This window comes from Emydura macquarii, unplaced genomic scaffold (assembly GCF_026122565.2).
Source record: "Emydura macquarii macquarii isolate MOO-44397 ecotype Brisbane River unplaced genomic scaffold, CSIRO-AGI_Emac_v2 contig_2193, whole genome shotgun sequence".
Lineage (NCBI taxonomy): Eukaryota > Metazoa > Chordata > Testudines > Chelidae > Emydura > Emydura macquarii.
In genome coordinates this window covers 1-115,542 of record NW_027132330.1, presented here as the reverse complement: position 1 = coordinate 115,542, position 115,542 = coordinate 1, and the positions used below count along the sequence as shown (strand labels likewise).

The 115,542-nt window shown below is 55.8% G+C and overlaps 4 protein-coding genes across 5 annotated transcripts; 2 read left to right on the top strand and 2 right to left on the bottom strand.

Annotated features, from left to right (window-relative positions):
* Nucleotides 1–14,770: 14,770 nt before the first annotated feature.
* Nucleotides 14,771–58,981, top strand: LOXL3 (lysyl oxidase like 3). Of its 2 annotated transcripts, XM_067558849.1 has the most exons (17): nt 14,771–14,886; nt 34,365–34,429; nt 37,366–37,691; nt 38,373–38,536; nt 38,978–39,189; nt 39,961–40,014; nt 42,524–42,583; nt 42,884–43,097; nt 43,343–43,523; nt 44,156–44,310; nt 46,633–46,806; nt 47,533–47,695; nt 47,924–48,167; nt 55,572–55,687; nt 55,866–56,002; nt 57,697–57,808; nt 58,036–58,981. In XM_067558849.1, exons 3-17 carry the CDS (start codon nt 37,379–37,381, stop codon nt 58,107–58,109), a joined length of 2,373 nt encoding a protein of 790 aa, XP_067414950.1. In that variant the 5' UTR covers nt 14,771–14,886; nt 34,365–34,429; nt 37,366–37,378; the 3' UTR covers nt 58,110–58,981. The 2 variants fall into 2 exon arrangements, with proteins under 2 accessions (XP_067414950.1, XP_067414948.1); XM_067558847.1 differs by lacking the exons at nt 14,771–14,886; nt 34,365–34,429; nt 37,366–37,691; ... (6 more) ...; nt 44,156–44,310; nt 46,633–46,806 and adding an exon at nt 46,832–47,153.
* Nucleotides 58,982–59,501: 520 nt separating this feature from the next.
* HTRA2 (HtrA serine peptidase 2) lies at nt 59,502–70,287 on the bottom strand. Its single transcript, XM_067558851.1, has 8 exons — nt 69,751–70,287; nt 68,814–69,018; nt 68,438–68,632; nt 68,065–68,097; nt 67,381–67,489; nt 63,676–63,745; nt 62,008–62,103; nt 59,502–61,825 (listed from the first exon to the last, which is right to left on the bottom strand). Exons 1-8 carry the CDS (start codon nt 70,155–70,157, stop codon nt 61,660–61,662), a joined length of 1,281 nt encoding a protein of 426 aa, XP_067414952.1. The 5' UTR covers nt 70,158–70,287; the 3' UTR covers nt 59,502–61,659.
* A 101-nt stretch (nt 70,288–70,388) lies between these two features.
* Nucleotides 70,389–97,872, top strand: AUP1 (AUP1 lipid droplet regulating VLDL assembly factor). Its single transcript, XM_067558850.1, has 12 exons — nt 70,389–70,523; nt 70,827–70,964; nt 71,712–71,862; nt 72,894–73,081; nt 73,183–73,255; nt 80,441–80,514; nt 81,729–81,795; nt 84,892–84,997; nt 85,246–85,401; nt 85,604–85,767; nt 86,154–86,242; nt 96,396–97,872. The coding sequence occupies exons 1-12, from the start codon at nt 70,474–70,476 to the stop codon at nt 96,442–96,444; spliced, it is 1,305 nt and encodes a 434-aa protein (XP_067414951.1). The 5' UTR covers nt 70,389–70,473; the 3' UTR covers nt 96,445–97,872.
* A 2,202-nt stretch (nt 97,873–100,074) lies between these two features.
* Nucleotides 100,075–112,669, bottom strand: LOC137160324 (dedicator of cytokinesis protein 1-like). The gene is made up of 7 exons (XM_067558846.1): nt 112,664–112,669; nt 111,192–111,329; nt 109,001–109,089; nt 108,536–108,698; nt 107,941–108,052; nt 101,780–101,913; nt 100,075–101,678 (listed from the first exon to the last, which is right to left on the bottom strand). The coding sequence occupies exons 1-7, from the start codon at nt 112,667–112,669 to the stop codon at nt 101,598–101,600; spliced, it is 723 nt and encodes a 240-aa protein (XP_067414947.1). The 3' UTR covers nt 100,075–101,597.
* Nucleotides 112,670–115,542: the final 2,873 nt, after the last annotated feature.

Genomic DNA, 115,542 nt, shown 5'->3' with positions numbered 1-115,542 from the left:
CCTCCTTCTTGCACTTCCTCCTGGTGTCCAACTTCCCCACTTACCTCTGGGCTTAGGTGCCTGTCCCCCGGCGAACTAGTTTAAAGCCCTCCTCACTAGGTTAGCCAGCCTACTTGCGAAGATGTTCTTCCCTCTCTTGGTTAGGTGGATCCCATCTCTTCCTAGCAATCCTTCTTCCTGGAACAACATCCCATGATCGAAGAATCCAAAGCCCTCTCCCTAGGACAATGCATCCCATGCCTTCTGATCGATGAGGCCTCCTTCTGATTCCTTCCCTCAGATGAATCTTCCAAACCATTCTCTGACATAGTACATGTGCAGAGAGCCTGAAAACAATTGCTTAACTCTATCTGCACTGGGGGTATATGGGTTCTCCTCTTTCTTCTGGGGTTATATGCTGCCCGTTTTCTTCCCTGTTCTTCAGTCTCCCCTGTACTGCCCTCTTGGATTGTTCTGCATGCTGTGCCTGCAGTAACAAATCATGACGTCTATCCAGAAAACCTTTTTGTTTTCTTTAATGCAATGCAGGGTTGATAAAGTCTCTAGTCCTTTAACCTTATGGAGACCTTTTGGGTCTCTAGTCTTTTAACCTGCTCTTCCAATATGGAGACCAGCTCCATCTTGGTTCACTCATTGTGTCTATTCTTTAACCTTTACAACTCTCAATATCAAGTTTAAACTTTTAATGGCACTGGGCCTCTGATCTATAAATGGAATCAACCTGTGGGATGTGAATCCTCCTGGCTAGCCCAGTGTCAAGCTGTCCTGCAGTGGCTCAAGAGCATGAGTACCAACCTCAGGGCAGCCTATTAAGAACCAGGGCACCAACCGCAAATTGACTGAGTTCTGTACTTAGATTTCACCAACCAATTATCAAGTGTAAACTCCTTAGGCACTTAACAGCCTTAACATGAAGTCACAGAGAGTCCTCTTGGGTACGCCAATCTGTCTTGCCACTCAGGTGGGCCTGCCTTTGTGATAGATGGTCTTTTGCACCATGAATCACAACAATATTCAGGATAGTCCCAATCCCGAAGGACCAGTCACTTACCCCAGGACAATTGCACTTAAGATCTCACACTAAAGATAACACTTGTAGCCAATCCTATAATAAATTATCTAAAGATTTATTAAATAGGGGGGAAAAAGAGAGTTATTTACAAGGATAAAGCAGGTGAACACACACACAAATGAGTTACCATCTTAAATTTAAAAAGGTAATAGAAGCTTCTATAATAAACAAGCGTTAGATGTCCTTTAGAGCTAACCCAGGCTAAGCACTGGGGTTCTCTTGCTTATGCCTAGAAAACCTTGCCCCCCCGAGTCCAAGCAGCACAGAGATACAGCTACTCCTTGTTAGGAGTTTTTATTCCCTTTCTCTCTCCTGCTCTGAGCTGCAAACTCAGCTGATAGGAGGAATCCACTTTCAAGACTCATCTTCATGCAGGAGGGTGGGAAGTAAGCAACAAAGTCTTTAATGTTCCACTCTGGTCGGTCTGGTGTGATGGGCCTCCCTTGTCAGGCAGCACACAACACCTTCGGGTGGAGACCACACTCTAGTTAATGTCTCTCTCCTGCCTGGTCCAGTTCTGTTCAATATCTTCATCAATGATTTAGATAATGGCACAGAGAGTACACTTATAAAATTAGCAGACAACACCAGTCTGAGAGGGGGTGCAAGTGCTTTGGAGAATAGGATTAAAATTCAAATTGATCTGGAGAAAGTGGAGAAATGACCTGAAGTAAACAGATGAAATTCAATAAGGACAAATGCAAAGTGCCCCACTCAGGAAGGAACAATCGGTTGCACACATACAAAATGGGAACTGACAGCCTAGGAAGGGGTACTGCAGAAAGAGATCTGGGGGTCAGAGTGGATGGTGTGAGTCAACAGTGTAACACTGTTGCAAAAAGAGCAAACATCATTCTGGGATGTTTAGCAGCAGTGCTGTAAGCAAGACATCAGAAATAATTCTCCCTCTCTACTCCATGCTGATAAGGCCTCAACTGGAATACTGTGTCCAGTTCTGGGGAACTGAAAATAGAATGTGCAAGGGGGAATTTTGACCATAATGACACCTGCCAAGCACAGGAACATGAGTCAACATCTGCAGATGACTAACCACAAGAATACCGTGGCAACAAATTGATGTACATGTAAGCCCCTTCATTTTCAGTTTAAACCCATGTTTACCAAAAACCCAGGTTTTACAAAAAGTATTATTTGTTTTTTCCAATTTTAATCCTGCTTTTGTATCATTCAAATATATAAAAATAACTTGTTTTATTAGGAAAATACAATACATTGCATGAGATATATGTATTACGGTAATACATCGGTCTGTGTGTATATATGTGCAAAGCTGCCTGCTGAAGGAAGGCTATGTATTAGTCTAGAAGATACACACAATAGACAAACAGGCATGCACACAAGCTCTAACGTGTGTGTGCATCTGAACGTGCTGATGAATCTCACACTCACCAAGTACACATTTCAAGCTGTTAGCAAATAACGGTTTAAAGATTTGACACACTAAAATGGGAAGAAAATGAAAATCTGTCTCCGAAATGTTTCAGAACCCGAGGAATTATTTAAACATTTTAAAAAAACAAAACCAGGAGAGAAGGATGAAGTTGGAGTGCATGCGCTGCAAATGGTAAGACTCGGGCCGACCGGATTAAAGAACATTTGGAGAGCAAACGACACTTAAAACTAAAACAAGAGGCAAAAATAGAAACAAGCAAAGCATTCGTCTGCTCACAGTAGAAAGAGCGAGAGCAACACGATGTAGTAAGTGAATTTGTATGTCTCCTCTGTTTTCAGGACAGCTGCTAGGCCTTGCTGATGGTCCTTTAGGGGACTTTGTATGAAATTTCTGTCCAGCTGCAAAATCATTGCCCAATTCAATCACTCAATCTGACCAAGAAATATCTGGAGGAGAATGATATTTCTCTGACCAACAAAATGAAAGAGAGCTTGGCTGGAAGTATAGTTAGTTCTTTGATTTTGATGAATCGCCAGATGTTTTTGACCACTCACCATGATGATTTTTGTTTTCATTTTTTGATTTTGTTGTGGAGAAGCCTGCACTCATTTTGGCAGATTTGGAGTTTGTAAAGTCAGCAAACAGTTGCAGCTTGTGTCCGTAAAACTTTAAATGAATATGCACTTACCTGGAAGAATGTGGCAATTATTCCAACTTGGCTTCTTACTGTGCAAAGTTCACACAAGATGTAAAGCTGAATGAAAAACCTGAATTGCTTTGTTTGTCTTGCCCAGCTCATCTTCTGCATGTTGCTGTCTCTCATGCAACAGGTGTTCCCAAAATGGCTGATTTTAAAAGATTCGTAATAGATGCTGGTGCAGTTTTCAAGCATTCAGGTAAAACAAAAAACTTCTTCTATCATGCTTGCAAAGAGATCAGGTTTGAATGAAGCTTTCCAGTTCCAGTTCTACTGACAAGATGGTTTAGTCTGTATTTGGCTGCACAGGGTGTTCAGAAGGCATGGGGCGTCTTAATGCAACTTTTAGATCACAAAGAGTTCAACGGTGGAAAAGCTGAAAAGCTGAAATCTCAAGTGATTATGCAAGAAATTAGGCAAAGCCTTCATACAAAACTCAAATTCCTGATTGAAACACTCCAACAAATACATGAAGCACAGAAGAAATTGGAATCCAATTCTTTAACAGACGGCACATTTTCTAATATAGAGAGGTATGGCATTCTGGTTAACAATATCTCTGCAGAATCTTCTCGCAAAAGCACATCTGGGGAGATTCCAGAAAGAACAAATCTTTTCATGTCTATGTTGCCAGTCACTGAGCAGGACAACCTCGCAAAACTTTCAAAAGTTTCTACCAAGAGCTGTCAAAGAAGTGGGAAGCTACTATCACTCACAATATGTCTCCTGAAGCTTTCATGGTGAATCGTCATTGTGTTGTATGTAGCCTATAGAACTAGCCTGCTTGCTTGCATTATTATTAGAGATATTTTTCATATATATTTTGATATGATTGTGTGATTAAATAATAAAATTATGTATTTTATTCAGCTGTAATGCAAAGTGCCTTCCAGACCACATCCTGGATGACAGCTACTGTTAGTATATATATATATTCAACCTTTGGCTTAGATAAGTATCAATGTATAACAGGATAACACATATATGGTTATAACTTTTACCCTAGACAAGTCAAGGGACATTAAAAGGGGAAGGGGCTGTCCCCGGTTACGCCCAAGAAACTTTACAAGAACACCACAGAACCCACAATAAGCTAGAAATAACAAAAGTGAGATAAAAGACCCCCTGGAAAAGGATGTGGATATGTCAATAATACGTACAAACCTAGTAGCCAATAGATTATATGTACCCCAAAAGTTTGGAGGTGGAAAGGCCAAGTATGGGCCGGGAATGAGGATCCATATTCTTGGGGGTATAAGAAAGATCAAATCCAGCTCATCGGGGCAGTCGACTGTCAGCTACCCCTGCTTGAAGTTTTATTTAGGGTTAAGATTCATTCTTTCATTTTATATTCTTAAAGTTGTCATGTTGTAATGTTAGTCTTAGCTTATAGCTCTTAGCTTTGAAGCAGTGCTTATTCCACTCAACTCCAACTTGAGAAATTAGACATTTCTTTCAACCAAGTCCAGGAAGGGTGTCGGTCCTGGGGCCAGTTTTGTTCAACATCTTCATTAATGATCTGGAGAATGGGGTAAATTGCACCCTCAGCAAGTTTGCAAATGACACTAAGCTGGGGGGAGTGGTAGATACCCTGGAAGGTAGGGATAGGATACAGAGTGACCTAAACAAACTGGAGGATTGGGCCAAAAGAAATCTAATGAGGTTCAACAAAGAAAAGTGCAAAGTCCTCCACTTAGGAAGGAAGAATCCCATGCACAGCTATAGACTGGGGACTGATGAGCTAGGCAGCAGTTCTGCAGAAAAGGACCTGGGGATAACAGTGGATAAAAAGCTGGATATGAGTCAGCAGTGTGCCCTGGTTGTCAAGAAGGCTAATAGCATATTGGGCTGCATTAGGAGGGGCATTGCCAGCAGGTCACAGGAAGTGATTATTCCCCTCTATTCGGCATTGGTGAGGCCGCATTTAGAATATTGTGTCCAGTTTTGGGCCCCCCACTACAAAAAGGATGTGGACAAGTTGGAGAGAGTGCAGCGGAGGGCAACCAAAATGATGAGGGGGCTGGAGCACAGGACTTATGAGGAGAGGCTGAGGGAACTGGGCTTGTTTAGTCTGCAAAAGAGAAGAGTGAGGGGGATTTGATAGCGGCCTTTAACTACCTGAAAGAGGATTCCAGGGAGGATGGGGCTAGGCTGTTCTCGGTGGTGGCAGATGACAGAACAAGGAGCAACGGTCTCAAGTTGCAGGGCGGGAGGTCTAGGTTGGACATTAGGAAAAAGTTTTTCACTAGGAGGGTGGTGAAGCACTGGAATGGGTTACCTAGAGAGGTGGTGGAATCTCCATCTTTAGAGGTTTTTAAGCTGAGGCTTGACAAAGCCCTGGCTGGGATGACATAGCTGAGGTTAGTCCTGCTTTGAGCAGGGGGTTGGACTAGATGGCCTCCTGAGGTCCCTTCCAACTCTAATATTCTATGATTCTATATTTGTTTAAAGCATATTATAGATATATATATCAAATAAGTCTTTAAATTTTGAGATTGTATTAATCCATTATCCATTTGATTATTCATTTTATTTTCTCTATATCAGTCATTTGTTTATTATTTTATGTTATCTTAATAAATTTGTAAATTATACAAATATTGGTTATCACTGGAATTTTTCCTGTGTTGCACCCGGGGTCCCCATAAAATTCACCTGAAGCCTGATTAAGGATACGAACCTCATAATTCTTTAATCAGATTAATTGGCAAACCTATTACCCTATTCAATAAATTAATAACCATAAAATCAGGCTACATGTATGACCTTCATCGCAGAAGTGTGGCCTCAGCTGATAAATGTAAAGAGTGTGCTCATCTAATCTCCCCCTTTGTGTCTTCTAAAGAAGAAAGTGCAAAACTGGAAAGTGAATTCTGCACCTATTTGGCAATGCCTTTCCTGGACAACCTCTCCATCACTCTTCTGGAATTCTCGACAATCCACCGCACCGGCTTTCCAGCTTTGAGCCATGCTGCCTCTTACATCCTCAGTGTCTCACGTGGCTCAGCTGATGTGGAGAGAGTATTTTCAAAATTTAGCTTCATCCAAGACTGTAGAACAAGCCTTGGAAAAGACTCCTTAAAAAGATTGCTGCAAGCCTACGTTACACAGGACATTTGGAAATTACACTGAAGGACTTCACATAGGAGAGTGAGTGTTTATAAATATTGTAAAATATTGGGCCCAATTATTAAATGTAAATATTCATCGGCTAATAGTTCTAAGTCTACAACAGTAAACTATGTATTCAAATGAAAACTTTTATTTCAGGATTAGAGAGATATCGTTGTCTTTAACTCAGAAGTGGCATTGTGTTTTGAGTTCTGTTTTCTGCAGGAAAACACTCTGAATTCCATTCATCAAAGCATTCAGCTACAGAACACCTTTTCCCCCTTGTCCTTCTGTCCACCAAAATAAACCCTGGTATTTACCCAGAAAATTATTAAGAGCTTTTTGCACCGATTTTCAGCTGTTGTACTAATAAACACCGATAAATACCTGGGAAAAATTAAATAAAATAAAAACCAAAAATGAAGGAGTCTATGTAATGCTAAGTTGAAATCACTGATATACTAACTGTAGAGGATCCCCTATACGGGGCGGTGCCAGTGGCTCTCCCTCTGCGTCAATCTCAGAGGGAGCCACACCTCCCAGCGCCTACACCCTTCGGGGAGTCCGAATTAAGGGGCCGCCTCTGGCCCTCAGTAGGGCGAGCCTTGGATCAGGCCGCTCCTTTGGGGAAATAATCTCTTGCCTCACGGGGTGTGCCAGCAGTCAGCCAGGGCCGGGCCGGCAGCGGGAAACAGCCCTCAGTAGGGCGAGGAAGCAGTCTATAGCCTAGCCTTCCTGGAGGGCAGGCCAGCAAACACAGCCTGGCGCCCTAGACCAGGCGAGTCAGCAGTCTCTGGCCCGGCCCGGCGGTGGGGCAGGCAGGCAAACACACACCGGCTCGAGCCCCTCATGGGGTGAGCAGCAGTCTATGGCCTGGCCCTTAGGCAGGGCAGGGCAGGCAGTAAGGGACAGGTTCTGGAGCTCAGCGGCATTCACCCCAAGTCAGGGTGAGGGAAGGGGGGAGGAGGACGAAGGCCCACCCGTCTCCACTGCGTCCCAGGCCAGGGCCCTGTCAGGGATGGGGTGTCCCGTCACTGGGTCAGTGGGGCTCCGGCTGAAACACGCTGACTCACAGCGAGTGCAAGCGCAGCCACACCATAGTCGGCTTCCCTGGGATCCTTCCTCCCACGCTCTCCCTAGAGTACCTGGGGCTAGTCGTCTCCCTCTGGGTCGCTGGGGTAGAAGGTGGAGCCTTTGGGATTAAGCAGGGGGTCTCAGAGCTCCCCCCTTGATTGAGCTCTTATGGCCCAGACCCTTTTATCTTCCAGGTCTTCTCTAACTAGATCCCTGGGCCTGGGATAGGCCTGTGTAGTTGTCCCTCTTTAGGGTCTGGCAGGGGAGCCCAGGCCCATCCTCTGCAGCAGGCTCTGATGCAGGGCCCTGTGTAGGTAGCTACTCCCTGCACCTTAGGGTGCTATGCCACTGCCTCCCTGGATCACTTCTGACCAGTCCCCTCTTGCCACCAGATAAAGAAAAGACCCAAACATGAGGTCTCTGACCTCCGGAGCATCACAGGACCCCTCTGCAGGCGTGCCCAGGTCACTGTCACCAGGCCTCAGGCCACAAGAGGTTCTGTAGAGCTCCTGGCAACTGGCAAGCACAAGCTGAGGGGCATCAATACCAGTGTTACGGACATCAGCGATGGCCGTTGTGTACTCTGTAGCGGAGTACTGCGCACCTGCATGGCCCAGAAGTAGCCATAGTCGACTTATAGAATCACAGAATCATAGAGTTGGAAGGGACCTCAGGAGGTATCTAGTCCAACCCCCTGCTCAGAGCAGGACTAACCTCAGCTAAATAATCCCCACGAGGGTTTTGTCAAGCCACAGCTTAAAAACCTCTAAAGATGGAGATTCCACCACCTCCCTAGGTAACCCATTCCAGTGCTTCACCACCCTCCTAGTGAAAAACTTTTTCCTAATGTCCAACCTAGACCTCCCCCACTGCAACTCGAGACCGTTGCTCCTTGTTCTGTCATCTGCCACCACTGAGAACAGCCTAGCTCCATCCTCCCTGGAACCCCCTTTCAGGTAGTTAAAGGCCGCTATCAAATCCCCCTCAATCTTCTCTTTTGCAGACTAAACAAGCCTAGTTCCCTCAGCCTCTCCTCATAAGTCTTGTGCTCCAGCCCCCTCATCATTTTTGTTGCCCTCCGCTGGACTCTCCCCAACTTGTCCACATCCTTTTTGTAGTGGGGGGCCCAAAACTGGACACAATACTGCAAATGCGGCCTCACCAATGCCAGATAGAGGGGAATAATCACTTCCCACGATCTGCTGGCAATGCTCCTACTAATGCAGCCCAATATGCTATTAGCCTTCTTGGCAACCAGGGCACACTGCTGACTCATATCCAGCTTCTTATCCATTGTAACTCCCAGCTCCTTTTCTGCAGAACTGCTGCCTAGCTCGTCGGTCCCCAGTCTGTAGCTGTGCATGGGATTCTTCCGTCCAAAGTGCAGGACTCTGCACTTGTCCTTGTTGAACCTCATCAGATTTCTTTTGGCCCAATCCTCCAGTTTGTTTAGGTCCTTCTGAATCTTATCCCTACCTTCCAGGGTATCTACCACTCCCCCTAGCTTAGTGTCATCCGCAAACTTGCTGAGGGTGCAATCTACCCCATCCTCCAGATCATTAATGAAGATGTTGAACAAAACCGGCCCCAGCACCGACCCCCGGGGCACTCTGCTTGTGACCGGCTGCCAGCTAGACATGGAGCCATTGATCACTACTCGTTGAGCCCTATGTTCTAGCCAGTTCTCTATCCATGTTATAGTCCATTCATCCAACGCATACTTCTTCATACTTGTTGATGTCCAATTGAACAGTGCAATGCAGTGCATCACTAGAACCCTCAAGTCAATTCCAACACCTTGGCTGCCGGTGCTGTCGCACATTGCTCCCCCATCCATTTGCCATTATGCCATAAACTTTCAGGAAATCCAGTGGATGGGGGAAAATAAATGTCTTCCCATCCACCAGGATCTTAACAACATCCCTCACCATATTGCATAAGTCCTTTTGGACCACTCATTTAACCTTCAACAATGTAACTTCAACCCTGATGAAGCTTGGAAAGCCAAATGGAGTTTGCGAGAAGTTACTAATAAACACCCCGTAAAAGACCCGACACAGAAGACTTCTGGCTTCATTCTCCCATGAAGCTTATGAGCAACCCTAAACCACATCCACACAAACTATAGCAGATGCGGATATTTGCTGCACAAGCAGAAAATGAAAGACTCTCCAATGCGCGACTGTGGTCACCTCGAACAGACCATGGAACATATAATAATTCAATGCCCTATTCACAAATACAAATGAGGCCTCACAGCACTACACTCTGCTGCTCCAGCTGCAATTATCTGGCTTCACCATCGGAATGTAAACTTAAAGTTGTTCCTCTACATTTACATCAGTCATACAAAGAAGAAGATCAATGACCGGGTGTAGGAAGAGAGAGCATACTGGTCAAATTTGCAGATGACACAAAGCTGAGGGGGAGGTTGCCAACACCCTGGAGGATAGAGCTAAAATTCAGGGGAATCTTGATAAATTGGAGAACTGGGCTATAGATGACAAAATGAAATTCAACCAAGGCAGATGTAAGTGCTACACTTAGGGAAGAAAAACTAAATGCACAAATATAGAATGGGGGAAACTTGCTTGGCCGCAGCACTGCTGAGAAAGGTCTGGGAGTTGGGGTGTTTCACAACCTCAATATGAGTCAGCAGTGTGATGCTGCTGCAGAAGAAACAAATGCAATTTTAGGTTGCATTACCAGAGGTATAGCGTGAAAGTCTTGGGAGGTGATAGTACCTCTCTACTTGGTGCTGATTAGGCCTCAGCTGGAGTACTGTGTCCAATATTGGTCACCAGTGCATAGAAAGGATGTAGAGAAACTGGAAAGGATCCATAGGCAAGCAACAAAGATGATCAAAGGGATGGAATGCAAGCCATATGATCAAAGGCTGAAGGACCTGGATATGTTTCGTTTGGAAAAGAGGAGATTAAGGGGGACACGATAGCAGTCTTCAAATACTTGAAAGGCTGCCATAAAAAAAGATGGAGAAAAGTTGTTCTCTCTTGCCACAGAGGACAGGACAAGAGGCAAAGGGTTCAAACTACAGCATGGCAGATTTAGATAAAATCTCAGGAAAAGCTTCCTAAGTGTAAGAACAGCAGGACAATGGAACAGACTGCCTAGGGAGGTTGTGGAAGTTCCTTCACTGGAGGTTTTCAAAAGGAGGCTGGATAGCCATCTGTCTTGGATGGGTTAGACACAAAAAATCCTGCATCTTGGCAGGGGGTTAGACTAGATGATCCTTGTGGTCTCTTCTAACCCTATGGTTCTATGAGGAAGACAAAGGACAGAGTCGGCCCATTACTCAATCAGGAGGGAAAGATAACAACAGAAAATGTTAAATGTAAATAACATTTATCATGTTGGCAATGGTCAAAATGTTAAATGCCTTTTTTATTTCACTTTTCACCAAAAAGGTTAGCAGTGATCGTATGACTAACATAGTGAACATCAGTGTAAATGGGGTAGGACATGAGGCTAAAATGGGGAAAGAACAAATGAAGAATTACTTAGGGCAGGTCTAGACTGAAAATACTGCATCAGCACAGCTGCACCGCTGTAGTGAAGTGAAGATGCACCTTCGCCAATGGGCACAGTTAATCCACCTTCCAGAGAAACAGTAGCTATGTCGATGGGAGAAGTGTAGATTTTTCACACCCTTGAGCGACCTACTTATGTCAATATAGGTCTGTAGTGCAGACCTGGTCTTAACTAATGTCTTCAACTTGGCAGGGCATGATGAAATACATCCTAGAATACTTAAGGAACTGGCTGAAGAGATAACTGAGTCCTTAGTGATTATCTTAGAGAACTCACAGAGGACAGGAGAGATCCCAGAGGACTGTAGAGGGGAAAATATAGTGCCAATCTATAAGAAGGGGAATACGGACAACCAAGGGAATTATAGACCAATCAGCTAAACTTCGGTATCTGGAAAAATAATAAAAACAACAGGAGTCCTATAGCTCTTCAAAGACTAACAAATTTCTGCAGGCATTAGCTTTCGTGGGATGCAACCACTTGGTCATGCATCTGACGAAGTGAGTTGCAGCCCACGAAAGCTTATGCCTGCAGAAATTAAATGTGTTAGTCTTTAAAGTGCTAGAGGACTCTCGTTGTTTTTGCTGTATACAGACTAACACGGCTACCCCTCTGGAAAAATAATGGAGCAAATAATCAAACAACCAATATGTAAGCACCGTCCTAGAAGATAAAGTGATAGATGACAGAGAAGAGCAATAAAAATGATTAAATGTCTAGAAAAGTGACCTACGAGGAAAGACTGAAAAAACTGGGTTTCTTTAGTCTGGAGCTGAGAAGACTGAGGGGGATGTGACCCCTCCGTGCCTAGGGCAGCCACCTGAGAATGCTAAGGTCAGGGCAGGCTGTAAAAGGAGAGCAGATTCTCCCAGCACTGGTGGGTGGCACTGAAGCCAGACTTCCCAACCAGCCACAAACTGTGCTTTTGATTCCCAACACCTGTTATCAAGAAGCCAGTATACAAATACACACAGCCCCCTTTACTGCATTCCAGTCTCCGGCTCCCAATCAGCCATCAGGTCCAGTAAAGAGACCAGCTATTTAAACTCTCTGTTCTTTACTAAAAAGGTTCCCTCTGACCCCAAAGGGTCAGCCACAGCACCAGATCAATATAAGTTTGGATCTTACCCAAAATCCCACGCTGCCAGCCAATCCTTTAGTAACTAAAACTAAAGGTGTATTATATATATATATATATAAAAGAAACAAACCATAAGAGAAATGTTAAAGGATTAAAGCAATCAGATACATACAAATGATTTGAAAGTCCATGTACATCAGGTTTCTAGAAGAATTGTGGAGTTTACATATAACACATGAACAAAAGTATTATCATCTTACTTGGCATATTATAACTTTTCTAACAGCACCAGACATGGCATATCTTACATGAATTATTATGACTTTGACATACTGACATCAAACAATATACTAAATGCCCTGCCCCCAATCCAGCCAGCATGACAGGGGCATAAGTTTTCAAGTACAAAACAGGTTGTGAGAAAGAGGAGGGTGATAAATTATTCTCCTTATTCACTGAGGATAGGACAAGAAGCAATGGGCTTAAACTGCAGCAAGGGCAATTTAGGTTGGACTTCAGGAAAAACTGCCTAACTGAAAGGGTAGTTAAGCACTGAAACAAATTGCCTAGGGAGGTTGTGGAATCTCCATCACTGGAGGTTTTGAAGAGCAGGTTAGACAAACAACTGTCAAGGATGGTCTAGGTCAGATAATACTGAGTCCTGCCTTGGTGCCTGGGATTGAACTAGACGACTGTAAGAAATACCTTTGACTAAAAAGGTTTTAATAAAAGAACATCGGATACGGGTAAAGAGTAAAACAAGAAAAGTACTTTTTATTTCTTTAACAGGTTTGCAAAGCTGGGCACAACTCCAGAAAAAAATATCTGAAAGGAGCGCGCCCCTCCTTTATTATTCAGCAGTATATATTTCCTATCCCAGCCGAAAGAATCCCTCCCTTCGTTCCCCATTGGCTGGGTACTAAAAGGTTTACACCTTTCCCGACCGCCTACTACATACATGGGTTTTTTTATATAAACATCTTCACATGTTCATGCTAATGAACCAATTTTTTATGCAGGGTGTGCGATAATATTCTAATACCTTATTACGCATGTGTCTTCTGGGTTCCTTTTTGACCTTCTTCTAACGGGATTGTTTAATTAGGGGTTTTCTTTCAAGGAAGGCAACTCCCAACTACTGGGCCCGTTAATTAGCTAAGTTGGCACATAACCTTAGCAAAAGCAGGAAGGGGGTAGCTTGTGGTTTGCCCTTTATCTGTATCCAGGCACTTGATGTCTGCTTGGCCTTCAACTTCTTCATCTATTAGCCCCCCCCTTTTCTTTTCTTTCTCAAGCATTTTTCAAGCTTAAAGCTGATTACATAACTTTTAGATTAATATATGTATATAACAAAAATACTACTTCTCTATACCTACAACTATTTTATTTCTTTTAGGCTTTTAACTCTTTCACGACCAACCGAGGTCCCTTCCAGTCATATATTTCTATGATTTCTATGTTGCATGAGGCCATTCAAAATGAAGTGGGCAGTTAACATCTCTGCAGTCATAGGACCAAGGAGTGTTAGTGGGTTACAGATTGTGGTAGTGAGCCACAAATAGTCTAGTTCTTACTTAGTCCTGCCTTGAGTGCCGGGGACTGGACTAGATGACCTATTGAAGTCCCTTCCAGTCCTACATTTCTATGATTCTATGAGATCTGGTGTCATTATTGAGTCTGTGATTTTTAGTGTCTAGAAAAGTTCTGAATTTAAGCTCCCAGGCACAATTTCAGAAGTTATGTGGGTTTCCTTTGGGAACAAGGACTGAGAGGACAGATAAGGAGTGATCATTTTATGAAAAGTGTTTGTCCATGGGTGATACAGTGTCTTTGTCATTTATCTTTTTTCTGTGTGAATTCATTTGAGAGCGCAGTGATTGATCCATGAGAACAGCCAGACTGGGTAAAACCAATGGTCTATCTAGCCTAGTATCCAGTCTTCTGGCAGATGTGGCCAGATGCTTCAGAGAGAATGAACAGAACAGGGCAATTGTTCCATCCACTGTCATCCATTGTCTCATTTCACCTATGTAGCTGTTGTTGTGGCATTTAGTGGACTGGATGAGGATCACCACATGTTGTGATAGGACCCATGGATCTTGAAAGGCATGGTGTGGGGTGGATTGGTCATCCTAGCAATGAAGATACATACGTCTGCAGGTTTTGCATCTGTTGTTATGGCAAGTTGTGGTGCTGCTTTGAGTTGGTTTGTCTTGCTCTGCGGGGAGCTTGCTTTTGATGATGAACTTGGCAAGGCAGGGATGAGGTGAGGGCAGCGGGAGCCCTGTGGCTTCTCAGGGGTCAGCTCTCTTCAGTTCAGTAGCAACCCCTCCCAGGGACCCCGCCTGCCAATGGTGGGGCACCCGAGCCCTCCCTCCTCATCCGGCAGGGAGCTGGGAGGGGCCCTTGTTTGTGGGGCCAGGGGGCCCGGGCGGGATGGGGCGCTTGGCCCCTGTCACCTTACAGTGCTGAGGGACAGGCAAACCCCAGAGGGAGCAGGAGGGCAGAGCCCCCAGGCCCCATCAGAGGGGATTCCATATGCGGCGAGCCTGGGGCTGGGCCCGGGCCCCCCACAAACCCGGCGCCTGCCGCGGTGGGGCTGGGCCCCCTACAGGCCCGGTGCTGGTCCGGGGTCCGATGGGGTTTGACGCGGAGCGGGCCGGGCCGGGCCGGGCGGGCCGCGCTGCTCAGGCCGCAGGGCGCGAGGCGGGCGGTGGCGGTAACCGGCCCTGCGAGGCTAAACGGGGGCGGGGAGAGGGGCCGACACTGCCCCGGCTCCACCCAGCGGCCAGCTCAGGCCCCGGCCCCGGCCCCGGCCCGACCCCGAGGAGCAGCCCTTCGGCCCTGCCTGCAGCTCCGAGTGCGCCCGGCCGGGAGAGGGGCGCCAGGTAACCCCGCGCCGGGCCGGGTTGCGGGGCCGGGGGGCGCCGCGGGCGGTGCTCGCGCTGCGCGTTAAACACTCGCGGGGTCTCGGTGTCGCCGCGGTGCTTGGCCGCCGCTCCCCGGCCGGGCTGGGATCGGGGCTGGGGCTGGGCTGGGCCGGGGCCGGGATCGGGGCCGGGTGTGTGACGCTGCGGGGCTCCTGCCCCGTTTCACTGGAGAGGTGGCGGAGCGCGATGCTGTGTGTTGTGGTGGGGCTGTGCCGTGTGGGGTGTGCAGTGTGTTGGGGCATCAGAGGACAGTGTGAGGTGCGGGTTGGGTGTGGGGGTGTGCAGTGTGTGGGGTGCGGGTTGGGTGTGGGGGTGTGCAGCGTGTGGGTTAGGATGAGGGTGTGCAGTGTGTGGGGTGGGGGTGGCGTGTGTGCAGCGTGTTGGGGTGTCTGGACAGTGTGGGGGGGTTGGGTAGAGTGTGGGTGGGGTGTGCAGTGTGTTGGGGCATCGGTGGACAGTGTGAGGTGGGGGTTGGGTAGAGTGTGTGTTGAGGGGGCTGTGGACCGTGTGTGTGCTGGGATGGGAGTTGTGTACTGGGTGAGCGCTGTGTGTTGCAGACTTGTGTATTGTGTAGTTCAGGGAGTGCTGTCTAGTGGGAACGTGTGTATAGTGTGTGTGGAGACCGAGTTGTGTGTTGCGGGGCAGCTGTCTGTGTGCAGGAGTTGCACAGTTGCGGGGGGTCTGCACAGTGCATGTATGTGAGGGCTGGGTGGGAGGCATGTGCTGTATTGCTTCGGGGTTGTGCAATTGAGGTAACTTACGGTGTGTGTGGGAAGAGGGCTGTGTACTGAGGAGTGTACAGTGTGTTGTGGTTGTGTTGCTGGGGGTATTGTGTGCTCTGCTATCCCTGTGCAGGGTTCTTTCAGCACAGTGGCTTGTTTGTGGAGTGTGGTGTAGATGGGGGTTGTTGTGTAGTGTAGGGCTTGTGTGGCGTGCGTTGGGTTTGCTGCCTAGCGCTCCTGGCAGCCAGCAGCTTGTCTGCTGAGCTGTAATTTATAAACCTCCGAAGGGGACTCAGAATTTCCACAGCGGCTGGAATTTGCAGCCGCTCTTGGAGGAGCATGTGTTACAAGGGAGGGGGACCTGATGTTGGGGGGCCTCCATTTATCCTCCGAGGAGGGGCCAGCCCCCAGTTCAGATGTCTCCAGCAGCAGCGTTTGGTAAGGCGAGCGCTGGCTGGTGGAGCAGGGTCCGTGCCCCCTGGGTAGTGCTCAGCAGCTGTGCCAAGTGGAGCAGCCTGTGCCCTGGGAGCATTGGCAGTGCTGTACCCAGCGGCCGTCTGGGGCTGGCGGAGTTTGCAGACGGCTGAAGCGGTCCAAGTGTCTGCACATTCCATCTAGGTCACTCTCTGCAAACAAGCTGCCGGCTGCAGCTGCTCAGAGCCCCAAGCGGACCTCAAAGAACCCACCCAAGCCAGCCAAGGGCCATGCTGGCATCCACCACACCTGCTGGGCCCTGGGCAAAGGCCTCTGCTGCTCCCTCCTTCCAGGCTCTGGTGCAGCAGCGGGGGTACCCATGGGGGATCCGGGGGGTGGGCAGAGCTATACTGGCTACACTGAACTCCCTGATCTATAGGGGGCGGCAGCAGCTTCAGGAAAGGGGCAGAAATCGGCAGCTTGAATGGCTAGTGGCCTCCCACCCCCTGGCTGTCTCATCGAGAGGTCCCCAGCTCTGGCTCTGTGCCTCAGTAGCTGCATGGGGCTGGGGATGGGCATAGCTCACAGCACCGGCAGGGGCTTTGCTCCAGCCCCTTGTGTTCCACTGTGCTGAACCATGGGCCAGAGGGAGAGAGCATTTGTGCCGGGGAGTAGGTTACAATACCAAGCAAGGAGAATGGTATAGTGGTTAGTGCAGCACTGATGGGAGGACACAGCCCTGCTGCTGGGTACGTAGCACTGTGTGTAACGGTGGCCTCTCAACTCTCCCTGCACCTCCCCAGCAGCTAATGAAACACCTCCAGCCCCCACCCTGCCCAATGGAGCCACAATTGCCCTGGCACCTGCCTCCCCGTGGGACTGAAGCTGCTCCAGCATTGCCCACGGCAGGGTCTGCCCTGCCCTGCCTTGAAGCTCCGGCCGCCTCACCTGTTCTTCCCTGTTGGAGGGTCACAGCATCCTCTGCCCTCCCCCCTCCAGCCCTGCTCGTTCAGTGGGGCTGAGCTCCCTGGTCCCTGATCACAGCTGTTGCAGTTGTCTTACAGTGCAGGGAAGCAGTTCTCTTTGGAACGGGTCCCCGGGTCCTGGGCTGGGATTGCTCTTGCCTGGGGATGGGGCTGGAGCTGGCACCTAGCTGGGTATTCTTGCCCTGGTCAGTAGGGCGCCTGAGTGCCGCCTGGAGAGGGAGATGCTGCCGGGAGTGCTGGGGTGAGCTCCCTCCCTCCTGCTGTGGGGCTGGAAACAGGCACAGCCAGTGTGAGTGAGTGAGGGGCTCTTGCAAGGGAGCTCAGGCACAGAGCTGAGGTGTGGCACACAGTGGTCTCCTCTCCTGTGGCAGGGAGTTCCATAGGCCAGGGAAGGCTCCCAGGGCAGTTCTGCCTCCTGTTCCTAGGAGCTCCTGGCTGGCCCCCATGGACATTGTCGTTGTCCTGGTGATGTGACTGTCACAGTGGCTGCTGAGGGAGGCGTCTCTTGGGAAACCAAATACCTTGGGGGCTTGGCCGCAGGCCAGTGGCTCAGAGCTGGGCTCTGTATATAGTGGGGAGCCAGGCAGAGAGCAGGGCCCTGGGAGACATGCTTATGGAGCCCTGTGCCGTTGTGTTTCACCAGGTGGAGGCCTTGTGCTTAGTTAGGAGAGCTGCCATTGCCAGTCTGGGGCCAGCAATGCAAGGGGTCCCCAGGGCCAGGCTGTGCCTGACAGGACAGGACACAGTCCTACAGTAGCTGCTTTCCTGCCCGTGGGCACGGAGGATGGAGCATACACTGCTCTGGCTGTTTAAGCGCCAGTAGCAGTGAGATGCCCAGAAGACCTCAGGGAGGCTTTGCTTCCCTGGTCTGGAGGGGCCTGAATTATCTTTAAATGGCTATTTTTATGCAGCATCTTCCCCAGCTCGGGCTGGTGCAGCTGTGCCCTCAGGGCACAGTTGGGACGGCAGCATGTCCTTGCATGCTCCCTTTGGCCCAGGCAGCTCACGGACAGGGTGAGTCTCAGAAGTGAGGCGGTTTTATTGTGAGCACCAGGCTAGTCCCTGATGGCCAGATATCCTTTGTGTTAACGCCAGGGCAGCGGCTTGTGTCCTGCCCCTGTTACCGGGCTGTGAGCCTGGCCTACTCCCCAGCCCAAACTAGGGAGCCCCCAGAAATCCCCTGTTTCTACAGGATTGTCTTGGCCGCACCTCTACTTCCTCTCAGAGCCTCTGTTCACCATAGGCTCCAGGCAGGCCGAGAGGGACCATAGAGGCTGGGGCCTGGCCCCACCCCTCCCATGCACACAGACTTGTGTCTGTTGTGGGCAGAACGGTTCACCTGGCTCTTCCTGTGGCACTGGGATTACGAAACTCTCTGCCCTAGAGGCCCAGCTGCAGCATGGAGCGCTGCTCAGTTCCTGAGAGAGGAGGGCTGTGGAGCCCAAGATAGCACAGGCGTCTCTGAGGCCCTGAGGTTACTCAGAGAGCGTGACCGTGGATGTGTGTCACTTTTCTTGCCAGGCCCCCCAGTTGCATGCGGCGCTTGACTCAGCAGGAGAGCCAGAAGTCGTTTGAGCCCCTGACCTGGCTGTGGGCCCCTTGCGGAGGCTGTGTTGGCTGGGGCCGCAGGCCTGTCATGGACAGAGAGGGAATGGAGGAAGGTGGCTGGGTCAAACTGTAGGCAGGGTTTCTGCACAGGGCTTCTGCTGCTGCCTTCATGTGGCCCCTGGGCAGTGGGCAGTCTAGTCCTTGGAGAGGGACTGACTGAGACTAAGGATTCTCCAGCTGTGACTTCCTGTCTTAGCAGCCTTTGCCCAAGTGCTGTCTTGCTCGTGTGTCTGACCCTGGGACCCCTAAGGTTTGTCTTTGCCCTGGACAGAGCAGCAGCCCTTCCTGGTGCCACCTGGGAATGTCACTAACGTTGGTTCCCCCAGTACACCTGGCTCCATCCCTGCCCTATGCTCTGTATGTGGAGGGAGCGTGTCCTGGCAGCAAGGTTGTCTCCCGTCCCAGCCCATCGAGCTGCATCGCTCCCAGCACCATTGCTGCCCAGCTATTCAGTGTGGCCCTTCTTGTTCTCTGCTGCATTATTTCATGGAGGAGCAGCTAGGCTGTGGGATGTGAACTTGTAAACAAGGCCAAGTCACCCCTTACCTTTCTCTTGGATAAACTAAATAGATTGAACTGCTTCGGTCTCTCGATGACAAGGTTGTCAGACCTTGCATCATTCTTGTAGCGCTTCTCTGATCCCTCTCCTAGTGGTCGACAACCCTTGTGGAGGGTGAGCACTAGAACTGAATGCAATGTCCTGGGATAGTCTCACAAATGCTGTCTGCAGAGGTAACACCACCTCCCTGTTCTTGCTCTAGTTCTCAGGGTCAGTTCTTTCTCTTACCCAGAGTGTCCCTCGGGGAGCTCGTGCTCAGCTGGTTTGCACCAGGACCCGTAAGGCTCTGTCAGTCGCTGCATTCCGGGGTTCAGTTTCACCTTACACCTGACTTACATCCTTCGCTCCTAGATGGATGGCCTGGCACTTGGCTGTATTAAAATGCATGTTGCTCAAATGAGCCCACTGTACCAAGCAGCCCAGCTGGTTCTGCTTAACTGATCCATCCCTGTATACCACGCCACCCATTCTGGTGTCCTCTGAACATTTGACCAGCGCTGATTTAGTGTTCAGTCCGGATCCTGGCTCAATACTGACGAGTGTGTTCGGGTAGTAGGCTGTGTGCTAACTGGCCCTGACCCTGGCTGTCAACCCATCAGTGAGGACCTGGGATCCCGAGCAGAGGGTTGGCCCCTGTGGCTCGGCAGGTGAGCCGCGCATTCCTACTCAGGCTGTGCTCTGCCCCGTCACAGTGACACTGTACAAGCAGCTCCAGGTTATCATTGCTGGTTTCTGTTGCAGGCCAGTCCCTGCCCCAGGAGCACACACTGACCATAGCAAGGGGGATGGTGCAGAGAGATGGGGCCAGGTAGCAATGATGAGGTGGTCACGCAGGCCCCGGGCCATGGGCCTGGTTAGGGGGAATGAGGGCTACATTGGGGGCAGATAGGAGTAGCTTTCCCAGAAAGAGGGGTTGGGGCGGGGGAGGCAGGATTTGGCCATGGCCTGGATGAGCGGGTGGGGGAGAGGAAGGTCAGAGTACGGGGGTGCCGTCGGAGGGCAGAGCAGAGCAGAGCAGAGCAGGCCGTGTCCACGCTGCAGTCCTGGCTCTGTTGCAGCCCAGGGACACTCCCAGTACTAGTGTGAGAGGGAGATTCCCTGGGCCCCCAGGCAAGGGAACAACTGCTGAGAGGGTCATGGGAGGTGTGGGGGGATTGCTGAGTCCTCATTCCTGCCCTGCCGCTTCATTCCCCATAGCTGGCTGTGTTAACCCCTTCCTGCCCCCGCTCCTGGCCCCGTTCCCCAACAGGAGGTGGCCTTGGGCCCTGCACGCAGCATGCCTGTTCCTTGGAGCTGTCAGTAAATTCCTGTGGTTTCCTGAGCAGTCTCAGGGAGCTGTGCTTCTCTCTTAACTCCCTCCCTGCTGTTTGCTCAGGGCTTGTCTGTCCTTCCAAGCCCTTTCCCCGAAGCAGCCTCTCAGCAGAGCTGTGCATGTCTGAGGCCCATTCATGCTGGGGGAAGGCCAGCATGTTGGCTCAACATGAGGTGGATCGAACATCCTGCTGTGGGCAGGAACCCCGCGCACACAACCCCAATCAGAGAGCACGTGGGCTCTGGCGCGAGTGGGTGACCGGCAGCAGGAGAGCCAGGTTCCAGAGCGCAGGAGCGGCCAGGTGGTATCATGCCAGGCTCCTGTCCAACAGCTTCCGACACCAGCCGCTGCACCCCCAGCAGCCCCTCCTGAACAGCCTGCCCTGGTGGAAGCCCCCTGGCTGGCTTGAGCCTTGAAAGAGGAGGTTACAGCCTGGCTGAATTTTTGGTGCTCTCCGTTGTAACTCTGCCTGGCTCCATTGTCCATACAAATGTCTGAGCCTTGTGTGAATCCTGCTAAGGTCTTGGCCTCAGAGAAACTTTGTGGCAGTGAGTTCCACAGGCTATTTACGTCTTGGGTGAAAGACATTTCCTTTGCATTTTAAATGTGCTGCCTGTCAGGGTCCAGGGCTGGCCCCTCATGAGGGGACTAGCCCAGCGCCCTGCCCCAGTCTGTGTGTCCTATCCCTCTGTCCTGCCCTCCTCAGTTGTCTGGTGTCTAGGGAAACACCCTGTTCTCTCCAGCCCTTGAAAGGACTTGGCTGAGCGTGGGGAGGAGCACCCACCAGCCAGTGGTGGCCCTGGGAAGAGGCAGGAAACGCAGAGCCCAGGTGCTGCTTCCCATGGCCCATTCCCTTCCCAGCTTCTCTAACTCTCATGGTGCCAGAGTGCCGGCCCAGTTTCCTGGCCAGTCAGGTGAGGGCTCCCCCAACCTCTCATCCCTGCATAATCCAGCCCCTGACCACTGCTCAGGGCTTGCCTCTTCTCTCTTTGTGCCCTCTCTGCCATGGTGTGGTCCAGGCAGAGTTCTCAAAGCTGCTGGGTTAAGTGTGGGCCTGTCCTGCTGTGCCACACCAGGGAGACGGGATAGGGGGCTCCCCACTGAATATCCAGGAGCCTGCGGGAAGGGGCACTAGGCTGGGACCCAGGAGCCGTGTTTCTGTGCCCTGCCTCACACCGAGTGAGGCCTCAGACCTTGTGCAAGGGCAGCCATGGCTTAGCACCCATCTTACCGGCTCTCCGCTCCCTGGCCACGCTGCCTTCCAAGGACCATGTTTGCGCTGTTAGGCCTTGTCTGCACTAGCATTTATGCCAGCAAAACTTTTGTCACTCGGGGGTGTGAAGTAAACACCCCCTCCAAGTGACAGAAGTTTTGCCGGCATAAGTGCTTGTGTAGCCACGTTATGTCGATGGGAGAGAGCTCTCCTGCCAACATAATAAAAGACCTACACAAGTGGCGGCCGCTAAGTCGGCAGGAGAGCATCTCCCGCTGACATAGTGCTGTCCACACAAGCGTTTATACCTAGAGCCCTGCAGGTCTGCGGATATCCGCTTTATATCTGCGGACCATTTCTTGTGGATCGCGGATCAGATGGTCATGGTGGTTGGGACTTCTGGCACAGGGCTGGAGCAGCTGCCAGCTGGGGGTGCAGTTCTGCCATCTATTACCACTGAGAATAGCTTAGTTCCATCATCCCTGGAACCCCCTTTCAGGTAGTTAAAGGCTGCTATCAAATCCCTCCTCATTCTTCTCTTCTGCTGACTAAAGAAGCCCAGTTCCCTCAGCCTCTTCACATATTTGTATTTGCGCAGGACTCTATTTATACCAGCAAAACTTATGTCGTTCAGGGGTGTGTTTTTTCACATCTCCGAGCAACAAAAGTTTTGCTGGCATAAGTGTTAATGTAGACAAGGCCTTAACCATCTCCTCATGCCACAAATGCACCCTAAATTTTTCTCAGTGTCACTGCAGTGGAAGGTCCTTCACTGGAGGTTTTCCAAAGGAGGCTGGATAGCCATCTGTCTTGGATGGTTTAGACACAACAAATCCTGCATCTTGGCGGGGGTCAGACTAGATGACCCTTGCAGCCCCTTTTCACCCTATGATTCTATCCAGGACAGTCTCCTGGCCTGTAATTGTGACCTACATTCTTTGTTCCTTTGGCTCTTTTAAAACAATGTTGCTCAAAGCCAAAACAATCCAGGTTCGTCTGTGTAACTGACCTGTCCTCATCCTGATTTACCACTCCACCAATTTTTGTATCATTGCAAATTTTATCAGCAATGATTTTATATTTTCTGCCAAATCATGGATAAAGATATTGTAAAGCATCAGGTCCAGAACAGATCCTTGTTAAGACCCCTACAAAAACCCTTACTGGGTGACCAGTCTTCATTTACAGTTATATTTTGGCTCTAGCAATTAACCAGTTTTAATCTATTTACTATGAGCTACGTTGATTTTGTGGAGTGCTGATCTTTTTATCAGAATGTCACATCGGATAAAGCCAACTGCCTTACAGAAATCTAAGTATATCATGACAACACAGTTACTTTTATCAATCCAACAGGTGGTTTTTATTAAAAAACAATATCAAGTTTGTTTGACAAGACCCATTTTCCATAAAGCCAGGTTGACTGACATTACTTATGCTGCCAACTTTTAATTCTTTGCTCATTTCATCACATCTCTGCCTGTCCATGATTTCATTCGGGACCAGTGTCAGGCTAATTGGCCCATAGTAACCGAGGTCATCCCATTTACCCCTTTTAAATATGGGCACAACGTTAGATCTCCCCAATGTTCCCAGTCAAGCTGACAAACATCTAAGGATTCAGAGCTCCTGGCCAATGCTTTAAATACACCATCATGCAAGTTATCTGGTTCTGCCAATTTAAAGATGTTTATTTGTAGCAGTTTAACACTCTTCCTAGTTACCAATGGACTAGAGAGCGTTTCCTTATCCCTGCAATCATCCTGCTTTTTGCAAACACAGAACTGAGACCTGTAGTGAAATGACTGTTTTTCTGTCCCTGTCTCCTTTCAGACCTATGCCCTTGCTACTGAGACTCAGATGGAGGGGTGGGGGAGTAGGGAGGGAGACAGTTCCAGGCTGGGGAGTCCCAGAGGTTCCTGTCTGCTCCCTGGCCTGATCCTGGGTGCCACAGTGGCTGCTCCAGCCCTTCTGGGTCCTGCTCTTGCCTGTGTGAGTTTACACAGAGCACCCCAACATTTCCATTGTGAACGATCTAGCCTCTCTGCTTCCCATTTTGGCAGCCCCTGTTCCTAGGGTTCCTCTGGCTGTGCTGGCTGGGGTCTCCTGCTAGAAACTTTGAATGTTTGGGTCAAATCGGCCCAGCCTCTCTGCCTTCAACTCTCAAAAGGGGCAGTAAAATCCAGGTGCCCCCTGCAGAGAGAGGGAATTTAACCTAGAGCAGCAGTATGGAGCTGCCTGCTGCATGTCCTCCCCTCCCTTGGGCAGTTAGACTGTGAGCTAGTCAGCATCGGGATTTCGCTGTAAGGTCCCAGCGGGGTTAGAGCGGCAGTTGTCTGGGAAGATGCCGATCAGAAGCCCAAAACAGATTGAGTCCATTCCTGGCTTTGAAGTTCCGGACTAAAGGGGGGACTGGAGCACGCAGGAAATGTCAGTGCTGCAGCTGGGAGGGGGGCAGGGCTTGGGGTCTGGGGGCAGGGCCTCGTTCAGGAGGAAGGGCTGGAGTTTTCTGGCAAGCTGCAGGTGAAAGTCCGTAGTTTTGGTCCTGATCCTGTGGGGTCAGTGAGATGCAGAGATGATCAGAGCAGCGCCAAAGGCTCATACCCCCTGGTGAAGGTGCTTTCCCTGGGGGCGGGACAACGATTTGGCTGGCCCTGTGAAGGATTTCCCTGCTGCCAGCCCACAGACTATCTGCCCACTGGCTTTGGTATCTCATATCACCAGTTGGGTGACCAGATGTCCTGATTTTATAGGGACAGTCTCGATTTTCGGGGCTTTTTCTTCTTTAGGCGCCCTGTCCCGATTTTTCACACTTGCTGTCTGGTCGCCCTAATCACCAGCCATGCTCTATCTGATCAGAGTCTGCCACTCAGTGTGCCCTGTGCCCCTCACACCTGCACTAACCTCAGAAACAACTGCCCCATGCCAGGGACCCCCTGCTCCTCCCCCACGTCGGGGATCTTTGTTCCCCATTCCCTCTCCCTCCCACACCAGGGCTCTGTGTCCTCCCTACCCCACTCTAATTTTCCATCTTTTTATTCCATTTCTCTCTAAGTTGTTGGAGGCATCAACGCGTTAAACTGCACTGTGGGGTGGGCAGAGCTGATGGGGTGGTGGTTAAGCTGGCAGGTGTCAGTGTGTCATCAGCTGGTTCCTTGACCTGCAGATAATTAGAGAGATGGCTGAAACTGTGAGCTCTGCCGACCTCATGCCAGGCCTCTGTGTCCCCCCATTTCCACCTTCCAGTTTTCCCATTTCTCATCAAAATCAACTGGTTCCGCCCATTGATCGAATGCTGCCTTCTGAAGTTATCGCATGATATCCAAACAGTGAAATGCCATCAAGTTGACTGTAGGGCCTCACTTTGCGCGACCAACTAGGGATAAACATTTTAAAATCAATAGGTCTGGATAACTTGTACCCAAGACTCCTAAAAGAATTGGCTGAGGCGATCTCTGTCCAAGAGGTGTTACTTTTTAATACATTTTGGAATACTGGGGAGATTCCAGGAGTCTGGAAGAGTGTTACTGTTGTGCAAGTATTCAGTAAGGGCAGACAGGATGCCACAGTAACTACAGCCTAATTAGCCTGATATCAGTCCTGGGCAAAATAATGGAAAAGCTGATCCAGAATTCAGTTCAACACTGAAGAATTAAAGAACAGGAATATAATTAATGCCAGTCAGCCTGGTTTTATGGAAACACGGCTTTTGTCAAACAAACCTGGTTTCATATTGGGATCACAGTGGTCAAGCAAAGCAACGTGAGCTCCCGATGCAGTGCTGTGGGCAAATGGGCTAATGTCAGGCTTGAGCATATGAACAGGGGGGTTGTGCCTAGGAGCAGCAAGGTGATTTTCCTTCCACATATGGCAATGGCGAGGCGGGCACTCGGAATACAGTCCCTGTTCTGGAGTCCACATTTTAAAAAGGATGTTGAAAACCTGAAAAGGGTGCACAGAAGAGCCACAAAGATGATTCAGGGACTGAAGAAAATGCCTCAGAGCAAGAGACTTAAAGAGGTCGATCTGTTCGGCGCGCTTGGGTCAACAATCAGAGTGATACACCGGGGGCAGCTATCCCACAGTGCAACTAGCCATAGAGGCTGTTGGGAAGGTTATCATCCTCCCATGACGCAATGTTCTCCTGCTCCCTCCCTTCTTGTCCCAAACAAACAGACTGCTTTTTCGTGCCATTTTTCTAAACCCTTCAGTCTCTGCCGCGCACGCGCTATTGCCAAAGAGGCATGGAGCTCGCTCAGCTCTGCACTGTCATTGTGAGCATCACAAACACTTCACATCTTATCGTGCAGTATTTTCAAGGACGAGACAGGAGCTGCAGTGCTGAAAATTGTGATGTTACTCAAGACGCCCTGCTACAAGCCATAGAACGAAACAATTCCCGTTTGCTGCTGGCTGTCACGCACCATCTGTAGTCAGTGGAGTGCTGCTTCTGTTCTCAGGAAACAAACAGTGACTGGTGGGACTGCATTGTTATGAAGATGTGGGATAATGAGCAGTGGCTGCAGAACTTTCGTATGTGAAAGACCACTTTCATGGAACTTTGCGCAGAGCTGTCCCTAGTCCTGAAACGCATGAACACTCACTTGAGACCGGCTCTGATAGTGAAGAAGCGGGTGGCCATCGCTCTGTGGAAGCTAGCATTGCCAGACTGCTACCGGTCAGTTGGGAATCAATTTGGAGTCAGTAAATCCACCATGGGAGCTGCTGTAATACAAAGTTTTCCAGGCCATTAACAGACTTCTGCTAAGAAGGGTAGTGACTTTGGGAAGTGTGCAGGACATAGTAGATGGGTTTTCTGCAGTGGGGTTCCCAAACTGTGGGGGAGCAGTAGATGGCACACATATCCCTATCTTAGTACTGGACCACCTAGCCACAGAATACATAAATCGAAAGGGATACTTCTCAATGGTGTTGCAGGCCCTTGTGGATCACAAGGGACACTTCACCGACATCCATGTGGGGTGGTCTGGAAAGGTACATGACGTGCATCTTTAGGAACTCAGGTCTGTTCAAAAAGATGCAAGCAGGGACTTTCTTCCCTGACCAAAAAATAAATATTGGCAATGTTGAAATGCCAATAGTGATCCTTGGAGACCCTGCATACCCATTGCTCCTCTGGCTGATGAAGCCATACCCCGGGCAGCTGGACAGTAAGAAAGGGCATTTTAATAATAGGCTCAACAAATGCAGAATGGTCGTGGAATGTGCATTTGGACATTGAAAGGTGTGCTGGTGCAGTTTATTCACTAGGCTAGACCTCAGTGAAAAAAACATCCCAGCAGTTATCTCTGCATGCTGTGTGTTCCATAATGTCTGTGAGACAAAGGGGGAGAAGTTACCATTGGGTTGGGTTGTGGAGGCAGATAGGCTGGCTGCCGAAATTGAGCAGCCAGACACCAGTGCAACGGTGAGAGTGGAGTGCTGCGCCTCAGGGAAGCCTTGAAAAATCAGTTCTTCTTCGAGTGCTTGCTCGTGTCCATTCCACTATCGGTGAGTGCACGCCTCCGTGCACGGCTGCTGGAATTTTTTTCCCCTTAGCAGCTCCCGTAGGGCCGGCTCCGGCACCCCCTGGAGCCTCACGCCCATGCCGCGGTATATGAGGCGTTGCAGGCCCTGCGCCCACTCAGTCCCTTCTTTCCGTCCATGACGGTTGCTGGAACTGCCTGTGCTTGCATTACAAGCGCTTAATTCCCCGTGTTTTGAACTTTAAGCAATGATTTTTTGTGTTAATTAGTTAGTTGGCTTAATAACTGTTGTTAGTGGTAGTTAGAGACCTTGAGATAGTCTAGCTGAGACTTTACTGGGAGCGGGTATGCTCCGGTCTCATGGCTTCAAGCCGTGTGCTTCCGGTGGGAAGGCTTTCCCGCTAAGCGACCCCCACTCCCTGAAGCACGGGGGGAAGCCTTCGTAAGGAGCAGAATGGATCTGCAGGCTTTCAGACCAAAATCTGCCTGAAATCCTCGCTCATGGAGCCCCCGACCGGCTCTGAACCAACCCGCTCTGCTGTGGTACCCAACGTGCCCGACTCAGCACCATGAAGAGACGGAATCGGCGCTCGGAGCACGGATACTCCCCTGCACCGGCTAAGCCTCCATACCGAGGTTGGATCACGGAGGCTCACTGCCTGAGCCAGCGTCTCCAGCCAGGGAGCCTCCCCTGAATCTTAGGAGTGGGGGAGCCCCTCAGCACCTACCGGCACCATCGACTTCGGAGGCTGTCGGGCAGCAAGAGCCTTGTTGGCCTTCTATACGCCACCGCTGCCCATACCTCCATGAGAGAGAAGGGGCTGGCATTACGGGAGAAGCCTGCGTTGGGACCCCCTGAATGGCTCAGGAGATCCCCAGCAGACCGGTTTCCTAGGGTAGAGCAGAAACGCTCCCCTAGAAGTTATTCCAAGTCGCGGTTGCTGGACCAACCTGCATTGAGGCAGAGAGCGAAGTCGCCTGCCCGACACCGGTCTCGACCCCCTGGTACCGGATGAGGTCCATCCCACTGTTCCTGCTCTCCGGCAGTGAAGAGTTCGCCCGCAATTATGTGGCGCTGATCCTGGTCACAGGAGACAGTCTCGGTACGAAGGAATTTGCCAGGCGGTGCCGAACCTGATTGCCGGAGACAGACTTGGCACCGAGCAGTTCGCCCGCTGCACCGAGGCAGCACTGAACCTGGATGCTGGAGACAGCCTCGGCACCGAGGAGTTCGCCCCACACCAAGGCTGCGCAGAACCTGTCGCAGGAGTTTGACTCAGCGCTGGCATGCATGCAGAGCGCAAAGTCCTTGGTACTGGGATGACGCTCTGGTCAGCCCAGCTCGCCGGAGCGTTTTCCCTACGCCTGCTCCAGCCGCGGCACCCATGTTGAACCTGGTAGTCGAGGTTGTCGACTTCGAGGGGATGCTCCTTCCTTTCCCCCCCCCCCTCCCCGCGGGCTCGGTACTGCACAGTGAGAGCATTTGGGGCAGCGCCACCGTGGTCTTTTTTGACAGTGCCTTGGTGTCCCTTTGGGGAGGTAGTCGCTGGGGGAGCCACCATCAACGAAAGGTGCCAGAGCCCCAGGCGCAGGTAGCCCTGGATGGCCTCAGAGGCAATGGTCATGAAGGCCTATGGGGTTGCTCGGTGGGGGACGGGCCCACAGTCTGTCAACTCCTCGGGGATGCAGTCAGTGCCTCAGGTACAGGAGAAAGGGCCACCATTCGCCCTTGACGATGACTCGGCCCCACGGGCAGGGACTCCTATGGGGACCGCCTGTCGACGGGAGGAGGTGCTGCGACCTGCAGAGCCCTCCAATCCCCCCCTCTCTTCCCCACCGGATGAAGCACACTCCTGGGCCCTGGTTGATTCTAGGGCACACTGGGAACTGCTCAAGAGGTGGCCTCCACCTCGGGGCTGGAGGCGAAGGAGCTAAAGGGGAGTCAGACAGTCCCTTTAACATGCTAGCGGTGGGCCTCCACAGTGGGGGTAGCCCTCCTGGTCTACAAAGGGGTGCTCAAGATAGTGAGGGCATCGTGGCAAACCCCCTCCTCCGTAGCCGATACCTAAATGAGCCGAGAAAAGTATTACACCCCAGCCAAGGGTGTACTTGTCGGATACTTGTTCACCACCCTGCCCCAAGTCGCTGGTGGTGGTTGCTGCCAACCACAGGGATAGGGAGGGCAGCCGGGCTCTACTCCAGAGAACAAGGGTGATTGTAAGCCAGACTTGTTTGGAGAAAAAGTTTTATTCAGTAGCACTACCAGCAAGTAGGAGGTGAGCTCTTGTGGGACTCAGTGAGCCGCTTGGCTGAGGCCCTGCCCGGCAGCAGGCGCTGCACTTGTGTACCATTGCGGAAGAGGGTACCACGGGAGCTAGAGCAGCACTCTAGGCATCCTCAGTTGCTGCTGATTCGGTGGGCAGAGCCATACCCCCCGCCATCGGCAAGCTCAGATGTCAGTGGCTGCAATCCCGAGCTGTCCGGCAGCCCTTCCGGGGCCCTCCCTTGGACGAGTCAGCCTTGTCTTCAGTTCAGATGGATGCGAAGGACTCCAAGACCACGCTCTGTTCCCTGGGCCGCTACGCGCCACAGACATTTAGGTGTCAGGCAGGTCCCCAGGGACAGCAGCAGCAGAGGTGTCAGCCACGGCCGTCTCGCGACCTACAGGCAATGGGACAGAGTCAGGGGGTCTAGGAGACACCATCTGCCCCGAGTGGCTCCTTAGGCCCTCAGTAAGGGTCATCTCGGCGATAGGGCAGTCAGAAAAGGCCCTTTCTGCTGGTGCACACAAGGGCAGCACCCTAGCCTCTACCCTCCTTCAGGTTCGTGTGGGCCAGAACGCCTTTGGACCACTGGGTCCTTGATATGGTTTGGTGGGCTAGGCCCCCCGGTCGTCTCCGCTTCCCCCTACCCCCATGACACCTCCCCCTTCCTCCCGCTCAGTGGCAATTCCACAGCCAAGAGGTTGAGGCCGCCTCAGCCCGGAGCACTGGGAGAGATCCCTCAGGGCATGGCGGAAGAGGTCTTACTCGAGGTACTTCTTCGTCCCCTAGAAAAAGGGGATTTAAGGACAGTGTCATGCCTACGTCATCTCACAAATACTGCAAGGGTCTCATGTCTCGCATGGTCTCCCCAGCTCCAGTATTGGATACAGGAGCCTGGTATACTGCCCTGGATGTCAGGGATGCATGTCTTCAACGCTTCCTTCACCTCGTAGTGGTTGGCTCCTTCTAACGCTTTACGGCTTTACCCTGTGGCCTGTTCTCGGCCCAGAGAGTGTTTACCGAAGGCCTGGCAGTGGTAGCTGGGTGCTTGAGGCAAAAGGGGGTGCAGGATTTGCCCGAGGCAGGTCCAGGTCCCAAGTCCAGAGCAATGTGATCCAGTCAAGCGCCACTTGCGGTTGTCGGGTCCTGCTGGTGAACAAACAAAACTTCACGTTAACTCAGGTGCAGCCTAGGGAAGGCATCGGTGTGACCGGTTGCTTCCCGGGCCAGGCCTTCTTGCCTCAGCTGTGCTGTGAGACAGCATCCCTCAGGATGGCCCACCTGCACAAATGCCCTACGACAACAGCTAAACGTTGCCGACAGCTGGCAGGTCACAGGGCCAGTCACGGCTAGCCTTGGTGTACGGTCCGAGCAGGTAGTTTCTGCACCGGGAGGCTACGGTCCCCTCTCCTCCCCTCTCCTTCCCCACCCCCGAAAAAAACCCAGCAGCAAGCCCTAGCCTCCCTAGACTGGTGGACGACTCCTCGGGATGTGAAAGGGGCGCTCCGTTCGTGGAGCTGGCTACCTCAGTTACCCTGATATCGGCCGCCTCGGGCAGAGGGTGAAGTGCCATATTGGCACTGACCTCGGCTCACAAGGCGTCTGGCCAAGGGAGGAGAGGCGTCGGCACACAGATGTAAAGATCCGTGACACGCTCGCCAGGCTTGCAGAATGTTCCTCCACTTTATCGAGGGCAGGGCGGCACAGGTGCTGACAGACAGTGCAGCGACCATGTACTACATCGACAGGCGGAGGAGCCCATTCGTCAGCCTTATGAAGGGAAGCTATCAGTCCTAAGGACCTAGCGGTGATCATCTCCCGGGGTGATGAACGACGAGGTGGACTGCGTCAAGGGGTTGCTCTTCCTCACCACGATGGATCGCTGCACCCACAAAGGGCGTCTATGACCGTCTGGAGGGGGGGTTTCCCCAAAGGGAATCTGTCCATATCGGACTGGAGCACGAGGTGTCCACAGTGCTGCTCTCTCCATGGTCAAGGGGCAGGGGCGATCCGTCTGTAGTGGTCATAGAGCTTCATATTCACTTTCCCACCTTTCCCCTCCTGCATACAGTCCTGCTAAAGATGAGGAGGGGTTAAACAGATGCCATCTCGATTCATCCAGCCTGGCCATGTCAGCACTGTTCAGCATACTGCTGGATTTCTCGATTGCCCGCCTCGGGAGCCTCCGGGACAGCGTGATCCCAGATCTCAGGATCACGGCCACTTGCGGTGTTCAGACCTGGACCCTCGACACCTCAGGAAGTGGTGGATCGGTGACCGAGAGACGACGAGCGAGCCGCTCAGAGCAAGTCCAGTGAGTCCTGCTGGGTAGCAGGAAGCCCTCCACACAGGTTGTGTACCCGGTTAAGTGGAAGCGGCTGTTGTCTGCTGGGAGGAGTCCCGGGGTGTTCCGCACAGCCTCTCGCCAGTGCAGGCGATCCAGGAAATACTTGCCACAGTTAAAGCTCCAGGGACTGGCTGCGACCTCCCTGAAGGCCCACCTAGCAGCCATATCAGCCGCCCATCAGTCTCTGGAAGTGGGATTGCAGTTCTCCCACCTGATGTCAGTTCGGTTCCTGAGGGGGCGGGAGGCTTTATCCGCAGGTCCGCAATCCGATGCTTCCCTGGGATCTCGACCTGGTCCTTCCTGGCCCAGGGCCCCCCACCCCCCTTGGAACCCATGGCGTCATGCCCTCTACTCCTGCCTTCCGGGAAGGTGGCCTTCCTGGGGGTATTTACCTCGGCAAGGAAGTTCTCCAGGATCAGGGCGCTGATCTCAGAGCGCCCCCCCACTGTATTCTATAAAGATAAAGTTCAGTTGAGGCCACACTGGGCCTTCCAGCCTATGGTGGTTTCCCAGTTTCATTGTGACCAACATATGTTCTCCCTATGTTTCCCTGAACCACAGGCCCTGAGAGGGGCCCTGGCTTCTACATCAGAGGTACGAGGCCGTTCCGGAGAGTGATGCAGCTCTTCCTCGCAGCAGCCGACCAGATGAAAGCTTCACCAGTCTCCGCCCGGCACATTTTCCTTGTGAATAACTTCCTGCATGGTGTACGGCTATGAGCAGGTGAAGGTGCCACTTCCAGGCACCACCACAGCTCACCCAACAGGGCTCAGGCTCCATCTACAGCCTTCCTAGCGGAAGTGCCAGGGCAGGGCATCTGCAGAGCAGCTGCCAGGCTGGTGGTACAGACCTTCACCTCCCACCACGCCTCTGTCCAACGGGCGTGGGAAGATGCAGGTTTCAGCGGAGCTGGGCTGCAAGCAGCTCACCGCTAACTCCGGCCCACCTCCAGGGTACTGCTTGTCAGTCACCTATAGTGGAATGGACATGAGCAAGCACTCGAAGAAGAAAACAAGGTTACTCACCAGTAACTGCTGTTCTTTGAGATGTGTTGCTCATGTCCATTCCACAACCTACCCCCCGTCCCCGCCGCCAGAGTTGACAGAAAGAAGGGACTGAGGGGGCATAGGGCTGGCGGTGCCTCATATACCGTGGCATGTGCGCGGGGCTCCAGGGAGCGCCGGAGCTGGACCTATGGGATCTGCTAAGGGGAAAAAAGTTCTAGTAGCCGTGTACAGAGGCATGCACACACGTATAGTGGAATGGATATGAGCAACACATCTCGAAGAACAGCAGTTACTGGTAAGTAACCTTGTTTTTTGCAGTGAGAACTAATGTTTCTGAAAAATCTGTGTCCTGTCTTCTCTTCCCATCCCCCGGCACCAGAGCACTGTGCTAGCCCCTCCCCCAGCGGTAATCCCCACTGTTTCAATAAAGAAAGAGCAATGATCTTTAAAGCAGTAAATTTTTATTGTTGGTTGTTAACAGTGGAGGGAAAGGAAATTATTTCAACACTTTGCATGCATTATAATGGGGCTGTGAGAGGACACAGAGCAAAGTTTCACTGTGCAAACAGCACACAACACAGTCCCATTTCTTAAAGAGGCCAGTGCCTCTTTCTGCTCCCCATACCCAGCGTGGAGTGGAGCATGTACTGCACCCTGCTCAACCTCCTCCTAGATTGCTTGGGGGTGGGCGTTAGGAAGGAGTGTGTGAGTTGAGTTTTGCAGGGGCTGCAGAGGGAGTCTGTTCTGCCGTTGCTCTTCTTGAAGCTCAACCAAATGTCTCAACATGTCTGACTGATCCCTTATGCGGTTTGCACATGGCCCCCACAAGCCATGTCCAGACAAGTACTTCATGTTCCACCAGTGTGCTTCATTTACAATGGGTTGCCCACCACCTTCTATATACACAGTTCCTATTGGTCACAGGGGTCTTACAGACTCAGCCTTCAGTCAGCAGGGTGCTCAGCCTTCCCTTGCTTCACCTGCTCTGGTTACTTGCTCCACCCTTTCTTCTAGCATCCTCTTCCTGGGAGCTTTGATAGGCCCCCCAGGTCCTACAGTTGTTCCTCATTCCTTCCTTCTAGGCCAGCTTGCTCAGCTGGCTCCCATCTACCCTGAATTAGGGATCAGTAGCAGGGCTAGCCCAGCCTGGCCGATAGCAACCTGCTGCATCCCTCGTTATGTGCAGCATCTCATTCTGCATTGCATGCTCCTGTTCGTGGGCCGCCTTCCTGTTCTCCATGTCCATGTTCATTTTCTCTGACAATGAAATCCTCCAGGCTGTTAGCTCTGTGTCAGCAGCCCTGGAGGTGTTCATTATCTCAGTGAACATGTCATCCCGAGTTTTTTTTTTCCTGCCTTCTAATCTGCAACAGGTGGTCAGTGGGAGTAGTAGATGCTGAGCTGAAGGCCTCACTGTCCCCTGAAAGGCAAGCAAAGCACAAGATACCCATTGTTAGCTGGCCCCATGGACGAAAAGCAATGTTACAATGTAAAAATAACTCCCATTTCTGTTCCCAGGGGAATAGCAGAGCCGCATACCAATCCCTACCTATTGCAGGAGTCGTAGTGCCGTTCCAGCTGTGGTAAGTAAGGGGCTGGTGCATCCATTCAGTGAAATCCCCGTAGGGCATGCTGCATAAGTCCATAGTTTCCCAACCAGCAGGATTGTTGTACCCCCCCGACCATCCCAAAAATTGGTTTTTGAAGAGGGTGTGGGAGGTGGTGGTGGTGAAATTCCCCTGTTGAAACCATATGTAGACACCTGTCTCAGGACCCCTAAGATCCATCACAACCACATGCTGTCTTGTAACTTGCAGATTATGTACCCCAAAAAACCTCCCGTGGCAGAGGGAAAAAAAACCCCAATTGTGTGGAGTGGGCACAGCAAATTGGTGCCATCTTCTCTAGGTGCCCATGAGTGATATCGGTCTCCTGAGGGTAACAGGCGGAAAGGGGGGATTTACTGTAAGCATCTGGGTATAGTCCTGGCCCTTATGCTGCTGTGCTGTGTTCTGCGATGATGCCTGCACAATTAATAAGAGAGTGGCGGGGGAAAGTGTCCTATCGTGGTGGAAGAATAAGGCTGCTCTCTCCAGAAACTTTCTGCAAAGGATCACAGAGTACCTAAATGAAAGTTTCCTGGAGATGTCCATGGAGGATTCTCGGAGCATCCCTGTGCACATAAACATTCTTTTCCAGGGGGAACCCCTTGCTTAGGTGAACTAACAACGAGGAAGCCCATCCCCACCACCACACTCAGTTTTTTTTCGCTATGACAAGAAGCTGGACTGGGGAGATAACCACAGAAATGAGATTTGCAGTGCGTACTCACCAGATGAGCCTTCCCCTGCATCTCGGTCAGTCACGCTGTCCTGCATCTGGTTGGGCTGTTCTGGGGTTACAAACAGCTCCTGGTTTTCAGGGAGAATGGATTCCTCAGTCGCCTGGCCCCTGTTTTCCTCCTCCTCCTCATCCACAGAGTCATCCTTGTTCATCCTGGATTGCCCTGAGGTACCTATGCTGCATGGTGATGCAGTGGTGGGGTCACTGCCGAGAATCGCATGCAGCTCCTCATAAAAGTGGCATGTCTTTGGTGACGAACCAGAATGACTGTTCGCCTCCTGCGTTTTCTGATAGGCCTGCCTCAGCTCTTTGATTTTAACATGGCACTGCTGGGCATTCCTCCTGTGTCCCTTTTCCAACATGCCACGCAAATATCTTCTCGTAAATATCTACATTTTTTTTGCTGGCTCGGAGCTGAGCCAGAACAGACTCTTCACCCGACAGACCGATGAGGTCCAAGACTCCAGGCTGGAGCGCGTTTGGGGCATGCAGTCGCCATGATCATTTCTGCTGGCAAGCTCTCTCCATGCTGACAAAACAGGAAATGGGAATTCAAAATTTCCCGGGGCTGTTTCCTGTGTACGTGGCCACGGTGCAGCAGAGTGCGACCATGCAGAACGGTCACAGCAGAGCATTGTGGGATAACTCACAGAGGCCAATTACTTCGATTTGTGCTGCGCTCCGCCTAGACGTCCGCTCATTCGACCCATACAGTTCGATTTTAGTGCTACGTCACTTGCGGAGGTGGTTTTATTAAGTCGAATTTTCCTGCGATTTAAGTCGAGGGAACTGACACATACATTATGTGGTCGACAGAAGCCACATTCCATCAACCTACCTTCGCAGCATAGAGCGGGCCTTTGTCTATTACATCAACGTTATTACCTTTATCAACCAAACTTGTGCTCTCATCCCAAAAAAATCAAGTTTCTTTGACAAGACATATTTCCCAGACACCCCTGTTGACTGGCATTCTATTATATTACCTTCCTTTAACTCCTTATCAACCGGCAACAGCCATTCCATTCTCTTCTTTGAGAGTGATGTCAGGCTGACACCTGGCACTACCCAGCTCATCCCATTTACCCTTTTCAAATATTGGCACAACTGTCTTCCAGCCCAGACTGGCTGCCTTTCTGGAGCTGCGTTAGCCAAACACAAGTTCTTGGGCTCAGTACCAGGAGAACTGGGTGTGCCAGACCAGAGTCCGGACTATGCATCTGCAGAGCGCGTGGTGCTCACTTCCTGTGTATTAGAGTAATGGACAGTGCAGCTGGGTGTAGATGCTGGCCTGGGACAGCAGGGGAGCCTGTTTTTGAATACATTTTTGTTAGGGTTTTTGGAGCTCTCTGTGAAGCTCTGCATGGCTCAGTCAAAAGTCAGCAGCTGCCTGACCCATCAGTCGGGGGTTGGCTCATGTCCTAGGGCACCAGGATTCAGGTCGTGTCTGAGCTCTTGGGGGTTTGTGTGGCAGAGAGTTCCACAGGCTGGTGGTGCTGATGTGAGATCTCTTTGCATTTGCTGCCCATCAGAGGCAGTGACTGTCCCCACATGCCCAGTGCCCACCCTGCTCAGCTCAGCCTTGTGTCTCCCCTCCCAGCTCCAGGCCCTGTGCTGTCTCTCTGTCCTGCCCCCCTCTGAACTAAAGAGCCCCTACCATTTAACACACTCCCTGCAGTCAGCGATCCAACTGTTCTGCCCAGTATGGCGCAGCCTCTGTGGCTGCAGCTCCCTGGCACTGGCCCTGGGCAGGGCTGGCAGGGGCTTTAGCTTTTGGGCAGAGGAAGAGTAGGGCAACGTCCCCCAGACAACCTCTGCTTTATCCCAGGCCTCCAACCACGGACACAGTTCCACCAGTAAGCAACCCATGTCGCCCCGCTGCATGGGCCCCCACCCCATCCGCTCCCTGCTGCGTGGGCTCCCTGCCCTCTCTGCCCCTCCCCCCCACTGCCTGAGCTCCCTGCCTGTCCACTTCCCACCCCCACTGCCTGAGCGCCCTGCCTGTCCACCCCCCCACTGGCTCCCTTTGACTTCTGCCTCCCCCCATCTGCAAGGGTGAGGGCACTTGGGTCTCTCTTGCCGCTGACTCCTGGTATCAGAGTCTCTGCTCCATGGGGCTGCACCCCATCCTCCAGCCTGGGGACCCCATTTGACGCCATCTCCCTTTCCTTGCCAGGCCCATCTCAGACATGAGGCGCAGCAGTGCCCAGGCATGGCAGGAGCTCCTGGCCCTCTTCTGCAGCATCTGGCTCTGGGTGGGAGCAGCCCAGCACACCACGCCCATGCCCACGGGGCAGAGCCAGAGCCCCAAGCTGAAGTTCCGCCTGGCTGGCTACCCCCGCAAGCACAACGAGGGGCGCATCGAGGTCTTCTACAATGAGGAGTGGGGCACCATCTGCGACGACGACTTCACGCTGGACAACGCCCATGTTCTGTGCCGCCACCTGGGCTTCGTGGCCGCCACCGGCTGGACCCACAGCGCCAAATATGGCAAAGGCGTTGGTGAGGGCTGGGACTAGCATGGCCCCGACGGCCAGGGCCAGCGTCTGCGTCTGCGTGTGCATGTGCAGTGGGGCTGTGCGTGTGGTGGGTGTTTGCTGTGTGTAGGGTGACCAGACGGCAAGTGTGAAAAACCGGGGCGGGGGTGGAGAGTAATAGGTGTCTATATATGAAAAAGCCCCAAATATCGGGACTGTTCCTATAAAATCCGGACATCTGATCACCCTAGCTGGGTGTTGCGGGGGGGCTGTGAGCGTGTGAAGTGGGGTGTTTGCTCTGTGTGTCGCTGTAGATTTGAACAGCCGGTGGGAGGGGAGGGTGCATGTGAAGTCATCCCAATCCTGTGGCTGGGGGAGAGGCTGGGATTCAAATGGGAGTAGTTCCTAAGGAGACTGCTCTGTTTTTTGTGGGTGGGAGAAACCCCCAGGCTGCCCCCCGCCCCCTGCTGCCCCCTGGGAGCTCCTCTGGAAATCACCATTGGGGAGGGGGGCAAGGTTCACATTTCTTCTGACCTCTTTGTGAGCTGCATTGGCCTGCCCCCACCCTGCCATGTACACCCCATAGGCACCCCCACACCTTATATACACCTCCCCTGGCCCCGGGCAGGGTGTGGTGTGGCCAGGAGGGAAGTCAGAGGGGCCTGGCCCTGCCCGTGACCCCTGTCTGGCCTGGGTGCCTCTGCAGGGCGGGTCTGGCTGGACAACGTGAGCTGCAGAGGCAGCGAGAAGAGCATTGTGGACTGTAAGTCGCGGGGCTGGGGGAACAGTGACTGCAGCCACGAGGAGGACGCGGGTGTGATCTGCAAGGATGAGCGTCTCCCCGGCTACGTGGACTCCAATGTCATCGAGGTGAGTCCACCACCAAGCTAGGCAGCTGCAGTCCTCATCCCATGGGGCTGCCATCCCTGCTGGGCCCCACGTCGCAGGGACTGCCATTCCCCCATCCCTGGGCCCCAAACCGCGGAGCTGCTGGCCCCCCCCCCATCCCTGGGCCCCAAACCGCGGGGCTGCTGGCTTCCCTCATCCCTGGGCCCGCGCAGCGGGGCTGCTCCCCCCCATTGTGGGCCCATGCAGCGGGGCTGCTGTCATCCCGGGGCCCTGCTCATGGGGGCTGCCCTGCCCTGCCCTGCCCCAGCTCTCGCCCCTGCCCAGGCTCGTCTCCCGGATGCCCAAGCCCGGCGAGCACAGTGTGGTCCCTGCGCTCCGTTGTCGGTGCTGGGAGCTCTGGGGAGGCGGTTGGGGTCTGTCGGGGGGAGCCCAGCAGGACTGGCTTGGCTTTCCCTCTCCCAGGCCGAGCAGAACCAGGTGGAGGAGCTCAGGCTGCGGCCCGTGGTCTCCAGTGCCAGGAAGCGGCTGCCGGTGACAGAGGGCATCGTGGAGGTGCGCTACAAGGAGGGCTGGGTGCAGATCTGCGACAAGGGCTGGAACCACAGCAACAGCCGTGTGGTCTGCGGCATGATGGGCTTCCCAGCAGAGAAGAAGGTCAACAGAAATTTCTACAAGTGAGTGAGGGGCTGGGGGCACAGCCACTGCAGATGGGGTGGGCCTGTCGCTGCCCGGTGGGGTCTGGATGGGTGCCCAGGAGCAGGTGGGGGAGGGGAGCTACGATAGCACTCGGGGGCCCCATGGAGGAGCAGTCTTGGGGGAGTTGGGGTCAATGGCAGGGGCTGGAGCCTGATGATGGCTGTGTCAGTGCCGCCCACTCTCACCATTATATTGTGACTCGCGATTTCCCTAAATCTCCAGCTCCTGCAGTCAGGTGATTGGGAGGGTGTCGTCTTCTCTGTGGCCAGGTCGGTTGGTTGAGTGGGACGTGGACTCAGACACAGGACGAATGCACAAACCCTCATGAGCGTTGTGACAAATGTCCTGTTTTTTGAGCGTTTGGGGTGACGACTGCAGCTCTTCTGTCTCCCCAGCCACGCTCAGCCCTGGCTGGGCTGCGTTGGGAGAGCCCAGGGCAGCCGTCGTGTTGCCTGGCCTTCGTGGTGATTGGGCAGTCTGGCCTGGAGCCTGTGGAGAGACTGGGTCTGGCCCAGAAGGCTGTACACACAGCCCCACAGGGATCCACCGCCGTGGAGTGGAGCATCAGGCGGCCAGCCTCATGCCTGCTGGGCCCCAGCCTGGCTGTGCCGTGGCTCCGAGGGAGAGGCCGGGGTGCTGGTGCTGTCAGGGGCTACGCCTGCAATCCCTGGACTTGTGGGCTGTAGCCCCGGACGCCTCCCTCCCCCTCCGTGGCCCCTGACAGGCCGGTCACCGTTTCCTTTCTACAGGCGGTTAAAGCGAGCAGCCAAGATGAAGGGCCGGAGCCCGGGGCTGGGCACAAGGTAACAGGGCAGTGCCGCAGGCCGGGGCCGACTCTGCCCTGGCAGATCTGGGGTTGCCAGGTCTCTCTGGATGGGAGAAGCTGCCCCTGCCTGGGCCAGTCTCTTCTGCCATCAGAGCTGGATTCGGGGCTGGGCTCTGGGAATCCGGCTGCAGTCATGAACATCACCCTAGGACTCAAAGGCTGCCCTGGGCGGGTGGGCCGCGCCCCTCGATGCGCGATTCCTGCACGGCCTTTGAGTTTCAGTGGATGAGGTTCATTCGGCCAGGGACGGGGTGCGAGCCCTGGTCAGGGCCTAACCTGCCCTTGCATGGAGCTTGGGCTTCTGCTTGCGTTCTCTTTCCTCCATGAGAAAAGGCTCCTTCTCCTGGGCCTGGTGTTGCACAGGATCCCCAACACCAGCCCTGCACAGAGTGGGGCAGGAAGGGGTTGTGCCCAGCCCCACATGGGGGTGGAGTTGGGGGGCTGGGTCTGATCCCAACCCTGTACTGGGGCTGGGAGAGCCATGCCCACCATGAGCTGGCAAGGACACCATACTCGGGACATGGGCAGTGCCCGTCCCTGCGCTGGGATCCCTATGGGGTGCCATTCCCAGAGAGACAGGCACTGCCCAGCAGTGGGCTCGGCGGCCGGCAGGGCATGCCCAGCGCCCTGGAGTGGAGCTGTCTCCTGGAAGAGGGGAAAGGAAGGGCTGGTGGACATGGGCTATTTTCAGGCAGCTGGACTGACTGTGCGGCCCCCGTCCCCCACCCGGCTGGGCCTGCACCAGAGCCCTGGGGCTCATGGACTCGTGTGTGGAGTGGCAGGGCCTGGAAGCACTGTGCGTGCACAGCGGCAGTCCCTGCCCTGAGCACAGGGTCTGTCTGTGACACCTCCCCATCACTGGCTGAGGGCCATTAGCCACGGTTAGCAACTGCCCTGCAGCCACTCACTCTCCGGGAGAACCCCCGAAACCCGCCCCCATTGCTGCAGCTCAGAGCTCAGGGATCCTGCGGGGCCAAGGGATCAAAAAAGAGCTGGGCACAAGCCGCTAACCCAGGGCCCCAGAAAAGGCAGGCACGGAACTTCTCTCTGTGGCTCCCCCTCCAAGGGAAGATAAGTGGGGAGTGCCCGGGGCTGTCCTTTGTCTCTCTGGGTTGGGCTGGGGGCTATGCTCCCTGTGGGGCCCCTGCCCAACCCATTGGCATTACTGGACACCAGAGGAGCAGGGACTTGAGTCATGTGCCCCCTTCCAGTGCTCCCATGCTGCATGGCCTCTGTCCACGCCTGTCCTACCTCCGGCCCAGGCAGCGCAGCCCTGTTGTGAAGCGAGGTGGAGCCGAGGAGGGTGGGGTGGGGTGCAGATGGGGATAGAGGCGTACATGGGGGGTGCACAGGTGTGGGTAGGTGGGTGAATGGCGGGGTACGTACAGGGACGGGTGGAGAAATACGTTTGGGGTGGATGCGTGAGTGTATCGAGGGGGAGGAATGGGTGGAGAGGGAGGCATGCGTGTGGGCTGGTGGCTATGTGCAGGGATGGCTGGGTAAGCACAGAGGGGAGCGGATGGCTCTGTGCGGGGTGCATGGCTGGGTGGGTGTACTGAGGGGGATTTATTGTACAGGACAGAGTGGAGTCCCGTGTTTACACGTGAGGTGGCGCAGGCGGTACCAGCGATGCTGCAGGTTACAGCTCCATTTGAAGCAAGGGGGTTGAATTGCGGCTGGCGTAGTAGGAGCAAGCGCTAGAGAGAGTCTGAATTCCAGCTTGCCTTCCCGACCAGGCCGTGCCAGGCACTCCTCCGAGCTGTGCCGAGGGCAGGTGACACTGCATCGGGAGCAGTGGGGCTCCCAGCAGGGCAGGGCGCAGACAGCCGAGAAACCTGCCTGGCCCCCTGCAGCCAGAGCCCCAACCAGGAACTGCCTGGGGAGGGCACCTGCCTGCCAGCCAGCCCCTGAGAAGAAGGGAGGTGCTAGCCTGCAGCCCTCGCAGGCAGCACCATGTAGCGATGATGCCGGCGACGCCTGGGCTGCCCGTGGGGTCACACAGGAGATGGTGAAGTCACATGTGGCACTGGGCTCCTGTCCCCAAGGCTCGCCAGGGCAGGGAGCACGCGGCATGTGCAGGCAGAGCCACGTTCCAGGGAGCATGTGCCTGGCTGGGGGATGTGGCAGCTGGCCCGGGGCAGGCCATGGCTGTGTCATGCTTGTCATGGGACGTGAGGTGGAAATGAAGTCACTGTAGCCTGTGACTGATTTCCTGCCACGTGGCATGAGGTGGGAAATGCTGTTGCTGGCAGCTGCTGCCATCCTGCCGTGTGTCCCGTCTGAGACCTGGTGGAATGGGCAACGCCCACCCCACACCGGGGCCCTGTCCAGGTGCATCTGGTCCCTGTAGGCCTGGATCTGACCGGGGACCTGGAGGCCGCTGGGCAGCCCCGTTGTGCTTGGCCGGTGGTGGCAGGCAGACGTGGGCGGGACGTTGGTTGCAGACTTGGCACTGAACTCCTTGACTGTTGTTTTCTGTTTTCCAGGCTGGTCTCCAAAGCTCGCCCTAAACACAAACGCAGGGAGGACTTTGGGGTCACCCAGAGGTAAATAGGTGCCCAGCACCAGAGACTCCCAGAGTCCAAAGGCCTGTGGCCTGCTCTCGGGGTCCCTGGTGAAGAAAGATCTTGGGTGTTGCTGGCCGGGGCTGTGGGATATGATGCTAGGGGCTGGGCTGTGGAGCGACCCTCTCTCTTCCCTGCTGATTGGCGTTAGGGTCACGGAGAGCAAGAGCCGCGGGGCTGGATGGAGACTTGGATGCACTCACTCTCTTTGGACCCTGAGGATCTTGGTGCCCGCACTTGCCCCTCCCCACGTGCTCACCCTGTCTGCTTTCTCCTGGGCAGGTTGTACCTGGAGCGGCAGCAGCTCAGCTACCGGCTGCACTCGGTGGCCTGCATGGGGAACGAGGTGCACATCTCCATGTGCCCCTTCGAATTCTACAAGGGCAACACCACTGCGGCCTGCAAAGGTGGGATGCCAGTTGTGGTGAGCTGCGTGCCAGGGCCCCTCTTCACCACTGGCAATGCCCAGAAGAAGAAACAGCGGCAGCAGGGCCAGGTACGCGCTCTCTGTGGGTTCAGCGTGGGCGTGCTGGCTGTTCTGCCCCATCTGTATGTCAGGCAGACGCCAGCAGCCAGAACAAGGGGCACCCCATGTCAGACACAGCAGATGGGTCGCTGGGCAGGGGCAGCCGTGTCTCCCAGCCTCGTGGTGGCGGCAGGAGTCCCAAGGTGCCTTTCGGGTCGGCCTGGCAGCAGTGGCGTGACGTGACGTGACGTGACGTGTCTCCCATGCTCTCCCAGCAACGCATCCGGCTGAAGGGTGGTGCCAAGTTCGGGGAAGGCCGAGTGGAGGTGCTGAAGAACAACAAGTGGGGCACCATCTGTGATGATCGCTGGAACCTGCTGACAGCCAGCGTGGTGTGCCGCGAGCTGGGATTTGGCAGTGCCAAGGAGGCTCTGACAGGAGCACGCATGGGCCAAGGTGAGCTGGGGTGGGGGTGGCGTGGAGAGAAGGTCTATGGCAGCTTCATGCATATGTGGGGCACTTCAGAGCATGCTGAGAAGCATGTCAGAGACGAGTGTGGGCACATCTGCCCCCTGGGCGTCTGTTTGAGCCCCTGTTCCTCTGCTCGGGAGAGAACCAGGGGTTGGGGGCTCTGACAGCTTGGCTGTCCCAGCATCGGGCTGTGCCTCTCCAGCTGCTGCTTTGCTGGTGCTGAGCACAGTGGGATGGCTGCTCCAGCTCTTCAGAGTCTGGTGCCCTCGCACCCTGCCCCTGCCCCCTCTCCCAGGGGACACCAGCCAGGCAAGCTGTAAGTGCTGGGAGAAATCCAGCCTCCAGGAGAGAGCTCAGCCCCTGGACTCCCAGTGACATGCCTGATGCCAGCAGGGAGGAACCAATCAGGCCTGAGGAGATGCCCAGTTGTGTACAGCAGGAGGGAGGGTCGGGGGGCGAGGGTCCCACAGCTGAAGGGGGTGGGGAGGGCCTCTACAAATTGGGCAGGTCTGGGGATGAATTTCCTGAGCTGCTGGACCCACTGGGAACCAGGGCCAGGGTGCTGGACGGCCAGGGCTGCTGCCTCCTGTGACCGTGGGTCCTCCCCTCCCCGGCAGGGATGGGTCCCATCCACATGAACGAGGTGCAGTGTGCAGGCTCAGAGAAGTCGCTGTGGAGTTGCCCCTACAAGAACATCACGGAGGAGGACTGTAAGCACGCAGAGGACGCCGGGGTTCGCTGCAACATCCCCTACATGGGCTACGAGACCACGGTCAGCACCCCGTGAATGGGGAGTGGTGGGAAGGGGCTGGGTTGAAGGCTCGCTAAGCATGGGGAGCCCAGGATCTCCTCTCCACCCAGCCCCAGGTCCACACCCGGCCTGGGGCCATCGCTCTTGTGCAGGGCTCACAGGGCCCAGCCTTTGCCAGCAGGTCCCTGCTCGTGTGAGCTCTTTGCCCCCGTCAGGCTGGCACCTCATGGCACAGTGGGGCCTGGTACCATTAATGCGCCACGTCTGAGACAGGAGAACCGGCCACGGCCCCTCTCCCCCCAGCAGAATGGGTCCTAGAGCTGGCCAGAGCTAGGTGTTACTGCCGTGGGGCAGAGCTGTGTTACCAACAGGAGCCCCGCGTATGCCCAGCTCTGTCACTGCCCCGGGGAACCAGCATGTGGGTGCTTGTCACGGCAGCCGGCGAGACCCTGCAAAGCCAGCCAAAACCCAAGGCACCGTGCCAGCTGGGAGAGCCCACCGCTGGGGGGAGGGGTCACTGCCAGCTGGGACAGCCCACCGCTGGGGGGAAGGGGTCACTGCCAGCTGGGACAGCCCACCGCTGGGGGGAAGGGGTCACTGCCAGCTGGGACAGCCCACCGCGGGGGGAAGGGGTCACTGCCAGCTGGGACAGCCCACCGCGGGGGGGAGGGGTCACTGCCAGCTGGGACAGCCCACCGCGGGGGGAGGGGTCACTGCCAGCTGGGACAGCCCACCGCGGGGGGAGGGGTCACTGCCAGCTGGGACAGCCCCCCGCGGGGGGGAGGGGTCACTGCCAGCTGGGACAGCCCACCGCGGGGGGGAGGGGTCACTGCCAGCTGGGACAGCCCACCGCGGGGGGGAGGGGTCACTGCCAGCTGGGACAGCCCACCGCGGGGGGGAGGGGTCACTGCCAGCTGGGTTTTGAGCATGCAGACCAGTGTGGCCCTGGCTCTTGCTGAGCCCATCACAGCAGGTGCCATCTGGTGAGGCTGAAAAGGGCTGATTCCCAGCCTGGGGTGGGGCAGGACTGGCCGTGCCCTCGCTGATGGGCACTTTGGGGGCTGTCATGGGGAAAGTGGAGGGTGTCCTCGGTTGCCTCCCTGAGCACTGGGTGGGGGGGCAGTCCCTGTTGTTCCGTTTCCTCTCTTCCCCTGTGAGGAGCGGCTCCGTTCCATGGGGCTCAGCAGGATGCGGGTGCCCCTGCCCCGACAGCTCTCTCCAGGTGGTCACCGTGCGGGGCTCGGTGCTGCCATGGTGATGGAAGGCGTCCCACATGCCCGCGGTCTGTGTGGCTCACTGCCCAGCCGGCTGGGGCTCAGCCTCACCCCAGCGAGGATGCTGCTAGCCAGCTGGAGCTGCTTCTCTGCTCCTTTGCCTTGGCACCGCTTACCGCCCACGCCCCACAGTGCTCGCTGCTGGCAGCCGTCCCGGGGCAGCCGGGTCTGGGGAGGAGAGGAGACCCAGGCTGCGCTCCCAGGCTCCGGCTGCCCTGAGAAGGAGGGGTTTGTTAGGAGGGAAAGGTGCCATCTTCTGGGCCGCGCCCCATCCTGATACCATGGCTCCTCATGGACGTGATAGAACTAGGAGCTCACATGACCCAGGCCTGTGGTGATTGGGTGGGAGGAAGCTGAGCACCCACGTCCTGTCCCAACGAGGCGCCAGCACCCATGTGGAACCTAAACCTGCCTTGGGGCCCCCACTTCTGACTGTGGCCCCAGGGAGGGGGCCTGGCGCAGGCCCAGGAGGGAGGTTGCTGCTTCGCACTGCATGTTCCCTGCGTGCCCGCTCGTGGGCGAGGGGCTTGAGTGAGCTGGGTGCACCGCTCCCCCCTTGGCGTGCTCCCACCTCGGTCACCAGCCAACAAGGAGCTGCCTGTGCTGCAGATCTCTGCCGATTTCACTCCCCATCTCCGGCAGCCAGCCATCGGGCTCGGGCTCCTGCTCCGGCGGCTGGACGGAGCAGGGGCCAGGTGACGTGAGCTCTGCCCAGATCCTGCTGCAGCGTGCATGGGGGCGGAGGGGGCAGGGGCAGGGGACTGGACTGTGGCTGGCCCTGGAGATGAGGCGACTGCAAATCAACATCCACTGATCGGAGGGGCCGGCTGGACTGGAGGGGAATAAGGGCAGGGCATACAGCCCTGGTCTTCACGCGATTGGCTCCCCAGGCCACCTCTGCCGGGTGGAGCTGGCTCTGAGATACTTGGGTTCGGGCTGCCCCAGTTCAGGCCCCAACTGGATGGAAAGAGTCGGCTTGTGGCTGCGTGGGGGGTGGGGCCTGCACCTGGAGCCCCCAGGGTGACTCACCAGCCCCCGCTGACCGCGCCTCGTCACCTTCTCTCCACAGATTCGCCTGAGCGGGGGCCGGAGCCGCTTCGAGGGGCGGGTCGAGGTGGCGGTGGGCACTGATAGCAATGGGCACCCCGTGTGGGGCCTGGTCTGTGGCGCTGGCTGGGGAACCCTGGAGGCCATGGTGGCTTGTCGCCAGCTGGGCCTGGGATTCGCTAACCACGGCTTACAAGTAGGTGTTAGTGCCGGGCAGCTAACCACGTAACGCAGGGCACAGCGCCCAGGACGTGACTCCTCTCCGGGACCCTGAGCCCCTTGACCTGGCGGGCGAGGGCAGTATGCGGGGCTGGCACGCGTGCAGCATGGGGCCTGCTGGCTGTGAGGCAGGGCTGCATGATCACACCCCACAGGGCTTCTTCACAGATCCGCATCGTAGGAGGACGGACCCCAAACGAGGGCCGCGTGGAGGTTAAGCAAGGCAGTAAGTGGGGGACAGTCTGCAGCGATGGCTGGACCACCAAGGAAGCCATGGTGGCGTGTCGCCAGCTCGGCCTGGGCTACTCCTTGCATGCAGTGACGGTAGGTGCTGGAGGGGCACAGGACTCAGGGCCAGCGACCGCCCCGCTGGGAGTGTGGGGCAGGTGGTTCGACCACAGCGACTGGCTCAGGACTTGCTCGCAGGGGCTGCCGGGCAGCGGGCAGGGCGGGGATGCTTGCGGGGCATGGTCTCTGGGAGCTGCTGTCAGGGTTAAGTACACACATGGCCTTTGGGCCTGCGCACGGCAGGCAGGGCCGGTGCACAGGGCCCGCTCGGGGGGTGACAGAGGCACGGCACACACAAGCTGCCGGATGGGAGGCAGCACGCCCGGGGCTCGGTGCCTGGCTTGCTGTGCAGTGGGGAAGGAGGCCGCGGCTCTGGCTCTGGCTCTGGCTCTGACCAGCCCGGTGTGTCTCCAAGGAAACGTGGTACTGGGATGCCAGCAACGTGACGGAGATGGTGCTGAGTGGAGTGAAGTGCGCCGGCCACGAGATGGCCCTGAGCCACTGCCAGCACCACGCCAACGGCCTCAACTGCAGGAAGACGGGCGCCCGCTTCGCCGCCGGGGTCATCTGCTCTGAGAGTGAGTGGGGGGAGCGCCTCAGCCCCTCCCCTGTGCTCTGATTGGCTGCTCTCCATCCCCGTTCCCTGATTGGCTCAGACCTCTTCATTCATATGGCTTTGGCCTCCCTCTGTCCCCCTCCCCCTCCCTGAGCAGGCCCCTCCCCACCACTGAGCAGGCCCCTCCCCCATCTCCCTCCCCCACCCTGAGCAGATTCCCCACCACTGAGCAGGCCTCTCTCCCCCACAGCGGCCTCGGACCTGCTGCTGCACGCCCCGCTGGTCCAGGAGACGGCTTACATCGAAGACCGGCCACTGCACATGCTGTACTGTGCGGCGGAGGAGAACTGCCTCTCTAGCACCGCCCGCAACGCCAACTGGCCCTACGGGCACCGTCGCCTGCTGCGCTTCTCCTCCCAGATCCACAACAATGGCCGTGCCGACTTCCGCCCCAAGGCTGGCCGCCACTCCTGGGTCTGGCACGAATGCCATAGGTAAATGGGGGGCTCGCCATGGCTCAGGCAGTCACGGGCATCGGCCAGGCCAAGGGGCGCTGGAGCACGGCTGGGGGGAAGCTCAGCTGCACCTAGATGGGTCAAGTGGAGGCAGAGGTCCAAGGAGAGGCGGGTAGGGTCCAGTGAAGGCCAGGGTGGCGTGGGATGCCGCTCTCTGGGGAGACCATGGCTGGCCGTGCTGGTGTCCTGCATGTGGGCTGCTGGCCAGTTGCTCAGTCGATGCCCAGGGCGAGGTCCTGCTGTTCTGTGAATGTGGCAGTGGCAGTTCTGGGCCGCTCGGAGCTGCTGTTTGTCTCCAGGGGTCTCTGGCTATGAGTGCCGCCACGGGAGTGAGGGGAAGGTTGCAGGCGTTGGCTGAAGGAGGCGGAAGGGCTAGGGGGGTAACGCCTTGTGTGCAACAGTTCTGCTTTGTCTTCGAGTGCTGGCCCCTCTCGGGATTACAGACGTGGGTGCACATGCGTGCCATGCACTGGAGCCGGAACTGTTTGGAGCAGCATCCGTTGACCCTTGTGCGTTGTGCATCGGCCCCGTGGTGGGTCCAAGACTTTGAGTCTGCGTGGGTCGACACCGCTCCAGTTCCCTCTTACTGCCACATGGCCAGAGTTGGAACGAAGCCTCATGGACGGAAGCTGCGCGGGGGGCACCGGGGCTCCGGACCATGGCCCTGCCCCCTGCTCCACCCCTTCCCCCTCTGCAGCAGGAGAGAGATGAGGGGGTGGGGCGAGCGTGGGAAGGCAAGGGTCTGAAGCATCCCAAATCTGTGCCTCCCCTCAGCTGTACTGGGGCAAAACCACTGACCCTTGCCCTCCCTGCTGTCCCAGGGGAGCCTCCACAGTCCGTCCCTGACCCAGGGCGCTTTGGGATCACCCCATCTCTGGGACTGCTTGCAAGCGCTTACCCATGCTGGTTCTCAGCCGCACCCCAACTCTCTGCAGCTGCAGCTGCCAGATCTCTTGGAGTGCCGGGACTGCCAGGTGGGGAGCAGGTGCTTTGCTGCTTCTGGAGCTGCTCGGCCCTCCGGCTCCAGTGTGCGGGACATGCCTCTGGTCCCCCTGTAGCCCCTTAGCACCCAGCGCCAGCCCCCTCATCATCAAGCCAAGCTCTGGGCAGCTTTGGTGAGAGGCTCTCAGGATGCCTCCTCCGAGGCCCTCCCCCCGCCCGCTCACACCTCGTTGGCCCCTCCCCTGGGGACCCGCCTGCTGGCTGCTTGCGCCTCGTCACACCCTCCCCCAAGGACCTCCCTACCCACTGCTTGCGCCTCTTGGGGGAGGGGGCCCCCAAGCGGGAGCGGGGCCGGGGCCAGAGCCAAGGTGGAGCGTGGGCAGGGTGGCAAGCCTCCCCAAGCCTGTCATAGCCGCCGCCCAGGGGAACCCGTTCCTCTGCTCTCAGCTTGCTAGGAGAACTCTTGTCCGTTCCTGCCTTTGTCCAGTTGTTCTAGTTGTAGATAGCTACCCAGCTGTTAGTTAGTTAGGCTTCCCCGGGGACTGTGTCCTTGCAAGCCAGCTTCCAAAGCTGTGCTTTGGGCCTGCTCTCCTCCTCCGTGAGCTCCAACGCTGCCTACATTGCCTTGGTGAAGCCCAAGTTGTTGCTGCTCGTTCCCGCCTCACACTTGAGAAGCCAGAGAACTTTGCCTCCGCAAACATCTGATGTGTGCCCATGTGTGCAATCGGATCCAGGACTGACGGATCCGCCAGAGCGGCCACCGGCACCCCCGGTGAGCACCCTGCCCCGGCTGCCTCCCGTGCGCTGGTGCCGCGGTACCGCTGCAATCTCAGAAGCCCCAGCATGCACATAAGAAGCATGGCCAGAGGCCTGCCCCTGAGCACAGCATTGCCTCCCCGAGCTGTGGGGCGTCGGCTCAGCCACTCTGCCTCCTAAGAAGCCCTGCACGGAGCATAAGTCAAGGCACCACCATGAGCTGCAGGCGCCACCTTGGACCATCGTCATCGGTTCCCTGCCTTCGCTGCCGGTGCCGGCAACACCACTGGGCCCCTCCGGTCTCTCACACACGGTTCCATGTGCCCCAGGCCGCCTGTGTCCACTGATGTCTATGGCAGATCTAATGCTACCATACGCTGGCTCCCCCCGGTGTTCCACTTCCCCAGACGCCTTGAAGCTTCCATCTCCGACAGATGAACCTCTCCTAGTCCTCTCTGAGCAGTGCCTGACTCCGCCTCGCTTCACACCGATGGTACCAACGGCCCTGCCTCCGTTGGCCCTGTCCTTGGAGTCTGAGCGGTTTTCTGAGCTGGACTCCTCATTCTCACCTGCGCATTCCTACAGCCCAGACTCTCGGCAACAGCTGCCCTGCCCGCCCGTGTATGGACCTTCTGCTGACGCATGGCTCCGCTACCTCCTGGGGGCTGCCAATGCCTGGCGACCCATATGCTTGTCCCTTTTGGCCTGCTTAGGATCCTTACCGGGACCACGGGGTGATGCCCTACCAGCCGTTCCCTGCTTGCACCACACACCCCTCTGTTTATGACAAACTACAGGATGTTCCTGTACTGCTGGTCCCAATAGGCCTTGTCGTCCCTGGATGATGCGCTCATGCCGCCTTCCCTCTCCCCTCCGGACAACCCTAGCCAGCTTTGAACCCTGCTTCGGCGAGTGGCTGCAGCTCTCAACCTCCTGGTGGAGGAAATCCAGGACATGCAAAACCAGTTCCGGGATATTCTGCAACCACCGGGGCCCTCCCGGACTGCCCACCCTATCCATGAGATCATCCTCCAGCTGGCCCAGCACACCCCGGCTTCCTCTGCCCCACTCCGAGGCACTGAGCATAGCTACTTCATTCCAACTAGGGGCACGGACTTCCTGTTTACTCATCCGTTCCCCAGTTCGCTTGTGATCCACGCGGTGCCGAACGTGCTTGACAGCAACACCTCTAGGCCACTCCCTGGATCAGGTGGTGAAGAAATTGCATCTTCTGGGGTGCAAAGTTTATTTCTCTGCGGGCCTCCAGTTCTGTATTGCCAGTTACCAGGCCATCTTGGCAAAGTATGACTTTGTTTCCTTCTCGAAGCTAGCAGAGTTCCAAGCCTTTCTCCCGGCGGAGAAACAGAAAGATTTCCAGACACTGCTGGACAAGGGCAAGCCTGTCATTGGGGTGGCCCTGCTGACACCGCGTCCCGTGCTCTAGTGACCAGTGTCATGCTCTGTCGGGATTCCTGGCTCTAATTCTCCGGCTTCCCTAAGGAGGTCCAGACCACTCGCGAGGACCTTCTATATGACAACCAAAATCCCTTTTATGACAAAACAGACCAATCCCTCCGCTCCATCAAGGATTCCTGTGCCACTCTCCAGTCACTCAGTATTTACAGCTCGGCTCCAACCCATAGGCAACAAAGGCCATCTTTCCACCCCTGTTCTGCGCCACCTACCAGCCCTACTTTCAACACGCACAGTAGCCATCTCGCTGTCACCCGCACACCCAACGACCCTGTTATTCCACTACTACGGCTTCCGCTGCCTCAGCTCCCCCGCACTGTCTACCCTAACTGCTGTTTTGATGCTTTCCTCCAGACCTGCAAACCTCCTCTCACAGAACCCCAGATCATCTTTGAAGGCTGTATTGCTCTGTTTGCCCACTATTGGGGCAAGATCACCACCAATCGATGGGTGCTGGACATCATCCACCAGGGATACTTTATAGAGTTCCTCTTGTTCCCCCCTTGTCGCCCACTTGGTGGCCTTGAGGATCTTCCCACCATGACCTCCTCCGAAAGGTCGCCATAGAATGTGTCCTCACCATTACCGTGCCTTCTATTCCCCTTATTTCCTCATGCCGAAAAAGTAGGGTGGGTGCTGCCCCATTCCGGACCTCCGGTCGCTGAACAAATTCATACACATATTCCAGTCCCAGATGGTCACGCTCCCTCTCATTCTCCCATCTCCCCGTCTCCCCTCCGGGGCCTGGTTCTTGGCTCTCAATAGGAAGGATGCCTACTTCCATGTCGACATCCACCCAGCTCATCGGAAGTTCCTCTGTTCTCCAATGGGACACTCATGAGTTCCGGGTCCTCGCCACTGCTCCTTGCATGTTCACAAAGGTCTTTGCCGTCATTGCAGCACAAATATGCTGTCTTGGCCACTCCGTGTTTCCTTACCTGGACGACTGACTCCTTGCTGCGCCATCATGAACCCACCTTCTCTCCATTATCCAGACCCTTTGTGCTCTGCTTGCTGGTCTGGGTGTCTGTATCAACGAAGATAAGTCAGTTCTCGTCCCCATCCGTACGCTGACATTAATCGGGGAGTGTCTGGACTCTCTCGGGGGCTGAGCCTTTCTCTTGATGGATTGTTTCACTGCCCTCACCTCTCTCATCATGCAGCTACAACGCAACCTGCGTGTGCATATCTTTTGGTGCCTTTCCCTCCTTGGCCACATGACGGCCTGCACCTCCGTGACATCCCATGCCTGCCTGCATACGCGCTGCCACCAACTGTGGCTCCGGTTTATCGACAAGCTGCACTCAGAGCACTTGGGCAAGCCTCTCCCCTCCTGGCTTCCCTCACCTGGTGGACCACCCTGTCCAAAGTCTTGGCTGCCACCCTGTTCGCTCCTCCCACTCCCCACACCGTGCTCACCAGAGATGCCTCCCTTGCTGGGTGGGGCCTCTGGACACCATGAGAGGCACCGGTGCACATTCAACTGCTGTCCAACAATGACAGCCATGGTGTAGATCAACAAGCAGGGCGGCGCCCAGACCCCTCCCTTGGTGTGGAGGCCATTGACCTCTGGAACTTGTGCCTCAGGCACAGGGTCAATCTCCAGGCTGTGCATCACAGGCACCAGCAACTCCCTGGCGGACACACCCAGCAGGTTCTTCTACGCGACTTACAAGTGGGAGCTCCATGACCCGCACTTAACTCGGTTTTTTGTCAGTGGGGCACACCACACTGGGACCTCTTTGAAATACAAGCTTCCCGTCTTCTGCTCCAGAGGAGCCCGTGGGCCAGGCTCTGAGGGCAACACCTTTCTCCTGCCCTGGACCACCGAACTCTGCTGCACCTTCCTGCCCATTCCCCTGCTCCCACACGTCCTGCGCCACATGCAGCAGGATCGTGCAGCAGTCTTTCTGATAGCCCCCTCCTCGCCTCACCAATATTCCTCCACCTCTCTGCCTGCACCTGAGCCACCATCCCACCGTCTTGGATCTCCTCACATAGGCGCATGGCTGTCTGTGGCACCCAAGCCTGGGCCCACTCCACCTCCAGGCTTGGTATTTGGATGGGGCTTATGTGTAGACAGGGCGTGCTCCACCCCCGTGCGCCATATCCTCACGGACAGCAGAAGGCTGTCTACCAGAGCTTGCTATCAAGCAAAATGGCGCTGCTCTACTGCTTGGGCACACTACCACTGCTACCCTCTGGATTCGATCTCCATTCACATCCTCCTGGACTATCTTCCCCACCTTCAGCTCTCATGCCTCCCCTACTGTTCTCCATGTTCACCTGGCAGCGTTCAGAGCCTTCCTCCCTCCATCTTCACTCACCTGGCTACCGCCTGATTCCTTCCTGGCCTTCTCAACGCCTTCCTGTCAGTGTGGAAACCTACCCCCTCCTAGGACCTGAATCTTGTCCTGTCTGCCCTCACTAAGCCGCCCTTCAAACCTCTTGTGACCTGCTCTCTTGCTCACCTCTCTGTGAAGGTGATCTTCTTGGTGGCCGTCACCTCAGTGAGACGAGCTGGCAGCCATGATAGCTGACCTGCCCTTTCCACAAAGACGAAGTCTCTCTGCACCTGCACCCCAAATTTCTCCCCAAGGTCTCTGTTCTACCTCAGCCAGTACATCCACCTTCCAATCTTCTGCCTCATACTGCACACCCTTCCCAGAGCAAAATCGCTGCATTCTCTCGTTGCCCACCGGACGCTGGCCTTTTATCCCCAACGCATCCATGCCATCCATGCCTCGTCTAGACTCTATCGCCATCGCAGAGTGCTGCCGAGGCCACGCCCTCTCCTCACAACACCTCTCTAAATGGCTCTCCCACTGCATTGCTACCAGGAGTCACGGCCCACTCCATGCGGGTGCATGCCACCACATCAGCCTTCCTCGCAGACGTTGTGTGCCAAGACGTCTGTAAGGCAGCCATGTGGTCCTCCGTCCACACCTTTATCACTCACTGCGCCGTCGCCCCAGCAGTGGTGGCAGATGTGGCAGTCGACCACACCGTCCTACAGACTGACTTCTTGTGAGCCCTTGCACCCAGCTCCACGCTGAGCACTGCTTGCTACTGTCCCACATCTGGACTCCATACAGGAACCTGACTTGAAGGGGAGGTTACTTATGTAACGAGGTTCTTCGAGGTGTGTGGTCCCTGTCTGGATTCCAGTCCTGCCTCACTCCCCCTCTACTGTGGGCTCCATTGCTTGCTGGTATAAGGGACCTGGAGAGGTGTTGACCTGCTCAGCCTCTTAAAGCCTCAGATGCACCACGCGGCCAACACACGCAGGTCAACAGACACTGCTCCGAACGGTTCTGGCTCCGGCGCATGGCGCGCATGCACACCCACCTCTGGAATCCACATGGGGACCAGCACGTGAAGACCCTCCAGTTAGAGTGAGAGACTTCTTCTTCCCGCGTCCCCTTGGCCTAGCAGCTCCCAGCACAGCTGGTTCTAGGGTCATCCTGCCCAAGCCATGGCGAGTCTCCTGTTTGCTCCATGGGGTTCAGTCATGCTCTGGGAGCTGGCCCGTTTCCAAAGGGAGTGTCCTGGGGCTACCAGCCTCGTGGGGGAAGGGCCCTGGAAGGCATACGGGAGAGGGGAGCCCTGGGCTTGGAGATGGGAAGGGGAAACCCTGGGGTGGCTGCTGCAGGGAAAGTTTTGGGGAGCCCTGGGGGAGGGATGGAGAAGGGGGATCTCTGGGCTCCATGGGGGCTCAGTGGGGCTGTGAGCATTAGCATGAGGGTAGCAGGGTCCCCTGTAACCTCCCCTTCTGGGGCTTGTCCTTGTTCTGCTCTCGCTTTGTGTGGACGTGGAATTGCAGCAACTGCTGGAGTGGGGTCACTGGGTGCACGATGTCTCTGCAGTCTGCGGGTGTGAGTGGGCCCCATTGGCTGTGTGTGTCTAGGCTCCCTCCCAGTACATCTGTGGGTTAGACAGACACACACCCGCCCCCCACTCCATGCATGTCTCCGGGCTGCTCCTTCCCTACTGAATGTTCCCAGCACAGCCCCCTCCATGCATGTCTCTGGGCCTTTCTCCCTCCTCCATCCCCCCAGGCCTGTGTCTGGGGTTCTCCCCCACAACGCTCACCTCACCTACTGTGTGTCTCTCGGTTGCCCCCCAACTGCAGCACATCTCTGGATCCCCCACGTCTCTTGCCCTGTCACTGTGTGTCTCTGGGTGCAGCGCGTTTGGTTTCTCTCTTCCCAGGCACTACCACAGCATGGACATCTTCACTCACTACGACATCCTGACTCCCAATGGCACCAAGGTGGCAGAGGGACACAAGGCCAGCTTCTGCCTGGAAGACACAGAGTGCCAGGAAGGTGGGTCTAGCGGCACAGCACTCCCGAGTCGTGCTGGAAGTGAGCAGAGATCCCCACTCAGCACCCCCGGGGCTCTCTGCTCACTGATGTCTCCTCCTTCTGTGGCTGCCCCGTGGGGAGGGGGGATGGAAAGGGGAGGAGGAGACTGCCAGAGTAAATGCCTCACCCTCCATTCCAGATGTGGCCAAGCGATACGAGTGTGCCAACTTCGGAGAGCAGGGCATCACCGTGGGCTGCTGGGACCTGTACAGGCACGACATTGACTGCCAGTGGATCGACATCACTGATGTCAAGCCAGGCAACTACATCTTGCAGGTACGTGGGGGCAGAGCCTGCTGTGCCCTGCTCCGTCCGGTGCATGAGCAGGCGTCTGGGAAGCGGTGCCCCAGTCACCCAGCAGCCAGAGCCTCTTGAAGGTCGTGAATAATCTTGTCTCCCGCTTCCTAGCCCAGCAGAGGTTGGTTTCTAGAGTGTGGGCGTGGCACATGTGGAGCACAGCTGTGTGTGAGTGTGGGACGTGTGTGCACCTGGTGTGGGGTGAGGGGCTGGCAGGGGCCAGTCTCTGAGCGAGAAGTGGTGTATTGGTAGATGTCCCAGAGCTGAGGTTGCATTTAGTTTGGAGCACGATGGGGCCCTGGCCTCTCCTGTGGCAGTGAGTTCCATAGTTCAGGCCTGGCTTCCAAGACAGTTCTGTCTCCCCCACCCTACCATGGATTGCCAGGGTCATTGTCCCTGGGATGCAGCTGTCACAGGCAGTCAACAGTCACTAAGGGAGGCATTTCTCGGGCAGCTGTATCCCATGAGGGCGTTGGACAGCAGGCAGGAGGCCTGGAGCTGGGCTCAGTGAGGAGCCTGTGCAGAGAACAGGGCCCTGCGGGGAACGTGGGCACAGCACCGTGCGTGCCAGGCCAGGGGCTCTGTGCATAGCTAGGCGAGCTGCGATGGCCCAGCCGGGGGTTGGGGAGGTGATCCTGGTGGGGGTGGTGATGGTGAAACTTACCTCATGCAATGAATTAAATCACCTGCTTCTTAAACAATCATTTATTTAAAATCAGTGTTGAAAAAACCTCAGCATGGTGCGAGAACGGGGGCTGCCATTCTGGCCTAAGGGGGAAATGGGTGCCACATGGAGCCTTGGCACGGGGGATGGAGGAGGATACGGGGGGGGGGGTCATATGGAGCCCTGGCACGGGGGGAGTTTCAGGAGGGGTGTCCCATAGGGAGTTGGTGGAGAGGCCAGAGCCCCTGGCGTGTGCAGAGCGTGGTGGCACCAGCAGCAAAGTGTGCAGCCCCGCTGGGCATCAGCCTGTGAATGTCCATGTGACACTTCCTACGTGATCGGCGCCTCCCGCATGGGTCCGAAGCGTTCACTCCCAGCAGGGCCAGGGCCCAGGCACCCAAGGGTCCCGGCAGCAGGTGTCAGTGCCCATGTGGCTCCTAATCTGGCCAGGACCCAGGCTGAAGGGCATTAAGAACTGGCAGCTGCAGTTGGGGCCACAGAGAGTTCCTGAGCAAATGCTGGTGCCTCTGTGGGGCCCTGGCTCTGCAGCCTGTCTGGGCATCCCCTGCAGTGGGCAACCTGGAGCAGCTGCTCTGAAATGTACCCAACAGCAGACAGAGGGACTGTGATGTGCTGGCTGGCAGCAGCAGCCCCAGGGGTACCTGTATCTCAGGGCCAGCCCCGGGGGTGCACTCAATCCCAACAACGTCCAGTTTACTAGAACTGGGCCTTGGGCTGGCAGACCCCAGCGTTTGCAAAGCAGAGGCTTTCTGCCTCCCTGCCCAGCTCCTCTGCTAGTCTTCAGTGCCGCTGTAAATGCTGAACCGGGGAGAGACCTCCCATTGGAGTGAGGGTGGGACCTGCCTGCAGCAGGGTAGATGTCACCCCTCCAGCGCTGCTGACGAGGGAAAGGGGCAGGCTATGCAAGGGGGGAAGGGAGGGTCCTGGGGCTCGGCTCAGCATGGGTGCCAGGCCATCACTCAGCCCCTATGGTTGGTGCTGTTGGCAGGTGGTGATTAACCCCAACTACGAGGTGGCCGAGAGCGACTTCACCAACAACGCCATGAAGTGCAACTGCAAATATGATGGGCATCGCATCTGGGTGCACAACTGCCACATCGGTAATGGGGCCAAGCCATAAGGGGGGCCATGCTCCCAGCCAAGTCACAGCAGGCTTGGCAGGATGGTGTGAAGCACGGTGGCGGTGCTGGCAGAGGGTGGTGGTGTGGGGTGGAGGGAGTGTGGGGGGTGAGACGGTGCAGAGGGAAGCTGGTATTGGCTGTGGGTGCTGGGCAGGGCAGCAGTGTACTATATTTCACCAGAACCTACATATTATCTTGTGCTTCAGGTGACGCCTTCAGCGAAGAGGCCAACAAGAGGTTTGAACAGTACCCAGGGCAGCTCAACAACCAGATCGTATAGCAACCCCAGCCCTCCCCGTACCCCACAGGAGATGGTATCTTCCTCCACTGCCTCCAGCATAGCCTGGTGCTCCTGGGAGGAAGCCGCTCGTCCCCCTGACAGCAGCCAGTGCCTGGCTGGCTCGCAGGTTCTGCAGTGAGCGGGATCTGGGCCCAGTAGCAGCAGCTTCTCGTGCCAGGTGCAGACATTCTGGCCCAGCCTGACCCTGGAATCCTCTTTCCTGGGCTGACATTGCCACCAGACTCTTGTCTTGCCTCACAGGGCCTGATGAGAGGTAGGCACTGTGCCCCATGGCAACCAGCTCAGCTGTGGGAGCACTAGGGATCCCCACCACTGGCAGTAAGGGGGGGGGGCTTCCCCACCTCCTTGTGGAGCTTATAGCTGTGGGGGGGAGACGGAGGATGGCAGGGTTAGAACCTGGGGCAAATCCACCAGTCCCCTGACTCCCTGGGAGTGCTGGAGTGGGTGTGGCTGGCAATCTGCCTTCCCCATCTCCTGCACGGCACTCATCCTGCCTGTCTGCCACCACCCCATTCTCCACGGACCTCTGCTCCCAACCAGCACCTCTGGTTCCCCCTCTGCTGCCCAGCAGACACAGGAATCTCACCAGGGAGCTAGCGAATGCCCCAGGCCCGCTGCTCACAGCCCTCGTCACCGCGTGGCTGGCTAGCTCTGTGCTGCCGCTCTGGGCCCTGTCCCGCCTTCCTTTGTACAGCAGCATGTGGCCATGTACTTGACTGTCTAAGCCACATGCTGCCTGGCTGCCTGGCACGAGCGGCACTGGGCCCTGCTTCCCCTGCCCGAGGCTGGGACGTCCTGGTTTCTTAGTTGTAATTTTATTTTCTCTATAAAATGGATGTTTTGTTTCCCCAAGCGCTGCCGTGTTGCTTTTCTCCTGAGCTTCGCGTGGGGCCACATGGAGCCTGAGTGCAGGGGAGCGCCTGGCCCGTAGACAAAGCAAAGCAGCCCAGCCACTGCCTGCACTCAGCTCCCAGCAGGAGGTAGGCACCACAAAGGGAACATCTGCATGTGGAAAGGCAGCAGCTCGCTTGTCCTGTGAGCGGGGGGCAGGGTGGGAGGCGATCAGGTGGGGGAGCAGAGCTGGGTGTCCCCAGGGTGCGAAGTTGCTGGTGGGACAGGAGGGGGCAGATTGCAGGGAGCAGCACTGGCTGAGGGAGCACTATCAGCAGAGCCTGGCGCTAGGGGGAAGGGGCAGAGGGTTGGTGACAACACCCAACTTGTCCCCCGCCCAAGCCCCTGGCTCATGCAGACGCCGCCAGGCAGCCCGGCCTCTGCTGAGCCCTTGTGCCAGGAAGAGCAGCTGGAGCATGGAGCCAGCCCTGCTCTCCCAGTGGGCTGGGGCTGGCGCTGGCCAGGCACAGATCACAGCTGTTACTGGGCCCATAGAGCATCTCTCCAGTGAGGCAATGGCCCAGCCTGCCCTTGCTGGAGCAGCTGCAGCCAGCAGGCTAAGCAGGGAGCCCCAGGGCAGACGGGCCAAGAGGCCTGGCTGAGGAAGAGTCAGAGCAGGACCGTCAACCCCCAGGGGCCCAGCTCTCCTAGGCAGGATATGTGACGTGCATGGACTAGGCGCCCAGCAGGGCTTGATCAAGGCAGGGAGCCTGACGTCGGCCAGGGAGACTCACGTGGCATCCCAGCCCTGTGCCCCCCCCAAAGATGATGGGAGTGTGGCACGGCCCTGGGACCAGTTTGGCATCGCTGGCCCGGAGCCTGCAGTGAGCAGCACCAAGTGCTGCCCTCTGCAGCGCTGCTCCCCCCAGGGCTCAGCTCCAGGGCAGGGTCCCGAGGGCTGGGCCCAGCCCGCAGGCAAAGCAACGACTGGGCTTCCCCAATGGCACCCAGGCCAGAAGCTGCAGGGCCGGCAGCGCTGCTGAGTGGGAAGAGGGGCAGGAATTGGAGGAGGTAAGTGGGCCAGGCTAGGAGGGCAGGGGCCCAGGGGCCACCCCTGATTAGCTGGGATCATCCACCCAGGAGGTGAGGGCGAGGTAAGCAACTGCTGGGGGAGCAGGGCCCGAGGGGAGCTGGCAGGGCAGGCGCTGACTCCCGTCTCCCAGCCCTGGAAGAGCCATGCGGCTGCCCCGGCCGGGACGGAAGCTATTTCCCCTCCTGCTTGGCTAGGGTGTGGTGAGGGAAACATTCCATGGGAGGGCCACGGAAGGCAGTGAAAGGAGGCCTCTGTGCTGGGCTGTTTTTCCTCTGGCCCAGAAGGGAGCCGTAGGTCAGAGCTGCCTCGTCCTCTCCTCCCCACCCAGCCCCAGCAGCCACTGAGCTCCTTTCATCCGTTAAAACAACAGCCCCGGGCAAGGGCTCCCCAGCCTCTTCCCTCCCCAGCACTGGGCCCCTCAGCCCCACACTGCTGTGCTGAGGGCAGCCCCTCCGGGGGCCCAGCCTGCAGCCAGCCCAGCTGCAGCTGGCAGTTCCCACAACCCTGGGCTGCAGCCTCCCTGCCGCACAGCTCAGGGAAGGGACCAGCCCACGCAGCAGTGGGAGCAGGGCTGCGAAAGGTGAGCTGGTTCCTGCCCCCGTGGGCCGGTGCTTGGGGATGGATGGACTGGAGCAGGGTAGGGAGTCTCAGCCCCCCTGCCAAGTGCAGCACCTCCAGGCTGCCAGCCCTCACTGCCCCCGCACTCTGCTTCAACCTCCCTGCAAAGGGAGTGGGGTGGGGGCAGGTCTCCCTGGCTGAGACGCCGAGGGGAGCGCGGGGGTTGACATTTCTGGGCCCAGGGGAAGAGGGGGGCAAGGACTGCAGCTTGCAAAGCACCCCTCCCAGCAGAGGGCTGGGCTCCATCCAGCCACCGTACTGCCACCTGGGCCCGGCGCCAGAGAGCAGCTGCCGGGCAGAGGAGGACAGAGGCTGGAGCCTGTGCAGCGACTGGAAGTGATTTGAGCAGGATGCTGCCTGCCAAGCCCAGAGCACAACGCCAAGCCTCACGCCTGCAGCAGCAGCAGCCAGCACTGCAGGGTGGGCTCCCCGGCAGGAGGCCCTCCCCCCACAACAACCTGTGCGTGACACTCACCCTGTGATGCCCAGAGCACATGCAGCCCGGAAGGGAGATGCCATGCCAGTGAGTGGGGGTCAGACCACAAACCCGACTAACCCGGGCGGAGGGGGCACCGGCTCCCCCCCACCCACCTTAGTGCATGGATAGAGCAGGCGGACCAGCTCCTGGGGGGCTGCATCTCCAGGATGCCCTGGGCAAAGCTGCGGCCATGGGGCCAGCACTGACCGCAAGGGGAGAGCCCGCTCCCTGCAGCAGCTGGGAGTCCTGCCCGTCCTAAGGGGGCCTGGGCGCAGACTACGCTGACGAGAGCATTTAATGGAGATGAGGGAAGCAGGCAGCAGCCACCTCCCACTGGGAGCCAGAGTCTGGCCCTGACCCAGGTCCAGCCCCTCTGGCTGGGGCATTTCAGGTTCTTGCAATGGGCTCCAAGTCTGGCAGCTCAAGGCCTCCTACCATCCCCCAGAGCCCCTGGCTTTGCTTGTTCGCCTGAAGCCACGTCCACGGTGCCCTGTGCCAGCTGGGCCACTCTACTCTGTGACCTCGGGGGTGACGTTCACCAGCAGCACGTCGTGGCTGCGCCGCACCAGCATGGCCAGGTTGTTCTGTGTCCGTACTGCCTCGTAGATGTCCTCGGAGCGCCGCACCGTCTGCCCATTGATCTCCTGCACAATGTCGCCTGCCTTCAGGCCCGCCCTGCCAAGAGCAGATAAAGTGCTGAGGGCAGGCAGTCATGCACGCAGGGCCCTCTTCCCCCAGAGCCCTGCCCCACATGGGTGGGGACATGGGGCCTTGCCCTGCCTATAGCAGCCAGCAGGAGATGGGCACAGCTACCACAGCGCTGAGTCCACAGGGCGCGCTCCCTCCGCAGCACTTACTGATGAGCTGGGGAGCCGATGATCACCTTGTGGATCAGGACCCCAGACAAGACATCAGGGAAGCTGGGGTCTCGCAGCTTCAGTTCAGCCAGGATACTGCAGACAGAGAGAGCGCGTCACTGAGCCGCCGGCCAGAGGCAGGAAGCCAGAGAGCCCTGGCCTGAGCACAGCACGTCCCAGCACTCAGACAGGCAGCGTGAGGGGCTCTGGCCCGGGAAGTGAGTGCACTGGAGCAGCCTCAGCATGAAGCCAGCATGTGGGACTTTGCCCTGCCTCCAGCCTGAGACACCCGCAGCAGCCAGGCCTCCCTCGCCCCAAACACACAGAGGGGTCAAGGAAGCAGAACCCCTCCCCAGCTCTGTGCGCTCCTGACCCCCCAGCAGCTGCCCAGTCCCCCAAAGACAAGCCAGCTGGAAGAGAACATGGGAGATGGACAGACGGGAACAGAGCCAGCCTGCACCCAGCCCAGCAGCAGCAGCCACCCTGTAACAGGAAAGTCTGGGTTCCCCTCCTGAGCCACCAGTCCGGTTCCAGGCCTGCCACACTCCTTACAGATCGGCATGCACTATTCTAACTCTGTAGTCGGGCCCATTCTCCCCTCCCCGGGCCCAGCCATACGCAGCACACTGGCCCCATCTTCTGGGCATCAAGAGATGCAATTTAAGAAATCAGCCACCAACATCCAAGCACATTAACCATGATTCCAGGAGACCCGAGGGGCCTCTCCCCTCCAAGCACCCCAAGACTGGGATGTATAAGACCAAGGACACATGCAACTCTGGACACCAGGCAGCAGGATCCCCAGGCTGAACTGGAAACAGGACTCAAGAGCAGAGCAGGAGCTCACAACACAGGCACCAGCATCTGCCTGGCCCTGGGAGCGCAGGGGAAGACGGCTGGTTCCACATACCTGTGGCCTTCTTTCGTTGACCCACCACACTATCAACCCCCAACAGACTGAGCTTCGAGAGGCAAGTCAAGATGCACCCCAAGGCCAAAATGGCCTGGCAGCCAGACCCACAAAGCTCCGCCTTACACAGAAGCCAAGTCCCATGCGCAGCTGAGACCTGCCCGACACTCCCTGAAGCCCAGAGGGCGCACACGGGTGCTCCAGTGTAACCCTTCAGAGCACTCGCTGCCTGCATCCCTGAGCGTGTCAGAGCAGTGTGGGGAACGCAGCGCACTGGCCATCTGCTGGGCAATTTCCCATCACCCCAAGTGGGTGCATTTGCATTGGCTCCCAGCGTATTCGGAACCACACTGCTTAGATTCTTCTTGACTGCTAGGCAAAAATCCAGCCACCTGGGATGGAGCAGCGGAAGTGAGCCAGTACACGCAGAGGAAGCCGGGTGTCGGGCAGAGATGAGAAGAGTTCTCTCAGTCCAACTCAGCAAAGAGATGGCTGGGGGGTGACAGGAGGGGTGTAACTGGGAGTGATTGCTGCAAGGGAAGCTGATCTCCCTGGGACCTCATCTGCCAGTGAGCACAGGTAAATATACTAGGGACCGATTGGCCTGGGGGGCTTTCCCAGCTACAGTGTGATTCTCTGGTGGGTCCCTGGAGACAGCGGGGGCCACGAGGGGGACACAGGATATCCTCTCCAGGTTGTTTTCATGAGAGAATATGGCCTCCAGGAGAAGCCCTGGAAGCCAGACTCAGGACACATACCTGGGGGTCAGTGTTAGCATCATCACCCCAATGTAGCGGCGCTTCAGCTCCTTGCTGCTGAACCAGGAGCCTGCAAGAGGAAAGGGAATGAGACATCCCAGGGCCAGGAAGGGACCTACGTGAGCACCCTCCCTCAGCTACTTCACAGCATGGGACCCAGTCCAGTTGGGTCACTCGGCCTGCCTACAACAAGGGGGCTTGGCCCAGGAGAAAGCCACCCTCTCCCCCAAGTTGCAGCCTGCCACTTCCATCCCATGCATCCACCCCTCTACAGGGCAAGTATCACATGGCAGAACAGCATCTGGGGGATGGCAGAGAAGTGACACCCCAGGTCACTGCCAACAGCTAACTGCAGCTGTTCTGCCACCCAGACCCATCACGCACAGAGCCTGGGAAATATGCAGCAGGGGCTGCCTTCGCGTAGAGAGCCCTGATTCTGAGCAAGACCTCTAGGTACATCCCGAGCACTTGCCAAGCCTGAGGCAGAGAGAGGCCCACATTCAGAGTGTAAGGCGAGAAGGGACCACCAGGTCAATGGCCATATCACAACCATTACATTTTACCCAACAGCCCCTGGGTTGAGCCCAATCGCTTGCATGGAAGAACGGACATACTGAGCCCACCAATGGTCCATCTAGCTCAGTCCTGTCTCCTGCCAGTGGCTGGTGCCAGATGCTTCAAAGGAAATGAAAAGAACAGGGCAGTTGCAAGTGATCCAGTCCCAGCTTCTGGCATGGGGTTGCGTCCCTGACCATCTTGGCCATCTAGCTCTTTTTTAACCCCAATTACACTTTTGGTCTTTACAACATCCCCGGGCAACGAGTTCCACAGGTTGACTGTGCATTGTGTGAAGAAATATTTCCTTATATTTGTTTTAAACCTGCTGCCTATTAATGTCACTGGGTTACTCCTGGTTCTTGCGTTACACGAAGGGGTAAATAACACTTCCTTAGTCACTTCCTCCACATCATTCATGATTTTATAGACCTCCCTCATGTCCCCTCTCTCCCTCCAGTCATCTCTTTTCCAAGTTGAAGAATCCCAGTCTTTTTACTCTCTCCTCATACGGAAGCTGTACCATACCCCTAATCATTTCTTCTTCTTCGAGGGATTGCTCGTGTCCATTCCACTATAGGTGAGTGCACGCCACCATGCATGGTTCCTGCTCGATGCCGAGGTGGAGCAGGACGGCTCGGACGCCGGCCAGAGTGCTGCCTCTATAAGCAGGGCTTTTAACTATCCACAATGACTCCAAGATCTTTCTTGAGTGGTAACAGCTAATTTAGACCCCATCGTTTTGTACGTGTAGTTGGGATTATGTTTTCCACTGTGCATTACTTTGCACTTATCAACAGTGAATTTCATCTGCCACTTTATTGCCCAGTCATCCAGTTTTGTGAGTTTAACTTGGTAACTCAGTTTGCTCTGGACTCAACAATCGAGGGTAACTTTGTATCATTTGCAAGCTTTGCCACCTCACCGTTTACCCCTTTTGCAGATCACTGATGAATGCTGAATAGCACTGGTCCCAATATAGATCCCTGGGGGACACCACTATTTCTCTCTCTCCATTCTGAAAACCGACCACTTATTCCTACCTTTTAACCAGTTACGGATCCATAAGAGGACTGTCTCTCTTATCCCATGACAGCTGACTTTGCTTAAGAGCCTTTGATGGGGGACCTTGTCAAAGGCTTTCTGAAAGTCTAAGTACACTATATCCACTCAATCTCCCCCATCCACACGCTTGTTGAACCCCCTCAAAGAATTCTAGTGGACTGGTGAGGCATGATTTCCCTTTACAAAAGCCTGTTGACTCTTCCCCAACAAATGGTGATCATCTAGATGTCTGATAATTCTGTTCTTTACTGTAGTTGGAACCAGTTTGCCTTGTACTGACCTGACCTGTAACCTACTGTAAGCCTACTGACCTGTAACTGCCAGGATCGCCTCTGGAGTCTTTTACAAATACTAGCGTCACATTGGCGATCCTCCAGTCATCTGGAACAGAAGCTGATTTAAGCAATAGGTTACATACCACAGTTAGTAGTTTTGTAATTTCATATTCCAGTTTCTTCTGAATTGTTGGGTGAATCCCATTTAGTCCTGGTGACTTATTATTGTTCAACTGATCAATTTGTTCCAAAACCTCCTTTACTGACAGTCTGGGATGTTTCCTCAGATTTGTCACCTAAAAAGAATGGCTCAGGTGTGGGAATCTCCCTCACATCCTTAGCCGTAAAGACCAATGCAAAGAATTCATTTAGATCTTCTGCAATAGTCTTGTCTTCCTCGAGTGCTCCTTTAGCACCTCGATTGTCAACTGGCCCCACTGATTGTTTGGCTGGCTTCCTGCCTCTGATGCAAAACCATGCTCTGAAATGTCCCTATCCTCTGTTTGCCAGAAGCTGGGAATGGATGATGGGATGAATCACTTGATAATTATTCTGTTCATTGGCCACTGTCAGAAAACAGGATACTGGGCTAGATGGACCATTAGTCTGATCCAGTATTTGCTAGTGGCTCTACAAATTCTTTTTAGGCCTGCCTAATTATACTGTGTGTCTGATAAAGGCATCTTCCAGAAAGTCTTTAATTCCAGCCACCAAGCCTATCAAGACACTGAGAATCCACCTTCCCTTGGGAGTTTGTTCCAATAGCTAATCACCATCACCATGAGAAATCTGCACCTAATTTCTAATTTGAGTTTGTCTGGTTTCAACGTTCAGACACTGGTTCCTGTTCTGCCTTTCTTCACTAGATTAAAGAGCCCTTTGGTCCCTGGTATTTTTTCCCTGTGCACACGCCTAGACACTAATCAAGTCACCTCTCTCGCTTTTTTTTTTTTTTTTTGGTTTCACAAAGATCTCAGTTCATTTAAGTCTCTCCCTGCAAGGCATTTTTTCCAGCCCTCAAACCATTTGTGGCTCTACTCTGCACCAACCCGAAGTTTTTGACATGCTGTTAAAATGTAGGCACCAGAACGAAATGCAACATTTCAGTATTGGTTCCACTACCCCTTTTGGAACTCTTGGTGCCGGTATCCAGCTTGCTGGTCTGAAAGTGATCAGGCCTAGCAGATGCTGTGTAACATGCTCCTTCTTTGCTAGCTGAGTCTCAGGGGAGATGCACCCAGACAGCATGGGCTGAGGGTCTCTTTCCGACTGCCCATGTGCTGCCCTCAGGAAGGCCCCAAAGAGAGCAGGGGACAGGCAGGCACTCATGGCCTCTGACTGCTCAGTCCCCTCACACCAGGATGGGAGAGTTCCCTAGTCCCAGGCCAGACCTGGAGCCATGGCCCTGAAAAGCAGAACTTCACTGGCTTCCCTCAGAAGACAGCAGGGCCTCAGGGCCCTTCTCCAGAGCCCAGCTGTTCTAAGGCACCTCTGCCTGGCTCCAGTCCTTCTGGCTCCCCAGCCACCACAGCTGAGTAAGGAGGCAGCAAGTGCAGCTGAGAAGAGGAGAACCAGTCTGCAGTGGGGGAGGCTGAGAACAGCACCAGGAGATGCTGGCCTGGAAGGGTTCCTCCAGGGGACAGGCTTTTCCCTTGGATTCTGACGTGCCGGGAGGCGGCTGAGGCCCAGGAACAGATGACTGACAGCCCCCCGGCACTTCTAGCTCCTCTGCAAAGGCTCTGAGTCTCCCCACTTCCACAGCTCTGCTCCACTCCCTCTGCCTGTATCTCCCCCCTACCAGCTCACTCACTCTTGCGCTCTTCCCCCTTCTGCAAGAATTCCCGCAGCCGGTCTGAGGGGATGGCAAAGGAGATGCCCGCAGTCACCTTCATTGTGTTCACCCCGATCACCTCGCCATCCTGTCGGGAGACAGTCACCATGCACAGCAGGCAGGGCATCAGCCTGTCACATGCCATCCCTCCTGCCCCACCCACTCTGCCTCTTGCAAGAAGAGGAGGATCGTGGTTGGTCAAGCAGGGCTCAAGCCCATCCCACCCAGGCTTCCACCAGTTCGCTCCTAACACACACTTGACTGGGAGAGGGGTCAGGTGGTGGTGCTCTCACTGGGGTGAAGGGATCCCATTGGCTGTGCGGACCCCGCAGCCCATCCTCTGTGCCTTATGAGTACCAGACACCAGTCTAGTTACCCCCAGATTTGGAGTCTGGCTCTGGCCAAGTCAGAGTCTGGACTTGGGCAGGGCCATGAGATGAGCAGTTCGGGTCAAATGGCTCCTCGCCAGCCCAACCAAGGGTCAGATCCTGTGCTCCCAGTGGAGTGCAAAGGGTCCCAGCTGCCCCACCTCTGCACTCCCGGTTGGCAACATCCCTTCCACACTGCAAACAAGTCAGGGCTGGAGCACACAGCCCAACGGCAGCACACTCCCTCCCAGACACACCTCTTAGAAACAGTCAACACACACATGGCAGAACTTACCAGGTTGACGAGGGGGCCCCCCGAGTTCCCGAACTGCAGCAGGAGAGAGAGGAGGAGAGTTAAGCCACAGGAGCGACATTCCCAGCAGAAACAGAGACAAACCCAGAGGGCCTAGGGTGGGTCGGTAACACAGGCAGCGAACACAACCAACACCCCTGGGGAAAATACCCCAGATAGCCCGAAAGCAGGATGAGGTGAGGCGGGGTCTTTTCACCATATGCCCGCTAAACCTCACCACAAACAGGTCCCTTTTCCCTGGGTCCCACCCCCCACCCCAAATAATAGCAAAATTCTTCTGGCTGGACCTCATGCTGGATTCAGCCAGGCACGCCCCATGCCCTCCTGCCCCGGCCCTGCCCCAAGTCCCCCTTACATCAATGGCGGCGTCAGTCTGGATGTACTCCACGTTCGAACCAGCTAAGCCCAGCTCCTGGCTGCCCCGCTGAGCAGAGCTGACTATGCCCGAGGTGATGGTGTTCTGTAGAGCAAAAGGGCTGCCCATGGCCACAACAAACTCACCCTGACGCACCTCTGAGGAACGGCCCAGGGGCAGCGTGGGCAGAGCTTGCTGGGGGAGGAAGGGGAGAGAGAGGCAGGTCAGCACAGCCCCAGGAAGTGCCCTGGAGGCCGACAGCTCAAGGCCAGGGTGCAGCTGTAGCAGCAGGCTGAGACGACCCGACCCCCTTGACAGAGGAGGCCAGAGAAGGAAAAACTGCTCCCACCCGGAAACGCTCCTGGGTCCCACACACCTTGGGGTTGATTTTGATGGTGGCAATATCTGCCACCTGGTCGACTGCACAGACCACAGCATCGTAGAGCTCCCCGCTAGCCAGCTTCACCCGCACCCGTCGCCGATTCGCCACCACGTGGGCATTGGTCACGATCAGGCCATCCGAGGACACCACAAAGCCAGAGCCATTGGAGATGGGCACTTCCTTGCCTGAGAAGGGATGCCTGCAAGAGAGAGCCAGAGGTAACTGCGGGGAGAGGCCAGAGTTAGCGCCCCCTCAGTAACCCACGACCCCCTTTGTTCAACACATGCCCCCTTCCTCTCTGCTTGCTGGGACATGCCTCCTGTCCGACACGGGCAACTCTCCAGGAGACAGCCCCGCCCCATCACTCCGGGCTGCCTGGAGAGGCAGGGCTAGGCAGGATCCCAGCACCGGGGCGGGTCTCTCCCCGGAAGAGGCGCGTTCAGACGGTTCCGGATCCACCCAGGATCTTTACGAAGTGAGCACCTGAGATTCTCCCCAGTGGCAGAAAACAAGGGCTCTGTGCAAGGGGCTGCGCAGGGGAAGTGGGGGCCCTACTCAGGGTCCGTGTGTGTGTGTGTGTACACTCAGACACACACACACACAGACAGATAGAGACACACAGACACACACACGGGCAGCGGTCTCTTGGGGGGGATGGGTCAGTACCAGGGAGATGGGCCGGTTCCGGGGGCGGGGATAGGACATGGGCCGGTTCCGGGGGGATGGGCCGGGCCGGTACCTGCCCAGGATCTCGATGTAGACCAGCGCGGGGGCAGCGGGAGGAGCCGGTTCCGGGGGGGGATGGGAGATGGGCCGGGCCGGGCCGGTACCTGCCCAGGATCTCGATGTAGACCAGCGCGGGGGCAGCGGGAGGAGCCGGGGCTGGGCCGGTTCCGGGGGGGATGGGAGATGGGCCGGGCCGGGCCGGTACCTGCCCAGGATCTCGATGTAGACCAGCGCGGGGGCGGTTTTCTGCACCACGTCGGCGATGAAGTTGAAGGCGGCGCGGGGGGAGCCGGGGGCTGGCGCGGGGGGAGCCGGCACCGCGGCGCGCACCCGAGGCAGCAGCGCGGGCAGGCGCGGAGCGGGCGGGTCCCTGTCCCTGTCCCGGGACCAGAGCAGCAGCAGCAGCGCCCCGGCCCCGACCCCAGCCCCGGCCCCGGCCAGCGCCCACCGCGCCCGGCCGCCAGGAGGGGGCGCCCCGCGGTCCGGGCAGGGGGCGGCCGCCAGCCCCCGGGCCCGCGCCAGCCCCAGCCCCAGGCCCCCCGCCGGGCCCAGCAAGGGCAGGGCCCCGCCCCGACAGGCCGCCCGCAGCCCCAGCGCCAGGGCCGCAGCCATCGTCCGCGCGGCTCCTGCGCCCAGAGCCAGAGCCGCGCGGGGCAGGCCGGGAGCGCCCTTTACCCCGAGCGCGGGGCAGGCCGGGAGATGGAGTCCCCGAGCGCGGGGCAGGCCGGGAGCGAGTCCCCGAGCGCGGGGCAGGCCGGGAGATGGAGTCCCGCGCGGGGCAGGCCGGGAGCGCCCTTTACCCCGGGCGGGTTACCCGAGTTCCCTTCTTCCCTTTCCCATTCCCAGACTGCCCCGCGCCGAGAGCGGCCGCCGTGGGTAAGATGGCGGCGGGTCCTGGGCCTCGCTGAGGCGGCGGCTCGGGGCGGGGATGGAGCCTCCACTGGCCTCGGGGCCTGAACGGCTCTTCGACGCGCACCGGTGAGAGTCCGGGGGGAGGGCTGAGCGGGGGGGGGGTGTCTCGGTCTCGGGGGGAGGGGCGTCTCGGGGCGGGGGGAGCGGCCTGGTGGGGGGGTGTCTCGGTCGGGGGGGGGGGGGGGGGGGAGGCTTGGTCGGAGGGGGAGGAGGCCTGAGCGGGGGGCGGTGTCTCGGTCTCGGGGCGGGGGGGGGGGAGGAGACCGGGGGGGGGGGGGGTTGTCTCGGTCTCGGGGCGGGGGGCGGTCGATCACCAGGTACCTGGTATCAGACCCTGACCCGAGTTCTCTCTCTTTCTCTCTCTGTCAGGTTCCCCAGCGATGGCTTCCTGCTGCTGGCCCTGCTGCTCTATGCGCCCGTGGGGCTCTGTCTGCTTCTCTTGCGCCTCTTCGTCGGCGTTCATGTCTTCCTTGTCAGCTGTGCCCTGCCAGACAGCCTGCTCCGGAGGTGAGGGGGAGGGGTGGGGCTCTTGTCAGTCTGCGACCCCCAAGGTCCAGGGTGCAGCCATCTCCGACCTGTCTGCAAATCCTGGGGAGCCCCCTGGCTCTTGCCTCTCCCAGGCCCACGGCGGCTTGCAGGCTTTGGGGTTGCTGTTAGATTTGCGGGTTGGAATTGTCAGCTCTGCCCTGGTGCCTTTTGTGCTCGGCAGATCCTTCATCCCCAGCCCCAAGTAAGGAGACTCCTTTGCTGGTGACTCCAGGGCCTGAGCCCTGTGATACGTGCAGCCCGACAACAGGTTTTTCTTGTCAAGGTGACAGACTGCAGGGGCGGATATCAGGATGGCAACCAGCCGGCAAGTGCGCCCGCAGACACTCCTTCACGATGCCAATCCTGAGCTCTCCCCACACAGTTCAGCTGGTTGGCGCCCCTCAATCCCAGTTTGCAGCCTCCCCACCATTCCAGCCCTGGATTCTCCAGGCACAGCTCTGTAGTTGCCCCCATTTCTTATCCACAGTCCCCTGTTATCCTAGCCCTGGCTTCCCCCCAGATTCTCCGTCCTGACATACAGCTTCCCCTGCTATCCCAGTCCTGAGCTTCCTTCTGCTCACCCTGTCACTTGACACATGCTTCTGAGGCCCCTCAGTTCTAATTCCACAGGGCTTCTACAGCCATTGCTATTCTCATCTTTATGTACTGGTCACCTAAACCAGTTCTGGTCAAGATGGGATTGGGAATCTCTGTTTCTGTTGGCAGGTTTATTGTGCGTGTGATGTGCTCAGTGCTGGGTCTGTTTGTGCGGCAAAGTGACCCCCATTTCCGTGATGCCAACATCAGGGTTTATATTGCCAACCACGTGACGCACTTTGACCACAGTGTCATCAACTTACTGACCTCATGCAATACGGTGAGTGATGCTGTTGTCTGGGCTGCCCCCCCGGAGCACTTCCCCTAGGACAGGGGTGGGCAAACTGTTTGGCCTGAGGGCCACATCTGCATATAGAAATTGTATGGTGGGCCATACAGAGGGGTGGGGCTATGCGAGGGGAGGGGCTGCCACGCAACACTGCTTGGGGCTGGGAGTGGCTCCAGTCAGGGTGCCGCTGGGCCCATGTGGTGGGAGGGGGGTGGGAAGAAGGGGCAGGGCTGGGAGGGGGAGCGGCTGCCACCATGCCACAACCACAGGTTGAACTAAAGGGCTTGATTAAAAGCTCAGACGGGTCATATGCGGCCCACGGGCCATAGTTTGCCCACCCCTGCCCTGGGAGAAGCACTTAGTGGTCTGTTAAGGGATTGGGAGCTAGCTCTTGGGTCTTTCTTTCTTAATTAATAATTGAGCAAGCCTTGAGCGTCTCTCTAGGCTTGTGTGTTACGGTGTTGGGTTCTGGTTGGTTCAAGTTAAGGCAGGGCAGAGAACCTGGCCCTTCTGCAGGAATGGGGCCTAGATTAGCACAGGCAGACTTGCAGCCTCTGCATCCTTTCTTGGCTCTTTAAATAGCTCAGGGAGGAAGCACAGTTGGTTTTGGGACTTTCCCAGGTGCTGGCTGTTTCCTGTGGGTGCAGAGGACTGTGTGCACCTGCACAGGAAGCAGTGAGCAATGCTGTGTGATGAGTCTCTAGCCAGATATTACTGCTCACAATAGAAACAATAAATGCTGTCTCCCGAGAGGACTTGGCACAGTCATGAAGGGCAACAGACTTGGGCTTTGCCGGGGAGGGAAGGGAAGAACGACAAATCTTGTAACCGAGGCTTCTCTCCTGCCATTCACAATTGGGGGCAGTTCAGAGGACACCTGGCTGCTGCTGTATGTCCAGGGCAAGGGACGGGGGGAAGTAAAGGGTGTTCTTGGGCAGCCAGGACCCAAATTGATCGACAGGCTGGAGTATTGGCAGGGAGGGCTGGTGGGGTCTCTAATTTGCCTTGCTCTTCTCTTGCAGCCTGCGCTGAACGGCACGCCGGGTTTCATCTGCTGGTCACGGGGATTCATGGAGCTGGGGGCGGTGGGGAGCCGGGCAGAGCTGGTGCATTCCCTGAAGGTTTATTCATCCCATGTGGGGAATCCTCCTCTATTGCTGTTCCCGGAGGAGGCAGCCACTAATGGCCGAGTCGGCCTTCTTCGTTTCAGGTAGTGGTAAGGGGGGTCGTGTGGGGAGAGGGGGGCAGGGGCAGGTCTGCTTTAGCCCACTTCTGTGACCGTCGTTAATCGCGGGGATGTTTCCTTTTCAGCTCCTGGCCATTCTCAATCCTGGATGTGATTCAGCCAGTGGCTCTGCAAGTTCAGAGGCCCTTAATTGCTGTGGTGAGTCCAAAGGTGTGGGACAAAGAGCTCCTAAACTGTAATTAGTGCGTGCAGCTCTGGGGTAGCGTGATATTGGGTGGTTGTTCTTCAAATGCTTGCTTATGTCAATTCTATGTAGGTGTATGCGTGTTGCGTAGATGGCTGCCAGCTCTCCCCTAGAGGTATCAGCCAGGTTGGCTCTGGTGTCCCCTACAGTAGTGCCTTCATGGCGCGGTGTATAGGCATCTGCCGCCCCGCCGCCTTAGTTCCTTTTTTCAGTCTGTGGCAGTTGCTGGAACATTCCTTTCTGCTTGCGTAGCAAGTCTCTCCCTTAGCAGTACCTGTAGATAGAGTGAAGTGTTAATAGTGGTTAAGTGTTAGCTGATAGTTGTAGTTAGAGGAGTTAATTCTCCTGCCCTGCCAAGTGGGCTTACCCGCAGGGCCTGGGACATGCTGCACTCTGAAAGCTTTGAGCAATGTGCCACTTGTCCTAAGAAGATACCGGTTAGTGATCCGCACGAGAACTACTTAAAGTGCCTTGGTCTACATCACAGCACAGAGAATCACAGTCCCGCTCTGCATTGAGGCAGAACTCCCCAGTGCTGCGCCGTTTGTCGTTCAAGGTCAGGGCACCAGACCATGGCACCAAGTGGCATGGCACCCCCTCGCTCCTTCAGGAGCGGGTCTTCAGACTTGGAGTCACCTGTGAAGTCCTGTGGAACCAAGGGAAACAGACGCTAAGGCGCGCACACTTAGGATCTAAGCGCACAAGAGGCTATGCCATCGTGGCTGCCACCTCATTGGCAGCTGCCACCTTAGTGGCCGATGTGGGTTCCATGGGCTGCTCAAACCCTCCAAGGCTCTGTTGGAGGGCGATCCCAACTGATGCAATTGGAGGAAATAGGGGAATCAACCCTGGTGCTGGTGGATATCTTGGCACCCTTGGGTCATGCAAGAGTTTCCTCACCCCTTAATGAAACGATCTCAAACACCGGCCTCCCTTCAGCCCACAGCAGAATGGGTCGAAAGGGAGTATGACGTATCTTTATACTCACCTGGCTCCCTGGTTGTTGTGGCGGTCAACGAGAGGGAACAGCAAGGACATCCACGCCCATTGCCAAAGGCGAAAGGCAAAGAAGTTGGATCTGTTGGGGAGAAAGATCTACTCCATAGGAGGTCTCCAGCTGAGAATTGCAGACCACCAGGCTCTATTAAGTTGGTATGGCTTCAACTCCTAGGTGGCAATGTTCAGATTTAAAGAATCCAGAGTGGAGTTCAGGGCCTTGACAGATGAGGGCAGAGCAATATCCGAGGCATCTCTTCAGGCAGTCTTGGATGCAACAGATGCGATGACTCACGCCATAGCCACGGCAGTAGTCATGAGATGGAGTGCATCGCTAAATCCTCCGGCCTGCCTCGTGAAGTACAACAGACTGTATGGGACCTGCCCTTTGAAGGGCAATCCCTTTTTTCGGAGCAGACACACACACAGCTCCATAGTCTAAAGGATTCCTGAGCAACTCAAATTGCTCAGCCCCTATACCCTAGCCCCGCCAAAGAAACACTTTAAATCTCAGCCTTTGGGCTGGTTCTACCCACCGCAACACCAACAAAGATGTGATTGGGGTAGACGGCAGAACAAAGGGTCTAGGAGGAGGCAACCTCACAACTCCTTTTTGCCCTCCACATGTGCACCCGGGAGGCAACCATCAGGGCCTAGACAGAACTTTTGAAGGTGAACCCAAGGATGGTGCAGCAGCCCAGAACTTGGATCCTACCCCTACATTTGGGGACCGTCTATCCCATTTTTACCATGTCTGGTCCAACATTACATCAGATCAATGGGTGCTCCGCATGGTAAAAGTGGGATACACTCTTCAATTTGTTTCCCTCCCTCTCTGTCCCTCTTCAGGGTCTCTTCTCATGAGAGACACCACGCTCACTCCTAAGAGAGGTGGAAGAGGTCCCAACAATTTTGCAAGGCATGGGCTTCTGTTCGTGCTACTTTTTGATCCTGAAGTCCAGCTGGGATCTCAGGCCTATCCTAGACCAGTTGTTCTTTGAGTGCTTGCTCATGTCCATTCCAAGTAGGTGTGCGCGCGCTGCCTGCACAGTTCGCCAGAAAATTTCCACTCAGAAGTACCTGCAGCGTTGGCCCCGGCGCCCCCTGGAGTCGTGCCTCCATGGGGCTCTATATTGGGGTGTGCCGACTCTCCACCTCAGTTCTTTCTTGCCAGTTGGCTCCAACAGAGGGGCAGGCGGGGTGGCTCTTGGAATGGACATGAGCAACACATCTCAAAGAACACCAGTAACAGGTAGGTAACAGCTTTTTCTTCTTCGAGTGCTTGCTCATGTCAATTCCAAGTAGGTGATTCCCCAGCCAAACCAAGGCGGTGGGGTTGGAGTTCAGTGAACTACAGACTGGAGTACAGCTCTGCCGAAAGCAGTGTTGTCCCTGGCCTGCTGAGTGATTGCATAATTGTCGCTATCAGAGACAAAATGAGGGGAGAGCCTGTTTTGACACACAGGATCTTGTGGATCATGCATCCACACGTGCTACAACTTAGCAAAAGTGCCACCTCCAAGGTTGACAGCACACTCCGCAATGGCAGAAGTGTCATCTGCCACTTTCGTGGCGCAAGTCCCGATCCTGGGTATCTGTAGAACGGCGACCTGGTCATCTGCTCACACCTTCTTTTCTCACTGTGTGATAACGCAGCAAGCAAGAAAAGATGCAGCTTTTGGCCAAGCGGTCCTTAGAATCATAGAAGATTAGGGTTTGAAGGGACCTCAGGAGGTCATCTAGTCCAACCCCCTGCTTAAAGCAGGGTCACAGGATCACAGTGAAGCTCCAGTCCCACCTCCTAAACTTATGGCTTGGGAATCACCTGCATCGGAATGGACATGAGCAAACACTGGAAGAAGAAAAAATGGTTACTAACCTTTCCATAACTGTTGTTCTTCGAGATGTGTTGCTCATGTCCATTCCAAATGTCCACACCCACCTACCTCTCTGTTGGAGTTGCCAGCAAGAAGGAACTGAGGGGGCGGCAATTGCCTACGTACTGCACCATGAAGGCGCCATTCCTGGGGGCACCAGAGCCGACTCGGACGATACCCCTACGGAAAAGCTTCAAGCAGCGGTGCATGCGACACGCATACACCTATGTTGGAATGGATGTGAGCAGCACATCTTGAAGAAGAACAGTTATGGAAAGATCAGTAAACATTTTATAGTGCTGTTACTTGGAGCCCTGTGCCCTCGTGCTGTGCCTTGGGGTTCTTTCCCACCACTCCAAATAACTTCTCAATGGTCGTGTAAGGCAGATGTTCTCCTTTTCTGCACTGCTTTCTGCTGGGGGATTTCACTGAAATCAGCTTTACTCTCACATCTCGTAAGTTCCAGTGGCAATACTGATACATGTGTGATCGACTGACCTGCCTAGGCAAGGCACTTTACTGTAATATTTGATTACCCCACTGATTTGAATGTGTTTGTTTTCACCACACCTCAGGATGGGGTGGTTTAGGGCTGTCACATGGAGCCAGAGCTAACGCCCTCTTGGGCAAGCGGGGACACCCTTGTCTGTGGATATTTGTTCAGGCTGGAGGCTGGGTCAATCTCACAAGTGAAGGTTCCCTCTCTCAGCAGCAGACTCAGACAAGCAGGCAGGGATCCCATCTGGAAAGTATGTTGTCAGAGCCTGGAGACACCATTGTCTGAGGCTTCACTGACCCATTCGACTTACAATTTAGAGCAGAAAATAAGAAAACCAAAGGGACACACACCAGCCCCCCGTCCTAGGTTACTCCCTTTCAGCCATGGTTGTCACTGACTGTCATGATAACCGAAGAAAGTTCCAGGAGTTCTAACCACAAAACATTCGACTGAGAACGAGAAGCTAATTGAGAGACGCTGCTTAGGTCGACCTGTCGTTATCCACGCAGTCCTCAAAAAGTCTGGCCTCATGTTGCTGATTGAAAGAAATGTGACTCAGTGTCAATTTTATAAATGTTATTAAAACTTTTAAGCAAAATCCCGAAAACCTCACCAAAGATAAGCTTTTGTTAATACTGCTAAAAGTAAATTACGAATAAAACAACAATTCAACTATCAAATCAACCAGTTACCTTCAATGCTGGATTGCAATTACTTCATCAAATTAGTTGAATCATCAGATTAATTCAACAAACAATAGACAACATGGCCTTCCTGAGTGGAAAAGTCTTGAGATGAGATTGTACCAGTTTATGGAAAATTTGACCAAAAATCTTATAAAAAATCTGATTGAAAACTCCTAGCAACAATTGCCACTCAACATTTATCCATTAGCAAAATTAAAAATAAATTGGACATCTTTTAATCAGACTTTGTTATTCTCACAATCAAGACAATTTAATACTCTTTATATTTAGGAATTAGGACGTAAATCAAACACTTTATCTTTGAAAGTTTCATCTCGATAGAGAAAACTTTAAAATCTCTCAATGAAATGAGATGGTCGAGTTCAGGATCCTGACAAAGGGAAGAAAGGAGAACAGCAGGATATGGACCCAGGACTTCAGAAAAGCAGACTTGACTCCCTCAGGGAGCTGATGGGCAGGATCCCCTGGGAGGCTAATACGAGGGGGAAAGGAATCCAAGAGAGCTGGCTGTATTTTAAAGAAAACTTATTGAGGGCACAGGAACAAACCATCCTGATGTGCAGAAAGAATAGCAGATATCGTAGGCGTCCAGCTTGGCTTAACAAAGAAGTCTTTGGTGAACTTAAACACAAAAAAGAAGCTTACAAGAAGTGGAAGCGTGGTCAGCTGACCAGGGAGGATTATAAAAATGCTGCTCGAACATGCCAGGATGAAATCAGGAAGGCCAAAGCACAATTGGAGTTGCAGCTAACAAGGGACGTGAAGGGGAAGAAGAAAGGTTTCTACAGGTATGTTACTAAGAAGAGGAAGTGAAAGTGTGGGTCCCTTACAGAATGGGGGAGGCAACCTAGTGACAGAGGATGTGGAGAAAGCTGAGGTACTCAATGCCTTTTTTGCCTCTGTCTTCACAGACAAGGTCAGCTCCCAGACTACTGCACTGGGTGGCACAGAATGGGAAGGAGGTGAACATCCTGCAGTGCTGAAGGAACAGGTCCAAGACTATTTAGAAAGATTGGACATACACAAGTCCATGGGGCCGGATGCAATGCACCCGAGGGTGCTGAGGGAGTTGGCTGATGTGATTTCAGAGCCATTGGCTGTTATCTTTGAAAGCTCGTGGCAATTGGGGGAGGTCCCTGATGACTGGAAAAAAGCAAATATAGTGCCCATCTTCAAGAAAGGGAGGAAAGAGGATCCAGGGAACTACAGACCGGTCAGCCTCACCTCAGTCCCTGGAAAAATCATGGAGCTGGTCCTCAAGGAATCCATTTTAAGGCACTTGGAAGAGAGGAAGGTGATCAGGAACAGTCAGCATGGATTCACCAAGGGAAAGTCATGCCTGACCAACGTGATTGCTTTCTATGAAGAGGTGATGGCCTCTGTGGATGTGGGGAAAGCAGTGGACGTGATATACCTTGACTTTAGCAAAGCTTTTGATACGGTCTCTCACAGTATTCTTATCAGCAAGTTAAGGAAGTATGGGTTGGATGAATGGACTATAAAATGGATGGAGAACTGGCTAGAGCATAGGGCTCAACGAGTAGTGATCAATGGCTCCATGTCTAGCTGGCAGCCGATCACAAGCGGAGTGCCCCAGGGGTCAGTCCTGGGGCTGGTTTTGTTCAACATCTTCATTAATGATCTGGAGGATGGGGTAGATTGCACCCTCAGCAAGTTTGCAGATGACTCTAAGCTAGGGGGAGTGGTAGATACCCTGGAAGGTAGGGATAGGATACAGAAGGACCTAAACAAACTGGAGGATTAGGCCAAAAGAAATCTGATGAGGTTCAACAAGAACAAGTGCAGAGTCCTGCACTTAGGACGGAAAAATCCCATACACAGCTACAGACTGGGGACCGACGAGCTAGGCAGTAGTTCTGCAGAAAAGGACCTGGGGGTTACAGTGGATAAAAAGCTGGATATGAGTCTGCAGTGTGCCCTGGTTGCCAAGAAGGCTTAATAGCATATTGGGCTGCATTAGTAGGAGCATTGCCAGCAGATCGTGGGAAGTGATTATTCCCCTCTATTTGGCATTGGTGAGGCCGCATTTGGAGTATTGTGTCCAGTTTTGGGCCCCCCACTACAAAAAGGATGTGGAAAAGTTGGAGAGAGTCCAGTGGAGGGTAGCAAAAATGATGAGGGGGCTGGAGCACAAGACTTATGAGGAGAGGCTGTGGGAACTAGGCTTGTTCAGTCTGCAGAAGAGAAGAATGAGGGGGGATTTGATAGCAGCCTTCAACTACCTGAAAGGGGGTTCCAGGGAGGATGGAGCTAGGCTGTTCTTGGTGGTGGCAGATGACAGAACAAGGAGCAACGGTCTCAAGTTGCAGTGGGGGAGGTCTAGGTTTCACATTAGGAAAAGGGTTTTCACTAGGAGGGTGGTGAAGCACTGGAATGGGTTACCTAGAGAGGTGGTGGAATCTCCATCTTTAGAGGTTTTTAAGCTGCAGCTTGACAAAACCCTCGCTGGGATTATTTAGCTGAGGTTAGTCTTGCTTTGAGCAGGGGGTTGGACTAGATGACCTTCTGAGGTCCCTTCCAACTCCATGATTCTATGATTAAATCCATAACTGCATGTCTCCCTGTCACTAGCCACATCCCCAACCTTCTCTGTTCCTCTCGGGTCCTGCCCGGCGAACATATGAACGGCCACACTGGGTCAGACCAATGGTCCATCTAGCCCAGTATCCTGTCTGACCACAGTGGCCAATGCCAGGTGCTGCAGAGGGAATGAACAGAACAGGCAATCATCAAATGATCCATCCCTCTGCACATTCCTAGCTTCTGGCAAACAGCAATCCCTGCCCGTCTGGCTAATAGCCACTGATGGCCCATCCTCCATGAACTGACCCAGTTCTCTCCTGAACCCTGAAGCATGCATGGGTTTGCCTCAGGTTGTCTTCGCTGTCCTGTCTGTTCTTCCCCCTCGCCTGCACCGCTGGGCGTGTTGCTCCCTCTGTCCCTCACTTGTGGTCCTGGCTGTAAGTGCCATGGTTCCTGTCTCACTGGCTGGCTGTGGCTCTGTCTGGGGCCGAAGTCTCACTGTGCTTTCTTCCCCAGAGTGTGGCTGACTCCTCCTGGATCACAGAGCTGTTCTGGACCTTCTTTGTTCCCTTCACAGTTTATCAAGTAAGGTACTATCTCTCGCTCTCCTTTCAGGTGGGAGGTGGGGAAGGGCCCTGCTGTGTTTACCTCTCTCAGTAGTGCTGAGAGCCCTGCTGTGTCCCATGTCTTTTGGTGCTTACCTGGCCCCACTGCCAGCATGTCGCAGTGCTTGCTGGCCCTGGGCCGTGGTCCTAGGCTGTCCAACTGGGTGCCAAGTCCCTGCTTTCTCGGCTATTGGTTCTTGAGAGGGGTTTGCTCTCTGTCGGGGAGAGGGGGCGGGATCCAGCACCAGGAGGGGGTGCCTTGGGCCTCTACAGGGCCTTTTCTCTAGTTTTCTCTGCTGTTTTTCCCTAGTCCGCTCCTCCCTCCTCTGCTCTTTGGTGGGTCCCTGCAGCTGGCTCAGCCATTCCCTGAAGTTGATCCCTCTGCCTGCTGCGAGGCTTCTTCTGAGACTTCCCTGAGTTCCCCCTTTCCGGCTCCTGCCCTTCTTCCCCTATTTGGGCCTCTCTCCCTGTGAATCCCAGGGCTTAGCCAGTCTCCTTCCACCCTCGGCTGGCAGAACGGATCTGTATGTCCGCATTAGAATACGGAACTCAGCGTGGGGCAGCATTGAGCAAAATCTCCTCGGCTGCTTGCCAGAACCCAGCATCTTTGGGGGGCCAGTCCCTTGAACAGGGCCACGTGCTGGGCTCTTTGTTCCCTCCTCCCTTATTGTGGCACTGCAGGCTAAGGAGAATAAGCCAAAGACCAGGAGATCTGTATCTATGGAGCAGCTCTCCTTCCCTTGCAGCCGGCCTCCCAGTTGAGTTGAGTCCCTCCCAGCATGGAGCTTGGGGACGGGTTGTGTTCTTTTCCCTCAGGCTGGGTCTCATGTTGTAGTTTTCCTGCCTACACCTTGTGTCTGACCCTGGGGCCTCTGTGTTCTTTCTGTCCTCGCTGGGACAGCAGCTCTGCCCAATTAGGGTCTGCCTGGGAACCCCTTTAGCAGGCCACTTATACCCCTTTTCCTGACAGTTCATGAAGAGACTAACTCGAATAGGCCCAATTCCTCCTCCCCCATCCCCCCTCCCCCAATCCACCTCCCTCCTCTGCCTCACTGCTATTCTTGCTATGACCCCTGGGCCTTGGCCCTCTCGCTGTGGGAGGGGAGTTCAGTTTCACTGTGGAATTAAGGAAGGGCCCTCACGCTCAGACTCCCAGCCACTCCAGGAACAGTCAGCCCGGTGCTGTTGTCTCCCGTCAGATGGATGCCGCCTGTCTTCAGACAAGCTGATGAGCCGAATGAGGAGTTTGCGCTCCGAGTTCAGGAGGTAGAAGGGGCCTGGGGGAGGGAGGGCTGGGGCTAGAGGAGGGTTGGGACTGGTTCAGTGAGTGTGAACAGTGTCTGTCGGGGTCAGAGGGCATCTCCAGGAGGTGCCAGGGTGTGTATCTGGCTGGAGGTGGTATCTCTTGTCCGATATTTATTACCCACCAATCTTCCATGTCCTTCATGGCTTGGTATTTATTTGCCCCCCTGCAGCTCGAGTGGAAGCGAACTTCAGCGGCCAAGGGGAGGCTGGCTAATGGGAATGAGGATATAGAAATGGACTGTACCACAGCCTTGGGGAAAGCAAAACTCAGCGCTTAGTGTTCTGATGCTGGGGGGGACCACACCATCTCCATCCCAGGGCACTGAGAGAGTTGGCATGTACCACTGCTAGGATAATAGCAAGGGTTTCTAGTTATTTCAACGGGGGGGCGGCGGGGGTGTTGTCTGCCTAGGCCAGGGGTTTTCAGCCTATTTATGCAGCCCACAATCTGTTATGTGGGCCACATCCAACAGTATCTGTGTGGCCCTGAGGATGTCACATGGGCCACAGCTGTGTGCTGATTGGGCCGCAGGTTGAGAACCACTGTGCTAGAGAACAGCCAACGAAGTGCCAGTATTTGAGAAAAGGGGGGAAAGTGGTCCAGGCAACTCTAGCCCTGCTAGTCTGACCTCACTAACATGCAAGGCTTCAGAACAAATTGTGACGGAAAGAGTCATTAAAGACATGGAGGTGAACAGAAACGGGGATGTATCATAGAATCGTAGGACTGGAAGGGACCTTGAGAGGCAGGACTCAAGGCAGGACCAGGCGTTATCTAGACCATCCCTGACAGGTGTCTGTCCAACCTGCTCTTAAAAATCTCCAATGATGGAGATTCCACAACCTCTCTGGGTATGTCTAAACTGACGGCCATCAGATCGACCTTTCTGGATCGACTGAGCGGTCAATAAAGACCCGCTCGATCAATCCAGAAGTCGATGCTGTAAAACCACCCCCTCAAGTGGCGTAGCGCTGCATCGACGGGAACATGGTTCCCATCGGCGCAGTGCGGTGAAGATGGCGCGCAGAAGGGAAGCACAGCAGTCGACAGGAGTTACACAAGTCACTCTGTGTAGCTTGCGTAACTCCCGTCGACTGCGGCCAAATCACCAGGTCAGTGTAGACCAGGCCTAGGCAATTTATTCCAGTGCTTAACTACCCCGACAGGAAGTTTTTCCTAATGAGCAATCTAAGCTGCCTATTGCTTCTTGTCATATCCTCGAAGATCAAAAAGAACATTTTTTCCCCCCTTCTCCTTGTAACAACTTTTTACGTACTTGAAAACTGTTGTCATGTTCCCCCTTAGTCTTCTCTTCTCCAGACTAAACAAACCCCATTCTTCAAACTTCCGTCGTAGGTTATGTTTTGTAGACCTTTCATCGTTTTTGTTGCTCTTCTCTGGACTTCCTCCAGTTTGGCCACATCTTTCCTGAAATGTGGCACCCAGAACTGGACATAATACTCCAGTTGTGGCCTTATCAGCACAGAGTAGAGCGGAAGAATTATTTCTTGTGTCTTGCTTACAACAAGAGATGAGAAGTGTAATGCAATGTGGATTACCAAAGGTAGATCATGCCAGACTAACCTGATACCTTCCTTATCAAAGAAAGGGAACTGATTTATTAAATTATATCTACTGCATTTCCCTTGTCTCTGTGGACTTCCATGAAGCATTTGACATGGTACCACGTGAGAAATTATCATTTAAGATAGAGAAAATGGGGAATAGTACAGGAATTTTAAGGTGGGTAAGGAGGTGACTAAGGGGAGACAATGGGTTGTACTGATAGGAGAACTGTTGAGCTGGAAGGACATTACTAGTGGTGTTCATCAAGTATCAATCTTGAGACCAAGCTTATTTAATATTTTCATTAGTGAGCGTGGCACAAAAGGCGGAAGTGTGCTAATAACATTTGCTGACAACGCAAAGTTGGGAGACAGTCAGTACACACAAGGATCAGAATATCATACAACAATTGGATGATCTTGAGGACTGGAGCAATAGAAATGGGATGAAATTCTTGTCACCTAGTATTCAAGGAAGATGAATTAAAACTGGAGCAGGTAGAGAGGGGGGTAGTAGGATGATCAGGGGAATGGAGAGCCATGGCTTGTTAATAGAGCAAAACGAAGGCTGAGGGGAATATAACTGCTCTCTATAATACATCGGGAGAAAATGCCAGAGAGGAAGACGACCTATGGAAGCTAAAGGGCAATGTTGGCACAAGAACAAATGGGGATAAACTGGCCATGAAACTGAGGCCGGAAATTAGAAGGTTTCTAACCATCAGAAGAGGGAGGTTCTGGGACAGTCGTGAGGGCAAGAAGCCTAACTTGTTTTCATAGCTTCCAAGGCCAGAAGGGACCATTGTGATCATCTGGTCTGACCTCCTGCATAGCATAGGCCAGAGACCTGCCCCGAAATAATGTCAAGAGCAGATCTTTTAGAAAAACATCCAGTCTTGATTTAAAAATTCAGTGATGGAGAATCCACCACAGCTCTTAAACTTCTCTTTGTTAAGCTGAATAGATTGAGCTCCTGGAGTCTGTTACTATAAGATCAAATTCCACAAGTTTATGAATAGCTTTAGAAATGGGGTGGTCTGCGATAGCAGGGGGCTGGACTAGAAGACCGTAACCATCCCTTCCAGTCTGATGTTCCTATGTACTCCTGGCTCACCAGCTATCCCCCCCATTCAAACACTGCCTAAGGGCTCCACCTTCCTCAGTGTCCCTTAGCCGGAGGCTGGTAACCAACAGGTGGCTAGTATAGTCACTGCACCTCATTCTGTGCTGGGTGCCTCACAGCCCCTGCCCCCAGGAACTCCTGGCTCCACGTTAGCCCTTCTGGGTAAGGCTGAATCTCACAGCACCAACCACATCTCTCTGCTTGATGTCTCTGGAACATCAGCATGGATCCCTGAGAAATCCCTTCCCTGCAACTCCCAGGTGTGTGCGTGCATGCAGGGTGTGTGTGGGCGGGCGGGTTTGTGAGCAAGTCCCTGGATCTTGTTGCTCTGGGCATGTGATTCTGACTTTCCTGTGTGTTTCCTGCAGCTCTTGGCCATGGAGCTGGGTGTGATTTCCACACGACTCACCGCAGCGGATAAAGCCGAGCATATGAAGAGGCTGAGACACACCCCACCTCACCTCTTTGCCCCAGGTGTGTGTCTGCCCTTCCTGCTGCTTTGGTGGCTGCTGCTGGTGCTAAGTCAAACCTTCACACCTGGGGGAGGGAAAAGGACATGCCCCTCCCTGGGGAGGCAAGAGGCGCTCCCGGGAAAGGACATCACCCCAGCCTGCCTGCTCAGAGTGGGATAAGGGCAGATCTGATCAGGTGGGGATCCCCTCATTGAGCCATGCACTCTCTCCTGGGCTGCCCATTCATGCCCTCTCTTCTTACTCTTGTAGCCTCAAGCCCGTCCTTGGAAGCCAGGCCCAGAGCATCTCCCAGCCTGGCTGGTGTCAGGCCTCTTGCTCCTGAGGATGTGCGGATCACAGAGATGGCCCAGCGGGTCAAGGAAGTGCTCCCACATGTGTCTCTGGGAACCATCAGGAGAGACCTGGGTAAGCACGTACCTGGGACTTTAGAGCACACCCTGCGGGGCAGAGAGGTGGGCTGCTGCCCCTCATATCCTGCTCCATAACACCCGGAAGTGGAGGCCTTGTGATTGCTGTGCTGTGGGGCTCACTGGGACATGGAGAAGCCCTGCACAGGTCTCTTAGCTTCAGCAGCAACTCCCCTTACTGAGTACCTGTGTCCCCACAGCTCAGACCAACTGTGTGGACACTACCATCGCCAACCTGCTGGAGGGCAGGGTGCCCTTCGTCCCTGAGGACAAGGAGCCAGAGACCGTCCTGCTTGAGCCGTCTACGTCCCAGACTCCAGCTGCCTCCAGCACTCAGTGCCCTGCAGCTTCATCCACCTCCAAGGTGCCTGCTGGTGGGACGTTGAGAGGGGGATGTGAGGAGCCTGGAGCCCCCTGGCCTACAGGTGTTCTCAGGGCTGCAGCGGCGCCCTGCCCTAAGCGCTGGTAGCTGGGGCTCAAGAGAGAGCTGGGACTGCTGAGGAAAGAGACAAGAAGTCAGGGCAGGGAATGGCGGTAGGCTCCCTCTCCCTTGCTAGACCTAACTCATGGCCTGGCAGTGTGGGGAGCAGGGCACCATGGGCTGGCCGCTAATGGGACTGGAGTCTTCTGCAGCAGCCAGTGCTGAAATTCACAGTGAGAGGAGTAGGTGCCGAGGTTGGGATGCGGGGGTGGGCACACGCTGGGCTCATTGGCAGCTTGCCTACTCCCTCAATGCTCTCTTGCCCCCAGCCATCTGTGAAGCTCTTTGCGAAGTCCCCCGTGGAGAGGCATTTGTCCCTGCAGGAGCGGAAACACATGCTGTATGCCTACGCCAGGAGGTGAGTGCCTATCCCTGCTGTGTCTCAGGATCCCTGCCTGTCTGCCGTGACCACAGCAAGGGTGGTCAGTGTTCCCAGGTCTGTACCTGAGCGATACTCTGCCCTGCTCCATGCAAGGGTACTGGTGCCCTGCTGAACCCTGCCTCCCAGCACAGGGTGGTGGGATAGGGGCACCGAGCTGTGGCACAAAGCAGGGAGGGAGACGTGGGTGGATTTGGCTCCATTAATCTTTGAAACATATGACCCTCTCAGTGGTTCTGGGGCAGCTCTCACCAGTTTGTCACCACCCTGGGGCCCAGGGCAGTCCACTCACTGCTTCTTTACTCAGTTAGTAAATTAAATATAATTAATGCCAGTCCATGTAGTTTATGGCAAATGGGGCTTGTCAAAGCTCATTTAATTCTTTGGGATGACAAGATTGGTTGATAAAGGTAACTGCGAGCCTGTAATAGACCTGGACTTTGTAAGCCATTTGACTTAGTACTGCACAGCATTCTCATTAGAAAATTAGCACCTAGTGTGTGGCAAAGTGGGCTAATGAGTGTAACTGGGGAGTCATGAGTAGACGTAGGAGTAGAGAAGTGATTCTCCTGTGTATGTGGTATTAGCACAGCCAGGGCTGGAACACAGCGTCTAACTCTGGGACAGCATTTTTGAAAAGGGTGTTGAACAACTGGAGAGGATACAGAAAGGAGCCCCAAAAATTATTGGAAGGCTAGAGAAAATGCCTTGCAGCTAGAGACTTAAGGAGCTCATTCTGTTTAGCTTAGCAAAAAGGAGATTGAGAGGTGACTTGATCAGTGTGTAAGCATGTTCACTGAGAGAAAATACTGGGTGCTGTTGGGCGGTTTAATCTAGCAGAGAGGTAGAACAAGACCCACACTGGAAGTTAAAGGCAGACATAGTCCAATTAGAAGTAAGCACATTGAGGGTGATTAACCATTGGAACAAACTCATGGGGGAAGTGGTAGATTCTCCATCTCTCAAGGATGAGAGAAAGCAAATGCAGATGGAGCTGAGGGGAGGTGCTTTTCCTGTGGAGAATTTGACTCATTGTTACAATGGGGCTTCTGCATGTCTTTTGGTGGCATGTGTCCTGTAGCTTTCAGAGCACCCAGGGATAATGACCACGTTGTTTTGCTTGGGGCCTTGTGCCTTGGGGAGCTAAAGTGCAGTGTGACATGGGCTGACCTTACTTCTGCATTCTCTCCCTTGGGATCAGTCATTCATGGAGTACTGGGGCTACAAAGCCAGGCTCTCAGAGAAGTTCAGGGTATATAAGTTTGGGGATTCCACATAGGCAGGCCAAAGAGCCCAGGGTTTCTTGAGAGGACTGACCTGGGAGCCAGACTTCTGTGAATATCTTAGTATGCCTTTTTGGAAGATACACTTTAGCCCAGCACTAGATCTTCACATATGTGTCAGCGTGCACCCCGCTGTGCGTGATCGTGCACCTCATGCTCACAAGAGCGGAGGTTTTTCGGAATAGCAGTGTCTGCTGGGAGTGGCATGAACCCTCTGCTGCCTTGGGCTCCCGTACGATGCATAAAAGGTGGGCAGCTGTGACCTCGGTTCCTTCTTGTTGCCCATGGCAGGGAAACGAAACCTGGTAAGTGTCTGATCCAGTAGTTCTCAGCTCAGGCTAAATACCAAATTTCCAAGGTCCTCAGTCACTTCTCATCAACTATTCGACAGCTGTGAATTGATCCAACCCATCTGGACAGAATTCCACTGATCAGACCTTCCCATTGCAGGCTGCTTATAGTGGGCGCAACCCCTGTGGGTTCCAGCCCTGTCCATCCTGCACTGGGCTAATTCCCTTGAAGGATGGGCGCAATGGGTGCCCCTCGTACCTGGGGAATTGCATATTGCATGAAGGTGCTTGCTGTGCTTGTCCTCCTCTGCCAGACCATGTGAGATGCGAGGCTGAAACTCCACCTTCTGGAACAGTCCATGCAGGTCTTGTCAGAACACGGAAACAAGTTCCAGAATCCTGTTTGGGGACAATCCAGCATCATTACCGTGTTGAGCAGACGCAGGCAATGCTTCAGACAAGCACCAAGAAGACAGCACTGAGGAAAGATCTATCAAGACACTGGCATTGAAGCCAACCTCGGCATCAGTTTCGAAGCTGGCACCAGCACCTCTGGTGTCAAAATCAGGGCCCAAGAAGGACCGCTCTGAGCACGGGGCAGAAACTGAAAAAGGAGCTCTGTGTCTTCCCACAAGGACAGGCTGCAAAGTGCAGAGAGGCGTCCACCAAGCCCCATGCGACATCCGGGACAGGGGACAATGCCTGCTGGCACTGAGCCTGGCTCTGGAGAAGCACCCCAGGCGCCCAGAGAGTCAGCCACGCTCCTGTGGCATGTTCTTTTGTCCTAAGGGGCTCCTGGGGCCCAGCAGTGAGAAGCCAGTCTCCACCAGTAAGGAGAAGGAAGAGATCTCTCTCTCCAGTAGGCCATCGACACCTGAATACTGAGAAGAGCCAGTGCCAGGAGCAGGGCAACACCAATACCCCGTCTCAGCACTGAAGATTTCTCCTTGTTATCACCAGTATCTTCAGCACCGGTGTCGGCACTGGATGACTTTAAATTGTTCCAGCAGATCCTTGTAAGTGTTGCTGAGACCCTGGTGATCAAGGCATCTGCTACACTGGAGCAATCTCCCAAGCGGTTTGACAGCCTGTTGGCTTCTGGTCCCTCCCCACTAATGAGGGACTGCTGGACCCAGCTAAAGTGCTGTGGCAGGCGCCAGCCCCAGGAAAGCTAATGGTGAAGCGAATTGAGATGCAGTCCCAGGTACCTTCCACAAGATCTGAGTTCTTGCACACTCCCCCCAGCCCAGCCTCCTTAGTCACACCAGCCATGCAAGAGAAGCTGAGGCTGAGATAAAGCACAAGCACCCCAGATGCTTCAACTTCCTTGCAGCTGCTCATGGCCGACTGTCAGGCCCTGCTGGCCAAATACGACTTCCTGACACGTGACAGGGTGACACCCGAGACAACAGAGAGGAGCTCAAGGGTATAACAGCGGCTATTGGCTAGAACAGCCTCGCAGGTGGCAATGGATGCCTCTAGTGCTGCGGCCTGGTTGATGGCCACCACAGTGATCATGGACAGTGAGTGAACTGTGGCTGCAGGCATCTTGAGAGAGGGGCAGGCTGTGAGGGCTCTGGGCTGTGCAGCAAGCTGATGGGCAGCCCTCTGCACTCACCGAGGGACTCGAAGCCACCTTGCACTCTCTGGGGATTTGCACCTCTCCATACCATCCCTAGCCTCAGCAACGCACACTGTCCCACCACCCCACACAGTCAGAATATCATGCCAAGAAGCTCCCAAGATACTACATGGGGCATCAGCCTTCCTTTCCCTCAGCAATGCACCCAATCCTTCACACGTCAGCCGATCGACAAGACAGTCGACAGTCTAGAGAACACCACCTTCAGAAGCCACCTAGCCCCATTCCACCAGGCGTTGTCTGCCCTGACATCAGACAAATTGATGTTCCTGGTCTTTGCCCAGGGTACCCCATCCCTTTTCTTTAAGACTGCTACAAGCAGAAGCAGCCTCATTGTTTTGTCTAGAAGCCATAGAGACGGTCTCCCCAGAGTTCAGGGGAAGATGCTTCTACACCTGGTATTTCCTCATTCCGAAGAAGAAAGGAGGTGTAGTCCTAGCCCTGAGAACACTGACCAAACACATACACCGTCTCAGGTTCAGGACGGTAACCGTGCCTCCATAATCTCCTCTTTCCAGGCTCAGGACTGGTTCATAGCTCTTGGTTTGCACGCTGGGTATCCAGCCCACAGGAAGTACCTCGGATTCACGATGGGCCCGACCATTATCAGTGCAGGGTTCTGCCCTTTGGACTTTCTGGTGCTGAGTGCTCATCAAATGCCTTGCAGTAGAGGCAGCACATTTAAGAACCCAGGGAACCATTTCTACCCATACCTGGACAACTAGCTGGTCAGGGCAGGCCCCAGCAGGAGACTGGAAGAGCCTTATATTACATTCTTTCTCTGTTCTCTTAACAAGGACTCCTTGTGAATTAAAGACATAGTCTCTGACACTGTCTCAGACAATAGAGTTCACAGAGCCCCGGCTGACCCCGAATCAGCAATGGCTTACCTGCTGGACAAGGGATTCCATGTTCTTCAGTCAGAGGTGAATGATCTATGGGCAAGACCTATAGTGCATATGTATCTGAGACTTTCAGGCCATATGTCTACATGCACATTGCCAGACTTCACCTACGGCCATCACAACTGTGCTGAGGTCCAGGTATTCCCCATCCAGATATCATGAACAAATGGGTCACAGTCCCCTGGAGTACTGGCAGAGCCTGCCTGGCCTCTACATTTCAGGACTGTGAGACAAGGGGTGGCATCCTCAGTCCCTTCCCTAACAACTTATCATGGCAACTTATCGTGGCAACCTAGGCAGCAGTGACCATGAAATGGTCGAGTTCAAGATCCTGACCAAAGGAAGAAAGGAGAACAGCAGGATACAGACCATGGACTTCAGAAAAGCAGACTTTGACTCCCTCAGGGAGCTGATGGGCAGGATCCCCTGGGAGGCTAATGTGAGGGGGAAAGGAATCCAAGAGAGTTGGCTGTATTTTAAAGAAAACTTATTGAGGGCACAGGAACAAACCATCCCAATGTGCAGAAAGAATAGCAAATATGGTAGGCGTCCAGCTTGGCTTAACAAAGAAGTCTTTGGCGAACTTAAACACAAAAAAGAAGCTTACAAGAAGTGGAGGCTTGGTCAGATGACCAGGGAGGATTATAAAAATGCTGCTCGAACATGCAAGGATGAAATCAGGAAGGCCAAAGCACAATTGGAGTTGCAGCTAACAAGGGACGTGAAGGGGAACAAGAAGGGTTTCTACAGGTATGTTACCAACAAGAGGAAGATTAGGGAAAGTGTGAGCCCCTTACAGAATGGGGGAGGCAACCTAGTGACAGAGGATGTGGAGAAAGCTGAGGTACTCAATGACTTTTTTTGCCTCTGTCTTCACAGACAAGGTCAGCTCCCAGACTACTGCACTGGGCGGCACAGAATGGGAAGGAGGTGAACATCCCGCAGTGTTGAAGGAACAGGTCCAAGACTATTTAGAAAGATTGGACATACACAAGTCCATGGGGCCAGATACAATGCACCCAAGGGTGCTGAGGGAGTTGGCTGAGGTGATTTCAGAGCCATTGGCTATTATCTTTGAAAGCTTGTGGCAATTGGGGGAGGTCCCTGATGACTGGAAAAAAGCAATTATAGTGCCCATCTTCAAGAAAGGGAGGAAAGAGGATCCAGGGAACTACAGACCGGTCAGCCTCACCTCAATCCCTGGAAAACTCAAGGAATCCATTTTAAGGCACTTGGAAGAGAGGAAGGTGATCAGGAACAGTCAACACGGATTCACCAAGGGAAAGTCATGCCTGACCAACCTGATTGCTTTCTATGAAGAGGTGACGGGCTCTGTGGATGTGGGAAAAGCGGTGGACGTGATATACCTTGACTTTAGCAAAGCTTTTGATACATCTCTCGCAGTATTCTTATCAGCAAGTTAAAGAAGTATGGGTTGGATGAATGGACTATAAAATGGATGGAGAACTGGCTAGAGCATAGGGCTCAACGAGTAGTGATCAATGGCTCCATGTCTAGCTGGCAGCCGATCACAAGCGGAGTGCCCCAGGGGTCGGTCCTGGGGCCGATTTTGTTCAGCGTCTTCATTAATGATCTGGAGGATAGGGTAGATTGCACCCTCAGCAAGTTTGCAGTTGACACTAAGCTAGGGGGAGTGGTAGATACCCTGGAAGGTAGGGATAGGATACAGAAGGACCTAAACAAATTGGAGGATTGGGCTAAAAGAAATCTGATGAGATTCAACAAAGAAAAGTGCAGAGTCCTGCACCTAGAACAGAAGAATCCCATGCACAGCTACAGTCTGGGGACCGACGAGCTAGGCAGCAGTTCTGCAGAAAAGGACCTGGGAGTTACAGTGGATAAGAAGCTGGATATGAGTCAGCAGTGAGCCCTGGTTGCCAAGAAGGCTAATAGCATATTGGGCTGCATTAGTAGCAGCATTGCCAGCAGATCGCAGGAAGTGATTATTCCCCTCTATTCGGCATTGGTGAGGCTGCATTTGGAGTATTGTGTCCAGTTTTGGGCCCCCCACTACAAAAAGGATGTGGAGAAGTTGGAGAGAGTCCAGCGGAGGGCAACAAAAATGATGAGGGGGTTGGAGCACAAGACTTATGAGGAGAGGCTGAGGGAACTAGGCTTGTTCAGTCTGCAGAAGAGAAGAATGAGGGGGGATTTGATAGCAGCCTTTAACTACCTGAAAGAGAGTTCCAGGGAGGATGGGGCTAGGCTGTTCTCAGTGGTGGCAGATGACAGAACAAGCAGCAATGGTCTCAAGTTGCAGTGGGAGAGGTCTAGGTTGGACTACAGGTTAGGAAAAAGTTTTTCACTAGGAGGGTGGTGAAGCACTGGAATGGGTTACCTAGGGAGGTGGTGGAATCTCCATCCTTAGAGGTTTTTAAGCTGCGGCTTGACAAAGCCCTGGCTGGGATGGTTTAGCTGAGGTTAGTCCTGCTGTGAGCCAGGGGTTGGACTAGATGCTCTCCTGAGGTCCTTTCCAACTCTGTGATTCTGTCAGGGACTGGCTGTGGCCCCCTGCCTGACCCACCTGAACCTACACATGACTGTCCTCGAGCTCAGGGCTTATATTGCATTGCTGTCTATTCTGCGGAGCTCTACCGTGCAAGTGCTGACAGACAGCATCTGTGGGAAGCACTAAATAAACTAACAAGGGGGCCCTTGATTGTCCCCTCTCTGCCTGGAACCCAGGAAGCTCTGGAAATAGTACCGTCAATATTGGGTGACCCACTGGCTGTCCCTCTTCCAGGGATCAGCAATGATCTGGCAGAGTGTCTGAGTAGGCCGGGGAGCCATCCACGAGTGGTCACTGCCAAAGTCCATCCTGCGCCCAACATTTAGCAGGGGATTCCCACCAGAAACTTCTTGGTCACAGAGGACACCAAGGGTCTGAACTTCTGCTCCTGGGGAGGCGTGAGCCCAGGTTCCCTGTTGGATGCCTGTCTCCTGATGTGCTCGAAAGCTCCTCTTCTTTCATGTCAATTCCGCTGACCTCTGGGACACTCTGCGAGATCAGACTGGACAAAGCTATGATCATCCTGATAGTCCCTCCCTGCCAAGAGAGTTTTGGCTCTGAACTGTTACAGAGATGTCTGGGATGCCCTCCTCCTTTCCAATACACCTGCCGACTTGTCTGAGTGTAATAGCTCAGAATCTAAGTGTTGGCTTGGATGCTGGCTGGCCGAGAACTACTGAAGTCGCAAGGTGCAGTTTCTGTCAAGAGGTTTTTATGCAGAACAAGAAATCTTCCACCAGGAAAGCTTATTCCTTGAAATGGAAGAGTTTTTCTAAGAGGGCAACTCAGTGTCACGTTGACCTAGCAGAAGCCCTGGTACTGAAGATGTTGTAGTATAATCGTGCTCCTGAAACACACAGAGTTAACATTTAACTCTCACCTTGCCTCAATATCTGCGTGTCACACCTTGGTACAGTCATACTCGGTCTTCTCCCACCCTATGGCATCAGAATTCCTCCAGTGGCTTCCTTCAGACTTGCCCTCCAGTCAGAGAACTGACTTCCCTGTGGGACCTGTTGTGATTATTGGGCCTAAACATTTACCCAGATTGTAAGCTCAATTGTAAAACATGTGAAAGTTCCTAAGATGTCACAATAACCCATAATATTTTGCTTAGGAATTAACCATGGAACCCGTAGGTCAAATTATTTTCAATAGACAATGTTATAAGCAGGTGCAAGAAAACCAGACAGACTGAATTAGTCCAGACAAAAAAGTCTTGCTGATACGGTTCAAGGACAGTGTTGAGATTGGATTAATAAACAAAAGAATGTGGATCTGGAAATTAACAAGTCAAAGTTGGTGTGGCAAATACTAGGCCTGTTCGGTGGACAGAATAATGAAGGACTGAACTAGGCCTTTCTCTTTCTCCTTTTTTGAGGTTCTTAAAAAGAGACGTTGACAAACCTCAGCAGTTTTCGTCTCGTCCCAGCATATCTTGGCTCCTCGCATTTTCCCTGGCCCTCGGACAGAAGGAGCAGACCAGACCAAATAATTTTTCTCCCATAAGGAATTGTGTTTTGCACCTGTGAGTACCGAGAATCACCATCATGGCATCCAGTTTTCAGCCTGTTGGTCGCGAGCCCTGATTGCCAGCACCACAGAGGCACAGAAGATCCTGCTCTGTCTCCGTTCCCTTTTGTGTTACTTTTTATCCTCTTGATCTTCTCTCTCTCTCTCTGCTTTTCATCAAATCCTGAAATCAGCTGCACTGCATCATCACAGAGAGATGCGACAGCGCTGCCCTGTATAAGGAGCAAGCACCCAGCCAGATGGTGCCCTGATCGGAAAGTGAACCAGGGACCAAGCGACAGATGAAGTGGCCAGTCTGCCAGCCCAAGTGCCCATTCATAACCAATCAGCTGTCCTGTGTTCCAGAACATCAACCAAAGTTGTATTTCCCCCCCCTTTTCTAGCCTCTCTCCTGTGTCTGTTAAAACAGGAGACGTGAATACCCTTCACACATCAGGACTTAGTATAATTAACCGTCTCCTCTTCATCAAAGAAAGCTGCTTGGTGGAAATGAGAGACTGATATTTTGCCTCCAGAAGGAAAGAGACTTGAACAGTTTTGTTCTGGATAATCACTCGGTGCCACTTTCAGCATCGGGGCTTGTTTTCATCTCTTGTTCTTGTGTTTGATCAATAAACTTCCAGCTTTAGACAGAGTGCCTTTGGGTGTTTGTCAAGGACCTGAGTAAACCGGGTCTGTAGCAAATCCCTGAACCTTCGTCACTGTTTGAATGTTGGACAGTGAGCGAGTTGAACACCTTGAACTCTTTTGGTCTTTGAGATCAATATAGTAGATCTCAGTGTTGTCCTAAAACTCCTATGGAGCCTCCCTTGAACCACTGCTGGAGTGCCCCGTCTGCCACCTTACGGCCAGGGGAGTCTCACAGGTGCCATCGTCTCAAGTTGGAGGGTCAGCAAGTGCCAAGCCCTTACAGCCAGGCCACCGTACGCCTTCCCTAGGTTCGTGGTGGTGCTGAAACGATGGCCCAGGTTCCACCCTAAGGTGGCCGGAGGATTCCACCTAACCTGGCCGCTGCCACCCAGTCATCTTCCTGAGCCACCCCCTGTGCCATGTGGACAGAAGCTGCATGCCTTGGGCAGCGCCAGAGCTGAGCTGTTACCCAGCAGCCCAGGCCTTTCAGCCTGCCTCCCTGCCTTTTTGTGGGCATGCCCAGGGCCTCTCCAAGAGAATCACACCATGCACACCCCCAGGGGAGACTCTCCCTCCAGCGGGCAAGGCACACTGCGCCAGGGCTCAGGCAGCAGTCTCTGCCTGCCTCAGGAATGTTCCACTCGGAGATCTGCAAGGAGTAACTCAGCCTTTCCTTTAGCGTGCTAGGCCAGCTGGCCAGATGCTAAACGCTAGAGAGCAGGCGTGGCTCACCCCGTCAGCCCAGCGGACACAGCTTGCCAGCCACCTACAGCGGGATCCACACTGACACACGCCTTGGAGAGCAGAGAGCAGTTACTTACCCCACAGGAAGTGGTTCCTGGTGACCCGCCATCCATCCCAGCCGTGGGCTGCGATGCATCCGCAGGAGGGTCATGCCACCTCTCTCAGAAGAGCCACGGTGCTGCAGGCGAAGTAACCAGTCGGTGTGCTTTAGTAGAACGCCGGGCGGGGCGGGGCAGGGCTTGTGCTGTACAGAGCAGCTGAGCCAATGGGGCCTTCAACCCTCTGACTACAGTGGGCCTAGAGCCGGGTGTAGGGGTGTGGACTAGGAGGGGTCACCTCAGCCAGGGAGCCACTGCCCCTCCCTCCACTATGCAGGCTGGGACTGGCTTATTTCCCCCAGGCCGAGTCTGGTGGTGTCATTTTCTGCCTGTGTCTGAACCCAGGTCCTCCACTTCGGTAGTATCTGACTGGAACCCAGGAGTCCTGGCGTCCCGATCCTGAAGTGACTAGTAGGCCCCTCTATCTGATCCCCTCTGCTGCCATGCATGACTAATGGACTTTTCCTGCCCCCCTAGGAGATACACAGAGAAATACGGGACGCCGCGGGCTGATGGGAGCCACTGAGGCAGCCTCCCCACCCTCCTGGCTGTGGTGTGTGTGGGGCTCGGGTCGAGGGGAGCGTGACCTCAGCATGGCCATTCTGCATGGGATCCCAAAGTCTCCGAACCAGCACGCTCGCCAGATGCGCTGGGGTCTTCGTGGCGTGTGCCAGCCTGGGAAAGCAGTGCCTAGCTGCCCATGGTGTGACTGCGGGGCAGTAAGTGCCTGTGGTCTGTGCATCAGACTGTCTCCTACTAGCCAGAGACAGGGTTGGAGAGCGGAACCGCTCTGCCCTGCCTGCACCCCATGGGGGACTGGACTCAGCATCAGCCCTGGCCCCTGCGCTCGCCTCTTGACTCCTTCACGGGGCTGTTGTATGAAACTGGGGGAAGCGGGTCTCTTTTCAGCTACAATAAATTTAATTCTCTCTTATGGCCCAAGGCTGAGGCCTTGAGGTGATGGGAGTGACGAGGGGGGAGAGGGCGCCCTCTGACGTCTCTGGGGGGCAGCACCGGGGGGGTGGGGAGCTAATCTCCCTCCAGGCCACGATTGAAACACATTGTGTAGGTCCTGAAGCTGTCCAGTCCTGAGACCAGCAGCTCGATGTACCCCTGGGCTCTGCACCCGGAACTCCCCCAGGCTCCCTGCAGCCTGCAGGCATCGCATTCGGTAGCTTCAGGCCCCTGTTGTTTTGTAGCTTCTCTCCACCTGTTCGGAGTCTGCACCTGAGGCTCCTCTGGCCTGGTGCCGGTGCGGCCCAGCCCCCTCCTGGCTTGAACTCAGGGCCTCAGCTAGCAGGGCCCTTGCTCTGTTGCAGGTCCCAAGGGAGTGACAGGCGGCCTGGCCAGGCTGCTGCTGTTCATGGGGGTGACTCCAGCAGCTGGTGAGAGATTCCCCCACTCCTGCCAGGGGGAGGGGCCTGTTGTGCTCCCAGGAGGCAGTGCCTGGCTGGAAGAGATTCCTGAAGTAGAGCCTCCCTCCTGCTGCTCCCTGGGCAGCTGGGTGGGGGGCGGGGGGTGTCAGGTGAGACCCTTTTAAAACTCTGTGTCGAAAGAGTTCTGTGCTGTGCTGGTCACCTGAGCTCTGCCTTATAGAGGGGCTCCTCCCCAGCGGGGCCTGGGCTTTCAGGCCCCCGGGAGAGGAAGAGGAGTGGGACTGCCCCATGCGGCAGGGCTGGTGCAGGCTGCCTGCGGCCCAGAGCGTAGAATCAGGGTTCTGTAGTTTCAGCTCCATCCTCCCTGGGTGAAGCGAGCGGCACCGCCCCTTCCTTTCTCTCCCGGGGCTGGCAGGCTGAGCTGTGAGTCACCCACCCTCCGCCTTCAAAGAACTGGCTGCCAGTGAAAAGTGCAGGTGATGTTGCTTGTTCCCCAAACCAGCTGCTGCTGCTTTCAGGGAGGTTCATGGGGTTCTCCTGCTGCAGGGCAGGGAGTGATCTCAGGCCAGGAGCCTGCAGCGGTACCGAGGGCCTGGGCCACCCAGCCTGGGCTCATATGGGGGCTGGGGTGGGGACTGTGGGTGGGGGGGCAGGCGGCTGGGGAGGTAATGGTGGGATGGGGACTGGTCATTGGCCTTGTGCTCGGTCAGAAAGCAGACGATCATGTTCCACGTGCAGCCCTGCCCCCTTCCTGACCTCCGGGGTAGTGCGAGGATCCTCAGCCTCGTACCGCACGGCCGGCTCTCAGGGCTGGGCCAACACGCAGGAACCCGTCCAGCTCCGCTTTCGTTTTAAAAAATCAGCCTGGGGTGGGGGTGCAAAGAAAAGCAGGCTCCGGGCTGTGCCCCAGGGAGGGCTGCCGGGCTGTCATTGTCTCAGAGCCTGCGACAGCGGCGGGGGTGGCCCATGCACGGCCACGGGTTAACGCCCAGCCCTGGCCGATCCCAGCTCAGCAGGCACCTGCTTCCCCCCAGCCACTGACCCTGGTTATACAGGGACCTTGTCTGCAACCCTCCTGCAGGTGGGTCATGGGGGTGGAGCTACAGGGACCCCCCGTCTGGGCCTAGACTGGCCAAGCTCCCAGCCTGAGCAGGAGCCGGGCGGGGAGCGTGCAGCTTCCTGAGCTTTTTCCTCCCTGCGTGTGGGTGGCCGTCGGGGGGCTGGACGGAGGCCCGGGCGCAGGGCAGGCTGCAGTGGTGGCCCTCACCTCGTCCTGCACCGGGGAGGGGTGCATTGATGGGGGCGAGAGGCTTTGCAATGGCTCCAGCCTTTACCCTGCGGAGGGTGACATCCTACCGGCTACAGCGCAGCACCACCACGCCTGGGTTCTGGCCGCCCTGGGGGATGGGACTGGGCTTGGAGCCCGGACGCCTGGGTTCTGGCCCTGGGAGCAGCAAGTGGGAGTTAGTGGGGCACAGTGTGTGGGGGGGCTTGGCATCTTCGTCCCTGTGTGCTCCCTTCCCCCTGCCTGTGGGTGCTGTGTCTGGCTGATGGGACCGTCCCTGCTCCTGGCAGCAGGAGGAACTGCAGGGCTGGGGGGGGAGGGGACGCCCGGCCTGGCCAGTCACGTGGAACCAGGCCATTGCCTGGCCCCGTCTCAGCCCTGATGACTCTGCCTCCTTCCCCGCCAAGTGGAGTTTCCCCTCCAACCTCATGGCAGCTGCAAGCGAGGCCCACCTAGTGCCCTGAGCCTGCCTGTGGGCTGGGCCGGTGCTGGGCGGCAGAGCCACGTCTGTAGCCAGGGTCGGTGCAGTGGTGGGGGGAGGCTCAGCCATGGGGCCGCGTTGCTGGTTCCTGCCTGGGGCATGTAGCCCTGCCCGGGAGCCGCACGGGCCGACAGGCTGCTGATGGAGGGAGCAGGACGGGGCGGCCAGGCTGCTCGACTGTCAGACCTTGTTTTTGGTTGTGGGGGGGTCCCTAGTGCCACAGGCTGTGTATGTGTGTGTGTGTGTGTGTGTAACTATAGTGTGTTCGGGGGGGAGGGGGGGCGCTGGGTGTGCCGGTCCTTGGGCCTCAATGGCCCACCTGCGTAGGACAAATGAGCCCCTGGGTGTCTGTCCAGCACACGCGGTGCGGTGCGTGTCAGAGCATGTCCGGGGTTCACTGCAGAGCTGCACGCACGCACACACCCCCGTGCAGCCTGGGGATACAAGTGCAGCCTGGGTACGGGGCATTTCCCCCCCCCCCCCCCCCCCGGCGCCCGCCCCCCACACGTCTTTCTCTGCCATGGATCTTGTTGACCCCCCCCCCCCCCCGCCCCAAAACGTCTGTGTGTCCATCCGCCCACGGCTCAGGCCCTGGCTGCCTGGGCTGGGGCACGGCCACACCAAAGGCGCCTGTGAGCCAGCTGGGCCCAGCACTGTTGGGCCTGCCCCAGCCCTCCTAGCTGCACTTGGCCGGTTGGGGGGGGGGCGCTCGTGGCTGGCCTCAGGGCTGTGGCTCCTGGCTTGCTGAGTCCATTCGTCCTGCTGCGCTGTGGAGCCCATGGCCTAGACTAGCCAACCCACGTCCCCACCTTCAGGGGCGGGCACCCCCCCCAAAAAATAACACTCTACTGCCCTCACCTCACCCCGTCCCTCCCGCCCTCATTGGCCCCTTACTCTGGTTTGGCCCAGGGCATTTGCCCCCCCAAAAACCCACACCCCGGGGGCTGGGTTGAGGCTGTGGGGCGGGCGCTGGCGTCGCTCAGCCCCACTGCACTGCACAGGCACAAGTGGGAGGGTGTGGTCCCTTTATTGGCAGGAAGCAGGCGTCCATCCCATGGCACCGGCGTCACAGCGGGTTGGGCTATGGGGAGCGCTGTGTGGGCCCGGCTGGGCAGGCCCAGAGCTGCCATGAGGCACATGGTCAGACCAGGGTGCCTGGGGGGGGCCCCTGCACTGGCCCCCTGAGGGCATCTACACGGCTGTGGTGGGCCCATAGGGCCGGGGCGGCCTACCTGCTCCTCCTGCACCCACAGCCACCTGGCTGCCTCAGGGCTGCACTGCAGCAGGGGGTGGGGGGGCAGGGGGGCACCAAGGGCCGCGTACGGCAGCAGGCTGGCGCTGGGGTTGGCAGCCACGATAGGCATTCAGCACAGTCATGGGTGCGGGTGCCAAATGCCCAGCCTGTGGGCTAGCCCACAGCAAATCGGGGGGGGGGGGGGGGCGTGCCTGCGTGTGAAAAAAAGAAGACTCTGGGCCATGTTATCTGCCATGGTTGGGCAGGGGGAGGGGAGCAGCACCCTGGGCACAGTGGTGGGGCAGGCCATGGGACACATGGCTGCGAAAGCAAGGGCCACGGCCCCACTGTGGGCAGCTCCCTGCGAAGCTGGCGGCTGCAGTCGCAAATATGCCCGCACTGCTCTGCGCTCATCACCCCTGCCAGCCGCCGGCCCCAGGACAGTGCAGACCGAGGGGTGCGCGGCTGGCCTTAACGAACACAGCGCCTGGCCCAGCAGGCCTGTACCAAAGGTTTGCCCTGGTGAGGCTTGTGCCCGTGAAGAGGCGACAACTCGGGTGTTTTGGTTTTTTTGGAGGTTTTTGGGGGGAGGAAGGGGGCAGAGAAGCAGGCTGAAAGTCTATAAAATACTGACTGGGCTGGAGAAAGGGGAGCAGAGCCCCTGGTTGCTCTGGCTACGGGGCCAGTCAGTGGCCCTGAATGGGAGAATGCAAAGGAATTATTTTCCCCAGGCATCCTTGGCTTAGCTGTGGAACTCACTGCCCCAGGGTGGCTTTGGGGCCAAGAATTAGGAGGTTGGGCATTTACACAGAGAATGAGACTATCCAGCGCACAGAGTTCATAGTAAAAAGTGAGACCTGGAAGGGAACCAGGCCCCGCCGCAGGGCTGGAGCTGACCCCCCGAGGTTGGAGCAGCCTTTCCTGCGGGCAGAAGTGCCTGCTGCAACTTTTCTTACTCCTCCCTCAGAGGAGACAGCTGGGGCTAGATGCACCCCAGGGCTGACCCAGGCTGGTGCCTTCTGCAGGTCTAGCTGCTGCAGTTGTGGGGGCTGGCGGCGCAAGGATGGGACCTGCCACTTGGGGTGGTAGTGGGGGCCTGCTCAGGCTGGCATAGGAAAGACAATGGGCTGTCCAAGGGCTCAGCAGGGGGCGAGGTGGGGCGCTGGTACATGCGCATACAGGGCACAAAGGCGTCCTCAGCATCTGGGTAGCAGTGTGGCCCAAGCAGACAGCAAACACCTTCAGCAAAATCAGCCTCCTGCACTGGCCAGCAGGAGGGCTGGGCCTGGAGGATGGGCAGCTCTCAGGTCTGGGACAGGCGCTTGAGCTTGGGAGGCGGTGGGGGAGGCGATTTCAGCCCTTTACTTCCATCCACTGTCACCAGCTAAAATGCAGAGGAAAGAACATTAGTGAGCGGCTCAGCAGGGCCTGGCGCTGCCCACCGCACGTGGCTCCCGCAGCCCCAGCCCGGACACTGGCCGGTACCTTCCCGCTGCTGGGTGTGGCGTTCTGCTCCAGGAACGTCTCGTACACGCTGGAGCTGATCTTCCTGGGCGGCGGGGGGGCCTTGCTGGCGCTCTTCACCCGGCCTCCAAAGCCACGGGGCGGTCCTGCCGCTCCTGAGCACAGAGAGTAGGACACAGAGCTGAAACCTGGCTGGTTGCCCTCCCTCATGCAGCATGGCGGCGCTATGCCCTGCGCCCCACTGGTGCCAGTCCATGGCTGGGAGGGGCCCACATGGGAACGGCTGCAGCTTGTGGTGAGCCATGCCCGGGCAGGGACCGGTCAGGCCCCGTACAGTGCCTGGGGTTTTGAAATGTCCGACTGCATGGATCCCACTCTTGGTGCGTATGGACCAGCACAGTCCATGGGACAGCCCCTCTGCCCGGCCTGGGCCTGGCCTGGCCTGGCTGCCTTCCCCTTCCCTCCCGCCCGACGCCATAAACAGCGAGAGCTGCCCAAAAGCCACTCAGCTCCGTCACCGCTGCCAAATCCCACAGCTAAAGGCGACTGCCAGAGCGGGAGGAGGGCTCCCCATGGACAGGCCACCTCAAAGAGCCCCCAGGCACTGTAAGGGGAGGAACCAGGCTGCTGCCGTCAAGTGTTTGCCCTTGTGGTGCCCAGCTGCTACCTCAGGAGTCCTGGGGGAGCCGAGCGCACAGGCCAGCGGGCCAGCCCAGGCAGCCGTGCCAGGAGTCCCAGCTAAAGCTGGGCGCAGCACAGCCACTGCCCTGGGGCAGCCCTGCAGAGCTCCAAGACGGGGCATTCCTCAAACGCTGCAGCGGCTGCCTGTGCCCAGCCGAGCGGGCGCTAATGCGGGAGCTACACCCGCAACAGGCTTCACACGGAGCCCCGCTGGGGTACGTCGTGGTAGAAACGACCTGCGCACTAGCTGCCGTCAGGCCCACCACCGAGCTCCAGGGTGTGTCTGCCGTGGTAATCAGCTACTGCGCTCACCATGGCCCGAATGGGGCGGACTTTGCCGTGTCTGCTGCTGTACTGCACGGCATGCTAGTGTCTGGTGTGCGGCACCACACCCCCTGGAGAAGGGGCTGGGACACTTTGCAAGCCAGGCAGGCTCAGTTCCAGAACATCTGCACGCACAGGGGCTGCCCATCGGCCCCCCCAGGCCTTGTGTGTCCTTCCTGCCCTCCCAGAATGGAGCCATCCCTCTCTGGGGCGGGCTAGGCGGAAGTGAAGAGAAGTGTGGCTGTGGGGCTTTCCGCTGAGGCGAGCCCACCCTGCGGCCCTGCCACTCGTGTCTGCAGGAGGCATGCTGGGCTATCACCCGCTCCTGCACGGAGTACAAACTGGCCTGGCAAACTGGGGCATGCCTGCAGGCAGCCATGTGCCCGTCTCAGGGGCTGGGTGAGTCTACAGTGAGGAAGTTCACTAGGCGCTGGACTCTCCCCTGCGGGAGATATGCCTATGCCAGCTGTGACTGCAGGACTGCCCCAGGAAAGCTGTCACTGGGATCAGCATGAATGTGGATGTTCACTGGAGACCAGTCGTGGACAAGAGCTAGGGGCTGTTTGAACCGAGCTGGATGGACACAAAGTCTCTGCCTTCTTGGCTGAGTTGCTGTCACCACTAGGCACTTGGGAAAATCCCTTGGTGCCAGGGAGAGACCAAACAGCAGAACTTTGCATTAGTGGTGTCTCCTGCTAGGAACCTCCGCGTGCCGGAGCCGGACATAAGTGGAAAGGGGCGCTCTGTAGGGCGAGGGCTGTGAGCCGATCTCCAGGACCCATTGGGCCATGGTGAGTCCCTCCTCCTGAGGTCCCTTCCAACTCTAATATTCTATGATTCTATGATGATATAGCAGAGGTTAGTCCTGCTTTGAGCAGGGGGTTGGACTAGATGACCTCCTGAGGTCCCTTCCAACTCTAATATTCTATGATTCTATGAGTCTCATACAGGCTTCCCCAGAAAAGGGGAGGCTGTCGCCACACAGCGGAAAGGAGCTATCGCTGCAGGGCTCTCACTCAACTGAGGCATCAAACCTGTCGTCGAGCAGTCGATGCGGCAGGGGGCGCCGGCTCTAATAACCGCATTAGCCAGCACTCGCGCCTCATCCTCCCTGACTTGCTGGCCGCCTTCGACATCATCAGTCAGGCTCTTCTTGAAATCGCGTCCTCCCTTGGCTTCCATGACTCCGTCCCCCCTGCGGCTCCTCCTAACGCTCGTGTTCCTTCAGTGTGTCCTTCAGAGGATCCTCCTCCTCCCTGTGCCAGTGCTCTGTGAGGGCTCCACAAGGCTCTGTCCTTGGTCTCTGTCTCGTCTCCCTCTGCACCTTGTCTCTGGGTAACCTCAGCTGCAAACCCAATTCAGCCACCGTCCCGATGGTGAGGGCTCACTGACGCCAGACATTTCCAGCTGTCCAAGGTAAAATCTCAGCAGCTCTCCCTGACACCTCAAAGCCATCTAATCATCAGGTCAAAGTAAACAGCACTAAAACCACGTTTGTAAGCGCCCTGCCTCCCGTACGCAAGCCCTTCTTGTTGCTGCCTTTCTCAACCCTGTGGACAACACCGCCATGCAGGTTTAAGGACACTTAGCGAAGATAAATGTATTCAAGGCAGCAGGGCCTGACGACTACTTAGGGATCTGGGGTTAGAGGGGATCACAAACCGAATATGAGTCAACCATGTGATGCAGTTGCAAAAAAGACTCGTATCATTCTGGGTGTGTTAACAGGAATATCATATGTAAGACATAGGAGGTAATTGTCTCGCTCTACTCGGCTCTGGTGAGGCCTCAGCTGGAGCACCGTGTCCAGTTCTGGGTGCCGCGCTTTAAGGGGTGACTTGGTAACAAGCTATAAGTATCTACATGAGGAACAAATATTTCATAAGGGGCTCTTTGGTCTAGCAGAAAAGATCTAATATGATCCAACGGCTGGAAGTTGAACCTAGACAACTGCAGACTGGAAATAAGGCGTACATTTTTAACAGGGAGGGTAACTAACCATGGGAACAATTTACCGAGGGGCATGGTCGATTCTCCATCACTGACCATTTTAAAATCAAGACTGGCTGTTTTTCTGCCCCAGGAACTATTGTGGGGCAGGTCTCTGGCCTGTGCGCTACAGGAGGTCAGACTAGATGATCACAATGTTTGCTTCTGGCCTTGAAATCTATGACTGTAGGAAAAACGTCCAGAAGAAGAGCGAGAAAACGGATCAAACGTTCAGATAGCCTGTGCGGAAAAGTTAAAAACACTGGGCATCTTTAGTCTTAGACAAGAAGATTGAGGTGGACCTGAGCGTCGTCAAATCTGTGAAGGGCTGTTACCAAGAGTTCTCCTTGTCCACTGAAGGCAGGACAAGAAGCAATGTGCTAAATCTGCAGCACAGGGGATTTACAGTAGATAACAGGAAACACTTGCTAACTCCCAGGGTAGTTAAGCTCTGGAATAAACGTCTAAGGGATGTTCAGAAATCTCCATCAGTAGACGTTTTCAAGAACAGGTTGGACAAACCCCTGTCAGGGCTGGGCTAGGTTTACTTGCTCCAGCCTCAGCGCAGGAAGCTGGACTTGATGACGTCTTGAAGTCCCTGCCAGGCCTACCTGTCTATGATTTTATCCTGCTGTCACTCAGGCCTGTAACCTGGGCATCTTCTTCAACCCGGCCTCTCTGCAGGTCCTCACATCCAGCCTATGACTAAATCTTGCTGATTCTTTCTGCTTAACATCTCTAAGATCCGGCCACAGCTAAAACGCTAGTCCTCACGTGTCGATTATTGCAACACCCTTGTCTCTGGCTTTGACCAGTGCAGCCTTGCCCTGCTCATACCCATTCAGCATGCAGATGCAAAGATCATTTTCCTGGCCTGTTGCTTTGACTGTGTCACCCTCTCTCTGCATCCCTCCACTGGTTTCAATTCAAACAAGCTAATTGGCTTCATTTTCAAGGGCCGTCACAGTCTCCCCAGTCTCTCAATCAGTATCAAAAGGTTGACTCCTGCCTCCGTTGAGCCCATGACACCAGCCTCCACATTCAAACAAGCCCCTTCGTGATTTCGTCCCTGCTGGCTCCCACCTACGGGGGGAGCGGTCTGTAAACTTTTGCAAACTCACTCCTCGTCCTCCTTCACACGCCGTTTTGGGTAATAACCAAAAGCTTGACAATGGGGAGGCCGCTGGTGTGCTGAGAGCACTGCCTGACCATGCTGGCTCCTTGTTTCTCTGTGGTTCCCCATCTGTCTGTGTGTATCCACCTGTCGTCTCGTCTGACGTTTGATGGTAAGCTCTCTCTCTGCTCTGTGTTGCCAGTACTACTGCTAAAAACTGCTCTGCGTGGAGCATCCCTGTGGAATACACTATCTGGCTAGATGGTTTTCTCCTCTGGGCTGGGTACAAAGGTCCAGGGAGAGCAGAGTGGCTCTGGAACCCGAGTGAATGCAGGTTTCATTGGTTTAGAGTTGAAGAGATTGGGATCTTCAAAGCAGGGGGAAGGTCTTTGACTGCAGTTTGTGCCACCCCTCATATACCTGACGACTGAAGCCATGAGGAGCCGCACTCTGCAGGAGACACAGCCAAAGTATGTACAGCTGTGTCCTGCCGCTCGGCAGGATGGCCCAGCGATCAGCTGATCTGCTAGGACGAAGTGTAAGTCAAACCGTTGGCCTTGTGACAGTTTGTGCATGAACCGGGTCACTCTGGCGCACTGAAGGTGAACATACTTGGCCAGCAGCACTTCATTATAGCTGGAGGCAGCCTGTTGACTGGCTCCTCTCCTGCCCAAGAGGTTTAACCTGGTAGGGTTCTTCTCCTCTGATGTCATCTTTGGAAGCTCTTGCAGTTTTCACCGCAAGTGACCACGGCTACGGTGCGTGTAGAAATACTCCAAGCCTCTGGGCAGGCCCAGGCAGTGTCGCTCAGAGCTCTTTGACACGGCAGGGACAGAGAGCAAAGTCTGCTATGACCTTGGCAGGGTGCAGGACGCCTGCATTAATAGGCAGCACAGGTCTGCGAGGCGTAGAGGGTGGAGAATTTGTGAGACTTCCCCTGACCAGCTTCACAGGGGTCTCCGCCATCCGCCTCCGCAGCTCAAGACATCTTCAGGAGAGGAGGGTGAGAGCGGGACCAGCTTTTCTTCAGCGTTTCCCTGCTGCTCCTCATGGCGGTTTGGTGGTGTGAGCACATGGGGAAGGGGCTCTGCCCCTACGAGGGGGACACTGAGACAAAACCCCATAGCACAGCTGTGGCTATGCTGACAGCGAAGTGCTGCTGCTGACAGTTAGTGTCATTCAGGCAGGCAGTGTCATGACGCGGGCAGACAATCTCCGGCTGCGCCCGCACAGCTGTGTCTGTGTCGCAAAGCCCTGGCAGCGCAGACGAGGCCGGCCCTCAGCTGCTGACGACTGGGTTGATTCAGCGCAGAAAGAGGCTTAGCTACGTGGAGCAGCGCCTGGCTCACCAGGGTGCTGACAGAGAGGGCTGTGCACAGGGATGTTCAGCCTCTGAAGCCCCCTCTATGGCGCTCGGACAGAAATCCCGTCCCACGGGTCTGCTTGGAAAAGGAGTGGCCGGTAGAGCCCAGTCTGGGAGGTGACCTTCTCCCGGACAAGAGAGGCACTGAGCTGGGGGTAGGGGGGTTGGCACGGCCCCAGCAGCATTGTTGGCCCGCACCACCAGGGCTGGGATCAACACAGACGAACACTCCAAGAACTGCTGGATACAGCCCCACGGAAAGGGCCTGGACCTGGACAGCCCTCGCCCAAGCTCTCAGGTGTCCCTCAGTCGCACCCCCCAGCCTCCTTCTATCCCAGGCCTGGGTGTCCGTACCTGCCACGCTGGGGGGAGGGGAGGGGTGTCGGTATCTGCCGTGCTGGGGGGAGAGGAGGGTGTCCCTACCTGCTGCGCTGGGGGGAGGGGAGGGGAGTGTCCGTACCTGCCACACTGGGGGGAGGGGAGGGGTGTCCGTACCTGCCACACTGGGGGGAGGGGAGGGGTGTCTGTACCTGCCACACTGGGGGGAGGGGAGGGGTGTCCTGCCACACTGGGGGGAGGGAGGGGTGTCTGCTGCGCTGGGGGAGGGGAGGGGAGTGTCCTGCCACACTGGGGGTACCTGCCACACTGGGGGGAGGGGAGGGGAGTGTCCGTACCCGCCACACTGGGGGGAGGGGAGGGGAGTGTCCGTACCTGCTGCGCTGGGAGGCACAGTGCTGGCATCTCTGTCTGGGAGCGGCTGCTTTCCCTCCGCGCCGGCCAGGCCGCTCTCAGTCACATTCCGGGAGAGTCTCCACTTCTCCTCCTAGGGGGGCAGAGGCAGCAGCTCAGCTCCCCAGCTCTCAGGACAGCCGCCTCCCCGACAGCGAGTGGCCCCGTGACAGTGGCTGTGCCGGGGATAGCCCGGGGCAGCTGGGGCCCAGGGCTCGTCTGCACCAGCTGAGTTGGGGAGTAACATGAATCACTGTCACTAGCTCTGATTGTTACCCCCTTTCACAGATGGGGAAACTGAGGCATGGAGGGACTGGGCCTCACCCAGAGGCCATGGCTGAGCCGGGCACAGAATCCAGGTCTCCTGAGTCCCAGGCCAGGCTCTATCTGGCAGGCCATGCTGCCTGGGAGCTCTCACCGTGGCAGGCACCCACTGGGCTCGGGCAGTGGCCAGGGCAGCAGGGACGCTGCAGGGTGCGGCTCCGGGCACCCGCTCTCTGCATGCTGGGGCAGGTGGGTGGGACGGTGCAGGGGGGCACAGTGCGGGGAACATGGCCCACATCACGGTCGCTGTTACCTTGGGCTCCAGGGGCTCCGACACGGACTGGCGCTGCTCCTGCCGCCGGTACCCGAAGAATGTGCTGCCGCGATTCTCCCTGCGCTCGCTCTTGCGCTCCTCGGCCTCAGGGGGGCGCTCAGGAGCAGAGGGCACTGACTTCCTGGATGGAGGGGGCTCCACACTGCAGGGGAGCCTTGTGAGAGTGGGGTGGGGGCTGGGTGGTGGAGGAGGGGAGGGCAGTGGCTGGGGGGTGAAGGCAGGGGCGGGAGAGCCAGGCTGGGTGTGTCTGGGGCGGGGAGGGAAGGAGGTAGGAGGGCAGGGCAGGGCAGGGTGAGGAGGGGAGAGGCTGGGGCAAGGCTGGCGGGGAAGGGCAGCGAGGCAGGGCAGTGGCTGGAGAAGGGAGAGGGCAGGGCAGTGGCATGGAGGGCAGGGCTGGCAGGAAGGGGTGGTGAGGGTCAGGACGGGGCTGCCCCCAGGACTCACCAGTCTCGGTGCGGGCGGCTGGGCTGCTCCATCTCCGGACCCGACATCTTGGAGCAGGGGCGGCCTCCTCGCCTCTCCTCCAGGAAGGGCTGAGAGCACAGGGAACCGTGAGGCCAGGGCTGAGCTTCTCTCCCCAGCTCCAACCCCACCTGTAGCCTCCTCCCCCAGGCAGCATGGCCACTGGAGCTCTGGGGCCCATGGAGAGAGCCCAGCGGGAGTCCAGGGGCCTCCTGGGAAGGGTGGGAGCTACGGGCCAGGGAGGCGTGGGCTGGGGCGGGGGTGGCAGAGGGCTCAGAGCCTGTGGCCGGGGGAGGCTGAGCAGTGGTGCAGGGAGCAGGATGGGGGGTCACTGGCCCAAAGGCAGGAGTGGAGGAAGAAGGGAGCCAAGGACAGGGCCGAGGGACCCTGGCCCGGGGTGGGCAGCACGGAAGGGGCACTGGGAGAAGCAGGTGAGGTGCAATCACCAGCCCACTCTGCCCGCTTGCTCCCCTTGGCGCGTGGCCTGGCCCAGCCGCTGATGCCTGAGAATGGCCTGCACCAGATGCCTGCAGCAGGGAGGTCTGGGCTCCCTCCTGACCTGCCAGCCGGAGGCTGGGCTCACGCCCGGAAGCAGGCGGGTTCCAGTCCTGCCAGACACAGCTTATTCAGCATGTCCTGGCCAGCTCTGGATGGTCTCATTCAAAGGGGCTGGTCCCTCTCTGGGCCCTGCAGAGCTCTAGCCTCAGCAGCAGCTTGTGGCAGTGAGTTCCACAGGCTAATCAAGAGACATAGGAAACAGAGTTCACTTTTCTGAATTTCACTGCTGAGTCCCACTGACTGTCCCCACAGCCATGTGCTAAGACAGGGAACAGGGCTGTGACTCGGCCTGCCGCGCTGCATTCGTCTGCTCTCCGGGGGAACAGCTCCTCCTCACAGGAGAGGTTCTCCAGGCTCCAATTCACCCTCCTCAGCCGTCTCTGCCCCCCAGCGGGGGCGGGGCACCGGTCTCTGCTCTGTAACTGACAGGTGCAGCGAATCCAAATGCGGCAGCCGGGCGGCTGAGCCCCTCTTGTAGCAAGACCTGCTCGGTGTTTTATACGCATTGTGCCAGCCCCCGGCCCTGTGCAGGGGGGGCTCACTGGCCTGCAGGCCCCAGCGCACCCAGTGCCAGGCATGCCCTCTGCTCCTCTCCCACTCTCAGGATGGAGGCTGCGTGTCAGGAGAGGGGCGTGTGCCAGGTTCCCGGATGGACCTTCGGGCCTGGCCACTCACTGGCTGCCTTTTGAAGTGGTGGCTTGTTTCTGAGCCTCATCTGCAGCCCTGGGGGTGCCAGCACCACCCCTCCTCTCTGGAAGGCAGGTGTCCCAGAGAAATCATTGCGCGTCCTGGCCAATGGGACCCCGCTGAACCGCCCCCACCCGCGCCTTGCTGGCTCGCTGCCTCCCGCACAGAGGCTTCTTGCTCTCTGGTTTTGTCCCTTCAGCTATTCGGTCTTCAAACTGTGGCTCCTGCCCCACGGCCAGCTGTGGCTCTCCTGGCCACACTGGGCTGGATTTCCTGCTACGGACGGATCCCTTTGGCCCAACCAATCTCTTGACCCTCCCCTGCTGTAGCAGGCCCATTCTCTTGCCTCCTGTCTCCATCCACCTGCCACAGCCTCCAGCCCAGTGTGAGGAGTTTAGTTCCCTGGCTCTGAGAAGCCCCTGGGCCCCTGCCTGCGGCTGGTACGGCCCCTCCCTGCAGATGCTGACTTTAACCACATCACGGTTCCTGGTACTGAGTGGCTCAGTGATAGGCGCTTGCAGTGACTCAGACCAGGCCCAGGGCGAGCAGCACCAAGAGCCGACCTTTCTGGTCCCATCACTGCCTCTCTGAGCCTGGGCCTGCTGTGATGGGTGGCCATTGACTGTGGGGCAGTCGCAGTCCCCCCGGTGCCCCAGCCGGGCCTGAGCACCGGGCCCCCTGAGCACGGGGTCCTCGACCTCCTTTCCCTGGCAGGAGGCTGGTCCTAGGACCTTGCTGGTCTATTTGTGTCCTTGTGACACGTGGGCCTCTCCGCTCCCAGCTGCTCTCACTCTTCCGTGGCATCCTTTAGGTGCCCCCCCATCTCCTGTAGCGCAGGGCCTGGGGGGTTGCCATTCCCCATCTCCAGCACACTGGCTCCTCCCTGGTCAGACCCCCTACTGCGCCTGCCCGTCCACCCAGCACTCACCAGCTCCCGCAGGCCATACTGGCTCTCCACTTTGGCTCGCAGCTGCAGGAAGCACTGCTCCATGCGCTCGTGGAAGGGCCTGAGGTCCTCGGTCACCTTCCTGCCATGGATCTGGATCCCCTCTGCCAAGAGCGGAATCTGCCAGGAAACGGGACAGACACAAGCTCCAGTCCCAGAAAGCGGAAGGACAGCCAGGGGCTTTGGCTCACACACCTCAGGTACTAGAGGAGGCTGGATTAGGGGGACTATTTATGATATTATTTAACATCAATATGTCAAAATGACAATATTCATAGGAGGTCTGACAGGTCCGGTACGTTAGAAAGGATGTAATTGGCCAAGTATGGCGATATGGTTTATGTGCAGGTGTCATAGCTGCATTGGAAGTTATGGGTACGTTTGATGTGTCTGTATTTCCACGTGTGCTGTGTCTGGGCGACACCCCAGACAGGGGCTGCAGCACTAGCTGCTTGATAACCTATTAAAGGAACTCAGGGGTACCCAGGGGCTGCACCTGCTGAGTCGCCAGGACTTACTCACGTGACCCTGGTGGACTCCATCTCATTTCTGTACGCAGCATGGCAAAGGGACATAAAAGGCAGCTGCACCACACATGATCATCCATATTGTCTTCAATCCTTAATCTTCAGGCCTAGGCCTGCTTCCCTACCTCTGGATCAACTCATCTACAACTGAAGCTGTGAAACAAAGGACTGAGACCCAACCAGGTACTGGATGTAACCAGAGGGACTGTACAAGCCTGCAAACTCCACAACACTAATGAAATCCTGATACATATGGACTTTCAAATCATGTGTATGTGTCTGATTGCTTTAATCCTTTAACATTTCTCTTACGGTTTGTTTCTTGCCTTTTATAATAAACCTTTAGTTTTATTTACTAAAGGATTGGCTGGCAGCGTGGTATTTTGGGTAAGATCCAAACTTATATTGATCTGGTACTATGGCTGACCCTTTGGGGTCAGGAGAAACCTTTTTGGTAAAGAGCATAGAGTTTAAATAACTGATCTCTTTACTGGACCTAGTAGCTGACTGGGAGCCTGAGACTGAAATGCAAAGGGGGCTGTGTACTTTTGTTATAGCTTCTTGATAACTAGTGTGGGGAATCAGAAGCACTGTTTGTGGCTGGTTGGGAAGTCTGACTTCAGTGTCACCCGCCAGTGCTGGGAGAATCTGCTCTCCTTTTACAGCCTGCCCTGACCTTGGCATTTTCAGGTGGCTGCCCTAGGCCCGGACGGGTCACAGAAGCCTGTGGAGATATGGGGGTGAGGGCAGCACCCGCACTGGGCCATGTCTCTAGGAAGATGGGTGCCCACTGGGGTCCCCCCATCCCTGGGTCTGGGCAGGGGTGAGTGGTTACAGGTCTGGTGCTGGAAAGGGCCCTGCATGAGCCGAAGCCAGGCTCAGCCGGATGGGCAGTGGCCTGTCCATGGAGAAGGGTTCAGGAGATACCCGCATTGGGTAACTCCAAGAATTGTCCAATGTTCTCCCTGGAGCAGCTGCTGAGGTGGCTCCTGTCTGAAGGAGGCCCTGGGACATCTGAGAGCACCTGTGCTGAGAGGGGAGCTGTACCTGCCAAGCGATCAGATCCTGCAGCTTCTCAATGTTGCCCTGGTCCTCGGGGTGCTCCGTCTGATAGGCCTCCTGGAAAAACGCCTGCAACAGCAAACCCCAGCCGCCTCAGCACATGGAGCCCATCGCCTGAACCCCAGGCAGGATGGTGCTCAGCCTGGAGCAGAGACAACGGGCATAGCTCCTGCTGCAGCTACGTGGATCTGCTGCTGCGCCTCATTCCCAGCCCACAGTCCCCTTGTATCTGAGCCCTGGGCTCTCTCCTCTGCCCGTCCCCAGCTCTGCCAATGCCCTGCATCCCAACCCACAGCCCCCTGCAACCCCAGCCCTGGGCTCCCCCCCAGCTCTGCTGATGCCTTCAATCCCGACCCACAGCCCCCTGCAACCCCAGCCCTGGGCTCCCCCCCAGCTCTGCTGATGCCCTCAATCCCGACCCACAGCCCCCTGCAACCCCAGCCCTGGGCTCCCCCCCAGCTCTGCTGATGCCTTCAATCCCGACCCACAGCCCCCTGCTCTCCCAGCCCTGGGCTCTCCACAGAGGCTCCCCTACTCTGTGATGTTTTGCACTGTTCTGCTGTCTGCATGGCAGCAGCTAGTCGTGGAGGAGAGCGATGATGCCCCCTGGTTTGGTATCAGCCCTCCCGAGCACCGACTCCTCTCTGTCCCCCCTCCCCAGCTCTCACCGTCTCATACTTGGCAAAGCCGCCCATGACGGCTGGATCGACGATGCCGTTGAGTAGCATGGAGAGCGGGTTGATGGGCAGGCTGGGCTCGCTGTGGTGCCGGTTGATCTCACTCAGGATTTTCTCGTTGGTTTTCTTCATGGTCTCGATGGCGTTTTCCAGGGGGCTGATGGTAGTCTGAGCCACGGAAGGTGGGGAAAGATGTTTAATGGCGGCAGAGGTCTGGGGGGCTCTGCCCATTTCACCCAGGGCCCCATGGCGCCCCACATTCCCACCTAAGAACAGTGCGCACTGAGCAGGCTGGGATCCTCCCCATCCCCGTCCCAGGACCCAACAACAACCCTCTCTCCTTCCTGCATCCAAGCCGCTCACATGGGTCATGTCACCAGTTTTAACCGCCCAGCACGCAGAGCATCTCCAGACCCCAGGGAGAGAAAAGGAGGGTTGGGGAGGCTGAGTCCTGGCTCTGATGCATGCCCACCCTGTGACTGGGGACTCCTGGGCAAACCAGTCTTTCTTCCCCTAAGCTCCATGCAAGCAGGGCAGGAGCCACTTCCACCCACTGGCTCTGGGGCTCAGTTCTCTCCTGAGCCTGAGCATATTCCCAGGGCAGGGCTGGCTCTTTAGGCAGAAAGATTGGATTGGAGCTGGTTCCCGGGGCAGAGAGCACTGAATCCAGCTTTAACCAGCTGTGACAAAGACTCCTGTGTGTGCCTCCGTTTTCCCCAGCCTTTGCTTGGCTCCCCAGCAGGGTCAAAGGATTAGGTAACGGTTTGCTCTCAGGGCAGGCCAAGAGGCATGGCTGTGTGTCACACCTCCCTGGGTGGAATGAAGAGAGTCGTTAAGGAACTGGCTGAAATGGACCCAGGTCACCCAGGTGTCCAGAGAGACTGTGTCAGCTCCCATAGAATCATAGAATCATAGAATATTAGCGTTGGAAGGGACCTCAGGAGGTATCTAGTCCAACCCCCTGCTCAAAGCAGGACTAACCTCAGCTATATCATCCCAGCCAGGGCTTTGTCAAGCCTCAGCTTAAAAACCTCTAAAGATGGAGATTCCACCACCTCCCTAGGTAACCCATTCCAGTGCTTCACCACCCTCCTAGGGAAAAACTTTTTCCTAATGTCCAACCTAGACCTCCCGCCCTGCAACTTGAGACCATTGCTCCTTGTTCTGTCATCTGCCACCACCGAGAACAGCCTAGCCCCATCCTCCCTGGAACCCCCTTTCAGGTAGTTAAAGGCTGCTATCAAATCCCTCTTCATTCTTCTCTTTTGCTAATTAAACAAGCCCAGTTCCCTCAGCCTCTCCTCATAAGTCCTGTGCTCCAGCCTCGCGGTGAAGATGAGCAGAGACCCCAGCCCAAGAACAAAGGCCTGTGAGGTAGGGGCTAAGGATGGGCTCTGGAAGGAGCTTGGCACTCTCTCCAGGGACTGCCTGAGGAAGTCAGGGAGAGCCAGAGCATGGAAATGGGGTCCCAGCAGCTGGGCTGGGAAATTGCTCTAGGCTGACCAGACTGGACCATGCTTTAACCTTTGCATCCCTGTGCTAACCTGCTGTGTCCAGGGGCTAACAAACCCGGCTCTGTCTGGAAAACACTCGCGTGTCACTGAAAATCCTGGCTGGGTGCAGGAGTCTCTGAGGTGTGGACAAGTCTCTGACCAGGAGTCTCTCTCGGTTGGACTCACTGGGCAGAGATCCAGGTGGGAAACAGGAGAGCTGGCAGCTAGAGGCTCAGTCTAGGAGGTGGTGAGGCTGCATGGCCTGCCCTGAGGAAGAGCGGGGCCCCTTGGGGTCTGCCCCACTGAAGGGCTCTTCGAAGAGACTGTTGAAAAACCAGGGAGTAGCATGGACCCTGTGGATCTGTGACACCAGGCCCCTGGGGGACAAGGAGATTCACCCCATGCAGAGCCCAGCATGGGACACTCATCCTCTCCCTACAGGGCTGCAATGGGGCCAGATGTATGCTGGCCACTTGTGACACTCGCCCTTCTGCCATAGGCAGGCCAAGAGTCTGGGCTGCTCCTCCCCAGTGTCCTGGGAACCCCGGTGGGGCCACTCTCCTGTGGGTTCAAT

Bases quoted from the DNA above. Each gene is read 5' to 3' on its own strand.
- LOXL3 (XM_067558849.1), top strand. From the start codon at position 37,379: ATGAGGCGCAGCAGTGCCCAGGCATGGCAGGAGCTCCTGGCCCTCTTC. The intron at 46,807-47,532 runs GTAGGTGTTAGT...TGTGTCTCCAAG, and splicing joins TCGCTAACCACGGCTTACAA to GAAACGTGGTACTGGGATGC. The intron at 56,003-57,696 runs GTACGTGGGGGC...TGCTGTTGGCAG, and splicing joins CAGGCAACTACATCTTGCAG to GTGGTGATTAACCCCAACTA.
- HTRA2 (XM_067558851.1), bottom strand. From the start codon at position 70,157: ATGGCTGCGGCCCTGGCGCTGGGGCTGCGGGCGGCCTGTCGGGGCGGG. The intron at 63,746-67,380 runs GTGAGTGAGCTG...TTCCTCTTGCAG, and splicing joins GAAGGGGGAAGAGCGCAAGA to GCTCCTGGTTCAGCAGCAAG. The intron at 61,826-62,007 runs GTAAGTGCTGCG...TGCTCTTGGCAG, and splicing joins ATCGGCTCCCCAGCTCATCA to GGCGGGCCTGAAGGCAGGCG.
- AUP1 (XM_067558850.1), top strand. From the start codon at position 70,474: ATGGAGCCTCCACTGGCCTCGGGGCCTGAACGGCTCTTCGACGCGCAC. The intron at 81,796-84,891 runs GTAGAAGGGGCC...TGTTTCCTGCAG, and splicing joins TTGCGCTCCGAGTTCAGGAG to CTCTTGGCCATGGAGCTGGG. The intron at 85,768-86,153 runs GTGCCTGCTGGT...TCTTGCCCCCAG, and splicing joins CAGCTTCATCCACCTCCAAG to CCATCTGTGAAGCTCTTTGC.
- LOC137160324 (XM_067558846.1), bottom strand. The intron at 109,090-111,191 runs GTGAGTGCTGGG...CTGTGCTCTCAG, and splicing joins AGTATGGCCTGCGGGAGCTG to CCCTTCCTGGAGGAGAGGCG. The intron at 108,699-109,000 runs GTGAGTCCTGGG...GCTCCCCTGCAG, and splicing joins AGCCGCCCGCACCGAGACTG to TGTGGAGCCCCCTCCATCCA.